This window comes from Mytilus edulis, chromosome 3 (assembly GCF_963676685.1).
Source record: "Mytilus edulis chromosome 3, xbMytEdul2.2, whole genome shotgun sequence".
Classification (NCBI taxonomy): domain Eukaryota; kingdom Metazoa; phylum Mollusca; class Bivalvia; order Mytilida; family Mytilidae; genus Mytilus; species Mytilus edulis.
In genome coordinates this window covers 17,255,703-17,399,881 of record NC_092346.1, presented here as the reverse complement: position 1 = coordinate 17,399,881, position 144,179 = coordinate 17,255,703, and the positions used below count along the sequence as shown (strand labels likewise).

Sequence of the window (144,179 nt, the reverse complement as noted above, 5' to 3'; positions counted from 1 at the left end):
TCAACTGAGCATGATAGGGGCTTGTTTAGTTTCTTTATGTTTTTCTATATTTCTCAATAAATACCTTAAAACATTTACAATATAGAAAGACACAAATGGAGTATTTTTTATATAGATAAGACTGTTGGTTTTCCCGTTTGAATGGTTTTACGCTAGTTATTTTGGGCCCCTTTACAGCTTATTGTTCGGTGTGAGACAAGGCTCCGTGTTGAAGGTCGTACATTGACCTATAATGGTTTACTTTTATAAATTGTTATTTGGATGGAGAGTTGTCTCATTGGCACTCACACCACATCATCCTATATCTAATTATAAACAACAAATGAACAGGACCTAGATTAATTACATATTTTCGATTACATCTATTGATCTGTTTGACATAATTCCCATTTTATTTTGGTTTTGCGAAAATAAGTTTTCTCTAGTCTATTTTCACCAAACATCCATTTGGATCAAGGAATCGTGGACCCCTCCTTCAGATAAAAAAATTGGGGTTTCTTAAGTTCATTTTCGTTTTAAATTTTGTCACACTGTTTCTCTTTTAATACACACATAACAAATACAAACAAAGAATCGAATTGTCTTTCTTCGAAAAAAAAAATTTGCTGGAATTCAACTCTGATATCAATACTAAGTATTTACTGTGTTATATGTTATCGCTTTCATAAGGATAAGACACTGAAAAATAGTTATAATAATTCCATCCTTCTTTTTATTTCTTGAACATGTCAAAATCACAATTTGATTTAAAGAAATGATATGTGTTTTTTTTTATCATGATAGATCAAACACAAAATTTATAATAAATATAATTTAGTACGCACGACGCGCGTTTCGTCTTCATAAGACTCATCAGTGACGCTCTTATCAAAATATTTATAAAGCCAAACAAGTACAAAGTTGAAGAGCATTAAGAATCCAAAATTCCAAAAAGTTGTGCCAAATACGGCTGAGGTAATCTATGCCTGGAATAAGAAAATCATTAGTTTTTCGTAAAATTTAAAGTTTTGTAAACAGGAAATTTATAAAAATGACCACATTATTGACATGTCAACACCGAAATGCTGACTACTGGGCTGGTGATACCCTCGGGGACGAAACGTCCACCAGCAGTGTCATCGACCCAGTGGTGTAAATAGTTATCAAAGGTACCAGGATTATAATTTAGTACGCCGGACGCGCGTTTCGTCTACATAAGACTCATCAGTGACGCTCTTATCAAAATATTTATAAAGCCAAACAAGTACAAAGTTGAAGAGCATTAAGGATCCAAAATTCCAAAAAATTGTGCCAAATACGGCTAAGGCAATATATGCCTGGGATAAAAAAAATCCTAAGTTTTTCGTAAAATTTAAAGTAAGTATTTCCTTTTTTTTTATACGAGGATACATTTTTTTAGTAGTGAAAATTTAACAAAGACTAATTGGGAAAAACAATGGAGGTATAACTCCTAATTAGAAGCTGCACCTGCACCATAGAACTTGTATTCACTACCATTTATAAACAGTTCATTCTATTTAACTGAAAAATTGCACACGTGAAATATTTTGAGTATATTGAGTCTCAAAACCATACTTAAAGGGGAAACAAATTTTGAATTAGGGCTATATCTTGAATATAAGTATGAAGACCATTCAGACTCATGTGCTTTGAGAGCTATATGGGACTGTTTCTCCTTATTTCCTATAATGGGCTTTAAATAAAACTTTTCGTCAGTATTAATCAGAAATTAATTTGGAACCATTATATGTCCCTCTCTGGAACATAGTGCAAATTGAAGTTTTAGGTAAGGACTGACTGAAACTATGGTTAGTTTAATCAGCTTGAAAAAAACCAATTCTCATGTAATTACACATTCCTTACATAAATGTGTGATAGTTACCCTGAAATTCTGATTAATTAGCCTAATTTAAAGGACATGAGAGGTATAAATGGACCAACAGGACAGGGACCTTTTAACGAACACAAAGAGGTATATGAGTGATGTTCATCATCTAAGAGTCATCTTCTGAATTATTTTCCTATGTTTAATGCAGACGAATATTTGATCATCAATCCTGTTAATTGGTGAATTTATTTGTCAGCACTATATTCTACCATGATCTTGGATTGGATTTTTTCAAATAAAATTTTCTCAAACTGCTGCAGTTTCATAAATTCAATATTTCCAAGGGGTACAACTCTTTGAAAAAGTCGATCGCCCACCATAATATAACTTGTGCGAGATATTAATAGTTACATAGTGTGCTAGTGACCGAATACGGTATATATGGGGTCAGTAAATTCCATATGGGGTGAGAGCGAAGCTCGAATCCCCATATTGAATTTACTGACCCCATATATACCGTATTACGTCACTAGCACACTATGTAATGAATTTATCTTACCGACTATCTTAACGTGTAAAATTTAGACTAGTGACCTATCAAAATGAGCAAGTTTTCAATACAGTAAGCATTAACATGATTAAGAAACTACTTCATTTGATCCTACAAAAACAGATGCCAACAATGACAACTTATTAGATTTAAATGTGTTTTATGAATTTATTTCACTTTATCATCACTTTCTTCGACTGTTGAAACCTTTAACATTTTTTCTCAGTACTGTTTTGTTTTTCTAAAGGGACGTAACGCCATTACTAACCGTGTATGAAATAAGCCCCGCCTCCTTATTTTCTTATATGGAATATAAAGGGACGTAACTCCACTACTAACCGTGTATGAAATAAGCCCCGCCTCTCAACTAACCTAATATTAAATATACACGGTTTCCACGAGGACGCTTTTAACCAATCATATACCTAGAAATGTATAGGAGGTAAGATAAATAGCTGATATCAACCTATATTATAAGTTTTATAAAAATCTGGCGATAAATGTACCTGTGAGAGGGCTAACAAGTCCAGACAGACGCACCTTATTACCATGTCCCCCGCAATGCGTTGCGCAGGGGACAATAAAGCATAAAACACACACACACACACTTAACAAATGTCTCGAAGGAAAATTATATTCTGTCAAGTTTCATATTTTAAGAAGGAGTTGAAATCACATCTCACCAAGTGGAACTATAGAAAATCTATCATAAAGTCACCTTAACTGCTCACACAATTTATTTCCACATTTATCAATATTCAAAATAAGTTCTTATATTTTTTTATAATTGAACTGACAATACTCAAGTAATTAATTATCACTTGAATATTTTTGGTTGTAACCTGACAGAAATAATACCAAATAATTACAGGCACTACTGCTACTCTTTCTTATTCTTATTCTACAATAAGATCTTTTGTCTGTTAAACATCGAATATCAATAATTAATTGAATTAGAACTAGAAGAATGTGTTTATACACGTATAACCCTGCTCGAGCTTTGCAATAACAATAGTTTACACACTGAAATGTATCGCCTTGAAGGATGCGAAAGATACTTAGATACAGTCATAACGTATCTGAAAACCAAGATAAGTACCATCAATACTCAGAAAATGAAAGCCACTGAGGAAATCAGTTATATGAGGAAGTTGATCAATGATTTTTAAAACGAATTGGAAGAAGACCTACTTAATGACTTAGAGTCTAAACATTTAAAGCTTAAATCAGACATGGACACTCTCGTTCTACAAATGGAACACCAAGCCAGTCGGATAAACCAAATGCAGAGCTAGTTTACCAAAATGACACAATATGCTACCGAGCTACAGATGTATATTGGTGTGAGAGAAATTGCATCACAAGCGACAAAATATTTTGAAGATTTCGAAAGTGCTGAAGAAAAAAATCTAGAGGTGAACATTTCATCTGCTCTTCAATCAATATTTCAAAATGTCAAATCATTTGGTGATATCAACATCAATACCACCTCTTCTACTCTACAAAAAAGTCTGGAAGAAAAGATCAAGCTCAGCACTTGGTTCCAAAAGTTCCTTGCATTGAACAAATAAAGCCAAACTTGTTGACAACATTTACACTTCCAGAAGATATGAAGCATTAAGATATATATATATGTCTGATACTACCAGGTGGTACTTTTATAATACTTGACTATTACAAAAACAACTAGTGCTGTTCAGAAGAGATGGCATCTTCATAAGAAAGGTAGTATCATTCACAGGATATCCAATGGATGTCAGCTTTGTCAGAAAAAATACAGTAGCTGTCACACAAGAATACAAATACCAGACAGTAATGGTTGATGTCAAAGAGAATAAAATTCTTCAAACAATTAAACTTTCTCATTGTTGTAATGGAGTGACAAGTGATGGTAAAACTTTAATTATCAGTGGTGGCCAGAGTACTCGAATAAATCTGAATTACATGTCTCATACCATATTAGGAGGAATGGGAGGACTGGGACCTATTGCAATTTCCCAAGGAAATATCTATAGCTTATATTCCTCTGAAAACAAAGTCTGTTGCTATAAAAGTACAGGAGAGCCTCTCTGGACATATCAGACACAAGACATTATAGAACCCAAAGGACTTACTTTAGACAATAACGGCTTTGTTTATATAGCTTCCAATGGGAACAACAGTATGGTAGTAGTATCACCAGATGGTACAACTTGTAAGACAATACTATCAGAGGCTGATGGAATCAAAGATTCATTGGCAATAGACATCAATAGAGAAACAGGGATGATGACAGTGTCAAGTAAAACAAGTGATGATAGAAATTATACAGCTTTTGTATATAAAATTTGAATATCATCTTATTTCATTTTATTTTTTAATAGAAGAATATCTGTGCATAGTAAATAATATCAAGTGCATTATATCTTCCTCATTAACGCATCGAGTAGTACATCCTTTATCATAAGAATGTATGTTTATTCACATTTCATAAAAATCAAATTCAAATAAAAAAAGAAAACAGAAGTTAAAAAAATTAAAAAGCGTATGTCGGAAGCACTCACAGTATCAATTAGAGCCAAACAATTTGAATGACAATGATTTATCATTACCACAAGTCTTTATGACCGACTGACTCATAGAAATGATAGTCAAATCAACATTAAGTCAATTGAGCATGACAGGGGCTTGTTTAGTTCCTTTATGTTTTTCTATATTTCTCAATAAATACCTTAAAACATTTACAATATAGAAAGACACAAATGGAGTATTTTTCATATAGATTATACCGTTGGTTTTCCCGTTTGAATGGTTTTACACTAGTAATTTTGGGGCCCTTTACAGCTTATTGTTCGGTGTGAGTCAAGGCTCCGTGTTGAAGGCCGTACATTGACCTATAATGGTTTACTTTTATAAATTGTTATTTGGATGGAGAGTTGTCTCATTGGCACTCACACCACATCATCCTATATCTAATTATAAACAGCAATTGAACAGGACCTAGATTAATTACATATTTTCGATTACATCTATTGATCTGTTTGACATAATTCCCATTTTATTTTGGTTTTGCGAAAATAAGTTTTCTCTAGTCTATTTTCACCAAACATCCATTTGGATCAAGGAATCCTGGACCCCTCCTTCAGATAAACAGTTTGGGGTTTCTTAAGTTCATTTTCGTTTTAAATTTTGTCACACTGTTTCTCTTTTAATACACACATAACAAATACAAACAAAGAATCGAATTGTCTTCGAAAAAAAAAAATCTGTTGGAATTCAACTCTGATATCAATACAAAGTATTTACTGTGTTATATGTTATCGCTTTCATAAGGATAAGACACTGAAAAATAGTTATAATAATTCCATCCTTCTTTTTATTTCTTGAACATGTCAAAATCACAATTTGATTTAAAGAAATGATGTGTGTTTTTTTTTTATCATGATAGATCAAACACAAAATTTATAATAAATATCACAAATGCCAATTGGTATATTTAGGAGTTTTTGTTTTTGGAAATGTTTTATTAACCATTCCGAAAAAAAGACTTTTTGTGTCCCTTAAGGGGGTTCGCGGGTCTAAATCATTTATATAGGATTTCTCTATATTTTTCTATAAATGAACTTTATCTTATAGTTAATAGAAAAATAAAATAAAAAAGTGGGGTCACCGTTCATTTGCGCTCACAATCTGCCTTCGAAAGAAGCATACATTTTTGTAAAGGCGGTTTTTTCTGTTGAAGTAATAGGAGAAATAAAGGTAATATCGAAATAAAAAAAAGAAATTTATTACAGAAATCGCTAAAATTTTACAATAATTTAGTTTAAATACAGCTTATATGGAAATTATATTAAAAAAGATAGGTAACCGATAAGTTGAAAAATATATTTCAATTTTAGAGCCAAAAAATGGCATTTTTTCACCAAAGGGAGATAATTTGAAACTTTTTCAATGATGTATACATTTTGAAAGTCATCTGGGGACAACACGAATTGATTGTTTTGAATGATTTTTGTACCATATGATAAAGTAACAACTACAAAAGGAAATAAATAAAATTTGTAATGAAAAACAAATGTTTGATTTTTTTCTGCAATTTTTATATCCTCGAGCCTCCTTAAATCATTTATATGATTTACAAACGTTTTTATTCTTACTTTACTGTATTATTCTTAAAGTCATATGAAACTTCAAATTTAAAAAAGATATGAACGTTTTTCATAACTAAATGGCTAGTTATTTTTATAAAACTTATGTATAAAATTGAGAAAGGAAATGGTGAATATGTCAAAGCGACAACCACCCGACCATAGAGCAAACAACAGCCGAAGGCAACCAATGGGTCTTCAATGTAGCGAGAATTCCCGCACCCGTAGGTGTCCTTCAGCTGGCCCCTAAAATATGCATAATAGTACAGTGATAATGGACGTCATACTAAACTCCGAATTATACACAAGAAACTAAAATTTAAAATCATACAAGACTAACAAAGGCCAGAGGCTCCTGACTTGGGACAGGCGCAAAATTGCGGCGGGGTTAAACATGTTTATGAGATCTCAACCCTCCCCCTATACCTCTAGCCAATGTAGAAAAGTAAAAGAATAACAATACGCACATTAAAATTCAGTTCAAGAGAAGTCCGAGTCTGGTGTCAAAAGATGTAACAAAAGAAAATAAATATATATACTTTTTTTCTCAATAAAATTCTATAATTTGTCCAAACTTAGAAGAATTTACTTTGTATTTAATTGTAAACAGTAAACAATTCGCCTATATGTTTTCCTAATGCAGTGAACTCCGGCGATCACTATACGCATTAATCTGTCATTGAAATAAACTATTATCTTAAAATTAATGATGCATGTTATACAAGTGGTCAATATCCATGATTTTTTGTTGATTGTTTACAATAAGGTGACAATCGGTTAAATTCAGCTTCAAAACACGACAGATATTCATGTCAGTACCGAAGTGCTAACTACTGGGCTGGTGATACCCTCGGGGACGAAACGTCCACCAGCAGTGGCATCGACCCAGTGGTGTAAAAAGTTTTCAAAGTTACCAGGATTATAATTTAGTACGCACGACGCGCGTTTCGTCTTCATAAGACTCATCAGTGACGCTCTTATCAAAATATTTATAAAGCCAAACAAGTACAAAGTTGAAGAGCATTAAGAATCCAAAATTCCAAAAAGTTGTGCCAAATACGGCTGAGGTAATCTATGCCTGGAATAAGAAAATCATTAGTTTTTCGTAAAATTTAAAGTTTTGTAAACAGGAAATTTATAAAAATGACCACATTATTGACATGTCAACACCGAAATGCTGACTACTGGGCTGGTGATACCCTCGGGGACGAAACGTCCACCAGCAGTGTCATCGACCCAGTGGTGTAAATAGTTATCAAAGGTACCAGGATTATAATTTAGTACGCCGGACGCGCGTTTCGTCTACATAAGACTCATCAGTGACGCTCTTATCGAAATATTTATGAAGCCAAACAAGTACAAAGTTGAAGAGCATTAAGGATCCAAAATTCCAAAAAGTTGTGCCAAATACGGCTAAGGCAATCTATGCCTGGGATAAAAAAAATCCTAAGTTTTTCGTAAAATTTAAAGTAAGTATTTCCTTTTTTTATACGAGGATACATTTTTTTAGTAGTGAAAATTTAACAAAGACTAATTGGGAAAAACAATGGTGGTATAACTCCTAATTAGAAGCTGTACATGCACCATAGAACTTGTATTCACTACCATTTATAAACAGTTCATGCTATTTAACTGAAAAATTGCACACATGAAATATTTTGAGTATATTGAGTCTCAAAACCATACTTAAAGGGGAAACAAATTTTGAATTAGGGCTATATCTTGAATATTAGTATGAAGACCATTCAGACTCACGTGCTTTGAGAGCTATATGGGACTGTTTCTCCTTATTTCCTATAATGGGCTTTAAATAAAACTTTTCGTCAGTATTAATCAGAAATTAATTTGGAACCATTATATGTCCCTCTCTGGAACATAGTGCAAATTGAAGTTTTAGTTAAGTACTGACTGAAACTATGGTTAGTTTAATCAGCTTGAAAAAAACCAATTCTCATGTAATTACACATTTCTTACATAAATGTGTGATAGTTACCCTGAAATTCTGATTAATTAGCCTAATTTAAAGGACATGAGAGGTATAAATGAACCAACAGGACAGGGACCTTTTAACGAACACAAAGAGGTACATGAGTGATGTTCATCATCTAAGAGTCATCTTCTGAATTATTTTCCTATGTTTAATGCAGACGAATATTTGATCATCAATCCTGTTAATTGGTGAATTTATTTGTCAGCACTATATTCTACCATGATCTTGGGTTGGATTTTTTCAAATAAAATTTTCTCAAACTGCTGCAGTTTCATAAATTCAATATTTTCAAGGGGTACAACTCTTTGAAAAAGTCGATCGCCCACCATAATATAACTTGTGCGAGATATTAATAGTTACATAGTGTGCTAGTAACCGAATACGGTATATATGGGGTCAGTAAATTCCATATGGGGTGAGAGCGAAGCTCGAATCCCCATATTGAATTTACTGACCCCATATATACCGTATTACGTCACTAGCACACTATGTAAAGAATTTATCTTACCGACTATCTTAACGTGTAAAATTTAGACTAGTGACCTATCAAAATGAGCAAGTTTTCAATACAGTAAGCATTAACATGATTAAGAAACTACTTCATTTGATCCTACAAAAACAGATGCCAACAATGACAATTTATTAGATTTAAATGTGTTTTATGAATTTATTTCACTTTATCATCACTTTCTTCGACTGTTGAAACCTTTAACATTTTTTCTCAGTACTGTTTTGTTTTTCTAAAGGGACGTAACGCCATTACTAACCGTGTATGAAATAAGCCCCGCCTCCTTATTTTCTTATATGGAATATAAAGAGACGTAACTCCACTACTAACCGTGTATGAAATAAGCCCCGCCTCTCAACTAACCTAATATTAAATATACACGGTTTCCACGAGGACGCTTTTAACCAATCATATACCTAGAAATGTATAGGGGGTAAGATAAATAGCTGATATCAACCTATATTATAAGTTTTATAAAAATCTGGCGATAAATGTACCTGTGAGAGGGCTAACAAGTCCGGACAGACGCACCTTATTACCATGTCCCCCGCAATGCGTTCCGCAGGGGACAATAAAGCATAAAACACACACACACACACTTAACAAATGTCTCGAAGGAAAATTATATTCTGTTAAGTTTCATATTTTAAGAAGGAGTTGAAATCACATCTCACCAAGAGGAACTATAGAAAATCTATCATAAAGTCACCTTAACTGCTCACACAATTTATTTCCACATTTATCAATATTCAAAATAAGTTCTTATATTTTTTTATAATTGAACTGACAATACTCAAGTAATTAATTATCACTTGAATATTTTTGATTGTAACCTGACAGAAATAATACCAAATAATTACAGGCACTACTGCTACTCTTTCTTATTCTTATTCTACAATAAGATCTTTTGTCTGTTAAAAATCGAATATCAATAATTAATTGAATTAGAACTAGAAAAATGTTTTTATACACGTATAACCCTGCTCGAGCTTTGCAATAACAATAGTTTACACACTGAAATGTATCGCCGGCTTTACTGGCCATATATTATTTTGAAAGTCTTAAAGATGCAGGTTCAAATTAAAAACATGAAATGAAACGATAGAGGTCGGGTGAACAGTCTCTGACAAACAGGTAATGATGCAAAGAACCCCTATGTACCAACTATGTTTATCCTATTAGTACTCATAATAAGTGAGAAATTCATATTCTCATTTTTTTTCAAGCAGTCCCTGATATTTGAGAAAGAGGTTAAGGACATTGGACATATGACAGTCTAAAACTCGTAACATAAGGTATCTGCATACAGTTTAGTTAGCATCTAGGTTTTCATCCTTCTGAAATATACATCTTTGAACAAACAGTTAACGCCGCCGCCGCCATATAGTAATATATGTATATATTGCATACTGCAACTGTCGTCGTACGCGAGACAAATCTGTGAAGGTTGGACGAAAAGACAGAAGGACAGAAAGACGGATGGAAATAAATTCTTTGAGAATGGTTGGTATCTTACTTCATTTATATTATACAATATGACAGGATAGTTTTTATTTGAAATCTATATTTTAACAGCATAAAACACTTAATTAATTTTTCAATATTAATTGGAAATAATAAATTAAAAAAAATATAGTTAGAGAGAAAAACTGTCGTGTTAGCTCTTTTATTATCCATCACTTTTATTTTTAGGATTAATATTTAAAACACATTTGGTAGAAAATATTGATGAGGAAAGTCTTTTTATCTTCTTAATCCAGATCTTTACATTTCATGATAAAGACATTGATTTTGACATCAAAGAATTATAAAAAAGCAAGTTCAACCTGCACACTAGAATACTTAATAAATCTCTCTTAATGGGACAGAAACTGTCAATTGTTACCTGACACAGTGTTATTGATCAATGAAGACTCTACAAAACTATACAGCGCCACCTACAAAGAAAGTTATCAGCCCCAAACATATGAATGATATTTAATAAAAAAAAAGTAGTCATGGGGACACAAAAAATAGTGTAAAGTTGGAACTACTGCATATAAATCTATCTGAAAAAGGTTTTTCAATGTTTTTGAAGTAAATAAACATGTTTTAAATTTGTCTTATCCATAAAAAAAAAAAGCAATAACTTTAAATGAATTACTAAAGTGAAAATCATCTTAAATCTACCTTGACCTATGTTTATAATTTGAAAAGGACTGGTTAAACTGTTCTTATTTTTACAAATAAAAGACTTAACTGGTGATGATTGATGTATCATTCAAGGACTCCTGAACATCAAGGCATGGTCAATTGTGAAAAGAAATAAATCTAATTTGACTTATCTTTTGTAATGGGGAAGATTGATTGACATTTCTCAAGTCATTGCAGGGGAAGAGTTTGAAGCCTTACTGCCTGTCGTACAACCTAAAGTTGATAACTATTTATCTGTTCTAATCTTAGTTAGAATATAGGAAGACGGACTCAAAATAATAATTCAAAGAACACAACACAATACAATTACAATGATAAACAATGATTCAATGTTCTAAGACAAATAAATATAGAGTGACACAAATCCTTCAATCAAGTTAATGCTATGAGTAATCCAATCAGAATTGATCACAAGAAAGCAGCATACTAAAATATGTATGATATAAATTGGCATACTAAATCCTTTCTTAGCAAATGTTTAATTCAAAGAAGTTGTTCATGATTTCCCTTTTCCAGGACAGAAAGGGACACATTATTCACATATGACTTGATTCAAATAGTCTTACTTGTATAGATTGAATTCTATTGGAAATTTGTTTTCTAAATACACAGCATAAACAACAAAAATGTAAGTAACATGTTAAATTGAAATTAAATTAAATGTCACAAATTTCAATCCATGCCTTAAGGGATTTAGGGTTTTTCTGATAACTTTTTATTTCCCTTTCCATAAAAGAATTTTCTATCCTTTAAATCATCTCATATGATTTATAAACTTTTCATTTCTATTGTATTATTACTAACTGTCTTCCTCAAAGGTCTAAAGGGTAGTATCATCTTAAAAAGATCTGATTGATAACAATCATAGATATTCAGAACTTCCTTTCTACATTCCATTTATTTATGTAAAATCGCGCATATATCCCTTATATAGTCTATAACCATCCGTACTTAATAAACCTTGTTTTTGAGAATGAGTAGAACAAATAAGGAATTGCATGAGAGCTGATGAAATCACCCCAAACAGTTTAAGACAAACGTAGACAATTAATGGTTATAAATAGAAAATTTAATATAATTCAGTGCAAACAACAGAAAACAAATGTCCATGGAACACATATGATGATGCATGCATATAACATAAAAAAATGACATAACTCAAGAACGACAAAAGTAACGCTACTCAAATTTGTACTTGATCTGAGTTTTGTTATTATAAGCATTATGTATAAGTTTTATAACATTTGGTTGATGCAAAGTTAAGTAAAAGAACGGAAAGGAAAGTTCAGCGATTGTGTTATTTGTGAAGGGGCATAACTCTTGAACGGGAAAAGACGACGCCTCCAATATCTTTACTAGATCTGTGTATTTTGGTAATAAGCATCGTGTATAAAATGCATAATGTTTATTTGAGGCAAACCAAATTGGGAGAATAGACACAAACGTTCAGCAATTTTTGAATTTGTAAAGGGGCAAAATAATGGAATAGAAAAGAAGGTAACGCCACCGAAATTCAAACTTGATCATCTCTGTGTTGTGGTAATAAGTATGTTGCATAATATGTGGTTAAGGCAAACTAAAGTTAGATAACAGAAACCATTTTTGGGAAGTACGGACTTACACACGGACAAAGGTAAAACTTAATGGCACCTATACAATAGCGGGGCATAAACATATTCAGTTCCAAAACACAAGCACCTGTGATTGGACGGAATTCATATACATATATATATAAAACTTAAAAGGGCTAAATTTGTGAGCCTGTTCAAAGTAGGGAACCAAGTCAGTAATTGGCCTATGTCATACCTAAAGATTTTGATTATTTTAGTTGATATATAGTATTACCACCTTCTTATTGTCGCATATTGAAGCTGTTTTTCACACAGACTTAATAATTTTCTGACCTTATCAAAACCTGTTTCTTTAAATGTATCTTTACCTGCATGAGCGATTTTCCACTTATTGTGTAATTTACCAGAATGAAAGAGATACACACGTATCTAATATTCATAACAAAATATCAAAGAGTCATATCAATTATACCAACAAGAGTGCTGCCGTTGAAATTTATTTGGACTTATTTGTAGATCTTGTCTTGCTTAGTGCGCTAATATTTCATTTTTTGGGAAGGGATAAGATTCAATTTGCAAAAAATAGCAGTATAGGTGTTTTGAGTAAAAAAAAGCAGGATCAACAAGTTGCCACAAAAAGGCAGGATGAAAATTTCAGTAAAAAAAATTCAGTAAAACAGGCATGATCGAGATTGAAAAACAAAAAGCAGGACAGAGATTACGAATAAAAAATATGCAGGAACAAAATTTTTCGTACCCCTTAAAATCAAATGGTATTTTCCGTAAAAAAATGTATCTGTTTCTATCATAGTTTTTAAAGTAATTGACAAACAATAAAAGTATTGATAAATTATGACATTGAAGGGCAGTAACTCCTATCAAAAGTTAACTGACAGTTTTGATGTAAATGGACAAGTGGTATATCTTAACATTCTCAATATTTCTACCCTTGTAAGATTTTGTCTTTCCATATTGGTTTTTAAGATAATAGACAAAACTTATTGTGGCCAAGTTTGGTTGATATTTACCCGATATTTTAAGGGAAGAATATTTTTGATAAAGTACATGGGCGACACCATGCAATTAGTGTCACAAATTTGGAAATTATTGATTTGAAAGAATTTATATGACACTTATAGGAATTAATAATAGTTAAAACAATCATCTTAATCACACACCTCTTCATATAGACTGTCCTTATGCAAATTGAAATATAAGCTCCGCCCGATCAGTCGAAATAACGTTGGTAACATGTAGAACCAGAGGTATATTTGTCATTACATATCCAGACAAAAGTATTCCATTTATAAAATTGAGAAAGGAAATGGTGAATATGTCAAAGCGACAACCACCCGACCATATAGCAAACAACAGCCGAAGGCAACCAATGGGTCTTCAATGTAGCGAGAATTCCCGCACCCGTAGGTGTCCTTCAGCTGGCCCCTAAAATATGCATAATAGTACAGTGATTATGGACGTCATACTAAACTCCGAATTATACACAAGAAACTAAAATTTAAAATCATACAAGACTAACAAAGGCCAGAGGCTCCTGACTTGGGACAGGCGCAAAATTGCGGCGGGGTTAAACATGTTTATGAGATCTCAACCCTCCCCCTATACCTCTAGCCAATGTAGAAAAGTAAAACAATAACAATACGCACATTAAAATTCAGTTCAAGAGAAGTCCGAGTCTGATGTCAAAAGATGTAACAAAAGAAAATAAATAAAATGACAATAATACATAAATAACAACAGACTACTAGCAGTTAACTGACATGCCAGCTCCAGACCTCAATTAAACTGATTGAAAGATTATGTCTTCATCATATGAATATCAGGTACAATCCCTCCCGTTAGGGGTTTAGTATCATACTATCATAAAATATATGAGAAGAACATAACCCGTGTCATGCCAACAACTGTTTTTTTTAGAAATAAATGTGTTTAGTTCAAATGCAAAGACCCTATCAGTGAATCAATGTTAAAGCCAAAATATGCAATCTTTAATGACCTGACAACAGTATCGTAACTATATCCCCTTTTAATAAGTCTATTTAAAGGTTTTGTTAGTTTCTGAGGAGAATACTGACATTTTTGTGCTTTATAAAGAATATTTACACATTAACTACAATCCCCTTCCCTTTCCTGAATGTGACATACTGAATTAGACTACTTACCGGATTTGTTATCACATAAGCAACACGATGGGTGCCACATGTGGAGCAGGATCTGCTTACCCTTTCGAAGCACCTGAGAACACCCCTAGTTTTTGGTGTTGTTTATTCTTTAGTTTTCTATGTTGTCTCATGTGTACTGTTGTTTGTTTTTTTTCTTCATTTTTGAGCCATGGCGTTGTCAGTTTATTTTCGATTGATGAGCTTGACTGTCCCTCTGGTATCTTTCGTCCCTCTTCTATAGTAATACACTGTTTTATGTATAACTGAATTATTCATTTCTGATATTTTTTTCTCACTTTATTTCAGATTTAAAGAAACAGTAATGGCCTCATCAGTCAAGCACTTTTGTACAATTTGTGAATATGATGGAATCTCAAATACAGCAGTCATATGGTGTACAGAATGTGAAGTTTTCTTTTGTGGAGACTGTGAAAAAACTCACAGCAAGTCTGGACTGTCTAAACATCATAAAACCATGTCAGCTGACAATTACAAAAAGTTACCTACATTCATGCAACAAATTAGTAGTCAGTGCAGAGACCACAATACGATGATTGGATTTTACTGTTCTTTCCATGCCTGTCCATGCTATGTAGAGTGTGTCACTGATAAACATAAAAAATACCAAGACATTGTCTGATACCCTACAGCAAGTAAAATCATCTGCTTCTGTTCAACTTTTTGAAAAAGATTTGAAAAATGTAAAGGAAAACTTTACAGCCATTATGTACCTGAAAGCCAGAATCAGCACCATCAATATTCAGAAAACCAAAGCCGATAAGGAAATCAGTTATATGAGGAAGTCGATCAATGATTACTTAAACAAATTAGAGCAAAACATACTTAATGACTTAGAGTCTAAACATTCAAAACTGAGAGCAAACATGGCCACTATCCTGCAACAAATGGAACAGGGATCCAGTCAGATAGACCAAATGCAGAGTCAGTTTACCAATCTGGTACAACATGCAACAGAGCTACAGATGTATATTTGTCTTAAGGAAATTGAGAAAACTGCAAAATATATAGGAGATTTAGAGAGTGCAGAAAACTTCACTGACAAGAACATAGAGATCAACATTTCATCTGCTCTTCAATCATTTTTACAAGATGTGAAATCATTTGGAGATATTAATATCAATACCACATCTTCTACACTTCGACTAAAGACCGGCAGAAAGAATTAAGCCCTTCACTTGGTTCCAGAAGTTCCTTGAATTGAACAAATAAAGCCATCTTTGTTGACAAGACTAACAAGTCCAAAAGATATGACGTTAAATATAAGGGCCTGTCATATATTACCTGATAGCAGAATTATGATACTTGATAACAACCAAAAACAACTAGTGCTATTTAGTAACGATGGCATCTTCATCAGAAATGTAGTTACATTCACAAAGAATCTTTGTGATGTTTGCTTCGTCAGAAATTATACAGTGGCTGTCACATTAAGATCAGCAAACCAGATAGCTGTGGTGGATGTTGAAAAGAATAAAATTATTCAAACAATTAAACTTTCTCATGAATGTTATGGAGTAGCAGATGGTAAAGCTTTCGTGATCACCAGTGGTGGTGCTCAATGTACTACAGTGAATCTGAATGACATGTCTCATACAATCTTAGAAGGAATGGGAGGAGTTGGACCTATTGCATTATTCCATAGAAATATATATGGTATCTATCAATTATCATGAAAACAAAGTCAGTTGTTATAGTGTTACTGGAGAACATTTGTGGACATATCAGAACCCAGACGTTGCCAAACCAAGAGGACTTTCATTAGACAAGAACGGCTTTGTTTATATAGCTTCCAATGGAAACAATAGTATCGTGGTATTATCTCCAGATGGCAGAACATGTAAGAGAATATTGTCAGGATCTGATGGAATCAAAGATCGATGGCAAATAAATATCAATAGAGAAACAGGAATAATGATAGTGTCAAGTAGAAAGGGTGATGATGACAGTGTTAAAGACTATGAAACAGCTTTTTTTTTTTTTATAAAATTTAAGTTCAAGGAACAGTAAATGGGATATGTCACTGCGTTTGCTTAAATTTTGCATACATCCTTGGCTTGCTGAAAGCCAACAGAAAGTCGAAAACAATATTGCATGTATCTCTTTTCTTTTCCGAAACTTCACTGATTGAATTCTTTCATAATACTAGTAGTTGAAGATTTGTATAAAAAGCACATACAATCATCATTTGTCTGTTTGTCTTTTTTCTTTTTAGCCATGGCTTTGTCAGTTTGTTTTAGATTTATAAGTTAGACTGTCCCTTTGTTAATTATCTTTCGCCCCTCCTTTAGATAATTTTGCAGGACCTATTTTTTTTCAGCTACTGACAAACATTGAAATTTCAAGTGTGTTAGAACAATTTTAAGGGAGACAACGATTTATACTTTTATAACGATTTTTAACCACTTCTAAGCGACCAAGAGTTGTCTCCATTGAAATGTGGTTTGGAATCGATACACATGTTTCTTTAAAGATTTTACGACGTAATACTAGCATTCAAAGTACAACACATAAAACGTTTCTTTTAAGAGAAACTGTAATTCTTTCACAGAAAATTAATTTGAAGATTGTAGGAATGAACAGTTTGTGCAAACTTCAGTTGTTAGTTAGGAAATTTCGGAGGAAAGCATTTATTTTGTAAACATATTTTTTTCGGCTGTAAAACAAAATTTTCTGCATATGTAAAAATGATTACCGTATGCATTTCTTTTAGAAAGACTACTTGGTGTCATGGTAAGACACGTCAAAATTTCCGAAACAGCCATTTATTCATATATTACAATTGTTCGTAATATAAAAAATCTATATTACAGATATTCGTAATATTGATTATTACGCATTTTTGTAATATAGACCTTATATTACACAAAGCTGTAATGTTACTTTTTGTCGTAATATAACAAGTTTGAGGAATATTACGAATACCAATAATTGCCTGGACTGTTTAGACAACAATGGTCAGTTGAAATTCTTCTGCCTATCATCCTAAAATCCATACTTCCAGGGCATCTCCTTTTAAGGCTGTGCGTGATGTTTAAATACGAAGTCACGTCGGGACGCAGTAGAGACACTAAACCGATTTATTTATTGCGAAAATTATTTCTCTGTACATTTAATAAGTAGCAGTTATACAAATCTTATACAAATCTTTAAGTTGTCCTTAGCAAAGCAATATTTCTAAGAAGAACTTCAGAACCTTCCCATTGGGTTTACATGATATCGAACTGTGTTTGCCACTGGACGTTTAGATAATCAAAATTAACGAATGAATCGATTAATCGTCCTAGTCTTCATTGTATGCTGTCAGATTGGTGCTTTCTTGATTTTACATTCAGCGCGCAGGTCGTTTTTGTACATTATATAAGGTATATAGACCGTGTATATTTACGCCAAACATTTTTCATTTTAAGCTCAACAAATAGACGGACGGTATATGAGGCAAATACTATAAGATTTTTCAGATATATTTACCAAGGACGTTTTTAAAAGTTACTTTTACAAATTATATTGGGATTAATAATTATTCTTATATGAATATATACGCGTTTATGAAAACAAATACAGAGAAAATTGGCAGTTTCTCTTTTTACAGGAATAAAGAATGCACATACGAATTAGCAGTGATTTAGTTGCCTAATAAAAATTGAAATGACCATAACAATTATAATAAAATTTATTATAATAATGAGAGCATTTGATGAAGATTTAAAGAACTAAACGCAGTATATATTTGTTTTCTTTCTTTGAATATTCATATTATATAACATCTTTTTCGATTCATGCAAGTTAATTTAAATATGTTAAAAGTTCTTGTTATGAGCAGTCAATCTTAAGGAAACTTATTTAAAGCGATATAACTATGACACATCTCAAATAGATAATACAGACACAGTTATCTTTCCTTAGTGTCCTCTCCGTGAACTACCGTGCTCAACGATGACGTCCCCAGCGATGTCTAGGCTGTTGACCCCTTATCGTTTTTATATTATTAGCACAGTTATCTGACCTTTTTTTTTTATCTTAAAAAGTTCGAAAACTAGAACAGCGTGTTTATTTTATCAATTTGTTGGATTACTTTAAACTGATATTATTGTAAGTAATATATACTATTCATTAGTTTATATACTTTCTAGAATCAATGTGTTTATATAGAAATAAGAGAAGAGAAAACTGAGAATAACACAAATAATTTGACACCAACATATATTCAAACGGTTAAGAAACGGTGCTCCTTTATTTGAAAAAAATCAAACTAACGTTTATCTACAAGTGTTAAATTATAGATGTTTACATAGGTCTAAAAATAGAAATTTATGAAAGTAAAGTGAGACCTGCATTTAGGTCACAATGTAATATTTCTTTTGCGCCAATAACAGGTAAAACATGTAAAAGATAACAGTGGTTTTATCATTATCATAAAATTATTAATAAATTGGGAAAAAAATATTTTTTAAAATCTTTTCTAACACTGCTTTTCAACTGTTTTCTAAAATAAAATGTCTACTACTGCTTTAATAAAATTGAGAATGGAAATGGGGAATGTGTCAAAGAGACAACGAGGAGACAACAACCCGACCAAATAAAAAACAGCAGCAGAGGGTCACCAACAGGTCTTCAATGTAGCGAGAAATTCCCGCACCCGGAGGCGTCCTTCAGCTGGCCCCTAAACAAATATATACTAGTCCAGTGATAATGAACGCCATACTAATTTCCAAATTGTACACAAGAAACTCAAATTAAAATAATACAAGACTAACAAAGGCCAGAGGCTCCTGACTTGGGACAGGCGCAAAAATGCGGCGGGGTTAAACATGTTTGTGAGATCTCAACCCTCCCCCTATACCTCTAACCAATGTAGAAAAGTAAACGCATAACAATACGCACATTAAAATTCAGTTCAAGAGAAGTCCGAGTCTGATGTCAGAAGATGTAACCAAAGAAAATAAACAAAATGACAATAATGCATAAATAACAACAGACTACTAGCAGTTAACTGACATGCCAGCTCGGAGCCTCCAGACTTCAATTAAACTGACTGAAAGATTATGATTTCATCATATGAACATCAGGCACAATCCTTCCCGTTAGGGGTTTTGTATCATACCATCATAACATATATGAGAAGAACATAACCCGTGTCATGCTAACAACTGTTTTTAGAATAAATGTGTTTAGTTCCGATTCAAAGACCTTATCAGTTACTCAATATTAACGCCAAAATATGCAATCTTTAATGACTTGACAACAGTATCGTAATTATATCCCTTCTTAATAAGTCTATTCAAAGGTTTTGTAAGTTTCTGAGGTGAATACTGACACCTTTGTGCTTTATAAAGAATATTTCCATAAAAAATTGGATGTGAAATATCTGAACGTATTAGAAATCTGCATGTTGAGCTATATTTACGAATGATGTCTTTATACCGATGATAAAATTTAGTAAATGTTTTGACTAGTTTGTGATATCGAAAACCCTGGTGTAATAATTTTTCGGTAATACATAAATTGCTCTCGTTAAAATCTAAAACATTGTTACATACACGAGCGAATCGTACAAGTTGAGATATATAAACACCGTAAGATGGTGACAAGGGAACGTCACCATCTAAAAACGGATAATTAACGATAGGAAATGAAAAAATCATCCCTTTTATCATAAAACTTAGAATTCAGCTTTCCAGTAGTGATATAGATATCAAGATCGAGAAAAGGGCAGTGGTCATTGTTAGTATTAGCTTTATTTAAAGGAAGTTCAACAGGATAAATTTCATTAATATACATACCGAAGTCGTCATTATTGAGAGCCAAAATATCATCCAAATATCTAAAAGTATTATTAAGTTTGTTTATCAGATGTTGTTTCGATGGGTCTTTGCTTATTTTTGTCATAAATTGTAACTCATAACAATACAAAAACAGGTCCGCAATAAGTGGTGCACAGTTAGTCCCCATTGGAATTCCGATAATCTGACGATATACGGAATCCCCAAAGCGAACAAAAATGTTATCTAGTAAAAATTCAAGGGCATATATAGTATCAAAGCATGTCCAATTAACATAGTTTTTTGTTTATTGTTTATTAAAACTGTTTAGAGTTACAAAATACAGTGTATATAAATTTAACAGAAAAATGGATTTTTTTTTATTGTGTATAAATAATTAGTTAAAAGGTAAAAGTTCTATTAAAAAGTAAAAACCGAATTCCAATGAAAATTAAAAACGAATAATCCCTTATCAAATGGCAAAATCAAAGTCTCTCAAACACATCAAATGAAAGGAAAACAACTGTTAAATTTCTGACTTAGTAAATACATTTCCTTAGGTAGAAAATGTTGGATTAAATAGCTGGCTAAACCTCTCACTTGTATGACAGTCGCTTAAACGTCCATTATATTGACAACAGTTGTCAATGTGTGAGCATAACAAACATTTCTATGTTGTGATGTTATACTAAAAAAATGTATTGTTTCAGAAAAAGGGAGAAGGTTTGGTACCATTAAAAGGTTTATGACGTTGCAAATGTTTGCACCAGTTCTAAGTCAGAAATCCGATGTACAGTAGTTGTCGTTTGTTTGTGTAATTTATACGTGTTTATCGTTTTCTTATTTCGTTTTTTTTTATATAGATTAGATCGTTGGGTTTCCCGTTTGAATGGTTTTACACTAGTATATTTGAAGCCCTTTATAGCTTATTGTTCGGTGTGAGCCAAGGCTCCGTGTTGAAAGCGGTACATTGATCTATAATGGTTTACTTTTATAAATTGTTATTTGGATGGAGAGTTGTCTCATTGGCACTCACACCCTGAGCTCACACCACATCTTCTTAGGTAAACATTTCTAAAATTAGGATACAGCAGTAAACACTATGTTATAATTTTAATCAATATAAAGCAAACTATTTCAACAGAGAGGAACAAAATGGCATATAGACAAAACGGAAAGTTCCTTATCAAATGGCAAAGTCAAAAAGCTTAAACACATCAAAGAAATGGATAATAACTGTCATATTCCAAACTTGGTACATGCATTTTCTTATGTAGAAAATGGTGGATTGAACCCGGGTTTATAGCTAGCCAAGTTGTATTATGCAATAAGTAGTTTGCTTCTATTGCTTACAAGACTTTTCTTAGTTGATGCATGTAGATTTGTTGATGCTTTCTTGTTCTGCTTCATTTACACATGATGACATAACACACTTATTTGAATTGTGTACAACTGGTGACCAACAGACAAATAACAGTACACAAAACAAAACTAAGAAAAATATAAACAGAGCAAATATGTGTAGATAAATTTTAACATTTCAATTCTTGGATGAGTTATTCCATAATTAATTATAAAGTATGAGTATCATCAGGAGTATATATATTTCTGTATTTCACCTAGAGTTATTTGTACTTGCAGGGCCGTAACTAGCCTTTTTCCAAAGTGAGGCAAAATATAGTCGCTGAGCGAAGCGAGGCGTAACATTTTCGGCGAGAGGTCTGGGGGTCGCTGAAGGCCCCCAGAAGCTCTTGAAATAATGACACAAAATCGTGCATTATGAAAGTTTCCCGGATCCTTTCTTAATCTAAAGGCAAATTTTGTTTTAATGCTGTTTTATATGTATACCGGATGATTAATGTCGAATCTGTCTGTTCTGGTCTTGTATTGTGTTTAGACTTTGGTGTAATTTTATTGTGATTTTGAAATTATTCACAGTACAATACTTTAAGAACTACCTAAGTCGACGCTAGGGGACGTCTTGACCTTGTTATAGGGTATGGAAGATTCGTTCATTTTGAAGAGTCTCCAGCGATTGTAAAGATGAAGAACAGGAATAAAAGCCCTGTTCATTGATAATTTGTATTTTTTCTATGTATTGTGTGTGATTTTGTCCCATGCACATTTCCTCCATAACCCCGTTTATTTTCTATTTAAGGGCCTGAACACGGCTTAATGCAAGTTTAGTCCTTCAATGAAAAAGGTCATATGGCAATACATTATTTTTCGTTTTAAATGATTTGATTCCGGGAGATTGGTTGTCTCACTTTAATTTTACCCATGTCAGCGTTTTAGTTTTATTTACAGAAAAGAGAACCAGTTTGTATTCTTTAATATAAAGTTTATTTTTCCTTGAAAAAACGACCAATATGTCATCGTATCTTCTCAAAACATTTTCTCGAATAATCGATCCGCGATGGACATTGGAGGACATGTAACATTGTCAAACCTCACAACCGTAGATCGTAGATCTTTTTCAATTCTTAAGTCTACGAATTTCATATATTATTACAATTTTAAGTAGTTTTTAAAATTAGACAAAAGGCCCTCTAATATAATAAAACTCACGTTTAAAACAAAGTTACTAATTTACAAATGACATTCAGAACTGAGACAATAGTCATAAAGAAGGGCAATCAATGACCAAAAGACAAACCCGGGAACAGATAAGTCACATTACCACCAAAATTTGCCTCCATGTAGTAACGGCCCTAACTTGTTTTGTTTTACAGAATGGATAATAAAGTGCTAATTGCTATTTGTAAGTATTAAAATAAGGTAGATGTGGGAATAAAGTGTATAAGTTCAGGACACCCATCTCATGATGTATTCTGATACAAAAGCTCTACAAGCACTTGACAAAAACGCAACGCCATTAAATAAATTAATTAACTCATATATATATTGATGTCCTTCATTTAAATATCACAGTATTGTATTCAACAGGTAGCAAGAGTCCACACCCTCATTGGAAGGTTGTGATATGTCTATGACAGTTGCGGGTCCAGAACTTTTCCTAAAGGAGGGGGGGGGGCGCTCCAGTCATGCTTCAATGATTCCCTGTATAATCAACCAAATTTTTCCCACGAAAAGGGGGGGGGGGGCGGGCCCCCCAGGCCCCCTGGATCCGCCTATGTATAATGAATACTTTAATAAAAGCAAAAATAGATTTAAAATGGTTTATTTTAATCTCACCTTTTCCCATCACTTTGCGTCCGTCGTCGTCCGTCGTCCGTCGTCGTTAACTTTTACAAAAATCTTTTCCTCTTAAACTACTCGGCCAAATTAAACCAAACTTTGCTACAATCTTCATTGGGGTATTTAGTTTAAAAATGTGTCCGGTGACCCGGCACACCAACAAGATGGCCGCTATGGCTAAAAATAGAACATAGGGGTAAAATTCAGTTTTTGGCTTAGAACTCAAAAACCAAAGCATTTAGAGCAAATCTGGTAAAATTGTTTATCAGGTCTTGGACATTTGGCTGTTTTTTGGTTATTATCTTGAATATTATTATAGATACAGATAAACTGTAAACAGCAATAATGTTCAGCAAAGTAAGATTTACAATTAAGTCAACAAGACCGAAATGGTCAGTTGACCCCTTGATGAGTTATTGCTTATTATAGTCAATTTTAACCATTTTTCGTAAATCTTAGTTATCTTTTTCCAAAAATCTTCTCCTCTGAAACTACTAGGCCAAATTAATCCAAACTTGGCCACACTCATCGTTGAGGTATCTAGTTTAAAAACTGTGTCGGTGACCCGGTCATCAAATCAAGATGGCCGCCACGGCTAAAAATAGAACATAGGGGTAAAATGCAGTTTTTGGCTTATAACTCAAAAACCAAAGCATTTAGAGCAAATCTGAATGAAGTAAAATTGTTTATCAGGTCAAGATCTATCTGCCCTGAAATTTGCAGATGAATCGGACAACCTGTTGTTGGGTTGCTGCCCCTGAATCGGTAATTTTAAGAAAATTTTGCTGTTTTTGGTTATTATCTTGAATATTATTATAGATAGAGATAAACTGTAATCAGCAATAATGTTCAGCAAAGTAAGATTCACAAATAAGTTAACATGACCGATGGGTCAATTGACCCCCTAATGAGTGATTGTCCTTTATAGTCAATTTTTAACAATTTTCATAAAATTTGTAAATTTTTATTAACATTTTCCACTGAAACTACTGGGCCAAGTTCATTATAGATAGATATAGTTGTAAGCAGCAATACTATTTAGTAAAGTAAGATGTACAAACACATCACCATCACCATGAATCCATCTGCTTCCTTTGTTTATATTCACATAAACCAAGGTGAGCGACACAGGCTCTTTAGAGCCTCTAGTTTATTATAAAGTAAACATATTGAACCACAGCTTTCAAAGTGCCGGCTAAATTAGAATGCTGTATCCATTACCTTATCCATGCGTCTGTTCATACACCAAATATTTTCTTATACTGTCCTAATAAATTGTATTCATGTTTGATCAGCTGAGCTTGCTGGTGATGAGTTGTAAAAGAAGGACGAAAGATACTAGAGGGACAGTCAAACTCATAAATCGGAATTTAATGGACAACGCCATGGCTAAAAATGAAAAAAGACCAACAGATAAACTATAGTACACATGATATTACACAGAAAACTAAAGAATAAACAACACGAACCCCACCGAAAAATATGGGTGATCTTAGGTGCTCCGGAAGGGTAAGCAGATCCTGCTCCACATGTGACACCAGTCATGTTGCTTATGCTTATGTTATAACAAATCCGGTAAAAAGTCTTATTTGGTTGGTCATATTCATGAAATCGGAGGAGATTTTAGTAACGACTTAAGGAACATATCCGATATCATTTGTGAAACGTTAATTCCATAACAGTCAACCAACTGATGATGGCGTCAGTTAAATTTTTGAAGTTATGATTTCAACTTCACCATTTGGAACTCTTGATTTAATAGATTTCTTTGTGCGCAACAACCCTCTATCAAAATAAAAAAATATGATAGGAAATGCAAGCAACATTGTCAATACATACATAACACCTTGATAAAAGAAAAGTGTTATATTCGTATACATGTATCATGCTCTAAAAAACTGTTTGATGATGAAATTCACTTGTAAGCTATGTCAATACTATAACCATAAAAGACTTAATTTGAAATATTTCATTTTACGAAACTCCAGCAGATCGAAATTCACGGTTACAAATGCAGATTCATTTATTTTCTTTGATTCCAATTTGTTTGTGTATTAAGGGAACGTTATGTTTTCGTGCACATATATTTCATTGTTTGCAAATCTGTATGTATGCGAAACTAAAATTTGTATTTCGTCGACCATTTAAATTTGTGTGAAACATTTACCCAAATGGTATCCAACGAATGATAATAAATCCATAGTTGTTTTATAAGTGATAAAAATATTAAATTCATTGAAATTCACATATATCAAGTCGGTTGAGACATACACCGAAAAAGAATCATCGCCATGATAAAAACAGATGAAGCAATTTTAGGAGCTGAAAAATATTTTCAAACAAACAGTAAGATAAATGTTTTTTCCCTCGGAATTTTATAAAAAAAAATGTTATTCATTGACAAATTTCTTCTTTTATGTGTTGAAGTCCCGTTTGCAAAGAAAAAAAGCACGTGAGTCATACAGTTTCCTTTGAACATTTCTTTGACTTTTTAAATTTTACCACATGAGATAAGAAAAAGCTGAACAGATCTTATTATTTTACTTATATTGAATACTTCAGCATCATAAACTTTCCTTTTTCAGGTATTTTGGTTCAGTTAATTGTGACACATGCTGAAGAATGTCCTTACGAGGACTTACTAACTCTGAACAATGAAAAAGGGAAAGACTATGCTGTAGTGAATCCAGAATTATTTCCAGGAGCTTATAACTTTTTTCCAGAACTGCCAACACGAGTAGATGAAGATCCTGGGAAACAATTCTTTGTATACTATGTAGGAAATGATACTGTATGTTGGTTGAATGTAGTTGTAAAAAGTAAGAAACTTATTTTCAATGTGTATTTTCATATTTTTACTTTTTTTTTCATTATTTTTTTCATTATCTGGAGGAATGTGCACAAATAAAGCTAAACCAAAACCAACTCAAAGAGTATAATTGGGAGGAACATGTTGGGATCAGTCACGTTGGGTGAAAAAAAAAGTTTTGCTAAAGGCTACAACAAGTGACACAAAGACTAGTTAATACATATATTCACTAATGGTAAACAAAACATCATGGTAACAGATTAGCTTGCAGATAGATGACTTTACAAAACATCACTACCTCTCCCATTCCTTGAAGTCAGTTTGTTGTACTTAAACTCCAAAATCATCAAATCGAAATGTTAGATTTTATAAATCGAGCATGATTTTTGTGCTCCGAGCACTGAGCAAAGTTTTATGACTTTAACCCCATGGTGCTTTTGAAAGTAAGCAGATCATGCCTCACATGTGGCACCAGTCGTGTTGCTCAGGTTAGTACAAAACCGGTATTAAGTCTCCCTAGGTCACATTATTGAAAAGGGGACAGGGTTATAGTTACGACATTACTCTACCGGTGCCTCAATTTCTTTCAACCGGTCAGCTTTGGTAGACGTGATATTTCTATAAAGCTTAAACATCAAGCGCCCAATAATTGTTGATAATTCTTATATGATTTACACATTGGGGTATACAATTATATGATTGGCCGAGAGAACTTCCGGTTGTTGATCTTTTTCAATAGACGACGTTGACTGAACTTCTTTTCGTAACCAATGTAAATTTATTTTCACTGCGCGTTAATCGTTAAATAAAATAATACACTAAAATATTCGTTTGAATGATACTAAGATTTTTTGCAGTTTACTTTTTATCAGATAGCAAATTTCATTGAGTGCATATTTTTGCTTTAACCAACAAATATATTCATGCGCCAGGCCTATTCAATGACATAAATATACAATTTATGTGTGATAGAGGTAACGAGTGTGGAAAAATATTTTTACTATCTGCAATTTAAAGAATTATAAGGATTAAACGCCTTTTTAAATGAATTTAATGGTGTATAAACTGGACCAAGTCACTCACAAACATATCACAAAAGTCCTTCGGATAATACAACAGGGGAAAGTAATTACAGTGATATTTTCAGCAATACAAATATTTCCAGTCTCAAAAATCTTTCAATGAAGAACAAAGAAAGTCTGATAAGTCTTAATGTTATGTATACTTCAAAACCATAAAATATACATTCAGTATCACATTTTGATGATAATTCTTGTATAAAAAGGCAATCCATAAACCTTGCTTTACAAATCCTTGTTATGGTGCATATCTATATATCATGTTAATGTTACTGGATGACAACTTATTTTCTGTAGAATATTTGATCACCAACGATTCGGAATTTATACTTTCTATTCTAGTAAAAGTAGTTTAATTGGTGAAAAATCTGTTGTAAGCGCATTACATAATTCAGACAAACCCATCTGTATTGGCGTCAAAATTGTCATCGTTGGACTGTGGTAGAAAACTTAACGTCTTTTCCCGGAATATTTTCGAACTCAATGATTCAAATTGATGAGATCAAATGACACAAGATTGGCAGTAATCAGGAAAACTGATGTCATCACAGTTCATTGTGTAAAACGGACGACATCTTGCAGTTTGAGATGTTTTCTCGGCAATAAACAATGTGTTTATTCCTTTGTTAGGACAATGTCGTGTTAGTTATAGCTAATCACGAGAATGAATATATATTTGTTTTACTGTTATTTTACTGTGGAATAGCATATTTTGATGATAATACATTTTTGTGGATTGAGAAAATAAATGTGTGGATATTTGAATTCATGGTTTTGCCAAAGTTTGTAAATAATTCTAAAGAAGATTAGTAGTTAATAGAACTGTGTAAATCATAGTTCACCTGAACTCATGAAATCCACGATAATTGGCATCTCACAATTAAGAGGCTGTCCAAGTAAATATCTAGCAAATCCTATGATATGGGTGGCACAACATAAGTTTTTCCCCACTGTTTTTTGGTTCCAATGCAATGTTTATATCATACAAAGGATATATATGTCAAAGATATTTTTGAATCGACAGTGGATGGCTCAGAAAATGATTTTAAAGTTAACTAACAACGCAACAAAATTGTGTACAAAATGAAGAGTTATCTCCCCTTTTTAATGAATTTCTAGTGCTTTCTATGTATTTTTTTTCTCTTTATTTGTTGCAGTTAATAAAAAAGGAAATTTAATTTTGAGAAAGAATTAATTTGTGATATGAAATAGATGAAAAAATTTTGAAAATAAAATATGTCATGTGCCATCCACTGCCTTGTTTTTCCATGGACACCCTCTTTAAAATAATAATTCAATTGATTATCAATCCCCAGTATATTTCAAAATGAAACAAATAGATAAATAATTACAGTAATGATTTCTATCAAATCTCATTTATTTCTACAGTTGTAAGGTGTAAACAGGAGGTCAGCAATATAAGTGACTATGAAGGTGGCGCTAACTGTTCTAATCTGCTATGGGGAACCTCATGTAATGCTGCCTGTTCCGATGGTAAAGTGTCTATGGGTGGACCAGCTGTTTTTACATGCGAAATGGATAATTATAATATGACTTATCTACAATTAGACAACGACACTGTATGTCAAGGTATGTATATCTCTTAAAATATGTATCAAAAATATATCACATCCAACTCAGTTCTTTTTTAAGGTATGATATTCCATACCTGCATTGGCTGCAACATTTATAAGAATCCTACAGAGAAGTAAATGTTTCCACAATGAGTAAACCCCATACAGCTATATCAGCTATAAAAGGTCCGGTAATGGCAGTGGTAAAAAAAATCAAAAGAGAAAACATACGGCCTGATTTATGCACAAAATGATGACCGAAAAGTGATATACAGAAACAAACAAACGAAAATCACTGATCGTATCACCAATAGCTCAATCAAAATAGAATGTAATGTTGTTTATATGGATCCATTCTGGAGTGTAGATTAGCATGCACATAAAAGTAAGTAAGTAAGTGACATATATTTTCTTCCTGTGTTTTGGTGAGGTATATGCTAAGATTTATATATCAGTCATTACAAACAGAAGGAATATGTAGATTAGTGTATGAAGTATGTCAGTTTACCTTCATTTTCAACTTTATTAAATTTGGTGAAGTTGTAAGTCTCAGTCCCACTAGACCACGATCGCACTACGTTCACCACGATCTAAAATAAAATCAGATTGTGGTGAGGTCGCGGTATGAGCGGCATGAAAATGTACATTTTCGTTGCTTTCACGATGCTACTACATCCTCATTACGCTTCTACAACGATTCCGCTACGATTATACCACGTTCTCACCACGCTTATTCTGCGACCTCACTACGCTTATCAAGACCTTTCTACGCTCTTCACGTTCTCACTACGACCATACCACGATTTATGCGATTTTAACATGATCTTACCACGCTTCTACTGCGATTATAGCACGCTCGACCCACGACCTTACTACGATCATACCACGCTCATACCGCGATCTTACTACGCTTTGAACAATAATGTCAGCACCGAACTCCATATACATACTGTTTCATTCCTTCTATTTTTCATTTATAAGAATATTTAACAGAAACAACACAGACATGCCACCAAGATCCACCAGAACTCGTGGGCGTGGCGGAAGGGGTAAAGGTAGAGGTAGAGGCAGAGGGGCCTCTTATACTAACCTTGATCCCGTAGAGGTGTCGAACCAACAAAACAAAACTACATAACAACCTAGTGCTGTTGCTGGTCAATCAAAAACAAATGAAGATGTTTCAATGGACGAAAGTGGGAATGACACATATGTGTCAGGCATGGCCGATCAGTTGGAGAAAAGGGACAAAAGATACAAATTGCACACAGATCTGACCTTAGAGGAAGAGCAAAACATGGTAGAAATGATGGAGGCGCATCCAATTTTATACAATAAGAAGATGACAACGTATAAAGATACCGGCAAGAAAGAAAGGATGTGGGTAGAAAAAGCAGAAGATCTCGGCAAGTCCGTCTTGGTGCTGAACACTTGGTATTCCAGTATGAGAACTAGATACGGACGCTTGAAAAAACAAAATCCGGCGATGGGGACAAAGAATATACAGAGAGAGAGGATGGGGTGATACAGAACTTCGATTTCCTCCATCCTCATGTTCATGGGGTACAAAAGAAGACATTAGTGAGTGTAAGTATAGAAATAATACTATAAAGACTTAATTGATTTAAATTGATTTTAGAATTGTAACTCGAAGGGAAAAATCGAAATGAAAAAAAAGAAGAATATATATAAGAAGATGTGGTATTAGTGCTACGAGACAACTCTCCGTCCAATTCACAATTTGTAAAAGGTCAAAGTACAGTCTTCTACACGGAGCCTTGGCTCATACAGAACAGCAAACTATAAGGGGTACATTAAAATATTTTTCAAATGTATATTTTTCAAATCAAATATCGAAAAAAAAACACAAATCTAAGAGATGCTTTTTTCAAAAATAACAGTTGCTCAACACGATGCACAACTTACTCTTTGGGAGCAATTTCGATTTTTGTTTTCGAGAAATCAGTCTGAGGTTAGTGGACTTTAATGACCGTGTTATTTTCCTAGATTTTTTATTCCTATTTTGAATTTATATGCGGTCTTCAAATCCATATGACAGCAAAAATATAAAGAAATACGTAGAGCAATACGATTGGACTCTGTTATTGTTAAAGTTTCAACTAATAATTCAAGAGTCTATTAATCTTTTTCTTTTCTTTCAAGATGAAGAAAAAATTACTAGCAGTTGAAAACTGTGCTTCCTCGGCCACATCTGATGATGAAATCGATGAAATCCAAGCTGACACGCCTAGTATTTCGCAAACGACAGGACTGAAATCAAAAGCTCACAAATATAAACATGATACATCAGAAACTGAGGATGTTCTCTGGGCTGGCATTGAAGACCGCAGCAATAAAATAATGGTCCTGCAGCAACAAGTGCTTGAGAGATTGCGACCAGTCAGCTTCGACAGGAAACGAGACGCATTTATTGACTGGGTTCGTACGGTCATTACTGAGCTAAATCACGTGGTATAGCTCTCTTGTGGATAATCGTCTTATTGGCAATCATACTACATCTTTTTTTTATAGTCCCAACATAATCTTGAAGACATCTTGCATACATGCAGCACTCGGACATCCGCTGATATATATATTATACGATAGAAATAAATTAAGGAATATTCAAACAAATTCTATGTTTTGATTCATCGGTACAACATGAGGAGCAGGACCCGCTTACCCTTCCGGAACACATGAGATCATCCCCAGTTTTTGGCAGGGTTCGTGTTGCTTAGTCTTTAGTTTTTTATGTTGTGTCTTTTGTACTATTGTGTCTATTTGTCATTTCTTTCTTAGCCATTGCATTGTCGGTTTATTTCCGATCTATGAGTTTGACTGTCCATCTGGTATTTTTCGTTCCTGTTTGAAAAACCTGTCTGTCTGTCCGTCCGTCTGTTTAGTTGTGAAATGTGTTATCCAAAAATGATATCATTTTTTTAAAGCTTATAACATATGTTGTGTAAAACATTTCTTTTTGGTTACGTATTTTAACAAAATACTTTTAGTAACTATTTTTTTATTTGTTAATTTTTATGCCCCACCTACGATAGTAGAGGGGCATTATGTTTTCTGGTCTGTGCCTCCGTTCGACCGTCCGTCCGTCCGTCTGTGCCTCCGTTCGTCCGTCCGCTTCAGGTTAAAGTTTTTGGTCAAGGTAGTTTTTGAAGAAGTTGGAAGTCCAATCAACTTGAAACTTAGTTCACTTGTTCCTCATGATATGATATTTCTAATTTTAATGCCAAATTATAGTTTTGACCCCAATTTCATGGTCCACTGAACATAGAAAATGATAGTGCGAAGTTCCGGTTAAAGTTTTTGGTCAAGGTAGTTTTTGATGAAGTTAAAGTTACATCAACTTGAAACTTAGTACACATGTTCCCTATGATATGATCTTTCTAATTTTAATTCCAAATTAAAGTTTTGATCCCAATTTCACGGTCCTCTGAACATAGAAAATGATAGTGCGAGTAGGGCATTCGTGTACTATGGACACATTCTTGTTTTTACTATTTTTTATTCAACTTTTTTTAAAATATTTTTTTATTCACATCTTTTTTTAGTTATTCATATTTTTAAACTTTATTACAAGATTTTTTCAATACAAAATAATAATCAATATGACAAACACAATGAAGGAGAAAGCATATAAACATTTACTGTGATGTTACCATGCGTTCCTGCCATGGTACAGATCCAGCGGGGCTATTGAAATATAACTTAAAGTATTCTCTCTGTTTCTTTGCTGCAACCGTGTCCCTATTTGGGTCTACTACACTAACATGGCTATTGACCTTATGCATGTTTGCATTAGCTCGCCAAAGACCCGGTACAAACCAAAACTGGAGAGCTTTTATACATTTATGTGACAATGACAATGAGCATGACAAGCTAAGGTAATCTATGCCTTAGTATTTCAAAAATTGAAGATTTGGTAAACTTAATTTATAAATACAACCATATCAATGATAATTCTGACTACTGGGCTGGTAATACCCTCGGGGAAATAAACTCAACCAGCAATGACATTGACCCAGTAGTTGTAAATAAACTCACCATATATACCAGGACTAAATTTTGTATATACGCCAGATTCGCGTTTCGTCTACAAGAGACTCATCAGTGACGCTCGAATTCACCACAAAGTGAAAAGGCCAAATAAAGTACGAAGTTGAAGAGCATTAAGGACCAAAATTCCTAGAAGTTTTGCAAAATACAGCTAAGGTAATCTAAGCCTGAGGTAGAAAAGCCTCAGTATTTCAAAAATTATAAATTTTGTAAGCAGATAATTTATAAATATAACCATATCAATGATAATTCATGTCAGCACAAGTGCTGACTACTGGGCTGGTGATATTCTCGAGAAATAAATCTCCACCAGCAGTGGCATCGAACCAGTGGTTGCAAATTAACTCACTAAAGAAACGAGGAATAAATTTTGTATATACACAAGACGCTCGTTTCGTCTACAAAAGAATCATCAGTGACGCTACGCTTGAATTCACCAAAAAGAGTGAAAAAGGGCAAATAAAGTACGATGTTGAAGAGCAATAAAGACCAAAATTCCTAAAAGTTTTGCCAAATACAGCTAAGGTAATCTACGCCTGAGGTAGAAATATAGCACATCTTTGTGTCTTAAAATTTATTATTTAACAAACTTGCATGAATTGTTTGTCTTTTTTTTAAATTTCAGATTCAGCTTATGCTTTGAAATGTCCCGAAGATATATCAATCTACACCGATTCGTCTTATTTAGCTGTGGCATCCATCACATTAGATGAGTGGACTTTCCCAACTTCACTGGATAGTAATGGAAAACCTTGGAAAATTGAAAGCCAAACTGCTGAGGAAACAAAGTATTTAATTGGCACATATACCAACATAGTGACAGCAACTAGTTCAACAGGGGAAATCTCCTCCTGCAAATTTGACTTCATTATCAAACGTAATTTTTAATTATAATATAAGGAGTTTGGTTAATGTAAAAATTAACAAGTATTTACTGTAATGTTTTTAAGTTCAAACGACTGAAATAGTCCGTTGGTACTCGTACCACATCTTCTTATATATATATGTGACGTTTTAGGAGTCTGATTTTCGTCTTTTGTTGTTTTTCTACTGTTAAAAGAGAATCGAAAGATGTCATAGGTACTTTGGGACAGGACAATTTTGCTTAAAACCTATCCCTTCTTAAGCTCACCTGACGCAAAGGACCAAGTGAGTTTTTCTCATCACTTTACATCCGTCGTTCGTTGTCCTCGTCGTCGTCGTCCGATGTCGTCTGTTAATTTTTACAAAAATCTTCTCCTCTGAAATAACTGGGCCAAATTAAACCAAACTTGGCTACAATCATCATTGGGGTATCTAGTTTGAAAAAAAATTGTCTGGTGACCCGGCCAACCAACCAAGAGGGCCGTCATGGCTAAAAATAGAACATAGGGTTAAAATGCAGTTTTTGGCTTATATCTCAAAAACCAATTCACAAAGCATTCAGAGCAAATCTGTCTGAAAAAACTTTGTACCTAATCAACTATTTTCCTACGTGGATTTTAGGAGGAATCCCAGTTCTAATTGATTAAATATCAATTTTCCCTTGGGTCAGTTGGCATGACATTCCTCTTTTTAAAGTGTCGGTACTCTTTTAATACAAATCGTCGTCTATCGACAGAACGTCTTAAATTTGCTCGTCGTGTTGACGGAATTATATGTTTGGGCGACATCTCTAAATCCGGATCTCTGTTTCAAATGTTTTGTTATTGAGTAGTACAATAAGGTACTAGAAATACCTATAACAGTATTCTAGTATAATATACATAAACTCGTGGACGTTTAAAGTTTATGCATTCTTTAAACTGTTATGGGAAACTTAATATACGCTTCAAAATGTTAAATAATTTGACAAAAAGGAGATTGTCAGGGGTAATGATTGAGTGTTTTGAATATTATTGAAGAAGGTCCGTTGCCATGGACGAAATTTACATCGTTTTAAAATCATATGAAACTAGAGACTGGTGAAAAATAATGTCTATCCAATTCCTGAGCATGTATAAGAGAACTTAGTCTTCTGTACACGGTTTTATAATTGTTTACGCATCCATTTTGCACAATCGTCAAAAACAATCTATCAGTCTGTTATAATGTGAAAATATGGTAACTTATTAAAGTCGTGTTTTGAAGCTCTAGTTTACCAATTACCACCTAAACTAAATCAACAAAGAAACATGGATATCTAGCAGGTGTTTAACATGTACACAAAGATCATAATAGTTTATTTCAATGACAAATTCATGCATATTGCGATCATCAAATTTTTACGAGAAAGATAACGCTAAATTCATTGTATGTGGAAACACATCGGTAAATTGTTTTTTCTGGAAGCAACCAATTGAAAAAGCAAACTTCTCCTTAGTTTCCACAAATTTAAAAATTTTCTTAAGAAAAAAGTATTTTACAGACGTTTTATAATCAAAATAGCTATTAAGTTATAATAAAAATGTATGCATTATTTTTAAATTTGAAGTTTCATATGACTTTAACCTTTGAAAGTCATCATTAACCTAACGAAACTAATGGACATGCCGTAATATTGTTTTCTGATGCTAATGAACTAATCAAAATTAAAGCAGGTTTTCGTATCACTGCGTCATACAAAACATATCTATTAAAGCATTAAGGTGGTACCCAACACCTTCACTAAAATAATTTTGGCTCGTTTAATTTTCATAAAATTTTGACAAAGTATTTACTTTGACCCTTTGACAAAAATGTAAAAATTTCAAATAATTTGAACCAACCATTTTATCAGAAAAATTACACTGGTTACATAGCAGTTTGACAAAGACTAGTTTTGATCATTGAGAAGCTTTGTGTTCCCTTTACAACACAACGTAATTAAAACGTTTAGCTGATATTACAGAGTTATCTCCCTGTAGTGTTAGATACCACCTTAAATCGATAACAAACCACAATCATAGGAGAAATATTAATATATTATATCGATTTTAAGTATTAGGATGTACAGTTCCTCAAGTGGATGAATCTACTATAGAAAGGGCTGTACCAAACAAGACATATCACATTTCAATCTACTCCTATGACTACGAGAAAAAGATCTGCAAACAAGGATATGGTTGGAAACAAAATGAAAATAATAAGGATTTTGTGGAAGTGAAATGTGTGGAAACTTCGCCTGGTCACCCAGAATGGAAAAACTGGAACAGTCGGAACTGTACAAGTAAGATTATATTCTGATGATAAAGTTTTTTAGAAAGACATACCTTACCACTTGGTACTTTGGACATTTCTAATATGTGTTCACTCATAGGAAAAAATGTCATGGTCATTTTTGCCTACAATTTTGACTATATATTGATGGTCAATGTGTGTTAAGTATGAGGAGATATAGATGGTCAATGTGCATCTACAATTACAAGTAGATATTGATGATCAATGTTTGTCTAATTATTGGTATACCTTGTGTATACTAATGGTCGATGGGTGTCTACCAGTGTGAGTAGATATTGGTGGTGAATATGTGTCTACCAGTATGAGTAGATATTGATGGTCAATGTGTGTCTACCAGTATGAGTAGATATTGGTGGTCAATGTGTGTCTACCAGTATGAGTAGATATTGATGGTCAATGTGTGTCTACCAGTATGAGTAGATATTGATGGTCAATGTGTGTCTACCAGTATGAGTAGATATTGATGGTCAATGTGTGTCTACCAGTATGAGTAGATATTGATGGTCAATGTGTGTCTACCAGTATGAGTAGATAATGATGGTCACTGTGTGTCTACCAGTATGAGTAGATATTGATGGTCAATGTGTGTCTACCAGTATGAGTAGATATTGATTGGCAATGTGTGTCTACCAGTATGAGTAGTTATTGATGGTCAATGTGTGTCTACCATTAGGAGTTTATGTTGATGGTCAATGTGTGTCTACCATTAGGAGTTTATGTTGATGGTCAATGTGTGTCTACCAGTAGGAGTAGATATTGGTCAATGTGTGTCTACCAGTATGAATAGATGTTGACGGTCAAGGTTTGTTTACCAGTATGAGTAGATGTTGAAAATCAATATGTGTTTACCAGTATGAGTAGATATTGATGGGCAATGTGTGTCTACCAGTAGGAGTAGATATTGGTCAATGTGTGTCTACCAGTATGAATATATGTTGATGGTCAAGGTTTGTCTATCAGTATGAGAAGATATTGATAATCAATATGTGTTTACCAGTATGAGTAGATATTGATGGGCAATGTGTGTCTACCAGTATTTATATATTGGTCAATGTTTGTCTACCTGTTTGAATATATGGTGATGGTCAAGGTTTGTCTACCAGTATGAGTAGATATTGATAATCAATATATGTTCACCAGTATGAGTAGATTTTGTTGGGCAATGTGTGTCTACCAGTATGAGTAGTTATTGATGGTCAATGTTTGTCTACCTGTTTGAATATATGGTGATGGTCAAGGTTTGTCTACCAGTATGAGTAGATATTGATAATCAATATATGTTCACCAGTATGAGTAGATTTTGTTGGGCAATGTGTGTCTACCAGTATGAGTAGTTATTGATGGTCAATGTGTGTCTACCAGTATGAATATATGTTGATGGTCAAAGTTTGTCTACCAGTATGAGTATATATTGATTATCAAAATGTGTCTATCATTATGAGTAGATGGTGATGCTCAATGTGTGTCTTCCAGTATGAGTTTTATATTGACGATGTAACTTCCAGTATGAGTTTTATGTTGACGGTGTGTCTTCCAGTATTAGTAGATTCTGATGTTCAATGTGTGTCTACCAATATTAGTAGATATGGATGGTCAATATGTGTCCTCCAGTATAAGTTGATATTGATGGTTAATGTGTGACTACACGTATGGGTAATTATTGATTGTCAAAATTTGTTCACCAGAATGAGTTGAAACTGATATTCTGTTTGTCCTGTAGTATATGTAAACATTGATGTTTAATGTGTGCCTATCAGTATAAGAGTTATTTATGGCCTATTTTTGTCCACCAAAATGAGAAGATATTCATGCTGTAGTTGTCTACTAGAATATGAAGACATTAATGGTCAATATGTGGTGTCTATCAGTATGAGTAGTTATTGATGGTCAATGTTTGTCTATAGGTATGAGTAGTTATTGATGGTCAATGTTTGTCTATAGGTATGAGTAGTTATTGATGGTCAATGTTTGTCTATCAGTATGAGTAGTTATTGATGGTCAATGTTTGTCTATCAGTATGAGTAGTTATTGATGATCAATGTTTGTCTATAGGTATGAGTAGTTATTGATGGTCAATGTTTGTCTATAGGTATGAGTAGTTATTGATGGTCAATGTTTGTCTATCAGTATGAGTAGTTATTGATGGTCAATGTTTGTCTATCAGTATGAGTAGTTATTGATGATCAATGTTTGTCTATCAGTATGAGTAGTTATTGATGGTCAATGTTTGTCTATAGGTATGAGTAGTTATTGATGGTCAATGTTTGTCTATAGGTATGAGTAGTTATTGATGGTCAATGTTTGTCTATCAGTATGAGTAGTTATTGATGGTCAATGTTTGTCTATAAGTATGAGTAAATATTAATGGTCAATGTTTGTCTATAAGTATGAGTAAATATTTATGGTCAATGTTTGTTCAATAAAATGAGCAGAAACTGATCGTCAATCTAAGTTTACTAGTATTGTAGATATTGCATTTTTACAGATATTAAGTGTACGTAGGATCAATGTTTATATCATTTACTCCAATAATTGAAAAGGAAAACCGTTGTGTTGTTGGTAGCACTTCGGACTACCATAACAGAGGTTCCTGGTTCTGCGTTCTGGAGAGAAAATTTTAGGGACTGAATTTTCGGATCTTTCTTGACACGATCTAATAGTATGGTATGGAGAAACCATGATAGTCCGTCGGAAGTGGATCATAAATGTCTGACTCGTGTTAACAGATAACAATATGTCTTGCACGTGAACGACACCCTTGTCGATTTCGAAAAAGAGGAGGCTAATGCCTCTACAAATTGCACAAGGGATTAAAATAAGTTGCAATTACTTGTTTCTCAATCCCCTATAAGGAAGTACACCAATAACTCATGGTCCCATTGCTTTCTATGTTAAATTCCTCCATTTCAAGCAGACACACCTCTTTCATTTTAAGTTCAAATAAAGTGGCGACCATTGCATGTCAAAGCAACACTTTATGGTGTCTTGTACTGAAAAAATCAACATACCTTTAATGGCATATTAGAAAGAACTGGTTCCCGGACCTTCGGATGTTCCAAAACAGGTACTTCAGATCTGAAAATCAGAAAAAATGTACCCTCTTGTTAAAATTTGGTGCAGTTTTTTATAATATTTAAAATTTAAAGTCCAAAAGTGTTCTACAATGATCACCAAGTCCTTCAGCTTTCATTTGATGCCAAAAATACATAAATATCCTACATATTTTGAAAGTTACACTCATGCGTAGGAACTATTTTGTGTTAAATATGTATTTCTTTCTGGTATGTGCTTTCTGGCTGGGCTCGAATTAGTGATGTTATACCATAAACAAGTATGTTTAAACTAATTGAATTTGTTGTACATTTTAGAAAATGAAATACCTAAGATCTGTGGAAGAGAGGTAATACTTGATGGCAAAAAAACAGAAGTTGTCTATTTCAGCTATGATTTTATGGAATGGAAGAGCTTGGCTGAACAGAATATAACCTCTTGCAAATTTCGTGCTGTTGTTGACGTTTATAAACCTCCAATGTACGATCTAGAAATGACATTTCAAACAGACACATCTATGCCACTAACTGCTGATAAATGTTTTTTTGAAGTCTTATTGTATGCTGGTGAATCTTCACTTGGTTCCCCAATTAAAGTAAGATACAAATAATTAAGTTAATATATACTTGGTACTCTGATTAAAGTAAGAGATCTTAAAGTTCAGTAAAAAGCAAAATAGCAAAACGTAGGTCATTTATCAAATGGTAAACTCAAAAGCTCAAACACATCAACCGAATGCCTTTGCACAGGCATTTCCTCATGCAAAACATTGTAAATTACACATGGTTTTATAGATAGCTTAACTTCTCACTTGCATGTCGGTCACATATAATTCCATTATATTGACAACAGTGTGTGAGCAAAATAAACAGACCAATTGTCAAAAATTGGGGTATAGCAGTCAATATTGCTTGGTACTCCAACGAAAGTAAGAGATTTTAAAGTTCACTTAATAATTGTTAGGTACTCTTATGACAGTAAATAAAGGCAACAGTAGTATACCGCTGTTTAAAATTAATAAATCGATAGAGAAAAAAACAAATCCGGGTTACAAACTAAAACTGAGGGAAACGTTACAAATATAGGCTTTTAAGAGAACTATGACACAACACAGACACAACACCGAAACGTAACACACAAAAACGAACTATAATGCAACAATGGCCATTTTCCCGACTTGGTACAGGGCATTTTATGAAAAAAAAATTATGGGTTGAACCTGGTTTTGTGGCATGTCAAACCTCCCGCGTGAATGGCAGTGTTGATTATAACATTAAAATGACAACATTACACGAAAGGGTTACAATAAATAAACAGATAAATGGGAGAAAATATAGGACAAATAAATAAACAAATAATAGCCATCAATAGGTAACAGGTTAAACAATATTTTAGACGCCAGACGCGTGCTACGTCCACACAATTGACCTATAATGGTTTACGTTTTTTGAATTGTTATTTGTATGAAGAGTTGTCTCATTGGCACTCACACCACATTTTCCTATGTCTATCAGATGTAAAAAGTTTGAAAACCATAACAAGATAAAAAATTAAATAGTTTACTTAATCATTGCTTAGTTATCTTGCTTAGTTATCTAATGAAAGTAAGAGATCAAACAGTTTCCTTAAATAATTCTTAATTCTGCAATGGAAATAAGATATCAAAAAGTAATTAATCATACCTGATTTCACTCCCGGTTTTTAGTGGAGTTCATGTTGTTTCTTATTTATTATATATAACTGTTGATCTTAATGTCCCTTGGTTTTGTGAGTCTTTGTTTACTCCTTGGTTTTGATTGTTATTGTCTAAATAATGATAAATATAAACATTATAAATACAGAATATTGCAATTGGTCATGTAATAAGCATTCTGGGGAAATTGCATATATAATATAAACACGTATTCTGATAATATTGTACATGTTATATTAACAATTACTCTGGTAATATTGTATATGTAATATGAAAAGTATGTTGATGATATTGTAAAAGTAATATGAACAAGCATTGTAATACAATGTCTGCTACACACTGTAATGTTTACATTGGATATGTTTATGCTTACTTGGGACAAGCACTACGTGGATCATTAGTTTAGATTATTTTAGCCATGGCGGTGTCAGTTTATTTTTTATGAATGAGTCTGACTGTCCCTCTGGTACCTTTCGCCCCTCTTTTAGAAAGGATTTGTCATCTTATCATTATTTAAGCCAGAAAGTTTATTTAAAGATCCGGGAAATGACGAATTAGTCACCCCCAAAAAATGGGGACAACTAATAATTTCAAGCAATTTTCTGTCGACGACATGGCCAAGAAATGCAAAAAAAACTCAAACTTCTTCATGTTCTTATGATATGACTTTTTACGAAATATCAAACCGATAGATGGAGGAATTACAGAAAAAATGCAGACAAAATTACCAGGTGGCCATACTGACAAACAAAGTGCAAATTTGTAGTTACCTTCTTATAAACAACTGATATTAGATAGGACATAAATTATATATGATGGTTCATTTAATTGTCAGATCTACATAACAAGTAGCATTATTTGTAAATAAACGTTGTGCAAAGCTTAAAATTGGTATTCAATGGGGTAAGATATATCAGTGATTACAGTTTATGATTTGGTCTTTTTATGTTTGCAGAAGTTTGATTGCACGCTTAATGGATCTGTAAAAATGAGATGGCCGACACTAGATTTTACATTAGTGTTCAGAGTTTTGGACAGTTTCAAGTCCCATCAGCATACAGGCTTGACTGGAAATGGAACAATACTGTTCTCAATGAAAGAATGTGCTAGGTGTGCTCTCTCAGATATAACTGGACTTGATGTGATACAATCTAAAATACCAACTTTCAAATGTAACTATATAAGCTTGGTCATTAAAGTTTTGTTGGGGTTCGTGTTGCTTATTCTTTAGTTTTGTGTGTTGTGTCATGTGAACTTTTGTTTGGCGTTATCAGTTTTATTTAAGATTTGTGAGTTTGACTGTCCCTCTGGTGTGTTTTGTCCCTCTTTTAGCGGTGTTTGTGAGGAATAGGGATCATATGATGTTTTTTTTAAATCCTTGTGGTTGTTTTTATGATTTTTTTTGGTGGGGAGTGTAGGTTTTGAAATATAGATTATTTGAACATTTGCCTTTGAAGAGCTTATAACATTATTTCTTGTTTTTTTCTTGAAAAAAAATCACGTAACGTCAAAAGAAATTGATTATGAAATGTCATTTGCGATACATGTTAACGGCCGCAACGTCACCTGATAATCAAATTGTCGAATGCCATTGCGCACAGATTTATGCCATAAATGTTATCATAAACTGAACTGCCAAAGTATCAACTGCACTAAGTCAAAATATCTTAGCAATTTTGTTAGTTACTTCCCTTTACAGATTAAGCATGACGTGGACAGTGAATAGCTGTATTAAAAAATATTCTTATCAACTCGATATATCTGTAACCTTTTTATTCTTAGAAACAAGTGATCCAAACTTTTATATTGAGCAATTGGACCTTGACCTCATTTTTATGGCACTTGATGGCAATGTTAAATATACCGCTTACATGGCAACATTACATGAAGGGAATACAGTACAAATTAATTGTATTTATCCATTTCAGTTAACTCTTCCTTTCCGTGTAGAATGGATGGTTGTTTGGAAGATTCCCTTCAAATGTTTAAATTAAAGCTTGCTCCAAAAAGCCGGCATGAAAGGAATGATTTAGCATATAAAACATGCAGTGCCAACATAGATGTACAGAGCAGTACGAAGAAGATATGTTTCTACCTAGCACTTCTAAGCAATACCATTCAGTGTAGGAGGGAATCTAGAGACAACTACCTGAAACTTCTAATTCAAATGGACTCTTTTTTCACTTTGGTAAGTTTTAAGGAGTATTTCCGACAAGGACTTTATATTGGTCCTTCAACTGAGGAAATATAAAATATACATACATATTGATTGATTGTTATTTGCTTATCATCCAGCGGCAAAAGCTTCATACATATTCAGGAGAAATAAATTAACAATTTAAAACAAATTGTTCAGAGAACAATGAAGGTCTTTCCACATCAAAGAAATTTAAAAAAAAAACTGGTTACTTTATACTGATGCGATACATAAGTGGTTTTGATATGCTTTTGAGTGAAATAAGGAAGATAAAAGTCTACTTCCGGTGAATTTTAATGTCTTTTCCAGTCTCATATAATAGCTTCTTTCACACGGATTCCGAAAATATATAGTTTCTTTATACTTTTGTCTTTAAATCAAGAGATAATTGGTAACTTTCGGTCGATCGTAAGTCATTGATAGTCTTGAGTGACCTTGACCTTTGACCTTAACCTGATTTTCTTTCTTTTTTTGGGATCAAGGACCTCAAATCAAAAGATCTTAGGTTTCTTTAACTTAAGGTTTACAAGATAGAAATGCATATCACTCATATCAAATGCATAAGGGGAAATAACTATTATATGGAGTGTTCATATTACTTCCGTCAAAATAGGACAAATCATGGGAAGGATATAACGAGCAATTGTATCAAATAAATTTGTCGCTTTCTTTAACTGTTACGGAGAATATGCAGGTACAAGGGAGACAGTGTTTTGGGAGATAACTCTTACAAAGAATAGTGTTTGTCTAAGCAGGGTGAAATTAAAAAGCGCATAAACTATACGATACAATACGAGAAATATCTAAGCGACATATTGTCAATAGTTCCAAAGTAATGTCAGAAATAGACTTTTGGTTAGAATTAATTGTTAGAACGTGTTTGGGTAAATTAGTCATAGAATGTTAGGAGAAATGTATAAAATATTCAAATCATTAAATATTGTACAATTAGCTTTTGTGTCTTCTGTATATGCGATAGCTTTCATATTTGGTGAAATATTTTATCGTGCTGGATATTTGATAATCTCTTATTTTTGTTAACGACTCTGGATTTATCATTTTTCATGGTATACAAATTTGTGTGAACATCGATCGCATTGGAAAGAGTCCCTATTTTTTTTTTATCTTCATATGTTATAACTATAGTATTTTGAAGGTATACAATACTTTAAGTTGTGTATATTGACTAAGAGTTCCACATTTAATCGTCAGAGCTTAATAAACCAAAAAAACAGGCTCACAGAGCTTGTATCATGTTTCCTAGCAAGAAGCAAATAGAAAAAAAAATGATGTTGATGACAATGTTAATATATAGTTTATATCCTGTTATAATTCTAACATAGGGCCCTTCCAACGCTTTGAGTACACACCCGTGGTAAAATATGAAAATATTGGTTGGGCTGTTCCAGTTGTACTCCCGAGTCATGTGTTTGTTTATGAATGAGTTTCCCGAGGTCATAGAACTCTGGCGTCAGTATATAAGCATTTACGGGATAATACACGCTTATAAAACCGAAAATCATCAAAACAAGGAAACGTAAACAAACGATGCTTAAATGTGTTATAAGTCATTTTGTTTTATACAAGACGTTTAAGTAAACTTATTATTTAAATTCATATAAACCTATCTAAATACGTAATTGTAAATAGTTTAATCATGTCACTAATTCAGTTTGTTCCATTCTTTTGCGTCAATTTGACAGTGCGTTTATTTATGGGAGCGGCAAATAATACCTTCACGTAGAGCGCTTCGATCCAAAGCAATTGCCGTATTTGTCCTATTAGAATCGATAAAGGAACAACCAACCCGTGATCAATCACGATATATTCAAGCCCCCATGAATTATTTCTTTATTTAATCATAGAACTTTTTTTTCATTCTTCATTGCTGTCCATGTTTTGTTTAATGGAAAGGACTCAAAGGCCCAAAATGAACGGTTATGAGAACAGTGATGTTAACAATTCATTCAAGATGGAAGCATGATAACTGGAGACATTGCTCTTTGTTATTGTAAAGTATAGATAAAGTACCATTATTTTTGTACAAAAGTTGGCTGATTGCTGAATAAGATAAAGTCTTCAGTAACTATCAACACAGCAGTCAAAATCACTGGTTCCTAATTTATTTTCTAGGTTATTAAATGTGATGACCTTCAGGGATGGTGGTGTTTACCGCAGGATTTACCAAAATTTAAAAATCTGACAATAACATGGGACTTCAAAACACGTATCTATGGCTCCATTACAGAAGAGTTATGGATACTCTCAGTGTCCTCTGTAAATAACAGTCAATCATGCGCACAGCCTATCATTTACACAACACCAACACCAGGTAATATATTATTTTAATTATCATCTGTAAACAACAGTCAATCATGATCACAACCAATCATTTACACTACACAAACACAAGCTAACTGTCAATCATGCTCACAGCCTATTATTTACACCACACAAACATTAGGTAAGAGTCAATCATTCTCACAGCCTATCATTTACACAATACCAACACCAGGTAATATATTATTTTAAATATCCTCTGTAAACAACAGTCAATCATGCTCACAACATATCATTTTCACTACACTAACACCAGATAACAGTCAATCATGCTCACAACCTATCTTTTACAATACAACAACACCAGGTAACAGTCAATCATGCTCGCAGACTATCATTTACAATACAACAACACCAGGTAACAGTCAATCATGCTCGCAGACTATCTTTTACAATACAACAACACCAGGTAACAGTCAATCATGCTCGCAGACTATCTTTTACAATACAACAACACCAGGTAACAGTCAATCATGCTCGCAGACTATTATTTACAATACAACAACACCAGGTTACAGTTAATCATGCTCGCAGACTATCTTTTACAATACAACAACACCAGGTAACAGTCAATCATGCTCGCAGACTATCATTTACAATACAACAACACCAGGTAACAGTCAATCATGCTCGCAGACTATCTTTTACAATACAACAACACCAGGTAACAGTCAATCATGCTCGCAGACTATCATTTACAATACAACAACACCAGGTAACAGTCAATCATGCTCGCAGACTATCTTTTACAATACATCAACACCAGGTAACAGTCAATCATGCTCGCAGACTATCATTTACAATACAACAACACCAGGTAACAGTCAATCATGCTCGCAGACTATCTTTTACAATACAACAACACCAGGTAACAGTCAATCATGCTCACAGCCTATCATTTTCACTACACCAACACCAGGTAACAGTCAATCAAGTTTACAGCCTATCATTTTCACTACACCAACACCTGATAACAGTCAATCATGCTCACAATGTATAATTTACACTACACCATGGCCAATACAAGGTTACATTAAATCATGATCACAACGTATCGTTTACATAACTTTTGTATTTGGGCGTCACTGGTAAGTCTTGTGTGGACAAAATGCACTTCTGGCTTATTGGAAATTTTAAACTTGTTGCCTTTTGTTAGCTATTATTCGTGTGTTTATTTGTCAATTGTGTTCTCTTTTTAATTTATATTGTAGTCCTGTAATGTTGTGTTGTCATTTTAATGCTATATTTCACATGGCCATAAAAGAGGGAGGTTTGGCATGCCATAAAACCAGGTTCAACCCACTATTTTTGCTTTTGAAAATGTCCTGTACCACGTCAGGAATAGGGCCATTGTTATATTATAGTTCGTTTTTGTGTGTGGTACATTTTAACGTTGTGTCCTTTTTTTTCTTCTCTTATTTTTGAGTGTGAATTTACATTACTATAAGACGTGTCACGGTACTTATCTATCCCAAATTCATGTATTTGGTTTTGATGTTATATTTGTTATTCTCATAGGATTTTGTCTAATGCTTAGTCCGTTTCTTTGTGTGTTACACTTTAATGTTGTGTGTTGTTCTCTTATATTTAATGCGTTTCCCTCAGTTTTAGTTTGTTTCCCCGATTTTTTTTTTGTCCATGGATTTATGAGTTTTGAACAGCGTTATACTACTGTTGCCTTTATTTACACTACATCGACACCAGGTAAATTATAATTCGTTAACACTTCACCAGACATAAGTAATATATCATATCAGTTTTTGTAATAATAAAGAATCAGATGAAAATTCATTCATACTACAAAAAAAAGTAAGATCACAAAAAAACTAGGGGAAAATCAATTTGGAAAGTCCATAATCACATGGCAAAATCAAATAACAAAACGCACCAAAAACGAATGGATAAGAACTGTCATATTCCTAACTTGGTACAGTCATTTTCAAATGTAGAAAATGGTGGATTTAACCTGGTTTTATAGCGCTAATCCTCTCACTTTAATGACAGTCTCATCAAATTCCGTTATATTAACATTGATGCGTAAACTAAACAGACACAATAAATAAAATAGTCAAAATATGGGTACATCAGTCATCATCGTATAACAATATTAAAGTATGTAAGAATAAATATCAGAAATAGACCGAGATTGAAAATAGTCCAAAAGTTGTATATAGAATTTATAAGAATCCATAAAATAGTTAATTCTACTATCAGTCCTCATCGTATAACAATTTTAAAAGGAACAATTTAACAGAAAACAAAAACATCTATCTACAAACACATTCATTGATTTGAGTGTCTGACGTCAGAAAATTTTATACGTCACATAAATTTGTTGTTCAATGTGCATACAATCAATTTTAAAATTTACATAGGCAATGTTAGCATATAGGCTTAAAAAGTCAAAAGTATGTTAGAATAAATTACAGAAATAGACCGAGATTGAAAATAGTCCAAAAGTTATATACAGAATTTATGAGAATCCACAAATAGTAAATTCCACTACGCGATTGAATGAACAGAACAAGTTAATATATCATATTACTTTTGTTGTTCACTAAGAATAGAGATTAATAAAATTCACAAAATATGCAGAAATCTTTATCGTAAGTAGACATATTGTATTACCCTTTGAAAACCTGCTCTAAAATAAAACAGTTAGTATTTTTAAATAGAAAAAGTCACTCCCAAGGATTATAGCACAACTGCAAGAATACTTGGAATAGTGTTTGGTGTATTGTCAGCTGTCTGCTCAACATGTGCAGGAGGATATTGCTGCTTCAAGAAGAGGACATCAAAAGGTATTTTACTGATTCCCCTTCTTACCCCTTCCCCTCATAGTTTATAATATTCTGGTCCATAACGAGTGACATTTTGTGTTGCAAGACACATTTTAATGAACTTTTTTTTTCTTGAATTAAATTGCTGTTAAGCAATTTTAAGACCTTCACCGTTGACTTGGTGCTCATTTCAACTTTCCAAGACTTTTAACTGTTATATGTTTCATATTAAGGATTTTGGAATCAGAATTTTCGGATTGTTTTCTTTAAAAGAGATAAACAAACATACATTTGTAGTTATAAGATTTAACAAACTATCCGTTAATTTTCCCCTCAAAATCCTGTGGTATTTTTTTGGCGTTTACCTTACGATACTGAAAGTCAATATTAATCAATATCTATATTTAGCATGACGTCATTATAAGAATTCCAAACGTGTTATTATAATCTTTGTTTTATAATACCTTGTCGAGAAAAGCAAAAATATTTCAGAAACTTTGCTTTGTAAAAAAGAGCAATACTATTACTCAGAGTTTTTTTTGCAATTGATATTTAAATTTTTCGAACATATTATATATTGTAGGTTTCAATATCTTGGTAAAACTTTCTCAAGAAACCATTTTGCCTAAAGCTTTCATGCATGGAGTGAGCCAAGGCTCCATGTTGAAGACCGTACTTTGACCTATAGTGGTCTACTTTTACAAATTGCGACTTGGGTGGAAAATTGTCTCATTTGGCACTCATACCACATCTTCGTATATCTATAGAATTTGGTTGCCATCATAATTTTCGTCATTCCTTGACAACATACTTTATGTTTTTTGAAGAAATTTTGGACTTTTACATTTTTATCCATAAGATAACTTAAGGATGAATTCCTCTGACGTTTCAGTCTCGTTGAAATATCGTTCTGGAATTATTTCCAAAACATGTGATACAAGTGGAAATGGGTGAGAGGTACAACAAATGATTTTACTAGGAAGGTGTACATCCCATATCACTTTTTACTTTTTCGATTTCTTGCATATGTATTTTTAAATCATTCATAACAAAACTGTTGAAATAATATCTTTTGTTCTTAAAACAGAGAAAAAAATTACAAATTTATGAATATAAAAGGCGGTCTTATTCTTCAGAGCGATCAAGACTCATTTACGAAGAGTTTCTAAAATCATTTATACATAATATGTACTTTCATATAATTGAAATTAATATTTTACTTTGTACTACTGTTTTCCTAAACAAGATGATTCAGGTTGTGAGTACATATTATAAACTGATGCTTGTTTTATAGTATGACTCTCCGGGAACTGTACCTAGCTTTAAAATATGTACAGCTTCTTGTTACATTGACAATGATTCCATTAATGATACAGTAATTTTCTTACTTTCATTCAGCGTGTAAATGTAATTTTTTTTTATCAATAAGTCTTCCTCCAATTATTTTTATCTAAGCTTATACTGTAGTTAATCTTTCTTGTGCAATTAGATAAAGGATATATGTACAGGTTTGGGAAATATTCAATTTATCTTTACAAGCTTTTGAAATCTGAGGACATAATTATTATGTAGATGTGGATTTCCAAAACAATTTATCAGTAGTTATGCGACTTATAATTTAGGAATCTGGTAAAATTTGGTTTGCTTAGTTACAAATCAGGGGAAGCGTGCCGTCAGTGTGCCTGCTGACAATATATTTAATGTATGTTTATTGTTTTATTCTGCAGTTTAGCATTCGAGCTTAAATGTTCAATTTGTAAAACTCCCACTCGTTTAGTTAAGAATCGACATTGCTATTGATACTGCAATATGTGAAGACATCGAAATTTATTTATTTATACTATACTTGTATCGCTTTATGTTACGTTTACACCTGTGGTTGAATAGAAAAAAGTGTGTTTTCATGATAAAATGTCATTTTACAAATTACCTATGTAATTATATTGACTTCATTAGCAAAAGCAGATGCTGTTCCTGGTGATGCCAGCTTGTCTATGGTGGAAAAACACGACGAGAGACTTTAAAAGTATATTTGGGTAAGTGCAATAGTTTGTACGTGAATAGAACCTTCTTAATATAAAAAAAGAAGATGTGGTATGATTGCCAATGAGACAACCATCCACAAAAGACTTAAATGACACAGACATTAACAACTATAGGTCACTGCACGGCTTTCAACAATGAGCAAAGCCCATACCGCATAGTTAGCTATAAAAGGCCCTGATAAGACAATGTAAAACAATTCAAACGAGAAAACTTACGGCCTTATTTATGTAAAAAAATGAACGAAAACAAAATATGTAACACATAAACAAACGACAACCACTGTATAACTGACTTGTGACAGGCACATACATAAATAATGTGGCGGGGTTAAACATGTTGAATTCCTTTCCCTTCAAAATAAAAAATATTAACAACCAGATTAAGATACAGCATAAAATTTAAACAAGTATTAAACACTATGCAATGTAAACAGTTAAAAGTAAAATCACAAAAATACTGAACTTAGAGGAAAATTAATTCGGAAAGCTCATAATCACATGGCAGAATCAAATAACAAAACGCATCAAAAACGAATGGACAAGAACTGTCATAAATACGTCTTTGGGCTAATTTCGTGATTTTCAAAGTCCTTATCTGAATATGTGTAACATTAGCTCAAATGTTTGAAATATCCATATACTGGTTTTTGTTTAATTTGCATATTTATCAAGGGATAAACAAATGAAACATCGATTCAATACCAAATTAATGTTTTTGTTTCCATTGAATGCATTGTCTTTCCCGCATATATTGTATAGTGAATTCATTGCACATATAAACACAAAAATGAGCACAATTAAGGTTCCGATAGACATCTCATAAGGGTAAAACTTTACTGAATTATAAATTTAAGATCAAGATTTGTAAAGTATTTACATACAGATTTATGCTGATACATACAGATCATGTTCACAAAATAAAATCTGTAACAGATGCAAAGATCAAAGCTGCTAATGTCACTTTTAAATAATGAACAGAAATTTGTCATGGTTTCCAAAAATCTATAAACTATTTTTGTTGGTAATTCAGGCACTGTAGAATATCATTATGAACTGCAAACTTTCCATTCAATCGCTACCAATATTTTCTTGCAGAACTTACAGACAAATGACAGCTATTATATTGACTGTATAAACATCTGTGATAACCAGTCACTGACTGTATACAAAACCTTGTTTGAGAAGTTGATAAAATGTGTCTGTAGATATATAGTTAGGAATTTATATATGAATTTACCATTTTTTATTTTTTTTTTAGTGTTACAGTATAATTGACATAATCATGGCTTGTGTTTGATACCAATTGTGCTTTCTATGCACACATCAGTGTAGAAATGATCTACCTCATTCAATGTCTCGTTCAAATATTTTCATACTTGATTCTGAGACAATTACGATATATTCCAACTATTCTTATTTAGTAATTTGTACTATATTGTTATGTGATTGATATGTATGTAGACATGCCATTATCATCTTAAATAATTCATATCATATTGATATTAGTTTGGTGCTAACATGCTTATATGGACTTGGGCATTATTGTTTTTATTTCCATAAATTTAGACTATGGTGTTATCTGATTGATGTTTATGTTGACATATCATAATTGTCTTTGATAATTAAGACTATACTGTTATGTGATTGATGTCTTTGTAGACATAGCATAATTGTCTTTGATTATTAAGACTATACTGTTATGTGATTGATGTCTTTGTAGACATAGCATAATGGTCTTTGATAATTAAGACTATACTGTTATGTGATTGATGTCTTTGTAGACATAGCATAATGGTCTTTGATAATTAAGACTATACTGTTATGTGATTGATGTCTTTGTAGACATAGCATAATTGTCTTTGATGATTAAGACTATACTGTTATGTGATTGATGTCTTTATACACGTGCCATAATTGTCTTTGATGATTAAGACTATACTGTTATGTGATTGATGTCTTTATACACGTGCCATAATTGTCTTTGATGATTAAGACTATACTGTTATGTGATTGATGTCTTTATACACGTGCCATAATTGTCTTTGATGATTAAGACTATACTGTTATGTGATTGATGTCTTTATACACGTGCCATAATTGTCTTTGATGATTAAGACTATACTGTTATGTGATTGATGTCTTTATACACGTGCCATAATTGTCTTTGATGATTAAGACTATACTGTTATGTGATTGATATGTATGTAGACATGCCATTGTCATCTTTAATAATTTATATCATATTGATATTAGTTTGGTGCTAAAATGCTTATATGGACTTGGGCATTATTGTTTTTATTTCTAGAAATTTAGACTATGGTGTTATCTGATTGATGTTTATGTTGACATATCATAATTGTCTTTGATAATTAAGACTATACTGTTATGTGATTGATGTCTTTATACACGTGCCATAATTGTCTTTGATGATTAAGACTATACTGTTATGTGATTGATGGTTTATACACGTGCCATAATTGTCTATTATACGTTATTATTTCATAATGAAATTAGATTAGTGTTATTTTATTTAGATGTAGTTAATTAGACCATATTCTTTTTTGATTGATGTATTTGTAGACAAGCTTTAAACTTTTCTAGTAAATTAGACTATATTTTATCAGATTGATTTGTATGTAAACGAGCCTAAATCATTTCTAGTAATTTAGACTATATTGTTTTCTGAATGATTTGTATGTAGACGAACTATAATCTTTTCTAGTAATTTAGACTGTATTGTTTTCTGAATGATTTGTATGTAGACGAACTATAATCTTTTCTAGTAATTTAGACTATATTGTTTTCTGAATGATTTGTATGTAGACGAACTATAATCTTTTCTAGTAATTTAGACTATATTGTTTTCTGAATGATTTGTATGTAGACGAACTATAATCTTTTCTAGTAATTTAGACTTTCTGTTTTTTTTAATGATTTGTATGTAGACGAACTATAATCTTTTCTAGTAATTTAGACTTTCTGTTTTTTTAATGATTTGTATGTAGACGAACCATAATCTTTTCCAGTCATTTAGACTAGAAAGTTATGTGATTGAAATTTATATACACAGGACATCATTTCGATTCTAATATGACAAAACTGTTTTTTTTTTTTATCGAAGCGTACAATCATACCATATAAATATTTGGTTGTTCCTGTTTCCTCCCTGTTTTAGATAAAACAGTGTAGGTTTACCATTCTCCATGTGTATGTCCCGAATTGGTGTCAGTTTTCTAACTTTTGTTTGCCTCAAGCAGATGTTAAGAAACTCATACATATTGCTTATTACCATCAAACACCGACCAAGTTAGGTGGCGTCAATTTTACTATTTTTTATTTTTCTGCTTTTCGCACAATCTGGCGCACAATGAGTTATGTATTATTATAACTGAGAATCTGTCTTTTGTCCATACTTAAACTGCTGTATGTACCGACCAAACGAGTCATCTCCACTCTCAAAAGTTTTAAATACTACATTGACTACTTCATATTAACTATATGTGTCTCATTGACACATTTTGTCCATTAATTCTATATGGTGAGTAACAACTGTTATTAATCTCGTAACTATAAAAATTATGTAGACCAATCCTGAATAAATTGCATGAAATTCAAGAATACATTTTCCACATTCATTCAGAAAAAAATCCCAGACTTCCAAATACAACGTAATTCTCATTTGAAAAAGGCACATTTCTTTCAATTGAAAGATATCTTCTTTGTTAAAACTAAATTTGGCATTTTCACCAAAACACCTGCACATACATGTGTTAACATGGTAACACACTATTACTCTATACAGAGCTAGAACTATTTATTACTCACATGCCAGTATTCTCATTAACATTTATAAAATGTTTCCATTACAAATATCAATTTTTGTTTAATTTCTGTTTAATTTTTGACAAAAAAGAGGATGCTACCTTAATTAAGCTATGGTTTAAAATCTTTTTCAATATTTTCAAACAAAGTAAGAGTCAAAGTCAATTAAGAGTAAGTTACTGATTTTTTAACACTTATGTATTGAAGTTATCTACAAGTGGTATATTTCTAAACAGATTGTTATGTTTTTTTGGTTTTGTCTTTTTATTAAACTATCTCCTTTTATAAAAAGCAAATCTAAGGCTATGGTTTTACAACTTTTTTACTTTTTTGGCAACATTAGAGTAAGGGTACATATAAAGCAACATGTTGAATGTTTCACACGTATGTAATAGAAGTACATACACGTGGTATGGCCACATATATGGTTATGTATCCGGTTTTGTGTTTTACAAAACTACCTCTTTCTATACAAAACTTATCTCAGGCTTTTTAATTTTACAACTCTTTCCAACAAAGTACAAGTTAGAGTAAAATTTAGAGCAAATACTGAATGTTTTATACTGATGTATCGTAGAAATAAACTTGTGATATGGCTGAATATATAGTTATATTCAGTGTATTGTCTTGTTATTAAACTACTGCTTTTTTTTTTATAAAACAAAATATTATGTATAACATAATATGAACTTGCTATTAATTATTTAGATATACAATCATATTTCAAATAAATATTTTTAAAACTCATTCTAGGTTTTATATTTCATTATAAACTTAGATTGACTTTGATTCCGCTGTCACTTAAGTTAGAGGTTGTGCGCTTTAAACCCAGGTTAAATCCAGCATCTTCTACATAGAAAATACATTTATTAAGCCATGAATATGACAGTTGTAATCCATTTGTTTAATGTGTTTGAGCTTTTGATTTTGTAATTTGCTTAGGGTCGTTCCTTTATGTGATAGATTTTAATTTAAAAGTATAAAACAAAACACCAGAATAAAAGACAGTTCCGAAAGCAAAATGTAAAATCACAAAAATACTGAACTTCGAGGAAAATTCAATCGGAAAGTCCCTAATCACATGGCAAAATCAAATGACAAAACACATCAAACGAATGAACAACAACTGTCATATTCCTGACTTGGTACAGGCATTTTCAAATGTAGCAAATGGTGGATTGAACCTGGTTTTAAAGCGCCAAACCTCACCCTTTTACAACAGTCTCATGAAATTATATTAACAACGATGCGTGAACAAAACAGACATAATAAATAAAATAGTCAAAAATGGGTACAGCAGTCATCACTGTGTTACAATCTTAAAACAAACAATTTACCAAAAAAAAGCACATCAGCATCTATCAAATTAAAACGCATTCATTGCTTCGCGTGTCTGACGTCAGAAAATTTATACGTCACTTAGGAAGAAATGTAGTCGTTCAATGTTTACACAAAACAATTTTATAATTTCACATGGAAAATGTTTGCTTACAGGGTTAAAAAATCAAAACGATGTTAGAATTAATTTTAGAAATAGACCCGAAATTTAAAATTGTCCAGAAGTTCTGTAGAATTTATAAGAATCCAAAAATGGTTAATACCACTACTCGATTATATTGTTTTGGTGTTTGTTGTTCAACGTATTTTCTAATTTATAATACAACTATAACATAATAACATTTAATAGAAGAATAGCATAATGACGGGATCTTTTAAAGTACAAAATCACGTTATAAGAACCAAAGAAACACAAAAAGTCACATACACTAAACACATCAGCAAAAATGAAAGATAATACAAACACATTGACGGGATGTATAAGTACCGTGCCACGTCAAATGGATATCACAGAAAACAATCCAACCAGATAAAGTAATAATAAAATAGAATAAAGACAAAAGAAAAAAAAAACCCAACATAACTCGTTGTTAAGTGAATAAACAACGTCACTACGCAAAAACTATACATCAAGACCATCATTTATTATTTGTGAAATTGATACGAAATATTTATCAACAAGGTCTTGGTACCTTCCGGTGAACTTTTTAGGAAAAGGACGAGATGTTCTTTGACAGGGTTGAAAAATCAAAAGTTTTGATAGAAATTGTTTCAGAAAACGACCGAGATTGAAAATTATCTAGAAGTTCTTTAGAACTTTTGTGAATCCACATATGGTTAATACCACTACTCGAGTTAACAGTTTCACAGTATTTCTGAAGACCTTTTTTTCACTGCGGACAGAATGTTAGTCAATCTAGTGGACAATTCTTTAGTGGAACATGAAGATGAGCCGGCAATGTACCGTTGTTTGTACGGAATTTTACGAAGCTTATGAAAATCAAAGGTGTCAAATTAAGGTATAGGAATTATTCACTGTTCCATGAGCATTGTACAAACTCAAACATTGGAACTGCCAATAGTCCTCTTAAAAGTTGCATAAAACATGCTGCTCCCAACCTCTCCAACTGTCTGTATTGGTGAAGTAAGTGCAACCTAACATTGGCTAAGTGATAGAAACTAAAAGAAATTTACTGGTACTATTATGTGGTCATGATGACCAGTGAGTACTCAGAGTTAGTGATATTCAAGAAAGATCAATGAACAGAACAGGACATTTTTCAAAATTTACTAAATTGGAAAACCTAAATATTTTGTCTATATAAGGAACATTTTATTTTGTACAGAAATGGCACATTTATTCAAATGTTGTAATTGTTTAGTTGACCACATTCTTTTAGAAATGGCATTTTTTTTTTATTTCAAAAAAGTGAAACAGTATAATCAATAAGTTTTTATCTTAACAAAGCAAAGTGACTATTTCTTGTTTGAAAATGAAACAGACTGATTTTTTTAATGAATTTTCAAACATCTGATTGTTTTATATTTTTTTGTTTTTTTCATTTGAACTCAGATAATCACACATCGTAGAGTGGTTGTATTGGACACAAATTAAGGCTTAGTAATAATTACGTCTGTGTGCAATGTTACTTCTATTGAACTCTGAACAGCTAACGTCACAACGACGGTGACGTCGTGTACATGGAGAGTGGTAGCGGGAACACCTCATATGCAATTCTAAACATTCTGGGGGCCCGCAAATGAATTTAATTACAATAAAATGAAAATAAATTATGAAAATTTCACTTTGAATTACTGTCTCTGATAAATATAAAACTTTGAATATCTTTAACTGTCTTTGATAATGAGCACGAATAAAATAAAATTATTTCTGTAATAAAGCACGAACAGTTAACAGTCCATAAAATTATACGATAGTCTCATTTGGTCCACATTTGTATCTTTTTCTTTGCATTGGTCTTCGCTCGCGGGTAGTATTTCATCACACGGTCCTGTGTATTCATTAGATGTCAGTTCTAGTAGACATAACTTGCTTAGGTTTAGACGTTTGACCATTTTTAGTCCGTAAAATAGCTGATCTGCTAAACTCATCTCGTCCTTGAATCAATTTGTTGATTCTTTGAAGTTGTTCTTGAAGTTTTATCATGTATTAGAACTACCTCTCCAATATTAATGTTCTGTTTGTCCACTCCTTTAGTTCGATGTTGTTCTCTAAGAGATTTAAGGTATTCACGTTTCCACCTTCTCCAGAAATTGTCAATGATATGATTTTGAGTCTGTAACAATTTATTAGCTGATGCGTGTGTTAAGTTTTTTTTACGGTAAAGTCGTAGTTTTTTCTTCCGTAGAGTAAACGTGAGGGTGTCAATTGGTCATTACCCGTTGGATTCGATGATAGTCACGTCAACGGACGATCATTTAAGAATAGCTTCCCTTCTGTGACGTTAGTTTCAAGTACACATAAACTCACAAATGCCTTTCCTAAAACGTTTTTAAAACAGGTTTTAGTAAAACCTATTAATCTTTCCAACCACCGTACCATGGTGCACGTTTCGGTATAAACTTCCATATTGTTCCATACGAATTTAATTGTTCATTCGACAACGGTGACTTGTCAGAAACTTTATTTTCTTTGCCGAAGCTACATAGGTTGTAGCAATATCCGAAATCATGATTTTTGGTAACGACTTCCTGCTAGTAAATCGGAGAAACGCTAAACTAAATGTCTCTTCTGTAAGATCTTCTACAATTTCTAGGTGTACGGCCCTTGTATTCGCACAAGTAAATAGGCAAATGTACACTTTTTCTCCAACTCCATTTTTAGTTTTGATGCTCAATGCACCAGTAAAGTCAACGCCTGTTACAATAAACGGCGGTTAATCTATTAGTCTGTCTGCTGGTAGAGGCGGCGGGTCAGGAGTAGCATACGGTCATCTGATAACCTTTCGGCAAGTAACACATTTGTGAAAAATTGTTTTCACATATTGTCGGATTGCTGGAATCCAGTAAAATTGTCATAAAGAAGTGACAGTACTGTCTAATTCAGAGTGAAGTAGTCTATTGTGGGCATGTCAGTCCGATATGCGGTTTAAAGAGAACAAAAGAATTCGACCTCTTGTGTTTAGAAGGTAGAAAAGAGAAATGAACTTTGTATACGGTTGTCAAGATGTCACAAAAGTAACTTTCCGTAAAGTCATTATAAATATTTGCATTCACGTTGTTTAATTTTCAAATTGTACAATTGTTAACAATGCAACTTGCAAACAATCGTTTTTAAAACGATCACAAGTCAAGTTGTTACGTCATTTAGGGGGTCTCCTTATAAACTGCTACTTTTTTTTGCCCGACATAGAAAAAATCTGGGAAAAATTACAAAAATTGAGAAATGAATTGTCAATCGTTTAAGACCATTCCCAAAGTGGCACATCTAAATTTGACATTTGGACGCAATTTGAAAGTTGGATGTTATATGACGGGGTTTTGTTACTTAATTTGCGCATCGAACACTTTTTTTAATAATATTTGCATGTTTGATATGTTTTTTTCTTAAACAATTACAATTACACCGACAGTCATTTTAAAAAAAAAATTTGTTACACATTTTGTTACACCTCAGTTATACAGTAACCCAGATTGGTTGACCATTGTGAAGTTGAGTTTTTGGCGTAGCATAGATTTATATCGTTGTATTCCTTTTGTTTGTGTTAACCAATTGTCGTTCGGAATTATTTTTTATACATCATTTATTGATCTTGCAATTTCTTGTAATTAAGTTTGCGTCTTATTTCGTTGGTGTCATATTTTGGCTATGTTTGTGTTCGATCATACAGTATAAGTCGGTAGTTGCCCGCGATTTACATAAGACTTCTGAGGTTCATACCATTTACATTCAACGGTTTTGTCGGATTTTTTTTTTACTATGAACCGTTCAACATCAATAGTAAAAAAAAATCCGATACAAAAACGTTGAATATAAGTGATATGAACCTCCGAAGTCTTATATAATAGCACTACGGTAAATAAAATAATTGAAATTTAGTTAATTGAGTGTGGGAGGCTATTTTAATCCACTTTATGAGTGTGTATAATATTATGTAATGTTACAATGTAACAAACCTAAAAAACGTACCGTGAGCAAATAAATAGTTGCAGTTTTTAAGTGTCTAATTTTCCTACTTTCTGTGCTGTCCCCAAACGCGGATCAATCTAAACTTTTTGTGCCAGTTATTGATAACTGCAATTTAGCGGCTTTGCCTTCTGTGATGAAAGACCTCTGTGCACCTTCACCAAAAAGAATGTTGGCTTCTGAAGGTTGTAGTTCTGAACTTACATGATGTATTGCGGTTTTGAGCATGACATTCGTGGTTTCCTTCGCGTTGTGTTGAATGGTACTTACGTTCACACTATCTTCAGTATCTATTTGTGCATTATCCTTACATAAACTCGTGTGATGACGCTTATGATGTTTTCTGCATGTTTTATTTGACTTACAACCAACCAAGTTATGATGCCGTAAACAGTTGAATTATAGGCGGCATCTTTTTACTATTGACATGCGGTCTTTATATTCAGTTACTTTGTTACAATTTACCAAGTCGTGTGATTCGTGCCAATAATCGCACTGTTCAGATTTGAAGTTAGTGTTTTGGTGATTCTTATTTTGGCGGGCTGAGACTTGATTGTCGATTTCGCGGTTTTGTGTTCGTCAAAAATGCTGCAGTAGCGGTAGGATTTCCATGACTGTCTGTTGAGTTACCGGCTTCCATGATATTTATTTCATTAAATATGCCTTTTCGTAAGTCTGCAAAGCGTATGTTTGTGGACCCAAATTCTTTTGCAAGGTTTTTTTCAAATTTCATCTGGTAGTTTGTTCAATATTAATGGCACTAACAGCGCTCCGTATGAATTATCAGTTTGTCCTAGTGATTCTAAATCTCTTATGTAAATTTCAATAATGTCATAAAAATGTCGGAGTTTTAAAAGTGTGTACCTAGGCGACGTAATATCAATAAGTTCCTGCATATACCTCTGTGTAATTTTATGTTGCTGACCATATCTTTCTTGTAATAGGGAAACTGCCTTTCATAGTTTGCATTAGTGAGCGCAAAACCTGTCACTGATTTTAGAGCTTCATCGTGAATAACGATTTCAAATAATTGACTTTTTGGACGTTGCTTATGGTTGGGTTCGTGTGCACGGCTGTCTCAAATGAGTCCAAAAATGACTGCCCTTGAGGTGTATCTCCATCGAAAGTAGGGAGATTCAACTTGGATAGTTTGTTGTCTTTCCTAGTTGAGCTAAAGGATGGGCGAAAATCTGACAAACGGTAATTTGAGTTGTTCTGGTATTCTGTATATGAAGAGTTTATAGTATGAACGGATTGAGTATGCGTGGAGTAAAACTTTCTGCGTGTGTATTCAACGATGTAGTTTTGACTAAGATAAAGTTGAGTTGACGAATTTTACCTTCTAAGTTAAATGCATACTCATCTGCTTCAACGACCTCTGTTTCAATACCTCCGTCGTCCAGTTCCTGTACTATGTCATCATCTAACTTGCATAATATTTTTTTTAAATGTATTTAAAAAGCTATTTATTGGAAAGTAGAAAACTTCTGTTACATAATATGGGCTAAAATCTTCAAAATTTTAACATTGAGTTAATTTTTAGACGATATCATTCTTAAATGGAAGTGACCGCATTTGTTTTCATTCTTAATATTTAATTGTAAGTTGTATTTTATGATAATACTCATCAGTGACGCTCATATCAAAATAGTTATAAACCAAACAAATGCAAAGTTGAAGAGCATTGAGGATCCAAAATTCCAAAAAGTTGTGTCAAATACGGCTAAGATTATCTATGCCTGGGATAAGAAAATCCTTAGTTTTTCGAAAAATTCAAAGTTTTGTAAACAGGAAATTTATAAAAATGACCACATTATTGATAATCATGTCAACACCGAAGTGCTGACTACTGGGCTGGTGATACCCTCGGAGACGAAACGTCCACCAGCAGAGACATCAACCCAGTGGTGTAAATAGTTATCAAAGGTACCAGGATTATAATTTAGTACGCCAGACGCGCGTTTCGTCTAAATAAGACTCATCAGTGACGCTCATATCAAAATAGTTATAAACCAAACAAATATAAAGTTGAAAGCATTGAGGATCCAAAATTCCAAAAAGTTGTGTCAAATACGGCTAAGGTGATCTATGCCTGGGATAAGAAAATCCTTAGTTTTTCGAAAAATTCAAAGTTTTGTAAACAGGAAATTTATAAAAATGACCACATTATTGATGTTCATGTCAAAACCGAAGTGCTGACTACTGGGCTGGTGATACCCTCGGGGACGAAACGTCCACCAGCAGAGGCATCGACCCAAAACTGTCAATTGACCACTGAAAAAGGTATTGCCCTTTAAAAACAGTTTTACACAATTTGTTTATCATGTTTTCAAACTTTGAAAAATGTTCTCCTTTGAAACTACTGAACCAATTCCAACCAAAGTTAAGTTGAATGATATGATTTTTGCATAATATACATTGAACTAAAAAACTACGTCGAAATTGGACAATTAAATTCTTAAACGAAAGATAAATGCCAAAAAATCAAGGTGAGCGATTCAGGCTCTTGAGAGCCTCTTGTTATATTACTACTTTTCAGAGTCACCTTTCGATTATTTATGTTTTTCATACATACATTATTCTACTTTCTGTTTTCACTGTAACAGTACGGTCCATGTAATGTTATCATATGGAAAGCCTCAGCTGTCATATATTAGAGATTTACATAAAGTTATAATGAAGCTTCCAATGTAAAGTTATTACAGCGTGATGATGAATTAAATCATCACAATGAAATCTTTAAATGATAAAATGCTACGTTGAATCTGCATTGTGTTGACCTGCAACTTCAAGTGTTGATATTGTGAAGGCATCGTGGTCAGCCACGGCGTTATGATAATATGCTTATAACACGTAACTTTGAGTTGAAACTACATATTGTTAAGTTGACATTACATCGCGTAGTGGAATTAACTATTCATGGATTCTGATAAATTCTATATATAACTTTTGGTCTATTTTCTAACTCAGTCTATTTCTGAAATTTATTCTTACATACTTTTGATTTTTTAACCCTATATGCTAACATTGCCTATGTATATTTTAAAATTGTTTGTATGTACATAATGACATAATGCCTCACGACAAAGCTATGTGACGTATACAATTTTCTGACGTCAGACACACAAATCAATGAATGTGTTTGTAGATGGATGTGTTTGTGTTCTGTTAAATTGTTCCTTTTAAAATTGTTATACGATGATGACTGATGTACCCATATTTTGACTATCTTATTTATTGTGTCTGTTTAGTTGTAAATATAACGGAATTTGATGAGACTATTATCAAAGTGAGAGGGTTAGCGCTATAAAACCAGGTGTAAAATAATCCACCATTTTCTACATTTGAAAATGCCTGTACCAAGTCAGGAATATGACAGTTCTTGTCCATTCGTTTTGTTATTTGATTTTGCCATGTTATTATAAACTTTCCGAATTGATTTTCCTCTAAGTTCAGTATTTTTTTATTTTACTTTTTACACGATGTTAACTTGATAATGGACAATGCTTAGACGTACTCTTCGATTGCTAGGATAGCAAATGAAACAAAAAATTGAAACGTGATGTTGACTTATTATTGATAAATGTAAAGCTTGGATATCACAACGTTATATCATTATAATGTCACGATAGGTTTAGCATACTATATGTAGACTTTAAACCTCACGATGTTAAGCCAAACTAGCATAATGTTGTATTACTTTAATGTCACAATAAGCTAACCATACAATATGCTCACTAGAAATTAGACGACGTTAAGTTGAACTAGGAATGCACAATGTTATATCATTATAATGTCCCGATAGGCTAACAATACAATATGCTGACTGGAAATCACACGACGTAAAACTGAAATAACGTGTTGTTAAGCTAAGATTGCAAGATGGTATATCATTATAATGTCCCGATAGACTTACCATACACTATGTTCACTAGAAATAACACGACGTAAAGTTGAAAGTACTTGTTGTTGAGCTAGGATTGCACCATGTTATATCATTATTATGTCACGACAAGGTTACCATACAATATGCTCACTATAAATTACACGACGTAAAGTTGAAAGAACGTTTTGTTCAGCAAGGATTGCACAATGTTATATAATTAGTATGTCACGATAAGCTTACCATACAATATGCTTACTAGAAATTACACGACGTAAAGTTGAAATTACATGTTGTTGAGCTAGATTGCACGGTGGCACCGTATATCATTATAATGTCCCCATAGGCTCACCATTTAATATGCTCACATGGAATTACAAGACGTACTGTTAAAACTACATGATGTTAAGTCTGAATAGCACGATGTCATGTCATCATAATGTTACGGAGGGATAATCATATATTGGGATCACATAAAACGACAGGGCGTACAGTTGAAAGTATTAAGCGTTAAGTCTTGATAGCACGATGTCATATCATTAAAATGTGTCGATAGGCTTTTTATACAATGAGTTGACTTACAATGACAGATTATTCAGTTGAAAGTAGACGATGTTAAGCTTAGATATCACGATGTTTTATCGTTTGTATGCCACGATAGGCTTATCAAACATTTTTTTGACACGAAACGACACGAAGGTGGAAAAAAGGTCCACTGATGTAGGACCTGCGGTATCTTGCAAATAGTGCCTCATATCCGTAGTAATAATATGATCTAAAAAGAGAATAAATTAGAAATACATTATAATTCTACTTTTTATTTACACTGTTACAGTACGGTCCGTACATGTACATCATTTCAAATTTTGAAAAGTTTTCCAATTTATAATTATGGAATTTTGATCAAAGTTTCAAAATTCTGAATTTTTTAAAAAGTTTTGATTTTTTAAAAATAATTACCAAATAATTGATATTTCAAAATTATTAATATTTTGTTTTTGATTTTATAGTATAGATTTTTTATCAAACTTTAAAAAGTACTAAACTAAACGTGCAGTTTTGATTATTTCGTTTTTTTGAAAGTTTGATTTTTTGAAATTATTAATGAAGATATCAGAATTGGAAAAGGGTCGCAATGAGGGGCACCTATTATCTGCCCGCGAAACGGAATACAAGCGAAACAAAACGAAACAAAATAAAATGAACAGTTACTGCTACTTAAAAGTTTATGTATAGAATGAGACCAGAGGCAGGCAGTTGTAAGCTTATCAAATCTGCAAAAGTTTATTTACGTTTAAAAAAAATCTCTATAAGATTAGCGTTTCAGATAAATAATTCAGAACTATTCGCTCATCATTTAGGAAAAATAGTGAAAACTGGACAACTCTCACTAGGTCAAATAGTATGGTAGGTTTGAGTATGTAAATATATTTTCAACTTAACTTTAACCAATAAAATTGCTCTATACTTGATTTTAATTTAATATTTTTTGCTTTATGACTTCTTACTATATGCAATCATGTCGGTAAATGAAACCATCGAAATTCAAGTACATCTTGAACGATTAACTTTAATCAACTAGTTTGGCTCTTAATAAACTGTTCGCTTTCAAGTATTCGGCGTTGGACGTTCCTAAAGAAGGTAGATCCAGAAAAAGCGCTTCGGTCTCATGCAATTTTCAATATTTCGTTTTCAATTTTTATCGATTGCATATTGATAAGATATTGTCTTTTATCATTGATTTTAGTTCAAAGTATTGATACGGAAGACATTTATAATTTATGGTGTCGCTATGAACGTTGTGATAGCCGCCAATGTTGGGGACTGTTGATATCTGTTTTATACTGCTAGCCGCTGAGACTTATATCAAATATAAGTAGCTTGGAGTCAGGAAACTGTTTTAATATCTGTAAATGAACTTATTAACTTATCCGGAGCACCTGAGATCACCCTAGATTTTTGGTGGGGTTCGTGTTGTTTATTCTTTACTTTTCTATGTGTGCTGTTGTTTGTTTGTCTTTTTCATTTTTAGCCATGGCGTTGTCAGTTTGGTTTAGATTTATGAGTTTAACTGTCCCTTTGGTATCTTTCGACCCTCTTTTATCATAGATAGACACCAGGTTGGAAATTTTGTATTTGCACCAGCCTCGCGTTTCGTCTACACCAGTGACGCTCGAATCAAATAAAGTAAAAATGACTAAATCAAATATAATTAAAAACCAATTGTTCAGAGAACAATTGTAGGTCTTTCCACTACAAAAGATCTATTTTGATATTGAAATATTAAAAATCAGTTTAAAATGTTAGTTCCTATGGCTGTATGATGTATTTATATGAATTTAAAGCAAAGGTCAAAATCTAGAACGTCATATTGACCTATGACCTTGACCTCAATTTCAAGTTCACAAACCAAAGACCTTAAATCAAAAGACCCAAGGTCTTTAATATGTTTGGTTTATTAGTAATATCACTTTACGCGTAATTCTAAATGTAAGATGGGCAAAAACTCCTATTTATTGCCTGCGCACCCTTTCAATCAAAATATACAAGTAAGGACATGTCGCAACTAACAATTTATGAAAAATTATTTGTCGATATGTCATAAGGTATTTGAAAATAAATGAAAATAAGCCAAAATCAAAATTTAGAATATGACCTTGACCTTTGACCTTGACCTCATTTTTATTATTTTGGACCAAGGACCCCAAATCTAAAGACCCTATGTCTTTATCACTTATGGTTTACCATTTAGAAATGCATATCACTTAATTTAAGGGAAAAGGGGGAATAACTCTCATATGGAGTCTCCGTAAAGCTTCGGTCCAAATGAATATCCTAATCCTGAAGATGTAACGAGCAATTTGGTAAAATAAATTTGTCGTAATCTTTAACGGTTGCGAAGGAGTAGTGGCCACAAGAAAAACAGTGTTTGGGGAGATAACTCTTACAACGTAAAGTATTTTGTTACACAGTTGTAATTTTTTAAAGCGTATAAACTATACGATACCATATTCCAAATATCTAAGCGACATCTTTTGAAACATCAATAATACGCAAGAAAAAAAATTAGGCGGAAGAAAAAAAAAAAAAATAATAATAATAATCAGAACAAATTCAATAGGTCTTTCCACGGAAAGGTGGAAAGACCTAATAAAAAAGGCCAAATAAAGTAAACGTTACCATCAGTTTTTTTTTTAAAGCTCAATACATTCATATCATATAAAAGAGGGACGAAAGATACCAAAGGGACAGTCAAACTCATAAATCTAAAACAAACTGACAACGCCATGGCTAAAAATGAAAAAGACAAACAGAAAAACAATAGTACACATGACACAACATAGAAAACTAAAGAATAAACAACACGAACCCCATATTTATAAACGTATACCATAAATATTTTCCAGCTTGCAAATCTATGTAATAGTTGCCTCTGTACATTAAGTTCCAATCTATTTTTTGTAGGTGTCGGCATTTTGAAAATTGATATTTTGAAAAGTTTATATCTAATCCCTTTCCACTTTGCGGGTGCGAGTGCTGCCTTTTAGCGGCATTGCCCTGCTCTTTTTCGAGATCATCAAGGGTGTATTTTACGTGCAAGAGATATAGCCCTTTCCTAACACGGGTCAGCCATTTATGGTCCCCTTTCGACGGACTATCACGGTTAATCCAAAAAAGGGAACCAGCTTGTTTGCATTAAGTAATAGTTCCGTATTTGTCATTTGTGCATTTTTTAGTTATTACACAACAATCAACTTTCAGTTAAGAAAAAGAACACTGCAAAGTCTTGTCAAAATGAGTTCAAGTACTCTTCACGTTAAGAACCCCTGCAGTAACTCGTTGCAAGGAAAGTTTTTTGTCCCTATTCAATATATCCTCATTTTCCAGTGGATGCCGATCAGCATTATGAACAACTCTTACATGTTTTACCTGTTATGTATCATGTTAATTTGTAAACATCTTGAATATGCATGTAATATTTGCCACTGACAACCAACAATTAATAATTTAGTGTAGGTCGTTTTATAAAGAAACAAGGTTTGAACTCCCTTGGACAAAGTGGTCCCGTTCAGTCCGAGAAAAGGCTCCGCGTTGAAGTACTTTGACCTATAATGGTTTACATTTACAAATCGTGATTTGGATGGAGAGTTTTCTCATTGGTACTCATACCACATCTTCCTATATCTACTTAAATGGAATTTCATACTTTAACTTTCCTTTTGGTCAAACACCTTTTAAATTGTTTTGGTTTTTATATTTACTTGACTTTCAAATATTCGAATATTTTCAGCGTTCCGTAGGTTTACTTAAAATTAAATTCGAGAGCATCATTGGTGTGTCGCCAAGATGGCAAGATCCATCGTGCAGAGATTATGTCACTGGCTCTCTTTACACGATGGAATTTGACTGAAAATAGAATTGTCGTACAATAACAAAATAAAATGCTTCGCTGAGCGCAGCCTGATTCAACCGAAGTGATCGAACCCTGAACAGTTGGTGCAAGTTTCAACACATTATTTAAGCTTGATACAGTCTGAATTTGGATTGTGATAAAAATTTTGAAATAATACATTATAATGACAAATAATAAATGTGGTGAAAGATCTTTAAAATATTAAATGGGTTGAAATATTTGTATTCATTTTTAATTGAAAATATTTTGCTATTGCACAATAATGAGCAATCGAAGATTTCTTCCTTGTCCAATATTGTGCTATTGCGCAATTATAGTCTGAAAATGAAGATGTCTTGCTATATCGCAATTCGTCGCAATTGAAGATTTCTTGCTAATTCTCAATACTATGCTACAGCGCAATACTATGCAATTGAAGATTTCCTGCTATTGCACAATACTTTATTTAATAATTTACACATCTTATTCGGTGTGTATCTCGTGATATATCATTAGTGTTTGCTTTAACATACAATTACGAAATATGAATCAATAGAAAATAGAAAATTTTAAGAAGAAAAAATATGAAAAAAATTACCCCCCCCCCTATTTTTACCTCTCCGCAGACTCAATCCCAACTTCCCCTTTGTGGTATGGTTCCTTAATTGCTGTACAATTTTAGAAAGATCTATACACTTGACCTCAAGTAATTGTTCGGAAGCTAGAAAGATGCTTGTTTTTTGCTCCTAATTCCTGAACTTTTAAGACAATTCCCCATACTTAATACCTGCCTTTCCTCTGCGATATGGAACCTTGTTGTACTTTTTCAGAAAGATACATACACTAATACACAAGTTATTGTCTAGAAACTAGAGCAATGCATATTTTGACCCCTTTTGGGACCCTTCTTACTAAATTGTTGGGACTATAACCCGAAATCAATCCGAACCTTTTTTTTGTGATTTCAAACTGTGTGCTTAAATTTAGTAGAAATCCATTCACTTAAACTAATGTTATTGTCCGGAAACCAAGTGTCTTCGGATTCATTGACATCGTCGGACGTATAAAGGATGAACAGATGTTGAACTGATGTGAAACGGACTTTTACCAGACATTAAACGCGGGAGAAAACGGATAAGGAACGGTTCTGTAACGGATAAATACCATTGAAAATTTCGCGTCAGAAAAGGCAATTATTGGTGTGCCAGATTTCTTGTGTGTCATGAAGGCTTATTATTCATAAATGATCTTAGAGTGAGAACACGTCTTAACTATCAAGCATCTAATTATCAGGCAAGACATTACCCTTTGGCGGTATTTTGAAAGACAAACCAAGACCAGTTAAACGGAATCTTTTTGAATATTTATGCGATTTGCACGTATTATTATTGCCGCCTTTCATTTTTTTCGCATATCGTGTTCTTTCATTTTAACCGATACGCTTCCGTTTGGTGTAAGTTATGTGCGGTACTCGTCAGTTTGCTGTATGTTTGACATCTGTTCTGTCTGGTACGTTTCCGTTTCTCGTACGTTGCATATTCTCTGTGTGTCCGGTGTGCCTTCGTTACGAGTCCGTTTTATTTTGTAAGTACATGAACGGACTCCCAACGGATAACAGTTTTGTCAACGTATTTTTTTTCCCGATCCATTAGGCGTCTGTTCGTGCTATCCGGTAAAGCGACCACAGTTTAAGAAGTCGAAGAGCAAAATTTTCTTTAAATGTTTAGAGTGCAGAAGAAAATATAAACATAATTAACCTTAGCTGTATGGTCTACTGCGAGTTTTCACTGTTACACCTAAATGTTGGGCGCTGGGGGAACAAAATAGTTCTGAACTATTATTCTAAACGCACAGCTTATGTTAAGAGATTTTTTAAAGAAAATGTTATTCTACTTGTTTGATAACGGTTTAAATAATAAAAAAAATCCACAGATGCAAAACCTTCAAAAAAGTTCAGGATACTGTTATCTCATGTGATGTCCAATTTGTTTTAAAAAAAACCACTTCATCTTTAAATCATTTATTTTGCAATTAAAAATTATTTGATATATTTCGTACGCTTCATTCCTAATTAAGAATGATCCTAATCAGAGCCATGCTTCTTGTTTTAACACGAATTATCCGCTTTTTGAGAAATATATATTTTGTTATCCAAATTTTTCACCGCTTACAACTGCCTTCCTTTTGACTTATTTTGTACATTAGCTTTAAAGTAACCGTAGCTGTGCATTACATTTTGTTTCGTTTCGTTCCGCTTTTATTCCGTTTCGCAGTACCCCTCTTTTCGCCCCTTTTGTAATTTTGATATCTTCATCAAAACTTAAAAATGTAATTTCAAAAAGCGAAATAATCATAAACTGCACCTTATGAGCACTTTAAAAGTTTGATCAAATATCTAAACTGTCAAATCTAAAAACGATATTTAGAATTTTATTTATTTGGTGAAAATTTCAAAATTTCAAAACTTTTTAATTTTGAAATTATAATATAACATGGACCGTACTGTTACAGTGTAAATAGAAATCATACCTGTCCAAATGGGAATTTAGAAAGAGCAATTTTGTCTACAATGTTAATTTTACAATGGCTATAGGCTTTTAAAAGTATGAAGAAGCAAACAAACAACATAAAAATACATTTAAAGGCTCCGTTGAAGGTTTCGTAGGACTAAAAGAGCCATCTTGCACACAAAACCCCTATTGGCTTTTTGAAACGTTTGCAGGTATGAGAAAGTAGAATAATAAAATTGAGAAAGGAAATGGGGAATGTGTCAAAGCGACAACAACCCGATGTAAAATGTATTTTTAATTTATTCTATTTCTAATTCATATTATTACTACGCATATGTGTCACTATTTGCAAGATACCGCATGACCTCATGTCCTACATCAACGGACCTTTCTTCCACCTTCGTGTCAAAATAATGTTTGATAAGCCTATCGTGACATAAAAATGATATCATATCATGATATCTAAGCTTAACATCGTCTACTTTCAACTGTATATTTTGTCGTTTTAATATAAGTCAACTCATTGTATAAAAAGCCTATCGATACATTTTAATGATATGACATCGTGCTAGACTTTAACGTTCAATACTTTACGCCCTGTTGTTTTATGTCATCCCAATATATGATTATCCTCCGTAACATTATAATGACATAACATCGTGCTATTCAGACTTAACATCATGTAGCTTTAACAGGCTGAGTACGTCTTGGAATTCCAGGTGAGCATATTAAACGGTAAGCCTATCGGGACATTATAATGATATACCGTCGTGCATTCTTAGATTAACAACACGTATTTTTCAACTTTACGTCGTGTAATTTCTAGTGAGCATATTAAATGGTAAGCTTGTCGTGACATTATAGTGATATAACATTGTGCAATCCTTGCTCAATAACACGTACTTTCAACTTTATTTCGTGTAATTTCTAGTGAGCATATTCTGTGGTATTAAAGCTTATCGCGGCATTAAAGTCATATAAAATTGTCCAATCCTAGCTGAATAACACATACTTACAACTTTACGTCGTGTATTTTCTAGTGAGCATATTGTATGATAAGCTTTTCATGACATAATAATGATATAACATTGTGCAATCCTACCTCAACAACACGTACTTTCAACTTTACCTCGTGTAATTTCTGGTGAGCATATTGGACGGTTAGCTTATTGTCACATTATAGTTATATAACATTATGCTAGTTTAGCTTTACATCGTGTAGTTTAAAGTCTACAACAATTATGATAAACCTATCGTGACAATATAATGATATGACGTTGTGATATCTAAGCTTTACATTTATTAATAATAAGTTAACATCTTGAAGTTCAACTTTTCGTTTCATTTGTTATCCTAGCAATCGAAGTGTACGTGTAAGCATTATCCAGTAGCAAGTAAACATCGTGTAATGTCAACTTAACAATATGTAGTTTCAACTCAACGTTACGTGTTATAACTATATCATCATAACGCCGTGGCTTACCACGATGCTTTCACAACATCAACACTTGAAGTTGCAAGTCAACACAATGCAGATTCAACTTAGCATTTTTTATTTAAAGTTTCCATTTTGACGATTTAATTCATCATCACGCTTATACTGTTTGTGGTTAGAACAATTTGATTAAAGCTGATACTGGCATACAAACAAACACCATTGAAGGTACATCATTTATTACGTAACCGGAACTCAGCGTATTGTATATATAACAGTACAAAGGGAGACAAGCAGCTCACATACATTGTTCCAACACATAACATAGTTATCTCTCTTACTATACTGATATACTAAAACGTACATAGCAAACACTACAACGCTGTATTAACTTTACATTGGAAGCTTTAGCATAACGTTATATAAATCTCTAATATATGACAGCTGAAACTTTCCATAAATAATGATACAAGTATTATAAGCAGCCTTATCAGCTCTATTTTGATCTTTACTGAAGAATTATTTCAAATCTCGGTGACAAACGATATTAAGGTCACTTTACAACATGGGAACTATTATAAGAAGCCTATTGTTTAACATATCTGCGTAACAAACCTCATTCAAAATTAAACAGTGACATTATAATGAGGTTCATGTCAGAAGAGCCCTTGTTAACACATTTACACAATGAAACCTTCAAGACAGACATGTACACCTAACAATTATTCCGTACACCAAATAAAGTGTTTCTATTGCATATAGTATCTAAGAAATAGAACAAACCACATAAAACAATCTTGATCGCTATTCCATAAAATTAGATCACTTTCCGATGTTCACCTGTAGAACTGTCAATGATCGAATATAACAATTACAATATAGTGATCGTATAACTGCTAAGTGATTTATTCAAGCAGTCACACACCACATAAAGAGGTCAAGGACAATGGTAATATGACAGACGGAACTTTGCGACTTTTTGCATACAGGTTGTCTACCTCGTGTAATATAACACTTCAAACAAATAGTTTACGCTGTAACCCCCACATATTTATTGCAATACGTTTGTCGTATCTTTTTCGACTTTCGTTGCGCCTGTGTAGGGTCAGGAGCCTCTGGCCTTTGTAAGTCTTGTATGATTCTTAATTTAAGTTTCTTGCATATAATTCGGAGTTTAGTATGACATCCATTATCACTGAACTAGTATACATATTTGTTTAGGGGCCAGCTGAAGGACGCCTCCGGGTGTGAGAGTTTCTCGCTGCACTGAAGACCCATTGGTTGCCTTCGGCTGTTGTCTGCTCTGTGGTAAGTTTGTTGTCTCTTTGACACATTCCCCATTTCCATTTTCAAATTTAAGATAACAATCTGACTTGTAATGTCTGTCTGTTTTTAAAGTACATATCACATCATAGTAAGATCTTATCACCGTGAAATGCATTCATTGACTAATCATGCTGATGTTTAGTTTATTATTGCAATGTGCTGTTTATTCACTGTCCAAGGTAAAGATAGGGTTGAGCATTCATAACATTTTAAACACCCCAAAGTATGTTCATTTCAGACGTCCAGAGCTAGTGGTAGCTATTATATATAAGATGTTGTATTTGTTTTTTTGTTTTATTTTTTCTTGGTCATAAATCTGCCTTTTGATTCTCAGTTTGTCATATCAAGCTTTTTTAGTTCCTAACCTTATGATATGGGTTTTGCTTATTGTTGAAGGCAGTAAGGTTAATTACATCAACACCATTTGACTTTGGTTGATAGTTGTCTTATTGGAAATTATACTTCATACTTATTTTTAGTACTATTTGTTGCTACACATTTATTGATTATCAATCATCAGATATTATAACGGATGGATGGATAGACAGATGGGCATTGAAATACCATATTATTGCTATTTTGGGAAATTTTCCAGTCATCTTGCTGACTGATAATTTCCTTTCTCAGTGGAGTCGAGTGATATGCAAAATTATCGCTAGAAATAAAGACAGCACGTGGCCTTGTAAATGACATGAAGTTAACAACGTCGTCATTGGTTAAATAGCGATGAACAGATTATCATTGGTCATCTCAACTCGATAGTTTTTTTCACTTTCGCCGTACTGGCTCAAGCGAGAAAATCAATGGCATTGAGATGATCACCGATAATCTATAAATACGTCACATCTTTGACGTATACAATTATTTCTTTTACAATACTACAGCTTCATCAAAATTATTTCAAAGGTATATAAAATTAAATTATTGATCTCTTTACAGAAGCAACATGTCTATCTGTAAGAAGATTATTTTTTACATAAAGTTGATAAGAAAAAATCTGTCTTCACTTGTTAAATCATCATCATACAATTCTCAAATTTATCTAAAAAGTATCAAAAGTGGCTTACTTAGGGACGGTGCAATATTTATCAAGCAGGGGGGACCGGTGCAAATCGCAAAACCTGTTTGGAAAAAAGTATTGTCCCATGCTGATGTGATAGGAAAAAAAGTTATGTCCCATGACCTCTATTCATTAAAAAAAGTATGTGTCCCATGAATATCATGAATATATTGAGTGAATAAAAACACAATCTGTACCTTAAATAACGTAAAGCAACAATATTTATTGTGATATAAATGTTTTTGACAATCATTTTAACATTCTCGACTAGTCTTGACCTTCAAATTTAGTTTTGACTGGTGTAAATCAGCCCGTCTAACTAAATTAAATATTGATCTTACAAAATTCAAGCTTATTAGGTAGTTTGATTTATTGCTGTGAAATGAAAGAATTTAATTTTACAATAGGTAAAAATAAAAATTATTATATAAATTCAGATAGGCATCTTTAATTTTTTTTATAACTTTCAAATCAACTTGGATTTTCATCAAACTATGCAGCTATCTTAGATATATATTAAGCTTACTGAATCCCATGTCATTTAGTTTTTTGTTGTATTGCTGTAAAATTTAAGAATTAAAGTAATCTTGGTAAAAAAAAACCTAGAATTTGCAATTAAGATAGGCATCTTTAATTTTTTTAATAACTTTTTCAAATCAACTTGGATTTGCATCTTAGAGATATATTAAGCTTACTGAATCTTAGGTCATTTTGTTTTTTGTTGTATTGCTGTTTAATTTAAGAATTAGATAAATCTAGGTCAAAAAAGCTAGAATTTGCAGTTCAAACAAAATAGAGATAGTACACTTTACAATTTAATTGTTAAATTTGACAGCAATACAACAAAAACAAAAATGACCTGGGATTCAGTAAGCTTAATATATATCAAAGATAGCTGCATAGTTTGATGAAAATCCAAGTTGATTTGAAAAAGTTATTAAAATAATTAAAGTGTACTATCTCTATTTTGTTCGAAATGCAAATTCTACCTTTTTTGACCTAGATTAATTTAATTCTTGAATTTGACAGCAATACAACAAAAAACAAAATGACCTGGGATTCAGTAAGCTTAATATATATCTAAGATAGCTGCATAGTTTGATGAAAATCCAAGTTGTTTTGAAAAAGTCATTAAAAAAATTAAAGTATACTATCTCTATTTTGTCTGAATTGCAAATCCTAGCTTTTTTTACCAAGATTACTGTAATTCTTAAATTTTACAGCAATACAACAAAAAACTAAATGACATGGGATTCAGTAAGCTTAATATATATCTAAGATAACTGCATAGTTTGATGAAAATCCAAGTTGATTTGAAAAAGTTATTAAAATAATTAAAGTGTACTATCTCTATTTTGTTCGAAATGCAAATTCTAGTTTTATTTACCTAGATTAATTTAATTCTTGAATTTGACAGCAATACAACAAAAAACAAAATGACCTGGGATTCAGTAAGCTTAATATATATCTAAGATAGCTGCATAGTTTGATGAAAATCCAAGTTGATTTGAAAAAGTAATAAAAAAAAATTAAAGATGCCTATCTGAATTTATATAATAATTTTTATTTTTACCTATTGTATAATTAAATTCTTTCATTTCACAGCAATAAATCAAACTACCTAATAAGCTTGAATTTTGTAAGATCAATATTTAATTTAATTAGATGGGCTGATTTACACTAGTCAAAACTAAAATTGTTTATCATATTCTGTTTCTGTTTGAATGTTTCTTGTGTGTATTTTTGGGCTAATTAAAATAAAATGTTTACTACTTAAGCATTTGAAAAAAGTGTATGTCCCATGCATTAAGATAATGAAAAATCATCAGGTCCCACTACTTTGCACGTTGAAAAAAGTACATGTACCCTTACCATTTGCACCGGTCCCCCCTGCTTGATAAATAATGCACCGTCCCTTATCACAATGATGTGTGGTCTATTTTCAAAAAGAATACTTAGATATAGGAAGAGGTAGTATGAGTGCCAATGAGACAACTCTCCATCCAAGTAACAAAAACAAAAGTAAACCATTATAGGTCAAGGTATGGTCTTCAACACGGAGCCTTGGCTCACACCGAACAGTAAGCTATAAAGGGCCATAAAAATTACAAGTGTAAAACCATTTAAACGGGAAAGCCAACGGTATAATCTACATAAAAAACGAGAAAGACATTAGCATTAATAACTTAAAATTCAGTAAACTATCAAATCAGCGTAATATGACACTTATCACTTAACAATGAAGACATGTACGTTTCTTGTTGATGTCTTCTAATCATCATGATAAACTAGATAAACCTACAAATTTACTTATTTCTCATTTTAATGTTATGTGAACTGTTAAATATATTTCTTTTAATCAATTACAAAGTTCACATAGTATTAATTTCATTTCACCTTCCTCAACCAAGAGGTCAAACCTATTATATGACAGACTATTGAACGAACCAAAAAATACAACACCATCGCTTCCCTTATACTATAAAGTATTATTTTTCTCATTCATTAGATAACTGTGTCATGTGTGTTGAATAAATGTCATGCGGTACTTTTACGATACAAGAATGTATCATCACCAGAATATTACATCGTAAAAGAATGTATGAAATACATATTTTATATTTTTAAGCAACACTATCAAAAACAAGCATATTGTTAGAGAATAGTAGTTAATTTGTCAAAATAGTACTATTTAACGGAAAAGTGGTACAATAATAGTAGCATATATTTTAGCAACACAATTGTTTATATAATTAATCAATTGAAATATAAAATTGATATCAATTTCAGTTGAAAAAAACAATAAATGTTTAATCATAAATATTCAAATTATCAAACATATTGCTTATTACTTTGAAAAAAAAAAAATCATTTGCACTTGTCTAAGTCCTTTCTGGAAAGTGCATCATTTATGTTATGTTGACGTTTGGCCTTGTTTCTCCATTAAAGCATGTTTATTAATCATGATAGCTATATCATACTGACAGTTCAGAAAGGCAATTTGAACTGGTGACTTCCCATTATTGTCACATATATTATAATCTGCTCCTCTATCTAGCAACATTTTAATTATTGTTTTATGACTATGTATACAAGCCATCATTAACGGCGTGTGACCAAGCATATCACATGTATCTAAGTTTGCCCCATTATCTAACAGCATTTCAACTATTTTTGTATGACCATGTTCACAAGCCTCCCTAATAGGCGAATGGCCAATATAATCACTTCTGTTGAAGTCTACTCCTCGGTTTAATAACACCTTAACTATTTCAGTATGACCACTTTTACACGCCATAAATAGAGGTGACTGATCCTCGTAGTCACATTTATCACAGTCTGCCCCTCTTTCTATAAATACTTTAACTAATTGTATATGACCATGTTTACAGGCCAGTAGTAATGGTGACTGATCATGCCAGTCCATTTTATTACAGTCTATGCCTCGATCTAATAAAATATTTGCTATTTCTGTATGTCCATGCACACAAGCTTTCATGAGGGCTGACTGATCTTGCAAATTCAATTTATTAAAATCTGCTCCTTTTGTCAATAACAAATTCACTAATTCTGTATGACCATGTTCACAAGCCGTCATTAAAGGTGACTGGTCGTTAGAGTCCACTTTATTCAAATCAGCTCCTTTGTCTAATAGTATATTCACTATCTTTGTATGACCATGTTCACAGGCCGTCATTACAGGTGACTGATCATTTTTATCTACTTTATTAAAGTCTGCCCCCTTTCTAACAACGTTTTTAAGATGTCGACATACCCTTTTTCGCAAGCCCTTACTAAAAGTGTGGCATGTTCACTGTCACTATGGTTACAGTCTGCTCCTCTTTCTAATAATAACTTCATGGCTTCTTTTTTACCATTATCACATGCTATCATAACAGGTGACTGACCAAAAACGTTATTTTTAACATATTCTGCCCCTTTATCTACTAATATGTTTACTATTTCTGTATAACCAAGTTCACAAGCTATCATTACTGGTGACATGTCGTCAAAATCCCATTTATTCAAGTCTGCTCCTTTATCTATTAATAATTTTACTATTTCTGTATGTTTCATTCTACAAGCTTTTGTTAAAGGTGTGTTGCCATAATAATCAGATTTATTACAGTTTGCCTCTCTGTCTAACAGCATCCATACTATTTCTGGATGATCATTTTCGCAAGCAATTATTAGAGGGTACTGATCTAATCTGTCACATTTATTAAAGTCTGTTCCTTTGTCTAACAATTTCTTTACTATTTCTATGTGACCATGTGTACATGCCTTCATTATAGGTGACTGACCAGCTCTATCAATTTCTTCGTAATCTGCACTTTTCTCTAACAACATGTTTACAATGTTTTCGTGACCTTGTATACAAGCCTTCATTATACATGTTTGACCTGATCTGTCGCATCTATTGAAGTCTGCACCTTTTTCTAATAGTTTCTTTACTATTTCTTTGTGACCATGTTCACAAGCAAACATTAAAGTTGAAACACCCATTCTGTCACATTTATTTAAATCTGCTCCTTTTCCTAATAGTTTCTGTACTATTTCTGTGTGACCATGTTCACATGCCTTCATTATAGGTGACTGACCATTTCTATCATTTTTTTCATAATTTGCTCCTTTTTCTAATAACATTTCAACAATGTCCTCATGACCTTGTATACAGGCCTTTATTACACATGTTTGACCAAATATGTCACATTTATTGAGGTCTGCTTCGTCGATTAACAATTTCTTAACTATTTCTTTGTGACCATGTTCACAAGCAAACATTAAAGGCGAAACACCTAATCTGTCACATTTATGAAAATCTGCACCTTTCTCTATTAACAAACATGCTATTTCCGTATTAAGGTGTCCACAAACCTTCATAAGTATAGATCGACCATCTCTGTCACGTTCTTTAAAGTCTGCTCCTTTTAATATCAACATCCTTAAAATTTTATGATTCGTATTTTCACAAGCATGCATTATGAGAGAAGAACCATCAACATAACAAGAATTAAAGTCCCCTCCTTTGTCTAACAAAATCCTTACTGCACCAGTATTACCTTGTTTACATGCATACATTAGAGGTGACATACCCTTTTTGTCGCATTTACTATATTCTACCCCTTTATCTATCAAAATTCTAACTATTTTTGTACGACCATATTTACAAGCATACATAAGAAGTGACTGTCCCTTATTATTGCATTTCATAACGTCTGCTTTATTATTTAACAACATCTCAACAATTCCTGTATGTCCACGTTTACAAGCTATAATAATCGGGGAACAGCCATTGTTATCACGTCTATTAAAGTCTGCTCCGCTTAGTATCAACATCCTTAAAACCTCTTGATGACCATATTTACAAGAATATAGTACAGACGACCAACGCTATTTGTTACATTTATTGTAGTCTACATTCCTATCTAGCAACATTCTTACAATTGGTACTTGACCATGCCTACAGGCAAACATCAAAGGAGGCTGACCCATTTTGTCACATTTATTAGGGTCTACTCCGTTGTCCAAAATTTTTTTAACAAATTCTGTTAGACCTTTACAACAAGCCTTCATAAGAAGTGAACGTCCCATGTTGTCACATTTGTTATAGTTCACTACACTGTTGATCAACATTTCTACTATTTCCATATGTCCATGAATAAAAGCCTTCATTAAAGGTGACTGGTGAAATTTGTCCGATTTATTACAGTTACCTCCTTTATCTAACAGCATCTTTACTATTTCTGTGTGATTATAAGAACAGGAGAATGCAAAAGCTGTCCATCCGTTACAGTCAATTTTATTATAGTCTACCCCTTTATCTAATAGCATCCCAACTATATCTGTATGGCCATGCTTACAAGCCTTCATTAAAGGAGACTGACCCAAGATATCGTGATTATCACAATCCACACCTATTTCCAGTAACATCTTTACTATGTCTGTATGACCATGTTTACATGCCTTCATTACAGGTGACTTACAATAATTGTCACATTTGTTAAGGTCTGCGCCTTTATCTAACAACATCTTAACGATATTTGTATAACCATATCGACAGGCAACCATTATTGGGGATTGATCCCTTTTGTCACATTTATTATAGTCCACACTTTTGTCTAATAGTAATTTAACTATTTCTGTATGACCATGTTCACAAGCATACAGTAACGGTGACTTGTGCCACATGTCAAATCTATTATAGTCTTCTCCTTGGTTTAACAATAACTTAACAATGTCTGTGTGACCATATTGGCATGCCGTCAATAAAAGTGCTATACCGTGGTTATTACATTCATTATAGTTTACTCCCCTGTTTAATAATATCGTAACTATTTCCTCTTGGCCTTGTTCGCATGCCTTCATTAACGGAGATTGGTGGAACTTGTTATACTTTGCAAAATCTGCTCCTCTGTCTAACAAAATTTCAACTATTCTCGTAAGACCATGTGTACAAGCAGATATTAAAGGTGTCAACTCCTCATTATCGGATTTATTATAGTATACACCTTCATCTAACAACATCTTTACTATTTCTGTATGACCATGTTCACAAGCCGTAAGTAAAGATGTACAACCTTCATCATCAGCTTTATTGTAGTATACCCTTCCATCTAACAACACCTTTACTATTTCTGTAAAACCATGTTTACAAGCCATTAGTAGAGGTGACTTACCCTTTTTATCATAATTATTCACGTTTGCACCTCCATCTATCAACATTTTAACTATTTTTGTAAAACCATGTTTACATGCCATTAGAAGAGATGATTTATTGTTGTTGTCATAATTATTCACGTTTGCACCCCCATCTATCAACATTTTAACTATTTTTGAAAAACCATGTTCACAGGCAACAAGTAGAGGTGACTTACCATTATTGTCACAAATATTAATGTTTGTGGCTCTATTTATCAACATTTTTACTATTTCTTTATAACCACCCTCACAAGCCTTCATAATAGAAGACCGACCATTATTATCACATGTATCACAGTCTGCTCCTCTGTGTATTACCATTTGTACTATTTCCGTATAACCCTCTTTACAAGCCATCATTATAGGTGACAGATCCACTAATGGACATTCAACTTCTGCACCTTCATCTAGTAGCATTTTGGCTATTTCTTTACGACCATGTTCACAAGCCTTCAATAATGCTGTCTTACCAAATATGTCACAGATATCACAGTCTGCTCCCCTATCCAACAACATTCTAACAATTTCTGTATGACCGTGTTCAGAAGCAATTATAACAGGTGACTGACAATCCCATGAACATTTATCCACATCAACATCATTGTTCAAACACCACTGGATTAAATTCATATCTCCTAATAAACAACAATGTAATAACACAGTTGAGTATTTATTATAAGCAACAAACCAATAATTTCCAGTTCGTAGGCTTTTATTGTCTATGGTATGTGCTAATTGTCTTTGAAAAGTTGTATCACGCTTGGTCAAATGAAACAAAAATGTCTTTCTGAAATGAGGTATCTTCATATTAATATTCCTAAAAGTATCCTGAACTTTTCCTATTGACCAGTCAGCAATCATTCTCTGTATGTACATCAGATGATATGTTTTCGGTACAACATTAATAAACTGATCCATGTCTTCCTTTCTTTCTAATAAGAATCTCTCCTTGATCAAACAACTGTCTGCATTCCTAATCAAGCATTCGATTATTTTCTGTCCAAAGTAGTAAGCTAGAAAATCGAATATTTTATCATGAATAGCTTTATAATAGTTTTTACTTTGCTCTGTGACATATCCTTGTACCTTCTTAATGAATGTATGCGTAAATGTGTCAAGTTCATCTCGTATAACCAATAAAGAGGTTCCTCTCTCCAGTTTACATGCTTGACATGTGTTCTCAATGATTTCTTTTATTTCTGCATGCACATCTTTTGTCAATATTTCCTCATCCAATTTATTGTTAAACATGACACATAAAGCTAAAGCACAATATTTAGTGTAATGTCCCATTTGGAAAAGCTTGTCAATTTCTGATTCATAAACTGAAAATGGGTTCTGAAATAAATTTGCAACATTAAAATTTGGATTATCATGAAACATTTTACATAAAAGTGGAAAGCAATCATATAAATCATAATAGTCAGCAATTTCAGAGGCTTTTGATTTCATATAAAGCTTTGCTATTGACTTTTTTTCAGTTTTTGTCAAACGTATTTCCTCTGATAACATGTTGCATACACATGACTTAAAAATTGATAAAATACCAAATTTTTCATCTTTAAAAACTTGTAATCGACATGCTGCAATCATTTTTGTTTGCTTGTTTATAAGCATTTCTTTAATGTCTTTAATTATTGGATCCCAACTTTTAATATCACTTCGGTCAACAGAAAAGTTTCCACATAAATCATCAATAACAAACAATGTTTTCTTATTTGGATTGTTAAACTTAATAATGTCTCCCGGATCAGACACTATTATAACATCATATTCTTCTTCTAACATTTGTAGAGCAACATGTTGGAGTGTTACTGTCTTTCCTACTCCAGAACTAGCCGTTATAGTTACACAACTATTCTCCTTTATAATTTTCAACAAATGCTTTGCAGCTCTTGTGATTAAAAACATGCTGGCATTGTTCTGCCAGTCTTCTATTTTTTTGTTGATTTGTGCTGCAATATAAAACAAAATTAGTGACTTAATTTCACAGTGGCATAGCTTTATCTTTATTTCCAGAGATGCAAGGCATTCATCAAAACTAAGCTATCAGCGTTTAGAAATTAAAATACGATTTTGTAAGTTTTTTTTATCGTCTAGCCGTTAACATTCTGATCATATAATAACAAAAACAAATTCACAATAGATTTAGTAGTTATGTTTGAATGAAATGTCCTCATTCTAACCAGAAGTATTTCCATATTTATAATTACATTCTGCAAAGACCGACTTGCACTTTTGCACCTTTTTCACAGTGGATTGTTCAGATTTTCACTAAGATATATCAACGAAATGCTGTTGGAATAACGATTTCCTTATTTATGATTTCGTGTCGCGTTTTTTATCATTTCAATTGCAGTTTGACGATCAATACTCTTTCAGTATTTTGCATTATATATAAAAGAAGATGTGATATGATTGCCAATGAGACAACTGTCAAGAAGAGACTAACATGACACAGACATTAACAACTATAGGTCACCGTGTTGCCTTCAACAATGAGCAAAGCCCATACCGCATAGTTAGCTATAAAAAGCCCCGATAAGACAATGTAAAACAATTCAAACGAGAAAACCAATGGCCATATTTATATAAAAAAAATGAACGAAAAACAAATATGTAACACATAAACAAACGACAACCACTGAATTACAGGCTTCTGACTTGGGACAGGCACATACTTAAATAATGTGGCAGGGTTAAACATGTTAGCGGGATCCCAACCAACCCCCTAACCAGGAACAGTGGTATAACAGTACAACATAAGAACGAACTATAAAAATCAGTTGAAAAAGGCTTAACTCAACAAAATGATCATGCGTCTAAGACTAAACTATCAATCCGTACACATCCAACATCCAATGGATTTAGTGTAAAGACGTCATAAACAGCCAGAGAAAAACATGACCTTGTGCAATGCCAAGTTACATGTATCGACAGATTGTGGATTCATGAATGTGTATATGTATATTACATACTGGTAATATTTAGTTTGCTTTTAATTTCCTGATAACAAAATCAATATTTATACCAATAAAAACAATATTCAATGATCTTATTGCAGTGTTGAATTTGAACACCTTACCGGATAGCACGAACGGACGGCTAATGGATGAAAATAAAAGTTGTCCGTTGACAAAATGTTTATCCGTTGGGAGTCCGTTGATGTACTGACAGAATAAAACGGATGTGTAACGGATTCATATATATATATATAACAGACACAAACCGGATATGCAACGTACGAGAAACGGACACGTCCCGGACAGAACGGGTGTTTTATGAAAGGCCGATCATGTCAAAAACCCGATTATTTAATTGTTTAACGCGTTAAGGACAAAACTACAAAAAATGACCGAAAATACTTTCTTCTTTCGCCATAACAACGTTTTAAGGCGTCAGATTTTACTCGAAACTTACTAAATGAAATGGCCACATGTGTCATAAATTTGTCAATTAACGCGATAAAGCTTTATTGATTTTCAGCACATTTTTATTATCATCGTCATTTTAAAATAACTTAATTACATTAATCGCATTAAAATAAAAATTAACGCGTAAAATGAAGGTTTAACGTGATAAAAGAGGGTTTAACGCCTTACAAGAAGGTTACCGCGTAAAAAGATTAGAAAGATACAACTTTAACGCGTGACAATCATTTTTTACGCGTTAAATTATATTTTACACGTTGAATGCAACTTTAACGCGTTTAAAGCATCTTTAACGCGTTAAATGTAACTTAAACGCGTTAAATGCAACTTTAACGCGTTTAAAGCATCTTTAACGCGTTAAAAACATCTTTAACGCGTTAAATGCAACTTAACCCATCAAATGCATTTTTAACGTATTAAATGCATCTTTAACGCGTTAACTGCAACTTTAACGCGTTAAAAACAACTTTAACTCGTTAATAGCTACTGCAACGTGTTAAAGCAACGTTTAGTTTCATTTAAGATTACTTTTTCCTATGTATATATATGGACTGATCATGGTGATTAAAAGTCCATCTAGATTTACATTTGTCAACCTGTCTTTACGCTTTGTCTTAAATAAATTTTGTTTATATGTCCGATTTTTAAGATACTTTACTTTTTGCATCTTTTGATGTCTGTATCTAACATAGGGGTTTACCATGAACTTTGCTAGTTTGACGTATACTAACATAAGTCTCTACAAGTAAAGTTTTTTTTCTGTAGATGGTGTAAACAAGACATATCTTTACTATATTTTTACTATAGCTATCAACCATACCTCAGTTGAACATTACAATCGGATATTGTTACACCGTTGTCCGTCAGATAACCGAGGCATATTTTGTTTTTCATTCGAGCGTCATTAATGAGTCTTTTGTAGACGAAACCTCGTCTAGCGCAAATACAAAAATTCAATCCTGGTATCTATTATGAATTTAGCAGCTAGCAATCGTCTGTGAATTGAGAACATGTTCAAAAAAGAGGCTATTAAGAGCATGAATCGAGCATCTAGTAAAAGAGGGACGAAAGATACCAAAGGGACAGTCAAACTCATAAATCTAAAACAAACTGACAACGCCATGGCTAAACCATGCCCTAAATTAATAAAAATGAATCTGTTATTAGTGCACTACCTGTAAAGCTGAAATAATCTGTCTCTCTGTCCGTCCGTTTCTCTGCCCTGAATTTTGTTCAAGGTTATGATTGTCTTTCTGATATTGTTTGACTGTAACCCCATTTTTTATTTTTTATTTACATTGAGTCATAGATCAAACTTATTCGTGAAGTGATATGTCATTTGATTGAGTTAAGCCATTTCAGTAAATATATTAAAGTGTGTCTTTCTACGTTGTAATATAACACTATTGTTTCAAGTTGGATTAAGGTTGGTGCCTATTAAAACGTTTAAACCCGCTGCATTTGTTTGCTCCTGTCCTAAGTCAGGTACCTGGTACCGTGGTTGTCGTTTGTTGATGTGCTTCATTTTTTTTAATATAGATTAGACGTTGGCTTTTCTGATTGAATGGTTTTACACTAATCTTTTTTTTGAAACCCTTTATACCTTGCTGATCAGTGTTAGACAAGGTTACACGTTGAAGGCTGTAATTCATTCCCGAGTGTGCTAAAATGTTATCGTCTTTATTGGTCTCATCTTCATGTGTTTGTGGTGGTATGTTTTCATTTGCAGCACTGCCATGTAATATCTTCATTATTCCCCTCGTCTGTAAGGTCCAGCACACCACGATACTCCAAAAATGCGAACAGATCATAGTGTTTTGTTAGTAACATTATTCCATAACTCCACCCAACGATGTTTTATCGCGTTAAACGATGTCTTATCGCGTTAAACGTTGTTTTTTCGCGTTAAATAATGGTTTATCGCGTTAAAGTAATGTATCGTAGCAACGTAATTGTGTTGAATTTAACGCGTAAATGTGATTCATTATGACACATGTGGCCAGTGCGACGGGTATTTTATCGCGATAAACGTCTTTTTTCACCTACGGGTTAAATCCCAAACTTGATAATTGTTAAGTTTAACGCGTTAAATATATTGATTTCTTTACGCGTTAAAACTGTATTTATCGCGTTAAATGTCATTAATCTTAACGCGTTACTTAATCGGGTTTTTGACATGATCGGCCTTTCATAGATGTCGAACGTACATCCAACGAAAAGTAACGCATAAAACGGACACCTAACGGAAGCGTACCGGATAAAACGGATGAACAAGATATACGGAAAAATCAAAGGCGACAATAATAATACATGTAAATCGCATAAACATTCAAAATGTTTCTGTGCAACTGGTTTTGGTTTGTACTTCAAAATTCCGCCAAAGGGCAGTGTCTGGCCTGAATAAGAACTGCTTGATTGTTAAGACGTGCCTATACTTTAAAATCGATTATGAATAATAAGAATTCATGAACCTTAAGAAATCTGACATACCAATAATTGGCATTTCTGATGCGAAATTTTTAATTGGCATTTATCCGTTTCAAATCCGTTCATCATCCGTTTTATTCGTTATACGTCCGGTAGAAGTCCGTTTCTCATCCGTTCAACATCCGTTTTATCCGTTAAACGTCCGGTAGAAGTCAGTTGGTGACTTTATCTTCCAGACCTCCAACGGATGTATAACGGACACGTAACGGATACAAAACGGAAACGAAACGGACGAGTACCGTACAAAACAGACGCCTAACGGACGTTCAACGGACATTTTATCCGTTGGACGTCCGTTTAAAGTTTTGAACATGCTCAAAATTTTCCACCGGACAGAACGAACGTCGGCGGATAAAACGTACGCTTAACGGACATGCAACGGATATGGACGGATGTCAAACGGATAAGAACGGACATGAAAGGATTGAAAAAAGTTATCCATGAGGCGTCCATTCGAGCTATCCGGAAAGGTATGACCGAGGCTTTACCAAACCACCATTTAATTAAAAAGGAAAATTTTGTTTAATAATATAGTGTGGAAGTGTTGTGTAGAGAGTAGCAAAATCAAAACTGTCAACAGAATCAAAAGGACCATCAAAAGCATGTAATTTATCTAAAACATCCAAAGAGTTTTTTACACTCATAAAATGGTTTCTACCCATACGTTTATATATTTTATAACAATAGTTTATGATAATCTCTTTAATAGCAGATATTGAACTTGTTAAAAGCACTAACATATTAGTTTCAGAACATTTACTAAAGGCCGAGATAATACGATAATTAACTTTTTTTTGTGTAGTTTAGATAGCCGATACACAGTAGGGACCTTCAAATGTTCAGAAAAAGCCTTATGCTTTGATGTTGCATTTATTTATTGATTCAAGCAGCACAGCAGTTATCGTTAAACAGAGAAGCGAAAGATACCGGACGGCAGTCAAACTCATAAATTGAAAATAAACTGACAATGTCATTGCCAAAAATGAAAAAGACAAACAGACCAACAATAGTACACATGACACAACTTAGCAAATTACAGATTAACCAACACGAACCTCACCAAACAACTGGGAGTAATCTCAGGTGCTCCTGAAGGGTAAACAGATCCTGCTCCACATGTGGCACCCGTCGTGTTGCTCATGTTATAACAAATTCGGTAAATATTCTAATTCGGTAGGTCACATTCATGAAAGAGAAGGGGATTGTAGTTACAACGTAAAGAACATATTCGATATCATTTGTGAAACGGTATCCCATAACGGTCAACCAATTATGGCAACTCGTGATGGCGTCCGTAAAATTTACGAAGGGTAAATTTCAACTTCACCATTTGGAGTTATTGGTTTTATAGCTTCCTTGTGAGCAGCAACCCTCTACCAAGAAAATCAAAAAAAAAAAAAAAAAATACAAGCCTGGGAATATCGTATCAATTGGGAGATATCTACTCCGTATGCAGGTGCTGCTGGAATGTTGCTACTTAGAACGGAGAGTTCATAATTGGAAAGTTGAAATCATTGTCGTAAAGTTTTGTTTTCAACCGACCCTCATTGTCAATTTTTTAGATGTTGTCAAAATATGAGGCCGACTTAACTGTATCTGTTGTTTCCTTTATCTCTAGTTCGATGCGTGCAACATAGTCACCAAATTTTGAATTATTTAGTTAGAGTACATCATCTATATACCGGAAAGTTAATGTTCGTTGAATAATTTTTCGGGGACACTAATTTTATTTTTATTTTAATGAAGACATAATAGGATTTTTAGAAGCTGTACATGTATTTTTTTTCCAATAAGGATATGCAAAAATTGTTTATTGAATAGAAGATGCGAAAATTGGAAAACAAAGAGTCGTATATATATGTTCCAGACCATATGAGTATTTGGTCCGTACGCGTACGGTCCGACAATACGCATACGGTCGGAGCGTACGAGTATACTCATACGGTCTAGTACGAGCTCGACCTTACATGTATGTTTTATGGCGTATGGGTTTATTGTAAACAAAAATTTATCAATCTTTTTTTTAGTTTTTACAAGTTGGTATTATTACAATTATATGAAAGAAGTAAATAAGTGAAGCGTTGAAATTAAATAATTCTTAATTTTCTATCTAAATTCCAATTTTACACTCTTGCCATGATGACACTTGCTGCCACAAGGAACGTCCGATTTCTAACATTAAGGGAAAGAACATTTATATCAAAGGCTGGGAGAAGGGTTGGGGAAATACTTTAATCCCTAATTTTATGGAAAAAAGTATTCTGTTTAAGCAGATGACAAAAAATATATTCTGAATCCAAATTTTTTCCCATACTTTATAATGTTAAATATTGAAAAAATAGTTTGATTGATAGCATTGAAAAACTCAATAAAATTTATCGTGTAAGACTCTGACTTAGACAAAAAAAAAACCATAACTCCTTTCCAATAACTTCAATTCAGTTCACGCAATATTCAATTTCATGTACATGTATAACTGACATTCTAAATGCAGGATATTAACAGATTAAATAAACGCGATTTTTCTAAATAATTAACACTTTTAAAAGATTTTATTCCAATTACAATTGAATATTTATATATTTATTCGAGATTTCATTTATGTTTATCTGTAATATACATTTGCATCTAATAAACTTGATCAACATTTTTTTTTAAATCAGGCAGACCGTACGCGTACGGTTCAAATACTCATACGGTCTGGAACATATGCAGATATGCAAATAAAAAAGAGAAGACGATACCAAGTGGCAATCTGTGAAATAATATCACACCAAAAAAAAAACAAGAGAAACACAATGCGGAGCAAATACAGAATTATCCTTCAAACAGTAATAGTAAAACAATATTTAGCTACATTTAAACTCAGATAAAGAAATATAGCTCAATTTGCAGAACACGGTAGTTCTCGAGGTAGGTAAATCCTAGTTATTATCATTATTATGCAAAATGTTATCATCTAAATAAAGAGACGGTATTGTGGCTTCGAAAATCAAAACATCCTTAGCAATATGTGATACAAATTAGTTCATAACGTGTAATCAAAATCTTATGGCGTCAGTTATAAAAAATGAGGAAAATTACATAGTGACAATTAAGAACCTTTGATTCAAAAGCTCCATTGAAATCTATATCACAAAAGTTGATGAGAAAAACAAGCTGTGGAATAGCATTTGAAAATAGGAGATATATAATGCATATTCAAATGCCTTAAAAATGTTTGAATGTAAAAATGCGAATATTACAATGTTTAAATTGCACCCGCCTTTTGTCATAAAGTTTAGTTTTCTGTCCTTTTGTCAAATTCTATAGTCAAGATAAAAAACAGATCTAACTAAATAGTTGGTATCAAATAACTCAAAAGTCAGCACGTCTTTGTTGACATGAGTTGATATATCCTTTAACTCTACTTTCCGCTATATAGATGACGTTCTTTCACTAAACAATTCAAAATTTGGTGACTATGTGGAACGCATCTATCCCATCGAATTGGAGATAAAGGATACTACAGATACAGTTAAGTCAGCTTCATATCTTGACTTACATCTAGAAATTGACAATGAGGGTCGGTTGAAGACAAAACTTTACGACAAAAGAGATGATTTCAGCTTTCCAATTGTGAACTTTCCATTTCTAAGTAGCAACATTCCAGCAGCACCTGCATACGGGGTATATATCTCTCAATTGATACGATATGCCCGTGCTTGCATTTCCTATCATGATTTTCTTGATAGAGGGTTACTGCTCACAAGGAAGCTATTAAATCAAGAGTTCCAAATGGTGAAGTTGAAATCATCCCTTCGTAAATTTTACGGACGCCATCACGAGTTGGTTGACCGTTATGGAATAACCATTTCACAAATGATATCGGATATGTTCCTCACGTCGTAACTACAATCTCCTTCCCTTTCATGAATTTGACCTACCGAATTAGACTATTTACCGGATTTGTAATCACATAAGCAACACGACGGGTGCCGCATGTGGAGCAGGATCTGCTTACCCTTCCGGAGCACCTGAGATCACCCCTAGTTTTTGGTGGGGTTCGTGTTGTTTATTCTTTAGTTTTCTATGTTGTGTCATGTGTACTATTGTTTTTCTGTTTGTCTTTTTCATTTTTAGCCATGGCGTTGTCAGTTTGTTTTAGATTTATGAGTTTGACTGTCCCTTTGGTATCTTTCGTCCCTCTTTTGATATTGATATGGCCATTATTATAAATAAACTGTTTGAAAAACTTTGATTTTTTGAAATTCAAATTCTTGTCTTCCTTATCAAGATTACCTTACCTGAGATGTAGAATGAGTGCCAATGAGACAACTGTCCACAAGAGACAATAAATACACAGAAATTACCAACTATAGGTCACCGTAAGGTTAAAAAATGAGTAAAGCCCATACTATAGCGCATATCTAAATTACAAAAAATCCCAGAAGTTTCGTGTTGCTTAGTCTGTAGTATTTTACGTTGGTTTTGTGTAATGTTGTTTATTAAATGGGTTTTATATTTTCACCCATAACGTCAGTTGTTTTGATCGACGAATAAAACCCTTATTTACTTTATGTCGATTAAGGTTTTATTTGCTCCTCAAGATTTTTTCTGTAGCTGTTAATATCCAAGCGATTTAGTCTCGAATATAAAAAAAGAAAATCTGGTATGATTGCCAATTAGAAAACTCTTCACAAGAGATCAAATGACACAGAAATGAACTACTAAAAGTCATCGTACGGTCATCAACAGTGAGCACAATTATACCACATAGTCAGCTATCAAAGGCCCCAAACTGACAAATGTAAAACAATTCAAACGAGTACTAACGACCTAATTTATGTATACAAAGATTGATCAAAGAACAAATGCGTAACACAGCAACAAACGACAACCACCTGAATAATAGGCTCATATCTTGGGACAGACACATACATTCATATAGAATGTGGCATGGTTAATAATGTTAATGGAATCACAAGCCTCCAAATTGGACAGTGATGTAACAGTAAATCATAAGAATGAAGAAAAATCAGTTGAAAAAGACTTAGCTAGTCAGATAGATATGAATAGCACTACATTTAACAGAGTGGATGTGGCCGGGTACTTGTACATCTTGTACATCTTGTACATCCTAACAACAAAAAGACACTAATTACAGATCTGAGAATTCATGCAGTTACTGACAGTAAGTTGAAAGCCAATAACAAGTATTAAAAATTTATGAATCGATCACCACTTCAGAAAAGTGATCAGTGACGCTCGCATCAAATACTTAAAAAGCCAAACAAGTACAAAGTTAAAGAGCATTGACGACCGGAAATTCCAAAAAAGCTATAGTTATGTATTCCTGGGATAAGAAAATCCTTAGTTTTTCCAAAAATTTTAAGTTTTGTAACAGGAAATTTATATAAAAAAAAAAAAGAATGACCACGTAGTTGATATTCATGTCAACATCGAAGTTCTGACTACTTGGTTGGTGAAACCCTCGGGCCGAATCGTCCACCAGCAGTAGCATCGATCCAGTGGTGTAAATAGTTACCAAAGGTACCAGGACTGTAATTTGAAACGCCAGACGCGCGTTTCGTTTACATAAGACTCATTAGTGACGCTCAAATCAAAACACTTAAAAGCCAAACAAGTACAAGTAAGTATGGATATAAGATTGAGGCATTTCTAACGCTATTTGGCAAATTAGGTCCTAAGTGGGATTTTAACAGAATATTATTCAAGTTATCAAAAATAAAACTTAACCTACGAAATAAAGACATTATATATACACCCCACTGTTTACCTCTAACATTTCATGGTACTGTGTCCTCCTGAGAAGCTTTTATCGTTTGAAGTTCTTTTGTATGTGACAGCTTTAGACTTTCGAATGATTCTTTCAGGTCCTTGATTTCAGTATAAGAACGTTTCATGTCCATCATTATTTCATGATTGGTCTGATCTTAAAGTTTAGATTTCAGTTGATCACATTCCTGTTTCATTTGTTGCCCACCTAATCTAGCAATGGCCTGTAAAATATAAAATTTAAATAATAACAATCTCTTGAAAGGTTACTAATGGACCGTTGAGGCAATTTTGTTATGTTTTATCCGTAAATCAGTAACATCAGCATTTACATTGGAAAGGATCCCGAATAGTATTAATAACAGGTTTGTTAATTGATTTCAGTGACCAAGTCTATGCATGTTAATAACATTAACGGTACCAATTTTTCTGCACCAGATGCGCATTTCGACAAATAATGTCTCTTCAGTGATGCTCGTGGCCAAAATATGTAAAATCCAAAGCTTATATAAAGATGTAGAGCTATAATCCAAAAGTTCCAAAAAAGTATAGCCAAATCCGTGAAAGGAGTCAGAGCTTTGCATGAGGGAGATACATTCCTTAATTTATAATATTTTTTAACATTTTGTAACAGCAAATTTTATAACACAAAAAAATCCGTATTTTCATGGCAGTACCGGAGTACTGGCTACTGGGATGGTGATACCCTCGGGGATTAAAGGTTGATGTAGTTAAACACCATATAACCATATTTAACTACATACCCATTATTGCTGATACGACCAGCAATAAAACATACTTTTATCGGGGACTTTGATCAAACATATTACATAGTTTCCGATATTGCTTGATAAGACCATTTCATCAAACACCAATGCAACAAAGCATCTACTTTTGCCTAAAATAACTCTTTCATAAAACGCCCATACACCACACATTTTATTGTGCCTGATAGAACCATGAAACCCAACATTTTATACGGCTTGTTTTGATAAGAAAATAAAACATTCATGCATAAATGTATCACATATTAATTAATAAGATCTTTTTAAGGGGGCTCGGGTATAAATCTTTTTTTTTTCTAATATAGGATTTCGCTTTTTTTTTTTTTGTATAAAAGAACTTTATCATATTCTTAATAGAAAAATGAAGTCACAATCTGCCTCCGAAAGTAGCATACATTTTTGTTAATGTCCTTTTTTCTGTTAAACTTAGAGGAGAAACAGAGGTAATATCGAAATAAAAAAGAACTTAATTACAGAAATTACAGTTATCTTGGACCAAGCCGAATCGATTTTTTTGGTTGATTTTGTACCATATCATAAAGTAATAATTTATAGTGTAATAAATAAAATTTGTAATGAAAAAACAAATGTTTAATTTTTTGCTGAACTTTTTGTACCCACGAGCCTCCTTAAAAAAACCAGCCATGCAACTTTGCATCAGTAATAGACTGAACGCACACATATAATCGAAAATTAGTAAATAATCATCTTTGAAGGGCAACCAACTACTTCTTTAATCATTCTTTCAATTGTTTCGATCAATCCAGCATTTCTGAATATCCTATTCCTTTTTATGAATTACTTTTAAGGATGTCAACAGTATTTCGAAAGCTGGAGTATAGTCAAACGTTTGCTTTTCGAGGGTTTATGAACTTCTCTCTTTTTAAATTCAGCTTGATGCCCGGTACTTTTGATTACACTTTGATTTATATATTCAGATTATCGAATGCAAAGAGGGTTTTCGAATAATCAGTTTCTTGTTATTTGCTTCTTATTTTTTAAATACTATTTTTCTTCATAACAACCCTTGGGAAATTTAATGGTCAACACTTGTTAATCATCGTTCAACTACGTTTCGTATGTTCGTACTAAATGATCAATGAATATGCCTCCATAATATTGCATTCGAACAAACTAACGTTTTCGAAGTACAGTCTAGTAATGGGCTTCACATAAGAGTAGCTTTCCAAGATTTCAACTTGTGGCTTGCTTGTCTTAATGAACTCGTTTGCTTTTTTATTTGGCATGTCGTTGTCAGATTTGCTCAAATTTTGAGTTTTAGATATTTTCAGGGCGAATATTATGACTGTACGTTTGTTTAAAAACAAAAAACAATACAGCAACTCTTCCCTGGAATAATTGACATGGTAATAGTCTTATTGAGAGAAACGTGGTATCATGTTAAGCTAGAGACTCTCTTGTGAATCTCAATGAAGGGTTAAATGCATTAGTGACTTCTATAATCAGGGTCAATGTCGTAGCAGCTAGTATAGCCCCTATGTCCTATATATTCATATATGATGAATGATATGATACGTATCTAGTCTATTTCAATGACGTCATTATCAAATACTTACCTGAGGGCATTTTGGATTATATGTGTGACAAAATTGAATAAAACTGATTGTTTAAAAGAATAATTATTTTACTATTTTATTTTCATTAATGATTAAACATAAAGAAACGTATATTTTTTTATATATTTCTCGTAGCTTAAGGTCATTTAAGACAAATATATACTGTAAACACCTAATATGATATAAAATATATGGTTTGAAAACGGTTGTGGTTGGTAACATAAATGTTGTATTCAAAACACATTGTTTCACCAAAAGTTTATTTTTAAAGGCAACGGATACGAAATCCAAAACACCTCGAACATAATGGAAACAAAATGTTCCATATTAATACGAACATCGACCTTCATTAAAGCTTAATAGCTCTAAATTTAAAGTGTAATAAAATCTTTGACGTTGCATAGTTTCTGATACTAAGAACAAAAAGGGTTGAAATTGGACCCTTATTTATTACGGTCCGATATCCAAAATCTTAATACATTGCTACTTCGTACTTGTTTGGCTTTATAAATATTTTGATATGAGCGTCTCTGATGATTCTTTTGTTGACGAAACGCGCGTCTGGTGTACTAAATTATTATCCTGGTACCTTTGATAACTATTTACACCACTGGGTCGATGTCTCTGCTGGTGGACGTTTCGTCTCCGAGGGTGTCACAAGCCCAGTAGTCAGCACTTCGGTGTTGATATGAATATCAATTATGTGGTCATTTTTATAAATTTACTGTTTACTAAACTTTGATTTTTTCGAAAAACTAAGGATGTTCTTATCCCAGGAATAGATTACCTTAGCCGTATTTGGCACAACTTTTTGAAATTTTGGATCCTCAATGCTCTTCAACTTCGTACTTGTTTGGCTTTATAAATATTTTGATATGAGCGTCACTGATGAGTCTTATGTAGACGAAACGCGCGTCTGGTGTACTAAATTATAATCCTGGTACCTTTGATAATTATTGAGATTCAGCATATCAATATTGATTCTTCTTGAAATCACATAAAGTTTAATTTTGGACCCCAATTTTTCTTTACTATATGCATAGTACCAATTTTGCCAATTTTGGATCAAATAGAAAACCGAGCCCAAAATCATTAAACGGAATACATGCTCATGTCGTGATATCAAAGAAAAATATTTTTATTTTGTTTGAAATCAATTTAAGTTTAATTTACTCCCTTTGTATCTCAATGTGGACCAAATCAAAAACGGGGCAAAAAATCCAAATTATATATACACGGTTAACTCCAGCATATTAGAGAACCATAAAATTCAAGACTTTCAATTAAACCATAATTAAATTGGTTTAAGCTTAGGCAAAGAATTGAAATTGGTGGTCCCTTTTTCCTAAACTGTTAGGTCCATAATCCCCAAACAAATTCCAATATTCTTTTATGGTATTGAACCTTGAGGTACAATTTTATAGAGATTCATAGACTTATACAGTTTTGCTCAAGTTATTGTCTGGAAATCAGATATCTTTGATATATGACGACCATGATGATGACGATGACAATGCTGACTATGTTGGACTTTAAAAAAGCTAACAAAACATTAGCATGTCTGTAAAGTTCAATTCAAACTAGACAATTCGTTGACATTTTCAACATTGTTCAATGTTGACAAGAAAAGTAAACCTTAGTATACGTTAAATCAAAGCAATATCAAATTTTCAAGCATGTTAGTGGGAAACAAGGGCATGAAGAAGGGGGATACACGTTATTGAATAGAACTACATACATTGGTGATATCATTCCAATTAGCATTGAATACCACAGTGTCTAAGTTCGCATCTTTCAGGTGAGCCATGTAGTTTCTGTAGTGCTTGATTCTAGCTAAGTCTGCCCCAGTTGTGGTGTCATTGGCAGATGGTAAACGGTCATATCCACAAAGAGGAGAAGATATTTTGGTCAAATTTCTCAGTAATAATATCATTAAAGTGACATCAAAAGTTTTAGAATCTGGAACATCTACAAATAATAAAACGTACTATAGGTAGGCATTGATATATAGAGTAAACATCTGGATTAACTGGAATAAAAGCAAGAAATCAAGCAGAAAGTAACACGGCAACAACTACAATCAGTTGTACATAGAGAACCACAATATCATTAAATAATTTTCTGTCATAATTAATAAGGCGGCATTTGTTAAATGTGTTATTGTCAGTCAAAATAAGACAAGTTGAAAGAAATAGACATGACTGCCTAGAACTTTATAACAAAGTAAAAACAATAAAAACACCGAACATCAAGGAAAATTTAAAAATGGAAAATCCCTTATCAAACTGAGAAATCAAAAACCCACAAATACAAACGAATGGAAGACAACTGGCATATTCCTGACTTGGAACAGTCATTTCTTACGTAAAAAATGGTGAATTAAATCTTGTTTCATAGCAAGCTTAACCTCTAACTTGTATAACAGTCAAATTGAAAGGACAAACAATCTTCATTGATTGTTTATTTACGACTCCGTCAATTTCTGTACTGCTTTTACAGATTCTTGGCATGATATTAATTTATAAAAAAGAAGATGTGGTATGATTGCCAATGAGACAACTATCCACAAAAGACCAAAATGACACAAACATTTACAACTTTAGATCACCGTACGGCCTTCAACAATGAGCAAAGCCCACACCGCATAGTCAGCTATAAAAGGCCCCGATAAGACAATGTAAAACAATTCAAACGAGAAAACTAACGGCCTTATTTATGTAAAAAAATGAACGAAAAACAAATATGTAACACATAAACAAACGACAACCACTGAATTACAAGCAGTATAATTTCATCAGTTGACCTCGTTATGTACATATTAATTAAAGTTTATCAATTATTTTCCAATGCACAACTAATTAGGTTTTTTATGTTATTTAAAGTTATGTTTTTTGCTTTTATGTTTCATGATTTCAATATTTTTGTATTTGAGGACCAACAATGGGAGAGGCTAAGGGAAATATATCTGAGATATTAGGTTCAGCTACAATACTAATTCTATCTGCTTTTATTAATGATCACCTGTGTCTGAATCACCTATACATAGTGAAATCTGCTTGTAACGACCATTAACTGCTTATGATATTTATTTTATTCATTTATTTAATTCTTATATTTGTTTTTTTTTTTTTGGGGGGGGGGGGGGGGGGGTTGTTAGCTGCTGACTTAATTTTTAATTGCTACGCTATTGTAGTTATTTTGGGTTACATAAAAAAAGAAATGGAGAAAGTGAATCAAAAGTTGTAAAAATTCAGGTTATAGGAATTTAAAAATGTTAAGTGCAAATTTACATTTTAAACATTGCATTAATATTTTGGATTGTTCAAGATAAACACAAAATTTTATATCTAATAGTCGTTCGGTATTTTTGTTATTTTACTTTTGGGGCAATAACTGTTAAAACTGATTGTTATGCTTTTTGAGATATTTCCAGGTTAGGTAAGTCATTCAGTGCTAATCATTTTTTTTAAATATTCAAAATACAAAAATGTAACAGCAAAAAAAGATGTACATATTGGTCATCTTTTCTGTTGCAATAAATCTAAAACAGACCGATAGGAAAGATTGAACTGATCATTTATATCATGTTTACCCTACAATTCTTTTCACTTATTGCTATACTATTACTTCTTAAAAATATACCACAGACATTGGTAGTCATGTTAGTTAATCCTTCTTGACGAATGTTACAAACTTTAAAGAAGGGAAGATATCCACAAATGAAGCAGAAGACTTTGGTGCAAATCTATTGAGCAGTTTCTGATGGTAAGAATTTTAAGAGCATTAACGAACAGCATACAGCTGATGGACAATTCAGGACATAGCAGTCGGTCGACAGACACAAAACGATGGTAACAGCTCACATGACTGTATTGCACTGTCAGCAAACAATTCTAAAGTTCACTGTGACTAGCAATTAAAGTCATATAAAGTAAACCTATAAATAGAACCATTACGGAAATTAGGATTTTGTACAGACAGAATTCTGTCATAGATACAAAAAAAAGTTCATTATATGCACATAATTTTCACTTACTCATTGATTGGTTAGTACAGCTTAAGATTGGAATGACCAATTAAAAAATACTTTGCACTTACCAGGAAAACTAGTGAACAGGAGTTTCCATTGTGATTCATTTATAACATGCTTATTTTTCAACTCCTTCAGTTTGTTGTATGCCTTCTTTAAAGACGAATCCAACCGTGACGGATGGAATTCACGATCAAACAAGACTCTAGCTGCACGTGGAGATACTCCTGTCAACAGGAAACTCATTCTGACATAGTTTGCCTCTTCTTCAGAAAGAGAAGTCATCTTGTTGAAATTGTTATCCTTTGTACAGAAGTGCAGATTTGTTTGAATTACGCAGAGTGGCATAGGACTGTCCAATATTTCCTGAAAAAAGTATAGCGTGTATTTTTATAGGACTTGAACAAAACATGATACAAATAATCTTTCTATGTTTTCATGGATGTCTCTGCATGGTTCGTCTTAATTTTGCAATGAATATTGTCCTTTCATTCACGATGAGTTGTTTTCAATGTTTTTATCGTTTTTGTGAAAGGTATATTTGATGAAAGTGTTTTTTGTAAATCTTTGTAATAAAGTCTGTCGACTTTCGTTTGATATGCAATAAGATCCAGCTTTTACACTAACAGTTAAACAATGAATGTATCTTTTCTAACCGTAGATACCTTACGGTATATATTAATGAAGGCTTGTCTTTATCATTCATTATCTATCTTTGTTGCACATTTTGCATTTCGAAAAAAAGAATCAGTAACCATAAAATCATGTATTTATTACCATTTGCTGTATCTGTTATTTCATTTTTCTTTATTTTCTTTAAAACTTTTTGAATTTTGTAAAATGCTTTTTGAGTTCACCCGTACCTTACAAGTCAAAATGTATATATGTACCTGTAGGTTCTACATAACATGTGTCTTTAATCTGCATCCTCAGCAATGGCAAAATTTGGTAAAAAGCGCCATAACAAATCAATAATTCAATATAGAATTGACTGGAAATTTCAATCATGTTAGCTTTTATTTAGATCTTGTCTTGGTGCTTATTATTTTTGCTTTTCTAAGTATCTTTCAAAGTAGTATAATTTTTGTGTTGCTCAGTCTTGCATTTCAATGTTGTGGTATGTGTATTGTTATTTGTCCTTTTGTCTTTTTTATAATTTTACATGGCTTTATCAGTTTATTTTCTCTTTATGGGTTTAGGAAAAATCGCGTTTTTTTTTAATTTATGGAATACGTACATCCAAATTATAAAAAGTTAATATGAAACAATAAGCAGTACTTTCGGTTGCTGAAATGTATAATCATTGCACGTGGATTTCGGACTAGACGTCATCTGACTATCGAAATTACCTACGAAGACTGCCGACGATCATAAAACCCAATATCAGCTAAGATATGAAAACAAAATAGATGGCAATCACGTTCTGTCGGATATTTTCAGGTATATGTGATGCTAGAAAAATAGATATAAATCATTGTTTTACCGGTATAAGAATGATCGAAATTTTGGGGACAGGATCATTTAATTGATTATTACAATGTCTATAGTGTTTCACATTTCAATGCTGACATAATTTCTTTCAATAAATGAACATGCTGAACATGCTGAACATGCTTAACATCTGAAGATGTCTAAGTGCACGTACCAAACGGTAAAACTAACGGTTACACGAACACAGTTTATAGTGCGTTTAATAATACGTCAATGTTTTCAGTTTATCTTGACAAAATTTAATCAATTGACTGTATATGTAGCTATATGTTTTAGCGAAATAGTATTTTTTAAATCCGCTTTTGTTAAGTTTAACACTGCAAAAATAGTACATTTCGAAGTTAAAATAATTAACGAGTGAATACTCATATAAAGAGTTAACTGAGGATTTTTTTAATATGAAACTTAAGCTAAATTGTTATAATTATTATAACCCTGGTACCTTTGATAACTATTGTACATTTGGTATTACTGGTCGCTTTTTATATTTATAGTTTCTATTCATCTGTAGTATTTTCAAGATAAATGGAATACACACCAAATAAAAGGTTATAATCGTCAGTAAAAGGCAATAAATCTAGAAATTATAGGGGTAAGTTCAGTAAATAAATATACGTCATCACGGACCGCCCATTTGGGGGAGAGCTTTCTGTATGAAACTGAAGTCATGTGCTCTTCTGATTGGTAGATAATGTTTATAATCAATTTTTTTTGGTAGATGGATCAAAACTAGAATTGAAAAAAAAATTAAAAGTAAATGCTGAATGTACTAATTACTACAGTGTTGAAAAGTAATGGTGGTCAGACTAGGAATTCAGTGAGAATCTACATTGTTTGTAAGCAAGACCATGTGAATGCCTAAAAAATGCCGCATAACTCTATGTTTTTATTGTTGCAAAAGCTAGGGCTACATTTGTACTTTCATGAATGATATATAAAATTATCTAATTTCTAAAGGTAAATCAGGTATACATTTAATTCCATACATAGATTATCATTTCAGTCAATGGGAGATTTTTAATAAACTTACCCCTAAAGAACCCTCATCTTCTTGTGATTTTACTTTCCCTTTCACATTTGTATAACACGTATACATTTAAATGCCGTAAAATCGATTTTGATAACTCGTTTAACACATGTCACACTAGTACGTGTGGTAAATAAGAAAAGAGTGAATGAAAAGTATTAAAGTGAAATAACTTTTAACGCTTTGATTAAAAAATAATATTATGACATTCACTTGAAAAGGGGTATTTCTCACTGACTATGTCCATCGATATGTAACACGCTCGCCTATCATATTTGGCACAGTGTATTTTGTGTTCTAGATGAGAGCATGTAACAATATCGAGAACATTGCTTAAAACAGAACAATTGATAAATTATATTCAGATTATATTGATATTGTCATTCATAAGTTAATTTTAACCATACTATAACTGTTTTCAACAGGTGTTATTTTTTCTGTTTCTTGTGACAGACAGCTGAACAGTCTTGCTGATGCCTTTTATACTGACCAGTCACGTGATATTTTTTATAACACATTCAAATAAAAGAGAGGCACAAATAGACATTCAGTGTCATTAGTAAAAAATTAAACTAACAACACCATGTATTATACCATGTACATAAAAGCAATCAGGTAGAACAAATAAGTATGTCTGCTGTATGTACACAGGTAAACGGTTATTTACATACATAGCAACAACATTTTAAACATAACAAATAGTTATCAAAGGTACCAGGATACAAAAAAAGAAATAATGAAGAAAATTAGTGTAAAAGGAAAATGTTAATCAATAGGACATATCAATATCTTTTCATTACCTTCAAAATGATGCAATATAATGTCCAGTATTTCTATGAAACAACATTGAATTAATTTTGCATTGTTCCTGTTTATTTAGTAATCAGAATTGTTTTTTTTTTACAGAATCAGTTTTCCAATTTTCTCATCATATCTTTGACAGATGCAAAAAATGCACTAAAGGGACCATATTTTGCACACGTCATGCAGATTTGTCATAGTGATGATGTGTCATTTATTATGTCGTAGTGTAAACATCACCCGGAAACACGAAATTTCTTCAATGAGATAATAAACATGCACGAGCAGTAATATATAGTGAAAATATATAATGATCCATATATGCACTTGTTTTCTCTACTATAATGAGTTTACAAATACAGTTTTGCAGGTACACGAATATCCAAAGCGAATCCAATATTTAAAGGCCGGGAGAAAGGTAAAAATAGAAGCCAATGAATGAAATAGTGGGGAATTCAAATGTGTTTGCCTCATATAATTTATATAGTCCACCACAAAATACAGATGATGGATGCATAAAAAACATGCTTGTCAATCTCGAACTATAAAAACTACAACTTACAAGTACAAGCCAAAGGCTTAAACTAAGGCTTATATAGCTTATACTGCTGTACAGGTTGGCTGAGAGACAGGTTCTTGATGTTTATAAAGAAAAACAATTTAAGCCAAAAAGGTCGATAATTTTTAAACAAAGAAATTGGATAATAAAAATGAAAAATAAAACTAGGTGCTTTGACATTCCCACAACAAAACACGAACTCATTCTTTGTTTCAGCGATAAACAATTGCTTTTATCTAGAAAAAAGTAAATGACAAAAATACTGAGCTCAGAAGAAAATCAAATTGGAAAGTTCCTAATCACATGACAAAATCAAATGACAAAACACATCCAAAAACGAATGAACAACATCTGTCATATTCCTGACTTAGTACAGGCATTTTCAAATGTAGAAAATGGTGCATTAAACCTGGTTTTATAGCGCTAAACCTCTCACTTTGTACGACAGTCTCATCAAATTCCGTTATTATTACAATGATGAGTGAACTAAACAGACATAACAAATACAATAGTCAAGATAAAGGTACAACAGTCTTCATCGTGTTAAAAGAACAATTTCGCATGTCTGACGTCAGAAAATTTATACGTCACATATTTTTGTCGTTTAATTCAAACAAGTCTAAAATTTCACATGAGCAATGTTAGCATACAGGCTTAAAAATCAAAGTATGTAAGAATTAATTTCAGAAATAGAGCGAGATTTAAAATGGTCAAAAAGTTCATTAAAATTTATAAGAATCCACAAATGATTCATTCCACTATGTAATTAAATAATTTTGACGTTTGTGTTTCCACGTATTTTCTTACTTATAATAGAAATGTAACATAATGACATATAAAAGAACAACAACAATAACATACTGACATGATCTTTAAGAGTACAGTCACGTTATGATGTATGAGTACCGAGTCTTGTTAAATGGATATCACAAAAAACGATCCAACAGTAAAAGGAATATTAATAATAGAACAAAGATACATGAAACAAACAATATAACACGTTGTTTAGATGATAAACAACGACGGTACGCAGAATCTACACATCAAGACCATCCTGTATTATTTGTGAAGTTGATACGGAATACTTATCAACAAGGTCTTGGTACCTTCCGAAGAACTTTTTTTTTTTGAAAAAGGACGAGAGGTTCTTTGACATACCCCTGGTTCATCAACTTTCTGCTCAGACACTAATGACATCTTACAAAGTCTGAGTAGGAGATGCAACCTCTTGAATATCGAATTGGTTGGGAAATGTATATCCAATATGCAGGTGAAGTTGGTATATTGCTACTAAGGTGGGGGAAATTTATATTTAAAAATTAAAATCGTCTCGTTTGTCATAGATTCTGGTACTGAGATGACTGTGTAAGTCAAATTCGAGATAAAAGTCTAAAAATATGGCGGAGGAAGCCGTGTCTGTGTTTCTTTAATTTCTATTTCTGGGGGATATATTAATGGAACCCTATCAGTAAAGTTCGGATTGTTTATGGAAAGAACATCATCAATATATCTGAAAGTGAAATTAAATAATCTGGCTTCTTTGATCCTCTTGTTTTAACAAATGTCCGTAGGAACTCCGATGCATATGAAAATAATAAAAGTTCGGCAAGGAGAGGCGCACAGTTTGTTCTCATAAGGATGCCGACAATTTGTTGAAAAAGTCTACCTCCAAACTCAACAAATATGTTGTCGATAAGAAAAGCCAGCATACTAATCACTTGTTCTTCTGTGTAGCATGTTTTTTCCTTTTGTTTTTCACTGTTAACAAAATATGCCTTTTGATATCCCAAATTAATAAATTCATAGCGTATGCTACCATTTTTATGTTGAAAGGCATTGTGGATTATTTCTTTCAGGCGATTTTTCAATTTCGCATTGGGAATGGTGGTATACAGGGTAGAAAAATCAAAAGTTTTGATAGAACTAATTTCAGAAAAAGACCGAGATATAAAATTATCAAGAAGTTCTTTAGAATTTTTAAGAATCCACATATGGTTAATACCATTACGCGAGTAAATAGTTTCACAGTATATCTGAAGACCCTCTTTCACTGCGGACAGAATTTAAGTCAATCTAATTGACAATTCTTTAGAGGAACATGAAGATGAGCCTGCAATATACCGTTGTTTTTACGGAATCTTAGGTATCCAATAAAAATAAGACCTCCGATTTGGTGTTCAATGTAATGTCCATTGAAGCCAAGAAGGACTTAGGATTGCTAAAATCTCATCCTTGTCAAATGATATGTTTTTGTATGTGGGATTACCGAGTGCTCATTTATACCTTATTCCTTTACAAGACATTCGTAGTAATACGATTTACATACAAAGACAATATTATTTGAAGCTTTGTCCGCAGGAACAACAACAAACTTATAATGTAGAGATGATAGACATTGCACAGCCTCTTTGTCTCTATAAACGGACTTAGGTCGATCGTTCACACAGTTTGTTAAACTTCATAATGCGACGTTTTATCAGAGACCTGATAGTTTTGACCCATTCTGACAAAGTGTCCAGTTCAACTTCTTCTCGTTTTGCCCATGCTCTGGCATAGTCCTCTATTGAATCCATAATTATTTTGAAGTTATGGTTCCAATTGATGTGTTGGGGTTCTCTAAACTTAGGACCTTGAGAAATCACCTTTCGGAGATTTTCATGTTGAATTATGTTTAGATTCCCAGTTTTAACATAACCAGAGGGGCTGTAATTATTAGGCGAGTTGGAACAGTCACATGTCGGAGGGTTTTTTAGGTATTGTTCTAAGTCAAGGTCCTGCAATGCTTGTTTATAGTTAAATACTTTAGGTGCAATTGTTTTGGTGTAACTGTAAGATAAAACAATAGGAACAGACTGATTTTGAAAATAAATAGGAATTTTAGGTGTTACCTCCTTGTGATCTAGAACGTTACAGATGTTGTTTGCCTCAATTCCTCTATTGGTAATGGGAAAATTGGTTAAGGTTCCGATCTTACTGGTTTGAAAAGACGGAAAAGAGCTATATCACAAATAATACTGACTAGTCTGTATATTGAAGAAAATGTATTGATGCATCCTTTGTCAAGTGCATAATCTCTCAAACGTTTAAGAAAATTAACAGGCAGTGAAAACGGAATAGTTCTAATGTAATGTAACCCTAGTTGATGTTTAAATGTGAAGAAGGTCATCAAAGCTCCCAGAGGGCGATCTAGATTTGGAAGACGTTTTTTTACATTAGGCCGATGGTAATGTTTTTGCCAATGACTTTGTTGTTGTCGTAAGGGAATATTAAATAAACTCATTACATTAACATCACTGTAGGCAGGACTTGCCAATTTTTTACTTGAAAACTACTATTGAAACTGTACATTTGTTAGTTTAATACATCGAATACCGGTACCTTATCCCGGCCTCCTTAACATTAGTAAATAACATATGTATATGCAGATATTTGTATGTGTTAGTAATTTACACATCATAATGACATAATAAAATAAAGATATATACCATAACAAAAATAACAATTTGGATGTTCCTTAACAATCTAAATAGCTTAAATTTTACTATACTCTAAATAAAAAAACATACAGATTTATATATAAACAAATATTTGTTTGAATTAGAAAGTAAGAATAGATACAAAAAATCATATTGAGTTCTGCATTATAGACCAGATATTGAAGAGAACTAATAATTACAGGGGAAAAAAAAGAAAAAAAAGTTTTGCCTAAATGAATTTTAATTTTAATTTATACATCCTATCCTATTTCTGTCAAATTTAAACATAAAAGTTTGCTTCTATAAGTTTCTACATCTATTTATTTAACTGTCAAATAATATAGTAAAAGTTATCCACATTTCATAGAAAATTTCCAGTTTCTTGTTTTTTACAGCAATATGTTTCTGAATACAGTAAAGATCCTGTATTTTCTTTTGCACTCCAAATAATGAAAGTCTTCTCTCAAAGTATTTTCAACTAAGAATATAATGTCTGATATGCCAAAAAATCAGGTTAGTCACATTTCCACTAAAAGCTTTTGAGATATCTCCAAAAATACGATTTTGAATAGTAAATACTTATACCATTTGGAAGAAACCAATGTTTTGTTTCATTTAAAAATATTGGTACAATCCTACATTCCAAAACAAGTGTTCAATTGTTTCATCTTCATTTTGACAAAATGTACAATTTGGGCTATCAATTATTTTTACTTTATACAATAGTTTGTTTGTTCCCAAAATACGCTGATTGATTCTATACTGTAACCATTGCAATTTGGTATTATTTGTCACTACAAAAGGTAGTCTAAAAATTTCTTTCCATTCCCCTTTTTCACAATTTATAATTTCATCCCATTTTCTTTGCTATTTGATATAATATTATTCTTGTTTAGTATTGAATACATATCTTTTGTTCTCTTTGCGCTTCGCAACAGAATTTTCAAAAAAGATGGAAAAAATGGAGTCAACAGCATAATTTTTGCTGCTTTTTTAACAGCAGAAACAATACTGTTATATTTCATAGTATTTTTTTCAATATCAAAATTTTCCTTTAACTGGGGAATGGAGAGAATTTTTCCAGTTTAAGACAAATTGTCAAATACCTTTGTAAAACCATTCTTCATAAAAAGGTTTTTTTATCATTTTTTATACATCAATTGAACCACAATAACTTGACAAAAAATAATCCCATGTATAGGTTTTTTCTTTACTAATAATCATATCCCATGCATCAATAACATCCTTCCAAAATTTGTTTTTTGCATTATTTTTAATTGGGATAAATATCCGATTCTACATTTGGATAGTCTATCTCTATTTACTATTGACAAGAATACATTTTTCCATTTACATTCTGTACGAGTTTTCTTACCCATGTTGACTTCAAAGCTATGAAAAATATGTCAAGATTGATCATTTTAAACCTCCCTCACAATATTGTTTTGTAATATTTCTTTCTTTATCTTGTGCACAGGTAAATCCCAAATAAAGGTGTAACAAATTTCATTAATCTTTTTTTATAATAACATCACTAGGATTCGGTAATAAGATTATTAAATGATTTCAGACAGGTAGAATTAAAGTTTTACCACTGTTATTTTACCAATAACAGTAAGATTTCTTTTAGACCAAGTTTTAATTAATTTCTTTATGACCAGAAGTCTCTGCTCATAATTTATATCAACAATTTTATATAAACCTACATCAAAATGAATTCCAAGTAAAGTAAAATTTGTTTTACCCCTAGATAAATAAACTCATTCTAGATACCAGGACTAAATTTTGTAAATACGCCAGACGCGCGTTTCGTCTACAAAAGACTCATCAGTGACGGTCGAATCCAAAAGATAATTTTCTTTCAGGACATAAAACATCATTATGTAGCGATTTTAGTTTGACTGTATAAATTATTATTATGTATGATGTCTTTCTTTTAAATACGTTTGGGTTAAATTAAATTTCTATAGGGCAATGCCCAGTATTTTTATTTATTTGAACGGTATCTTTATCATTTAAATTCACCGCCCGGATCTTAAGAACCGCCTGGTACCCCATCTTTGGAACCGTCGGGGTACCGTCCGGTAAACCCATCTTTAAAACTGTCAGGGTACCGCCCGGTAGCCAATCTTTAGAAACGTTGAGGTACCGACCGGTATCTACAGAACCGCCCGGTACCCTATCTTTGGAACCGTCGGGGTACCGCCTGTAATTATGTATATAAGGGGATGCGAGAGAGCTAGATCAGAGTGGAAAAGAAAGAGGTAGAATTGAGATTGTTATTTAGAAGTGTTGAGAGTAATATTGTTTTAGTGAATTAGGATTATTGTTCAACTGTTTTATTATGTCAAACTGATATACATTTAACAGATTACATAGTGATTTGAATTGAAACTTTGTGTTGTGGTTTGTTTTCTTTGTGCCATTTTAATATGAATTTTACGTAATTTACGCTACCAAAATAACACATCGACAAACACGAATCCATACAAAAACGACAAGGCTACAATTACTATATTTTTGTTCCCAATCCAAACTACTAATATTAAGCCGAGAAAGTTTAGCATACCAATTTAATTCAATTAATGCTTCATTAAGAGACTGTTCACTTCCGTCTAATTAATGATGTATCATCGGAAAACTGTGATAACGTATGTTCTACTCTCGTCACATTTATTTCACAATATTTTTTATTTCCCCGAATTCTGGTTGCTAAAATTTCTGCACACAGTATAAATAGATAAGGTGATAAAGTATCAACTTGACGACAACCACGTCCTATCTTAAAAAAATCTGAAAGGTTACCTCCTTGATTAACAGCAGATGAAATATTTGTGTAGAACACTTTAATCCAGCTTATCAGGTATTCTCCAAAATTAAAAAATTCTAAAACACTGTAAAGAAAATCCAAAGAAATAGTATCAAAATCTTTTTCGAAGTCAATCAAAAGTAATAAACCAGGTATGTCATTTTCTTCAGTAAATTGTAAAATGTCATAGATTAATCTGATCTTATCCCCAATATAACGCCCATAAAGGTTCATGTGGACCCTATGGCTTAAATGGCCGTATTTTCCCCTCAAAATTTAGTCTGTGTACAGACAAACCTGTGAATCTGGAAAAGTTTTAAGGCATAGCATGCCCTAGATAAATAGAATCTTATAAAAAAATTTAGTTAAAATCAATAGTTATCTCCCCTTCTAGACTAATCTGTTCCTCTATAGATAATTTATTAAAATTAAAATCTTTTTGATCCCTTTCCAAATCACTGGCTTTACAACAATTTACCTCCCTTTTCTTGTATAAATTTTCATAAAATATTTTAACCTCCTTCAAGATATCAAACTGGTTAACAACAAATTTCCCATCTTCTAAATCTATTCTTGGGATAAGTTTGGTTGTACAAAAATTTGATTCCAGCCCACAAAAATATTTTGATGGTGTTTCACCTTCCTCAACCCACTTAACTCTAGACCGTATAATTCTAACCCTAAATTTTTCTTGTCTTATCATTCCTAATTCTTGCTTGTTACTTTCTAATATTTGACAAGATTTTTCATTTAAAGCAGCTTCTAAAAATTCAATTTCTTGTAAAAGGTTTTTTTCCTTTATATCCCTTTGTTTTCTCTTATAACTAGAATACAAGATAGTTTTACCTCTTATTTCTAACAATAATATCTCAGGAAATAATTGGTTATCAATAGTTAAATGGAGATCATCATTACAAATTTTCTGTTAACTTTCAAAATTATAGACCAATGCACCCTATTGTTTTTTCACTTCTAAAATCTTTTCTTTAACAATGTCAATATATTCCTCGTCATATAGTAGAGATTTGTTGAACTTCCACAGTCCTTAACCACGTATAAAAGGATTAAATTCGAGTTCTAGAACGACAATGGAGTGGTATGAACGGTAGCTAGACTCTATTTTACAATTTGATTAATTTGATAACAGAGAATCAGGAATTCGAAAAAAATCTTATCTTCTCTGTTTAAAATGTGTTTTTTTCGCCAGGTGTATCTTCTTAATTCTGGAAAAAGTTCTCTGAAAGGATCAACAAGTGACCATTGGTCTATAATTTCTACAATTTTTCTCTAGCATTAGGATTATTAACATGTAAATAATTATAACAATCAATATTTGGATACAATACTAAATTAAAATCCCCACAAAGTATAAAACTTTCATTTCCAAAATCAAAAGTGTTCATAATATTGTCATAAAAATTAGGACTGTCTGTATTAGGACCATAAACTGAGACAAGAGTTATCTTTTGTTCACCAATCACAATATCTAATGCTATGTAATTACCATTTTAATCTCCCTTTTCTTAATAAAACTGCAAATCCTCTTGAATTTGATAGGTAAGACGAGAAGTAGCATGCACATCCCCACATCGATCTTATACTTCTCTCGATGTCTGTAGTAAAATGAGTATCCTGTATCGATAAATATTATAATTTTTAGATTTCAAAAAATTAAAAACGTCTTTTCTCTTGTTAGTATTTCATTTCCTAAACCCTGACAATTAAATGTCAAAACTGTAAGTAAATTCATAATTGTAAGCAAACTTTCTCATCAGTATGTACACAAATGAAATGTGTGACAAATACAAATTCATCTGGCAAACAAAGATTTGACATAATAGATAAGTATTATTCACAAAACAGTAGTTTGAAAGCAAAATATCAGAAAAGAAAAAAAAAGGATAAAAATATATAAAAGATATATGTCTATGTATAGCATGACAATAAAGACAAATGTACAGCTAGTTTAATATCCCTGTATTATTTTCAAGTTAATGTCATCATACTTTCCAATTTTCAACTGTAAACCACTAGTTCTTCCATAAACACCACAATTGAAATACGAAACCTGGTCGAAACACTGGCTTATGTATAAGTTCCATATTCCTTTGGCTAACAACATCGACAAATTTCACTTTGCCTATTTCTTTGACTTTATCATCGCAACCATATGCAATGCAGTCCCTAATTCCTTTATCCAGACATTTTCTCTGTCTTAACGACAGTTGTTCGTGCAATAACATGAATCAGCTAAGTAACCTTTAAATCGTTTCTTGCGAACAGTCATCTGGCTGTATATTAAAGAAGTACTTTTAAACGTAGAAAAAAATTGAAATACAATATATAAAAGAGGGACGAAAGATACCAAAGGGACAGTCAAACTCATAAATCTAAAATAAACTGACAACGCCATGGCTAAAAATGAAAAAGACAAACAGAAAAACAATAGTACACATGACACAACATAGAAAACTAAAGAATAAACAACACGAACCCCACCAAAAACTAGGGGTGATCTCAGGTGCTCCGGAAGGGTAAGCAGATCCTGCTCCACATGTGGCACCCGTCGTGTTGCTTATGTGATAACAAATCCGGTAAATAGTCTAATTCGGTAGGTCACATTCAGGAAAGGGAAGGGGATTGTAGTTACGACGTAAGGAACATATCCGATATCATTTGTGATACGGTTATTCCATAACGGTCAACCAACTCGTGATGGCGTCCGTAAAATTTACGAAGGGATGATTTCAACTTCACCATTTGGAACTCTTGGTTTAATAGCTTCCTTGTGAGCAGCAACCCTCTATCAAGAAAATCGTGATAGGAAATGCAAGCACGGGAATATCGTATCAATTGGGAGATATATACCCCGTATGCAGGTGCTGCTATATATATATTATCTCCAAAATCAAAAAAAATCCAGTTCTTTTACAGTTCATAAAACAAAATCGCATTACAGTCCAAATTCATCACGTAACACATTTTTAGATAAATATGCTTGATCATTTTATTTCGATAGTCCATAAAAAAGTTTAATGTACTTTTTAATCGTTGTCGTATTTCCATGGTAACTTTGCTTTATCTTTGTTGTCGCGAAACTCAATTTAAGTTATTTTACAGATCTCTTTTTCGTGTACTCCTGATGCATTATAATTTTTCATGTAATTGAAAGCAATGTGTAATTGAACATTTTTTTAATTACATGTAATGGTAATTTAATTAATTACAATGACAACAACATGTAATGCTCAATTACTTTTGAATTACATTTCAATTACATGTACTTTTATGGTGTTAATGATGAGACATTGTGGTATTAAAAATATTGTTTATTTGACATTCAGAAATGTTTGCTTAACAGTCTTATAACTTTTTAAAAATGTGAGAATCATATATTGGTATTTTAAGAAAGATCTAAACAGATTGATAACATGCATATACATACATATACCATCAAAACATGTATGTTTGGTTAAACAAATGTGTAAATCTTTCTTAGACAGTTCATTTAGAATTTTGAATCAGTGCACACAATCATTAGTATACACAAAAGGAGTATAGAAATAAAAATTATTAGTTGTAAAAACAAACATCAATTAAATACATTTAAATTGGTTCAACAATTTCGGTAAATATCCTCCATTTAATGACAAAGCACATAACTGATGAATAAATTCATATCAGAGAGTTTTCCCCCATACATTTCAGATATAAAGAATAAAGAGAAAAGTATAATGACCTCATCAGTGAAGCATCTTTGTACAATATGCCATGATGATGGAATATCCAACTCAGCAGTCACATGGTGGACAGATTGCGAATTTTTTTTTTGTAGAGACTGAAAAACATCACAGTAAGTCCCATCTGTCTACGAATCATAAAACCATGTCAGCTGCAGATTACCGAAAGTTACCTACATTCATGCAATAAATTTGTAGCCAATGCAAAGACCACACGAGGAAGTTTGAGCTTTACTGCTCTTTCCACGCCTGCCCCTGCTGTGTTCAGTGCATCACTGTTAAACATCCGAAATGTCAAGAAATGAGACCCTTGTTTGATATTCTAAAGCAAGTCAAATTATCTGCCTCAGTTCAACTTTTAGATCAAGATTTGAAGAATGTGAAGTGAAACTTAGATACAGTCATAAAGTATCTGAAAACCAAGATAAGTACCATCAATACTCAGAAAACCAAAGCCACTGAAGAAATGTGCTATATGAGGAAGTTGATCAATGATAATTTAAACAAATTGGAACAAGACCTATTTAATGACTTAGACTCTAAACATCCAAAGCTTAAATCTAACATGGACAAACACTCTCGTTCTACAAATGGAACACCAAGCCAGTCAAATAGACCTTATGCAGAGCCAGTTTACCAAAATGACGCAATATGCTACCCAGCTACAGATGTATATTGGTCTGAGAGAAATTGAGAAATTACATCACAAGCGACAAAATATTTTGAAGATTTCGAAAGTGCTGAAGAAAAGAATCTAGAGGTGAACATTTCATCTGCTCTTCAATCAATATTTCAAAATGTCAAATCATTGGGAGATATCAAAATCAATGCCACCTCTTCTACATGTAAAATAAATGCTGGAAGAAAAGATCAAGCTCAGCACTTGGTTCCAAAAGTTTCTGGCATTGAACAAATAAAGCCAAATGTGTTGACAACACTTACACTTCCAGAAGATATGAAGCATTTAGATATATATATGCATGTCTGATACTACCAGATGGTACTATTATAGTACTTGACTATTACAAAAAACATCTAGTACTGTTCAAAAGCGATGGCATCTTCATTAGAAAGATAGTTACATTCACAGGACATCCAATGAATGCCTGCTTTTGTCAGAAAAAGTACAGTGGCTGTCACACAAGAATACGAATACCATACATTACTGATGGATGTAAAAGAGAATAAAATTCCTCAAACAATGAAACTTTCTCATTGTTGTGATGGAGTGACAAGTGATGGTAAAATTTTGGTCATCAGTGGTGGTAACCACCAGAGTACTAGAGTGAATCTGAATGACATACCGTCTTAAGAGGAATGGGAGGTGTGGGACCTATTGCATTTTACCAAGGAAATATCTATGGCTTATATTCTTCTGAAAACAAAGTCTGTTGCTATAAAAGTCCTGGAGAACCTCTCTGGACATATCAGACACAAGAAAATTACCGACCCAAAAGGACTAACTTTAGACAAGAACGGCTTTGTTTATATAGCATCCAATGAAAACAACAGTATCGTGGTAGTATCACCAGATGGTACAACTTGGAAGACAATACTATCAGAGGCTGATGGAATCAAAGATCCATGGGCAGTAGACATCAATAGAGAAACAGGATTGATGATAGTGTCAAGTAAAACAAGTGATAATAACAATTATAATGCAACAAAGTTTGTAACGTTCATTTTGATTGGATAACGTCACTTATTTACATGGCATCAATTGACACTTGATGCTATTGGACGTACGCGCATGCGCAGACGGCATATGAAAGATTTTAGATACATGTTTAACGTTGTTTGCTGCCAGTTTCATTAGAATGGAGATAACAATATTGTATTTTAAGCTTCGACGGCATCAATTGGAGATTTGATGGTCGCAAATACCCGTTTACTGTTTCCGCTAACGCGTCGCCAGTAAACTTAATTTGCGACCATCAATTCCCCAAATGGTTATCTCCTAATTATACAGCTTTTGTATATAAAATTTAAATATTATCTTATTTCATTTTATTTTTAATTGAAGGGTATCTGTGCATAGTCATAAATAATATTAAAGGCATTATATCTTCCTCATTAAGGCATGGAGTAGTACATCCTTTTTCATAAGAATACATGTTTATTCACGTTTCATAAAAATCAAATTCAAATAGAAAAAAGAAAACAGAAATTAAAAAAAATTAAAAAGCGTGTGTCGGAAGCACTTTCAGTATCAACTATCATTAAAGCCAAACAATTTGAATGGCAATGATATATCAAAACCACAAAACTTTTAAAAAGCTTTATATCAATATCCATGCTTTTTTGTTGATTGTTTACTATAAGGTGACAATCGGTAAACTTCGGCTTCAAAGCACGAAAATTAATAAGCTGTCATATTTTAACATCATAACAGACCGAGAGAATTTTTACGACTATATATAGATGCGTTAAAAATTACAAAATCGTGTACAAAAAGTTAACGATATATACATGCTTTGGTTCAAAAATTGGATAACTATTCTTTTTATCTGTCACTGGTTTCATATGACTTTAATCACAAATTTAGTATCAACATCAACAGTTCTGATTGTTAACCAATATGGATGTTCAGAACTTCATACCTACATTTGATTTCTTTTTAAAAATGTAAAATCTCTTATCCAATAACCATTCATTCTAATAAAACTGTTTGATTTTGAGTATGGATAGAAAAACAGAGGGAATGTATCAGGCTTATTAAAATCACCCCAAATAAGTTAAGATAAGCGTATTGTTTATAGGGTGTAATGCCACCAAATCATAGTATGTCACAAGTAAAAGGATTGAAAAAAAATCTGCCTTGAATTTGACAGTTGTTGGATGTTAATCCTACCATTTCAGAAACTAATTATGAGTCATAAACATAAATCTTGAGTGTTTCAAAACACCATTCTATTTTATTTGATATTCAAAATATTTTTGAAGCTTTATGTAACATGGTTACTAAAGCTTGTAAACTAGGGGGGGGAAGCTGAAAATTTTATTGATTAACTTGCAGTGATGGTTATTATCTCATATGCAATGATTACTAAAGCTTGTAAAATGAAATTTAATGTTAAATAATGTCTATAGTACTGGACAGGATAACGCTTTACTCATGCCAAGTATTTTATTTTTTCTAGAATAAAGAAAATTCTGCAATCAATTTTTTCTAGTAGTTCAAATTTAACAAAGACTAATTGGGAAACATCAATGGTGGTATTACTCCTAAATAGGGAAGCTACACATGCACCAATGAACTTACTTGTATGTATTTCCATTTTTAAATATGTCATGCTATTTCACTGAAATATTGCAAACATGAAATATTTTGAGTTTATTGAGTCTCAAAAACATATTTAAAGTGAAAATTGCCATTGAAATAAAGCTCTTCCTTGAATATAAGTATGTAGACCAACCAGACTCAAGTGTTTCGAGAGCTTTATGTGACTTTTTCTCCTTATTTCCTATAATGGGCAATAAAATCAAACTCTTCCTCAGTGTCCTTTAAGAAATATACAGTAATAAGTAAATAAAATGTGTTTAAAGTAAGAACAGCAAACTATTTACTGATAAGGAACCTTTATATGTTCCTCTCTGGAACGTGATGCGAACTAAAGTTTTACAAAAGGTCTTACTGAAATCATGGATAGTTCATTCAGCTTGAAAAAACAATCATTTAATTACACATTTCTTACATAAATATGTGTTAATTACCACAAAATGTTAATTAATTAGCCAAATTTAAAAGGAAATGAGAGGTAAAAATGGACCAAGAAGAACCTTATAATGAAGACAAAGAGGTACATGTGCGGTGTTCATCATCTAATAGTCATCTTTTGTATTATTTTCCAATGTTTAATGCCGACGAGAGGAATATTTGATCATCATTCATGCTAATTGGTGAATTTATTTGTAAACACTGTATTCTATGATGATGTGGCGTCTGATTTTTTCAAAGAAATTTTTCTCAAATTGCTACAGATGTCGTCTTACAATATACTAATTTCTTTCAAACTATTGAACTCATCAGCACAAAACTTTACTGTAATGCTTGAAATAACCTGTATTTCACAGGGAAAAAAATCACATTTAGCTTATTCAACAAAAATAGTTTCTTTATAAAAGTAGAAAATTGAATATTACTCAGTGCAAACAACCATAAATATATCGAGCTGCAATACCCAGGTGCCTGTGATGATTGGATTGAATTCAGACCCAGGCTACATTTGTGTATCCGTCCTAAGTCTAGAACCAAGTCAGTAGTTGTCGTATTTCATACCTAAATTTTTGGATTATATTGTATTAACATCTTTTTGTTGTTCAGATTGTAGCTGATTTTTTCCCATTTAAATAATAAATAAAAAATTTAATTTTAGAGTAAACCATTTCTAAATGATGAATCTAAGTGAACTGCATTTATGAATTGTAAAAACCCTACTTTATCAGCTCTATTCGAATAAAAGAACAGAGTTCCAAAAATGTCCTGCGTTGCATATATTTAATCTATCCAGGGGCAATATCGAAAAAAAAACATTTTTGTTGTTGTTCTTTAAACAATTCAGTAATAAGTGTGTGCGGGGGACTAAAAAAAATTCTTTTTGTAAACTAAATATTTCAAACAGACCTCATACTATAAGTTTTATAAAAATTTTATATTTCCAAGGGTCATAATTCTTTTAAAAATGGTCAATCGTCCATCATTATAGAATTTGTCCAGATATTGCTGATATTAACATATAGTATAATTTTATATAAATCTGGCAAACTTGTACATGTTAGAGCGCTAACAAGGCCAGGTTCCATAAATTTAATATTTCCAAGGGCATAACTCTTTAAAAAAAAGTCTATCAGCCACCATTATATAACTTGTCCGAGATATTGCTGATAATAACCTGTAGTTTAAGTTTTATAAAAATCTGACAAAAAATTGTACCTGTGACAGCGCTACCAAGGCCGGACGGATAGACGCCAGGTATGTCCATGTCTCCCGCAAAGCGTTACGCAAGGGGACAATAAAGCATAAAACACACACACTTTAACAAATTTCTCGAAAGGAAAATTATATTCTGTCAAGTTCTGTATAAAGAAGGAATTGAAACCACATCTCATCAGGTGGAACTGTAGAAAATCTATCATTAAGTAACCTCAACTGCTCATGCAAATTTATTTCCACAAAAAGCAATATTAAAATTGAGCTCTTATGAAAATTTCCTATTGAACTGACATAATTTAAGTAATTAGTTAACACTTGAAGGTTTTTGGTTGTAGCCTGAAAGAAATGATACCACGTAACTACAGGCACTACTGTTATTGTTTCATATTCATATTCTACAATAAGATCTTTTATCTTTAAAATATCAAATGTCATTAATTAACTGGATTAAAACAAAACGTAAAAGAATAATTTGCCTACACGAGTTGAAGGATAAATAAAAACATCACAGAAACTCAGATCAGATAAATGCCGTCAGACCGACATATACACTTTACACCTTATAATTTTTTTATACACAAAATATAATTGACCTAATGCTTATGATGATTGCTTTACAAACTATTGATATTATGTAGGTAGTCCTAAATATAAAGCTTAACTATAACATAAACTTTAAGTCTTAACATGATCTAAGAAAATGAAGTGAATGTTAGATAAACCAAATTGGAACAAACATATACACTTATTATCTAAATATGCTTAAAATATTGTTGAACTATTGCACATCTAAGAAACAAACTTATCCAGGTAACATTAACATTGATCAATGAACCATGAAAATGAGGACAAGGTTGGATGAACCGTGCCATAAAGACATGTACGCCTTACAATCAATACTTGTTTAAATATAGTTGACCTATTGCTGAAGGAAGTACTTGAAAAACAGACACAAAAAAAAACTGAACATTTAACCAATGAACCCTGAAATTGAGATCAAGGTCAGATGACTCTTGCCAGACTGATATGTACCCATTATAGTCACTTTAACCTTGATCACTGATCTATGAGTGAGGTCAGGTGAATCCTGTCTGACAAACAGGTTAACGTTGCAAGGAACCCATTTACGAAATATGTTTATCCTATTACTCATAATAAGTGAAAAATTCACATGAAAAAAATGCTCATCTTTTTTTCAAGCAGTCGCTGAACTATGAAAATCAGGTCAAGGACACTGGACATATGACAGACCGAAATTTCGTAACATAAGGTATCTGCATATAAAATATTTAGCATTCAGTTCCTCTACCTTCTAAAAATATAAAGCTTTGAACAAATAGTCAACGCCGCCGCCGCCGCCAGATAGTAATATCTATACTCACATACTGCAACCGTCGTTGCAGGCGAGACAAAACTGGGAAGGTTGAACAAAAAGATAGAAGGACGAAAAGACGTAAATACTGAAAAAATGGACGATCAAGGGAGACAATCAATGGTTTGTCTCTTACTTCATCTGTAATAGATAATAAGACAGGTTAATGTTTATTTGAAATCTCAATATTTATGCATATATTAACTGCATGAAACACATTATATTTTTATCCATATTAATGGGAAATAATAAATATAAAAAAAATAAAAATGAATAAAATAAGAAAGAAAAAACTGTCTGGTTTGTTCTTTTAATACCCATCACTTTCTTTTGATGATTAATATTTAAATAGCATTTGGTAGAAAATATTGATGAGGAAAGTCATTTTATCTTTCAAATCCAGAGCCATAAATTTCATGATGAAGACATGGATTTTGACATCAAAGAATTATTAAAAACAAGTTCAACCTGCACACTAGAATAAGTAATAAATCTCTCTTAATGGGACATAAACTGTCAATTGTTACCTGACATATGGTAATGGATGACTGAAGACTTAAAAAAACCAACAGAACCACTTATAAAGAAAGTTATCAGCACAAAACATATGACTGACATTTAAGTAGTCATGGTAACAAATAAATAGTGTAAAGTTGGGACTTTCTGAATATAAATCTATCTTTGGTATTCTATATTAAAGAAAAAACTGCTATTTATGTATGGCAGGATATAACAGTGCTATATAGATATTAGTTTTAATGAAATGAAAACAAGTTTGCTGTCAAACTGACAGCAACCAAAGGTTCATCATAATTATTAATGCCATTGTAAGGGTCGATCATTTCTGATACTCTGTAATAAACAATTGTCCAGTAATAAGCATTTGAACAACAAAAGCACTATATTGTTACCAATCAGGACACTTATTCTAGAACAGTAAAAACTAAATTTATCGAAACTAAACCATATCTCAATTTTCTGGAGAAATATCAGATAAAAATTTGGAAAAAGTTTGTTTTCAATTTAACGATGGTTTAAATATAAACATGATAAATTGGTCTAATCCATAAAAACTGACGATAATTTAAAAAGAATTACAAAAGTGAAAATCATCATAAATCTACCTTGACCTCTATGTTTACTTCAGGTTAATAATTTAAAAGGAGTTGTTAAACTGTTCTTATTTTTTCACATAAAAGACCTTCATGGTGATGATTGATTAAGGACTCCTAAACATCAAGGCATGGTCTATCTAAAAAAGAAATAAATTTCATTTGACTAATCTTTTGTAATGGGGAAGATTGATTGAACAGTTCTTAAGTCATTGCAGAGAAGAAAGATTTTAGAGTCTAACTGCCTGTCGTACAACCTAAAGTTAATAATTAACTATTTATCTGTTGGAATTTTAGTTAAAATATAGAAAGACGGGTTCAAAATAAAAGTTCAAAGAAGGAGACACAACACCATGTCATCAATCAAGATAAACAATGACAAATGTACTATAAAACATAAATATAGAGTGACACAAACCCTGCAATCAAAGCACAGTTTATGCTATGAGCCAGTCAATCAGAATTGATCACAAAAAAGCAGCATACTCAAATATGTATGATATAAATTGGCATAGTAAATCCTTTCTTAACAAATGTATAATCCAAAGAAGTTGTTCATGCTGTTGGAGGCTCTTTTTTCCAGGACAGAGAGGGATACATTATATACATATGACTTGATTCAAATAGTCTTACTTATATAGATATAAAATTCTATTGGAAATTCAGCATAAACAACTAGAATGTAAGTAATATGTAATTAAGTTTACCCTTCCAATTGTTATTATCACTAGAACACACCCGCGAAATCGCGGGCATTTAAAGCGTGGTTGAAGGCATGTAAACTGTTGTAGGATTAACTTTTATAGAAGATTTTATTACTGGAGAATGTCGAGAAAGGTATCAAAACTATCTTAAACATGAAATGACGTCAGCATAACCTTTTGAATATTTCACCAGTTCAAAATATTGGATGTAAATCTAAAGAATGTCAAAGCAAAGGTTAACTACTTGTAGTAACAGGAACGCACCATTTTTAAGAGGCGAGTTGCTTTGTCACCTTGATTTTTGGTTCGTTGTGCAGAAGACAGAATAATCGATATTTTAACCTTTTCAATTTCAGTCACTCGAAACTGATTCCACTAATGAAATCAAATTATTATCCGATATTTACAAATAAGATTGGAATTATGAAAAGAACCATTATATACTTATTGACTGGGTATGAGTGGAATAGTAAGTTTATTGTCCCCTAGGTGCAATTATTGTCCTGAGGGCCAATAGTTGTATCCGAGGGGATAATAAACTTACTATTCCACGAATATCCAGTCAGTAAGTGATTTATTATATCGAAAAAGAAAAGATTACTGGCGGTAATAAATCATCTATCGTAATATATAAAGCAGAAACCCAACCATAACGTTTACTTCATAAATATTATGAAATGCTAAAGCTACGCCTTGCACTGACGTCAACCCTAGATACAATAAGGTAAAAAGCGACGTCGTTACTCTCGCGGTATTTTCAAAATCCTCCGTAGGTGCATTGCAAATTCCGCGAAATATGATGACGCTTGCGGTCAAATAGTTTCATCGAGGTCCAATAGTTGGTAACTATTGACCGGCCCAATAGTTCAACGCTTGCAATTTGAAAAAATAGTCAAAATATCGAGTACTTATTTTATATAGAAAATGATAACTGAGGTATAATAAAATATACTCAATAAACAATGTGATTTGTGCACAAAACCGTCATATTTTAACTAAAATCAGGAAATGGCGTCACTCTTTCTTTTCAGTAGTGATACATCTATATTATCACCATCACAGTCTATACCTTCCAGGAGATCATTTAACAAGTCTTTATCTCCAGTAAAAGACTTCAGAATGTCTTTCCTTTTGTAAGATGCATATAGAAACCAAGTCATTTGACCAACGGATGCCATTAGATTTCGGACCTGTCTGACATTTTTGCAGCTATCTGTGACTACTAAATTTAAATTATGCGATTTACAGTGAACATAGGGCGCGTTCGGACACTGCTCTTATATACGTTGTTGAACACCCGAAACTACACCACTCATTACACTTGCACCGTCGTAACCTTGTCCGCGAAGATTAACCAAGTTCAATTCCCAGTTCTGTAAATTCTCCAATTGCTTTAGATATATGTTCAGCATCAACTTGTCCTGGCTCAACAAAGCCTAAGAAGTCTTCACGGATATCGTTAAAGTCGGAATCTACGTACCGCACGCATATTGATAATTGCTCTTTAACGGACACGTCTGTTGTTTCATCAGCACACACCGCGAAGAATTTACTTTTCTTGCAATTATCTATCAGGCGTTTTCTAATTTCTACCTCACAGCATTGAATAAGTTCATTTTGTACTTTGGGTGATAAATAACGCAATGATCTACTTGCCGTCTCAAGATGCTCTTTCAGAGTAAGATCATATGTTGATTTCCAGTCGATAAAAGATTGGAAATTTCCGTCCTCTTTTTTTAATTCCTTGTCCCAATTACCCCGTAAAGCAATATTTCGTTGACCAAGAACAACACCGTCGTCGTCGTAGTCGTTGTCGTCGGCGGCGTCCTAAAATATTCACTCTGTGGTTAAAGTTTTTGAAATTTTATAACTTTTTTAAACTATACTGGATTTCTACCAAACTTGGACAGAAGCTTGTTTATGATCATAAGATAGTATCCAGAAGTAAATTTTGTAAAAATAAAATTCCATTTTTTTCGTATTTTACTTATAAATGGACTTAGTTTTTTCTGCAGGAAAACATTACATTCACTCTGTGGTTAAAGTTTTTAGAATTTTAATAACTTTCTGAAACTATCCTGGGTTTGTACCAAACTTGCACAGAAGCTTGTTTATGATCATAAGATAGTATCCAGAAGTAAAGTTTGTAAAAAAATGAATCCATTTTTCAGTATTTTACTTTTAAATGGACTTAGTTTTTCTACAGGGAAACATTACATTCACTCTGTGGTTAAAGTTTTTAAAAGCTTAATAACTTTCTTAAACTACATGTATCTTGGGTTTGAACCAAACTTGGACAGAAGCTTATTTAATTATGATCATAAGATAGTATCCAGAAGTAAATTCGGTAAAAAGATAAATCCATTTTCCCGTATTTTACCTTAAAATGGACTTAAGTTAACATTACATACAGTCTTCAGTTAAAGATTTTAAAACATTAATTAGATTCATAAACTATCCTGGAATTTTACCAAACTTTGACAGAAGCTTCTTTAACAATCAAAAGATAAAACCAAGAGGAATGTTTTTAATAATTCTTTCCTCATTTTTGTTGAGCCTTCGATTTACAGCAAAAGTAGGCGAGACACTGGGTTCCGCGGAACCCTTACAAATTTTTCTATTGTCATCTTGAAAATGAATCCGATGTTTTCATTAAAGTAGACTTTTAAATAACTGATAAATTCTTACTACTGTAAGACTAATATTGACTCTCCCTAGAGTAAAAGAATATATGAATCACTACTGTAAACCATAATGCGACTCTATCATGTTTCCCTCTTTATAGATCAAATAATTATTCCCATTGTCTCCCTAGAAAACCTCATGACGACTAATGTTCTCCACATTTAAACCTTAAACTGTGTGTTATGTTGTCCTATAGTCTTGACAAAAAGCTTTGGCAAAACCACAAAATTAAGTATCAACGAAAACTAAATACTTCTCCATCCATGAAAGTTGATATACACAGAAATATATGGATCAAAAGTATTCAAGAATCCAGAATATAGTAGAAACATTGAAGAACTTATTAAATTATGAACCTTTTATTGCGCTCATTGATAAGCATAGTAATCTTTCAGCAGAAAATATAAATCCATTAAATAACATATATTTTTTCGGTTAACAATGATAAGCCAGAATGAGTAGACAAATAATGACAAAAACAAACAAAACAAAAACATGAATGAATACATTATTCTAAATTTTCTAAAGTTGAAGAAATAGTTCTAATAAAATTATACTGAATGCTGTTTTTCATATATTAACAAGTGATTTAATTTACATTAAAACAAATAATGATAGCAAAGTAAACAGAAGTGATATATTGATTCAAAGTCAGTCTTCCTATTCAAAAATCACTTTACCATTTTTGACAGGAATGTGAATAATCATAGCAACCATTTCATTGTAATCATTGCAAAGGCAATCGTTTAAGCTGACTAATCACTCTGCATTCTGTTCCTTTGGCTAATACAATTTTTACTATTTCGATTTGACCGTGTTGACAACCCTCCATTAGGAGAAAAAAGTAAAATCACAAAAATACTAAACTCCTAGGAAAATTCAAATCGGAAAGTTCATAATCAAGTGGCAAAATCAAATGATAAAACATATCAAACGAATCGACAACAACTGTCAAATTCCTGACTTGGTACAGGCATTTAGTGCATAGATTTACGAAGATTTAAGAAATGATATCGCATATGTTATTGATGTCGTTACTACAATCCCGTTCCATGTCCTTGACTGGGACTTAACAAATAAGACTATCTACTAATACTGGGCTTGTAATTACATGAACAACACGACGGATGTCATATAAAGGGCAGGATTTGCTTACCCTTCCGGATCACATGAGATAACTCACAGATTTTTGTAAGGTTCGTGTTGCTTAGTCTTTAGTTTTTTTTCTATTTCTTATGTCTAATGAACTGTTGTTTGTCTGTTTGTCTTTTTCCTTTTTAGCCATGTCATTATCATCATATTTATTACAGTCAGCCCCTCTGTCAAATAACATTTTCACTATTTCTGTATGACCATGTTGACTAGCCTTCATTACAGGTGACTGATCCCTTTTGTCACATCTATTGTAGTCTGCTCCTCTGTCTAATAAAATTTTTATTATTTCTGTATGACCATATTCACAAGCCTTCATTACAGGTGACTGACCCAAGATGTCACACTTATTGCAGTCTGCTCCCCTGTCTAACAACAACTTCACCATTTCTGTATGACCATATTCACAAACCTTCATTAAAGGTGACTTGCCCCACATGTCATTTTTATTATAATCTGCTCCTCTGTCTAACAACATCTTCACTATTTCTGTATGACCATGTTTACAAGCCTTCATTACAGGTGACGGACCCCAGATGTCATATTTATTGAAATCAGCTTCTCTGTCTAACAGAATCTTTACTATTTCTGTATGAACATGGTCACACGCTTTCATTAAAAGTGACCGACCCCACATGTCACATATAGTGTAGTCTTCTCCTCTATCTAATAACATTTGGAATACTTCTGTATGACCATGTTCACAAGCCGTCAATACTGGTGATGGACCTCCCATGTCATATTTATTGAAGTCTGCTCCCCTGTCTACCAACATCTTTACTATTTCTGTGTAACCATTTTCACAAGCCTTCATTAGAGGTGACGGACCATCAACATCAAAACTATTATAGTCTGCTCCTTTGCATAATAACATCTTTACTATGTCTGTACGACCATGTTCACACGCTTTCATCACGAGTGACTGACCATCAACATCAAAACTATTACAGTCTGATCCATTGTCTAATAACATCTTTACTATGTCTGTATGACCATGTTCACACGCTTTCATTACGGGTGACTGACCCCGCCTGTCACGTTTATTAAAGTCTGCTCCTCTGTCTAATAATATCTTTACTACTTCTGTATGGCCATGTTCACAAGCCTTCATTACGGCTGACTGACCGTCACTGTCATATGCATTGCAGTCTGCTCCCCTGACTAACAAAATCTTAACTATTTCTTTGTGACCATTTTCACAAGCAATCATCATTGGAGACATATTTTTATATGTGCATCTGTTTACATTTACATTATGATCACAACACCATTTGACCAACGAAATATATCCTATATAACAACATTGTAATAAAGCAGTATCATAGCCATCATCATCATTATTAATGCAGTTGTAAATATATAGTTTAGCTAATCGTTCACTTAGGGTGTCAGTCAGTTTGTATGTTGCTAGTTTACGTTTATAACAGATATTTGCAAGTTGTATCTGTTTGGATATATCTAGTGTGTTCAAATAGCTGAGAAATTTCTGTCTGAACTGAGGTATCATCATATTGATGTTACTAAATACATCTTGAACTTTTCCTTTTGACCAGTCATCAATTATTCTCTGTATGTACATCTGATGATATTTATGTGGTATAATAGTAATGAACTGATCCATCTGATCCCTACGTTCTAATAAAAACCTCTCCTTGATCAAACTACTATCTGCATTCTTTATAAAGCAATAGATTATCCTTTGTCCGTAGAATTTAGAAAGAAAGTCAAATATTTTATCATGTATTATCTTGTACATGTTCTGTTCTTTTTTTATGAAGGTATGTGTGAGTGAGTCAAGTTCATCCTGTAATACAAATCTCGAAGTTCCCCTGTCTAATCTACATGCCTCACATGTGTTCTCAATAATTGTTCTACTTTCTTCATTTACATCTTCTGTAAACATTTCTTTCTTCAACTTGTTGTTAAACATGACACATAAAGCCAAAGCACAGTATTTAGCGTGATGCCCTTTCTTTAGAAACGTATCAATCTCGGCTTCGTAAACGGAAAATGGATTCTCAAAGAAATCTGTAATAAAAAGTTTGGAATTATTACGGTACAATTTACATAAAAGAGGAAAACAGTCATATAAATCAGAAATATCAATTATCTCTGAGGCTTTTTCATTGAGATACAACTTAGCTATTGATTGTTTTTCAGTTTTTGATAAGCAAATGTTTTCTGATAACATGTTACATACACATGACTTGAAAACTGATAAAGAATCAAACTTTCCATCTTGGTACACTTGTAACCGACATGCTACCAGTATTTTTGTTTGCTTATTATCAAGACTTTTTTTTATATCCTCCATGATTGGTTCCCAAATTTTTATGTCACTCTGGTCAAGCGAAAAGTTCCCACACAAATCATCAACAACAAACAAAGTTTTCTTATTTGGATTGTAAAACCTCAGAATGTCACCTGGCTCTGTCACTATAAGTACATCATATCCTTCATCTACCATCTGTAAAGCCACGTGTCTCAGTGTTGCTGTTTTTCCTACACCAGAACTAGCCGTAATAGTTACACAACATTTTTCATTGATAGATTTGAATATTTGTTTGGCAGCTCTTGTAATTATAAACATCTTATCATCATTTAGCTTCCAATCGTTAAGTGTTGCATTGATTCTTTCTGAAATGTAAATTAAGGAACATTTAATCATAACTGACATAAATTTATACAAAATTTTAATCCTGGTATATATAATGATTTAAATAGTTTTAACATTTTAACATTTCATTTTATAAATAACCAGCTGATTGCATTATTACATATATCTATTCTATTAACATAATAGATTTAATTTATAAGCCGACATCACATGAAAAAAACCCAACCACTATGTATAACTAATATGCATCCATGGTGTTGTTTGAAATTACACCATTGTAGGCTCCCTTTTGTTTCTCACGTAATTAATATTACCAACAGTTATCTAGTTCCGGGTTGAATACCAATAGTGGCGATTATGTCACATGATGTTTTCAGTTGAAAATTCCTGTTACCTTCTGTAAGTCCGGAGAATCAGAAATTCACTCAGTGGTTGTTTATATACATTCTACTTTATAGTCTGTTCGTGTTGGTCAGTCTTTAGTTTATTATACTGCATGTGTCTTTAAAGACTTCTAGTATTTTTTCATGGCGTTGTCAATTCATTATCGAAAAGTGAGTTTGAATGTCCCTTTTGGTTATTTTTATATGCGAGTGTGCATATACTGTTGGTAAATACTTGCTTTATTACACGAAACAATGACACAATTTTGCAGTTGATAATTTGTCTCCTTCAATGCACGGTTGTTTCCATTCGAAATTAGAAGTTCCCTCAATTTCTTTAGCAGTATGGTTAGATAGATAAGGAATACAATAAAATGACCCGCAGGACACAGCTAGATACGACTGCAGATGGCAAACCATGTTCATTTTAATAAGTTTGGACACTACATTCAAGCTGGAAACAGCTCTAGATTTTGATTGCGATTGAACATTTGACACAGCATGTCGCGAAAGAAATGAGGTTAAAAAAAATTGTATTTACGCAAGACTCGCGTTTCGTTTAAAAAAAGACTCATCAGTGACGCTCGAATAAAAACAAATGGTTAAAAAGGGCAAATAAAGTACGAAGTTGAACAGCACTGAGCACCACAAATCCCTAAATGTTTTGCCAAATACAGGTAAGGTATCTTCTCTTGAGGTAGAAAAGCCTTAGTATTTCAAAAATTCTATTATAACGACCATATCAAAGATAATTCATGTCAACACAAAAGTGCTGACTACCTGGCTGGTGATACACTCGGGGCAATAAAATTGAAGTACATGGTGATATTCAGCATATCCAAGTACAATGAAGTACACCAAGCATTTAATTTATTTATTTATTGATGGAAAATATTAGCTTAGTTTTAGAAGGAGTTCGCTTTATCCAAAACTAATATATATATAATTATACAACATCGTTCAAACCTATGCGGTTAACAACCGCAATTTTTATACGTGAGCATGTAAAACAAATTTAAATCTAGAGGTGTCTAAATGCAGCACAAACAACATTTTTGAAAAGACTGAAAAAGTGTGAAAAAGTATATTTTAACAAATCGCATTTGACAAACAGGTCGAACAACTGATGTTCTTAGACCCTGCTGACTGCCATTGACGATTGCCAGATAAATTGATCACAAGATGCAACAAAATGGATCTAAGTATTGATTTAATATCAAACAGAAAACAATAAACTTGGCAAAGATGGTATACTACAAACAGAAGGTGCAAAATTTTGTACACCATATCCGGATTTCGACAATTAATGTCTCTTCAGTGATGTTAGGGATCAAAACTCTATTTGGAAGACCATATAATTTACCTCAATTTAGGATAGACTCATGCATTTTAAAGAGTCGGCTAGAATGAACGGATTATATAAACAAGGAGGGAAATATAATACAAGGCCAAACGAAAAATATAAACAAGTCTAAATTTAAAACAATGTTCAAATCTATGATGGAGTTTGATAAAAAAAAAAACGAAATTTTTATACTTGTGCATTTAGATAAATTTTGTCGTAGAGGGTCTATATACAGCACAAACAACATTTTTCAGTAGACCAAAAAAAGTGTGAAAATATATTTTAACAAAACACCTTTGTCTAACAGGTCGAACAACTGATGTTCTTAAACCCTGCTGACCGCCATTGACGATTGCGAAATAAATTGATCACCAGATGTAACAAAATGAATCTTAATATTAATTTAATACCAATCAGAAACGATAAACTTGCGGCAAAGATGTTTTTAAGGCTTACAAATTAATGTAGAATGCAGTCAAAGAAATAATTAAATTATAAGTACGTGTGAACCAGTGACAACTCTTCAACCTACGACATATTTTATTTATCGAACACCAATGATGATGAAACAAGGCTGAAAACACATTATGTATATATAATTCGCCGACACATATAACAAAATATAATTCATATCTCAAAAAATATATAAAACTTCCCTATTATTATTTAAAATATATCTATTAAGTAATTTCAAACTATTTCTACATGTTTTCATTATTTTTAAAATAAGAATATGATGCTATATCTATGTTTAAATATTTCTTGTATGGAACCGTGTGGTACAATTTCATAGAGATATATACACTTATACTCAGATTATTGTCTAGAAAACAAATGTCTCCGGATAACGACAACGCCGCTGGTAACGTTACAACATTATATAAATGCAAAAACTTTGCTGTCGATTAATAAAATAGATAATTATAAATGGCAGCACTATCATAAAAAATAAAGTTTCTATTTAAACAAGGGAATCACTGATTGTGTGAATCTTAAACTATTTCAGCTCTTATACATCATTGGCTTTTAAATATTCGGCTTTGAGCGTTCCTGATGAAGGTAAACCCAGAAAAGCATTTTGGAGGATGTTCACGAAGGTCTAGAATTGGACCGTAGATTTTAATTTTTTTAATCAGACCTAAATATTTCAAATTTCACAGAAAGAGACCCATTGACCATTTGTTTACTAACCAAGTTGTCACATTTAGGTGTTTTATGATAAAGTTGATAGTTCAAACTCTATTAACCAAACTGAGATCAGAAGGAATAAAGATGCATTAAACACTATCAAGAAAAGGCAAGACAAGAGATACATTCTGCAACTATAACATAAGTGAAGAAAACTTGAATTGAATTTTGGTGGATAGGTGTCTTATTGGCAATCATACCATATCATATAGCAGGTTATTTCGCATTTTAGGGTCAACGAAACATTTTGGCAGTTTTTATTTTGGGGGGGGGTTATTATATCCCAATTAGATATTTTTTGCGAATACCGATTTATTGTTGCAAATAATTAAAAAGTTGTCAATTTCTATAATCATACCGATACATATAGGTAACTACTCGTTGGTAACATTCAAAGTTTTTGCAAATAAACTCATAATAGATACCAAGATTGGAATTTAGTATACGTACCAGACGCCCGTTTCGTCTTCATAAGACTCATTAGAAGCGATTGATTTAAAATGAATTAAAAGACCAAATAAAGTACAAAGTTGAAGATCATTGAGGACCAAAAATTCCTAAATATTTGCCAATTAAAGATAAGGTAATCTATTCCTGAAATTAAAAAAAAAGCCTTAGTTTTTCAAAGATTCAAACTTTAGTAAACACTTGATTAATAATAAAGACCATATCAATTATAATTCTTGTCAACACAGAAGTGCTGACGACTGGGCTGGTTATACCCCCGGTAACTCAACCAGAAGTAGCATCGACCCATTGGTTGTAAAGAAACTCATCGAAGAAACCGTGATTGAAATTTTGTATATGTATTTCGTCTACTAAAGCATCACCGGTGACGCCCTATTGAAATTTTCACCAGTGACGCTCTTTTTGCAGCACCCAAGTATGGCAAAATCTTCTCCAACAATGAAATTAAATTCTGATACCATACAATATAAACGAATCCTTAGTTTCTGAATAAATCAAACTGATTTATCATTCATTCATTTTATATTTTGAACTTGATCTTGCAGTCATTGTATTTTTCTTAGCTTTGATTTTTTTCTCTAATATACATATTCTAGTTGGAATACGCTTCATTTATATGGTAAGATTAACCAACCTTATGTTGATTAAATGTAGATTAAAAAAAGTAACCCACACCCCCTCAAATTGTTTACCTCTTATATTCCAAGGCACAGTATCCTTTTGGGAGGTCTTCATTATTTCCATTTCGGCTGTTACTTGCCTATGGGCAATCTGTAACATTTGATGGGATTTCTTTACTTGTGTATAGTCTTCCTGTAGTATTTCATGGGATTGTATTATCTTAGTATGTGACTGCGTCAAACTTTCAAATGATACTTTCAGTTCCCGGATTTCATTATTGGAATGTTTGATGTCCATCATTATTTCATGGTTGGTTTGATCTAAAGGTTTTGTTTTCAGATGATCACACTCCTGCTTCATTTGCTGCCCACTTAATCTATATATTGCCTGAAGTATACAATATGTTTTTGGATTTATTTTTTGAGTAATTTGCATTTTGACATTCTTGAAAACTTGAAAAAAAACGCATGCTCAACAGGGAGTCATGCAGCAATACTTTACATCGTTTGAATCCTAAAACCAGTGGGATTTGTCTAACAGCTCACACAAAGCTTATAGCCACAATAACCTCATTAAAAATTGAAAATGGACACTATAATCTTAATACCTCAGATCAGTTAATGATTATTTTGGGTCCATTAGACCTATACTTATCAAGGCTTGGCTGCATAACTATCATTTTCTTCATATGAGCGAGATATTCACATGATAAAATAAAACTATACATTTTTTTTCAAGATATAGCTTAACAATGAAATTAAGGTCATAGATAATAGACATTACAGACATTCATAGTAATACATGTATAAGGTATTTATATACCATGAATGAAACATCCAGATCTCGTAGTTTTTGAAATATTATACTTTTAAATAGTTTACATTATTTCCGCTGCTAGCAAAACTGCAGCTGGCCTAAATATGTAAACCTTTGTCTTTCATTCTGCAAATTTTGTCGAACTATATTATTAAAAAATATATGAATTTCATAAGATGATAAGTGTATTACGGGCAAATGAATTTGAAATAATTTTTGTATTTTTGTTCCGCATATCTGTTAAACAGATTGTTTAAAAATATTTTAACTTGACCTTGATACAGATACATACACAAGTGATTTCATTCCACGCAGAATTGAAGATCCCTGTGTCTAGCTTGCCATCACCCAGATGAGCCAGGTAATTCCTGTAGTGTTTAATCCTAGTTAAGTCTGCAGCATGATTGGTCTCCATTGCAGAAGGTAAACGGTCAAATCCACAAAGCGGAGGGGTCATTGGAGTCAAATTCCTCAGTAATAATATCATTAAAGGCACATCGAATTTTTTAGAATCGGGAACATCTGAAAAAAACATTAGATAACAAAAGTTATAGGAGTAAAAGCAAATAGCAAGAATGTTCATTAGAACTCAATGGGCATCGGTGGCCAAGTGGTTTAAGGAGGTTTACTTCTGCAATCACTGTAGCCAGTCAACACTGAGGTTGTTAGTTCAAAACCCGCTCTCGTGGGTGCACTTGGCTTCAATTATGATTGACTACGATTGTCAGTTTTCCTATCGAAGGTCGCTTGTTTTTTCTAGGAACTCCGGCTTTCTGTACCAATACAAAATGGCCGCCACGAAATAGCAAAAAATGGCGCTTGAAACGCAATAATTTAATCAATTAATCAGATCTTACTGTAAAACCACTATATGTTCATATTGTCACCATTTTTCGATCTTTTGATATTTGTTGCGACTGCCATACAAGTGAGAGATTAAGCTTGCTACAAAACCGGGTTCAATCCACCATTTTCAGGAATATGACAGTTGTTATCCATTAGTTTGATGTGTTTGAGCTATTTATCATGCCATTTGATAAGGGACTTTCCTTTTTGAATTTTCCTCGGAGTTCAGTATTTTTGTGATCTAATGTTTTCATTGTTTACAACTATTAATTCATGTAATTGTTGAAGGAATTATTATGGTTTTATTGTAGCAATGGATTATACTTTTTGTTGAGGGCTTTGGTGTAGTATATGAGATTTAGTCATGGTTTAGTCGTTGGGATAATATATGGGTTTTACTCGTCGTTGAAGACATTTCTTTGGTATTCATTGTAGTCTGTGTATCATTGCCACTTTATTACGTTGATTATCATATGTTACACTATTTTACTACTTTTAGAAAAGAAGTGTGGGTATTTTATATAAAATGACAAAACCATATAACTCCCTTGAAAAATAGTCTTTCGTTTTGATCCCTAACAACCCATACATGACCTAGTAAATATTCAATGGGAATGATGCAATATAGTTTCATTATGCTGTAAAAGCCAATCAAATAAACACATTATAAAATTACTTTTTCATACATTACTCTGCTAAGTGTGATTTCATAAATATCTTTTTGTATTAGAAGATAGCGGGTCACAAGAGTAATCTTTTTTACTATGTTCTTGCGAATGAAAGAGAGTGAAACTGTAATCAAGATAATTGAACATTACTAAACAATGTAAAAAAATAGATTTTTTTTGTACATGAATTAGGCCGTTAGTTTTCTCGTTTGAATTGATTTACATTGTCATTTCGGGGCCTTTTTATAGCTGACTATGCGGTATGGACTTTGCTCATTGTTGAAGGCCGTACGGTGATCTATAGATTTAATATCGGTGCCAATTTGGTTTTTTGTGGAGAGTTGTCGAATTGGCAATTATACCACATCTTCCTTTTTATATTTGTTTGAAAATCTTATAAATTCAGCAGCATTTAATCAATGAATTATTTGAAAAGTATATCAGACCACAATATACAAATTAAAAGCCTCATTGAAAGCAATAAAAAAGGTATTCATTGTAGATGCTGGGAAATGTCATTCATAGTCTCCCTATTGGGTCTTCACTTCTTCGTAACATTCTGGAGCGACCCCTGTACATTGTACATGTAAGGAGTCATGTGGTAAAAATAGAAGTGAAAAATAGCTAGATCTGTCAGATTTTTATTATTTAAAGATTTTAGAACATAATTTGCAATGATTGATCAATGTTCACTGTTGTTTAATGATTGTACAGTTGAAAATATTTCTTACATATTCGGAATGATTATGATTTGATTTTAGGCATTACGGCATGTTTGGTGGTCAGGAGTACACAAAATATAGATTCACACTGGATAATAAGATATAATTAGTACATTTTTTGTTTTGTATTTCCGTTTTATGCCCTACGATACCTTCGGAACAAACTATTTATCTTTGAAAAGTGCATACAGCAAGTTGTTGTGTATAACTTACTTCGAATCTCAGAACAGGACATTATGAAAATAAAAAATTTTGCACTTACCAGGAAATCTTGGAAACAGGAGGTTCCACTGTGATTGATTGAGTATATGTTTAGTTTTCAAGTCACACAATTTGTTATACTCTTTCTTTATTGTTGCACCTAAACAAGCTGGAGCAAATTCACGATCGAAGAAGGTTCTAGCTGCACGAGGAGAAACTCCAGTTAGTAACAAGCTCATTCGAACATAGTTTTCTTCCTCTACAGAAAGAGATTCCATAGTAAACTCTTCTTTTTTCCTTTGATTTTTATAGATGGATAGAAAAACTTCTTTTTCTTCCCTAATTATATACAGATATTTAAATCTTCTTTCTCCATTTGCTGATTATAGACAGATAGTTGAATCTTTTCTATTCCTTTGCTGAGTATAGACAGATAGCAAAGTCTTCATTATTCTTTTGCTAAAAAAGATATGAGGTTAAGTCGTTTACAATCTTCTGCTAATTATAGACTGATAGTCAAGTCTTTTTTCATCCTTTTTTATTTATAGATAGGACTCTGTCAAGCACAATATTGTAATTGAAACAACCAAAACCAGATTAATTATATCACAAAATTGATGGCGCTCCAAGCTGGCATACTTCTTAGTAGTTGTCCGTCTTATGCAGAAAACAACTATGAAAACTTGATGTATTTTCCAAAAAATAGGACATAAATGAATTAAAATGTCTGAATAGGTCATTTGGATATTGGTGTAGTTTCTGATATCTTCTTTCATATAAAAACAAAAGAAGATGTGCTATGATTGTCAATGAGACAACTCTCCCCAAGAAACCAAAATAACACAGAAATTAACAACTATAGGTCACCATACGGACTTCAACAATGAGCAAAGCCCATACCGCATAGTCAGCTACTTTTCAGTTCATTTGGAATAAAACAATCTTAATAATATTCAAAAAACATTTCGTTCCATGAAAGGTATTATTTATATGGTAATAACACATATTATGTAATCAATTGAGGGTTCATTTATCTATCTTAATATTAAGTACAGCTTGTTGAGGTATAATGTTAAACATACAAATATGTGTCAAGGAGTCGACATGTAATGTGTATTGCTCATATTGCTATACATAATTTTGTGAAAGGTAAAACTTGTAATTTGTCAAATATCCTAATATATAGACATCTGAATAATAAAAACAACTGAAACGAACCATTTGGATCTGGTAATTAAATAATGATTATAAAAAAATCATGTAAAGATTGGTACTAATTATCGTCGAAAAAAACCCAAGTATGGTTTAAATCCGTCTGTCAGGGTACAGTTAATCATACAAATTACTACAGCTGAGCAATATCTGTCATAAATTGACTTATAACAGAGATATATATCTTTGATTAAAATAACTGCTATTGAGAATTTTGACAGAAGAAGAAACAGAGAATGAAAAAAAATGACTGTTATTAGTTTATAGTCGAGACATCAATAAATTCACCAGTACTTAAACGTTTCAATTTGGAAACACACATGTTTAAAGAATGGATATTCACAAAATGTTCAGTCAGGACTTGAGAGTCAGGATCCGGAAACAGGTCCGGAAACGGCGTCCGGTATGGGTTCAGGTTCGGGTTCGGTTAAGCCAAAGTCCTCGTCGAAAGTCACCAACGAAACTCACACAAATTGAGGTAGAACGAATGATAATAAATTCATATTACACTAAGATATAATCATAATTATACATTTTATTATGAACATCTAAATAAGTTGCATTTCTGCTACAAAATTTGCTCATTCCATTAAGCATCGGGTTGACTGTAGTATATATAGAAATACCTTCTCTCCTGCACTTCTCTATACTGCCATCGTGGATTATCGGCATGATCAGTTTGGCATACATAAATAAATTCATATCATTGTTATCAGAGCATTTGTTTGACTTAAGTATTCTTTCTATCCAAAAATTAGCATAGTTACAACTAGATGTACTGTCAGCTATGATGACCAAATGATTACCACTGTCCCTTACAAAGTTCATGGTTTGATAAGTTTGCAAGTAGCGGATATAACCGATGTCTGAAGTTTGCAGTTACTTTTCTTCAAAACACTGAAAAAATGATTCTGATAACAAAAATAAGACATAGAAAGTTACAATGGCGTTATAAAAAAAAAATTGCAAGAAAGTGTCTATATATTGTAATAAGGATCATTGGGAAGTGGCAAATATTTTGCCCCCCCCTCCCCAATGAAAGCAATGACAAAGCTCAAGTTTTGCTGATGATCTGAAAGGATACAAATGACGCAAAGGATCATGTGATGCCTACCTAAGGTCTATGTGCACCTTCAACAAAGACCACTTTTTAACATTTATAGATAAATGATTAAAACTGCTTATCTTGTTTTCCTGTGCTGTTTATTCTTTTCTCTCTATTTTATATAACACAAACAAGGGAAAACATTATTATTTAAAGACCATTACTCCTGACATCCATGATAAGCTATATATGAGCCAACTTCTCATATGTGATATATGATATAGAAAAATGCAAATATAATTATAAAAAGTCCAAAAGAAACAATTCACAAGTCATAGACTTGTTATAATGAATCATCATTTTGTTAGTATTTTAGACTAGACGCCATCTGATTAACCATCGAGATGACCTCTGAAGAGTATCGTCTGTCATTTTACCCTAAATATATATAAATATAATTAAACTTACAAGCACATGCAAATGTTAACAGTTGATATTTTTATGTATGTTTGATATAAATTTAAAAAGTCTATGTATATCATCGTTTTTCTGTATAATAACGAACTATTTCATTATTTTTCTTCTAATTCACACCTAACGCTTATTCAAATGTACCATCTTCTAAAAGAAAGAAATAGACCTATGATCCAAGCAGTAACGACTTTATTGTAATTGCTGCTTTGTAGGTCATTTTTATTCAAATTGTTTCTCTATCTATAACAGTTTCAAAATAAACATGATAAAACGGAGGTAAACAAAACTAGAGGCTCTAAAGAGCCTGTGTCGCTCACCTCGGTCTATGTGAATATTAAACAAACGAAACAGATGGATTCATGACAAAATTGTGTTTTGGTGATGGTGATGTTTTTGTACATATTACTTTACTGAACATTCTTGCTGCTTACAATTATCCTTATCTATAATGAACTTGGCCCAGTAGCTTCAGTGGAAAATGTTAGTAAAAATTTACAAATTTTATGAAAATTGTTAAAAATTGACTATAAAGGACAATAACTCCTTAATGGGGTCAATTGACCATTTTGGACATGTTGACTTATTTTTAGGTCTGATTTTGCTGTACATCATTGCTGTTTACAGTTTATCTCTATCTAAAATAATATTCAAGATAATAACAGAAAACGGCAACATTTCCTTAAAATTACCAATTCAGGGGCAGCAACCCAACAACAGGTTGTCCAATTCATCTGAAAATTTCAGGGAAGATAGATCTTGACCTGATAAACAATTTAACACCCATGTCAGATTTGCTCTAAATGCTTTGGTTTTTGAGTTATAAGCCAAAAACTGCATTTTAACCCTATGTTCTATTTTTAGCCATGGCGGCCATCTTGGTTTGTAAGACGGATCACCGGACACATTTTTTAAACAAGATACCCCAAAGATGATTTGGATTAATTTGGACCAGTAGTTTCAGAGGAGAATATTTTTGTAAAAGATTACTAAGATTTACGAAAAATGGTTAAAAATTGACTATAAAGGGCAATTACTCCTAAAGGGGTCAACTGACCATTTCGGTCAAGTTGACTTATTTGTAAATCTTAATTTGCTGAACATTATTGCTGTTTACAGTTTATCTCTATCTATAATAATATTCAAGATAATAACCAAAAACAGCAAAATTTCCTTAAAATTACCAATTCAGGGGCAGCAACCCAATAACGGGTTGTCTGATTCATCTGAAAATTTCAGGACAGATAGATTTTGACCTGATAAACAATTTAACCCCCATGTCAGATTTGCTCTAAATTCTTTGGTTTTTGAGTTATAAGCCAAAAACTGGATTTTACCCCTATGTTCTATTTTTAGCCATGGCGGCCATCTTGGTTGGTTGGCCGGGTCACCGGACACATTTTTTATACTAGATACCCCAATGATGATTGTGGCCAAGTTTGGTAAAATTTGGCCCAGTAGTTTCAGAGGAGAAGATTTTTGTAAAAGTTAACGACGACGGACGACGACGCAGGACGACGACGGACGCCGGACGCCAAGTGATGAGAAAAGCTCACTTGGTCCTTTGGGCCAGGTACCGGTGATCTAAAAATTGGTGAATCATCTTCATTTATGGGCAACAAACGTTATTAGCCGGTCGATCTTGTCCTGTTGATAATTTTTGAAGGTTGAAGTTCCTTGTTGTCTTTTGTAGTGTCGAAGATACAAGTCAAAAAACGCAAAACATTTGTTTAATCGTAATTAAAGGCCAAACACCTTGATAAGTTGTCGACTTATTTGAATTATTCTTGATGATCATGTTTGTGATTTAAAAAGTAGCAAAGGCTCAAAATTATAAAGGTTTGTAAATACAATAGAGGTAATATTTAACTTGGGGTAGACAATCTGTAGTAGTTCAAAATTGTCAAAGTTGTGTTGACAGTTGATTTAGATCATAGCAATGTTATTGATGTTAATGTCAACACAAAGGTTCGAATTTTTGAAGTGTCAGAGATCTGGGTGGTAAACAGTCAGAACATTTAATTTTTCAAATTGAGTACACACTTCATCCAAACCTTATTTAAAATCGAGCTAACTTGGATTTTTTTTTCAAATAAAATATTAATTCAAGAACAGCAAAAATTTTCAACAAAATATTATTTTACAAAATGATTCAGATTAAATCTGATTCATCCCATATAAAACCTGTTCATCCATATTCTATTTTCATTTAAACGCAACATTATTTTCTTTCGTATTCTTGTTTTTCATGTGAGAATTTTAAAAGACTATATATACATTTATATACAATAGTACAATTGTAATCAAGAATTCGATGTGAACATACTTCTTTAATTTCAAGTTCAGGTGATCTGTTAAAAAAGACAATCTCTTCATTATTTTGTAACATATATAGTTTTTTAATTGATTTATTACTGCGCTTGGTTGAATAAAGGTTAACTTACTTTACCATTTGTGCATGCTTCAGTTACCACTTAAAAATGTCCTTGTCATAGTTGGAGAACCCATTACAATATAATATGTTGAAAAAGAAAAAAAATCTAATTTTGAATACACGCACGTTTCATACAGATAATGAGAAACACAGTAACTTATTGTTGATTTATCTTTGTTTGTAATTTATTCTGTTGTTGTATGAATAAAAAACAAGGAAGATGAGACTAAAACTTAGTTTCAAATGTGTTTAAAATACATATCTTATCAGTTGTGTGTAGGACTAGTATACAAATTTTATAGTCATGACTATAATACCAGACTGAAATATAACTTGATTACTGTATTGTACACAATTTTGATCGTTATGCACAAAAGATCCGTTGATTATACAATTCTGTATCAAATTTAAATCCTCCAGCCCACCCATCCGCCTAACAGTTCATCTGCCAAACTTCGTCAAACCTGGCCGAATTTTAAAAAAAATATGTTTATGAATATCTGCTTCAAACATCACGTATTAATCAATGAGAGACGACAAATTTTCAAAACCTGGAAACATGAGAAAAAATACATGAATCACTTTTATCTTAGTAGGTGCACAATATCAACATAAGAGCAAGGTTCCTTTTAAGTACCAATGATCTGGGTTACAAAATAATTACAACTACATGAGCAGTTGATTGTACAACTGAAATACCCACTTTATTCAAAACTGACAAAAAACTATAAAACATCGAGTGAACTTTGTTTTATAAAGTTTGAAAGAAGTGATCGCAAACTATTTTTTCGCCAACCGATTCATAGTGTATCTTATTTGATACATACCTGTTGATCTTCAGAGCATGGTATACTTTATATTTCAAGCAATATCTAATTGCTATCTAGAACGCAATATTGCCTTAATTTCTTGTTATCCTTATTATGATGTGAATTTTACAAACAATTAAATGAACGGGATCGAGAAATCAATATTCAACACAAATTTCATATGACTAGTATTTGCCATACGGTGTCAAACGTATTGCATTATTGTTTTTCTCATTGCGCATGAATTAGAAAACTTCCTTGTTATTGTTAAAAAGAATCCTTTTATACCTTAGATTTTAAATTACAAACAAAGTTTTATATAGAATAATAAAAAAAACCAGTAAAGTAGTCGTTTTTCTAATCTATAGTTGATTGTAATCTTTTTTTTGGAAAATAAGAAATAAAAACCAAGGAAGAGGATGACAGGTATTTATAAGTCAGAAATAAGTCACAATGTCTAACTTTTTAAATATTTTAAATTAAACTAAATTAAATTAAATGTTTTTACGTTTTTTTTACTAAACTTGACAACCTCTACATACTTTGTTCAACTTGTATCAGGTGTACAGGACTATTTGTACCAGTATAAAATAGTTTCTTAAACAATGCTTTATTGAATATTACGAGGAAAACAATAATGAAGAAAATACCGGACTTCAATGTAAATTAAAAAAACTGAGAAGTTGTAAAACTGACAAAATCAATTGTTAGACTAGATTCACCAATGGAATATTTGAAACACAACTGTTATGTTTCGTTAGATAGGTCTTTTGTGGATAGTTGTCTCATTGGCAATCATACCACATCTTCTTTTTTATATACGAGTATTTTCATACGAAAATTGTTAGTTTAGCCTTGTTATCAAGCTGAATAAACACCAACCCACTTGTATGACAGCTGTTTATAATTCCGTTGTATTGATGATGAGTCTTTTGTAGACTAAACGCGCGTCTGGCGTATATACAAAATTTAGTCCTGGTATCTATGGTGAGTTTATTTAAACCAAGAGTTCCATTTGGTGAAATTGAAAACATCCCTTCGTAAAGTTTACGGACGACATCACGAGTTGGTTGACCGTTATGGAATAATCGTTTCACAAATGATATCGGATTTGTTCCTTACGTCGTAACTATAATCCCCTTCCCTTTCATGAATGTGACCTACCGAATACTATTAAGACTATTTACCGGATTTGTTATAACATAAGCAACACGACGAGTGCCACATGTGGAGCAGGATCTGTATTTCTTAATGGGGTTCGTGTTGCTTATATTTTAGTTTTCTTTGTTGTGTTTACTTTTGTTTGTCTGTTTGTCTTTTTTTCATTTTCAGCCTTGGCTTGTCAGTTTATTTCGATTTATGAGTTTGACTGTCCCTTTGGTATCTTTCGTCCCTCTTTTCAAATGCAGAACTTACTAATTAAGTTCGAAAGTTTTGATGTGCCCGATTAAGAACATTATATTGCTTATCTAAAAATATTATTGCTATTGTTCGGAAACAAATCATTGTTTCGTATGTTGAAATAAAATTCTCCCCAGTTTCAGATACACAGTCGTCACGCTTTTAAAGAAATGTATATCAATATATAGCAAGAAAGTTATTTATTCTATTATCCATTGTTAGTTTGTCTTTGATTGTACATTTTGTAATCTATACTATTTCCTTATGATGAAAAAGAATATGATTCAAACATTCAATCTTCAAAATCATTGAACAAACGACCTAGTTCGAAAACCGGGAGAAAAAATGAGAAAAAATTTCCTCAAATATTTATTTGTGAAGGCATACTCAAAATTAAAACAGCATTCGAATAAACACGAGAGTAAAACGATTATATAAACAAAAATGTTGCATACATTGACAACACATAAAAACAACTTATTTTGTTCTAATTTGATAAGTAAAAACGAATATTTGATGCTATAATGGCAACGTTAATTAGTTTTTTTAACGTTAACATCTCAAACTTATCATATAATGCTTGAAAATACTGTATCTGAATTTATTTTACTCTAAATCCGTGTTCGTTGTTTTATATCCATAAGATGAGGAATGACTTAATAAATGTAAATAAAATTATACTAATAAGCTTTTCAAAACCGGTTTTAAACTTATCATTAACGTGAAATGGAGCTGACCGAAAATACGATATTAGAAACGCCCTATACAAAGACACTGCTTAAAGATAGAATACTTTTACCTCATGTTGAAATTTGATCAGTATTCATTCAAAGACTTTTATGATAAATTTAAATACAACCCAACTTTTCTATAAAATTGTACACGCATATAAAATTTACTAAAACTATTTGGTTAAGGACTTTCCTTTTTTGAATTTTCTACTGATTTCAGTAATTTTTGTGATTTTACTATTTCGGTGTTTAATGCAATATCAGTATTTAGTTCTATTATAATCTTAAATCAATCCTAATTCTATCTTACTTTTGAGATATAGTTTTTCATATGTGACGTCATTTTTCTGCAATTTCAGAAATTTCATAAATTCAAATATGACGTACTGAATCGGGTGTGTCTATTCTATGTTGGTCTTTGCATTATGTATTCGTGTTTGTTTTCTGTAATCAGTTAATAATTCAGTTTCATTATGTATATCTTTTATATTCATTTGATAAAATTTACTGTTTGCAATAGCATTAATTGTTCTAAATAATAAGGATGTTCTTATCCCAAGCACATTAACATAGCCGTATTTGACACAACCTTTTTCACTTTTGATCTTTTATATCTGGGCGTCACTGGTGAGTCTTGTGTGGACGAAGCGCGTTTTTGGCGTATTGAATTTTAAACCTGATGCTTTTTGTTATCTATTAATCATGTGTTTCTTTGTTTAATACGTTCTCCTATTTATTTGTATTGTAGTCCTGTAATATTATGTTGTCATTTCAATGTTATATTTAACATTGCCATTAAAGTGCGAGGTTTGGCATGCCACAAAACCAGGTTCAACCCACCATTTTTCCTTTAAAAATGTCCTGTACCAAGTCAGGAATATGGCCATTGTTATATTATTGT

At 32.5% G+C, this 144,179-nt stretch overlaps 7 protein-coding genes and 1 long non-coding RNA gene across 8 annotated transcripts; 3 read left to right on the top strand and 5 right to left on the bottom strand.

The window, feature by feature from the left end:
• The first annotated feature begins 15,269 nt into the window (after positions 1-15,269).
• Positions 15,270-15,587, top strand: LOC139515082 (uncharacterized). Its single transcript, XM_071304642.1, has one exon. It carries the CDS (start codon positions 15,270-15,272, stop codon positions 15,585-15,587), a length of 318 nt encoding a protein of 105 aa, XP_071160743.1.
• Positions 15,588-16,215: 628 nt separating this feature from the next.
• LOC139515081 (uncharacterized) lies at positions 16,216-40,290 on the top strand. Its single transcript, XM_071304641.1, has 6 exons — positions 16,216-16,621; positions 26,511-26,744; positions 29,203-29,403; positions 34,078-34,329; positions 36,391-36,618; positions 39,998-40,290. The coding sequence occupies exons 1-6, from the start codon at positions 16,216-16,218 to the stop codon at positions 40,288-40,290; spliced, it is 1,614 nt and encodes a 537-aa protein (XP_071160742.1).
• Positions 40,291-48,590: 8,300 nt separating this feature from the next.
• On the top strand, positions 48,591-52,267 carry LOC139514801 (uncharacterized). Its single transcript, XR_011662709.1, has 3 exons — positions 48,591-48,711; positions 50,647-50,726; positions 51,831-52,267. It is a non-coding gene; the product is annotated as an uncharacterized lncRNA (long non-coding RNA).
• A 25,194-nt stretch (positions 52,268-77,461) lies between these two features.
• LOC139515919 (ankyrin repeat domain-containing protein 50-like) lies at positions 77,462-78,346 on the bottom strand. Its single transcript, XM_071305682.1, has one exon. It carries the CDS (start codon positions 78,344-78,346, stop codon positions 77,564-77,566), a length of 783 nt encoding a protein of 260 aa, XP_071161783.1. The 3' UTR covers positions 77,462-77,563.
• A 23-nt stretch (positions 78,347-78,369) lies between these two features.
• LOC139515918 (ankyrin repeat domain-containing protein 50-like) lies at positions 78,370-80,141 on the bottom strand. Its single transcript, XM_071305681.1, has one exon. The coding sequence runs from the start codon at positions 79,987-79,989 to the stop codon at positions 78,370-78,372; it is 1,620 nt and encodes a 539-aa protein (XP_071161782.1). The 5' UTR covers positions 79,990-80,141.
• Positions 80,044-102,954, bottom strand: LOC139515917 (ankyrin repeat domain-containing protein 50-like). The gene is made up of 5 exons (XM_071305679.1): positions 102,758-102,954; positions 99,508-99,805; positions 97,148-97,377; positions 93,049-93,271; positions 80,044-83,306 (listed from the first exon to the last, which is right to left on the bottom strand). Exon 5 carries the CDS (start codon positions 83,260-83,262, stop codon positions 80,044-80,046), a length of 3,219 nt encoding a protein of 1,072 aa, XP_071161780.1. The 5' UTR covers positions 83,263-83,306; positions 93,049-93,271; positions 97,148-97,377; positions 99,508-99,805; positions 102,758-102,954.
• On the bottom strand, positions 93,206-99,724 carry LOC139515079 (E3 ubiquitin-protein ligase DZIP3-like). The gene is made up of 3 exons (XM_071304640.1): positions 99,508-99,724; positions 97,148-97,377; positions 93,206-93,271 (listed from the first exon to the last, which is right to left on the bottom strand). The coding sequence occupies exons 1-3, from the start codon at positions 99,722-99,724 to the stop codon at positions 93,206-93,208; spliced, it is 513 nt and encodes a 170-aa protein (XP_071160741.1).
• Positions 102,955-125,355: 22,401 nt separating the features above from the next.
• On the bottom strand, positions 125,356-135,453 carry LOC139515078 (uncharacterized). Its single transcript, XM_071304639.1, has 4 exons — positions 135,237-135,453; positions 133,031-133,260; positions 131,994-132,309; positions 125,356-127,937 (listed from the first exon to the last, which is right to left on the bottom strand). Exons 1-4 carry the CDS (start codon positions 135,451-135,453, stop codon positions 125,356-125,358), a joined length of 3,345 nt encoding a protein of 1,114 aa, XP_071160740.1.
• Positions 135,454-144,179: the final 8,726 nt, after the last annotated feature.

What these genes read in the sequence shown, in the direction of transcription:
- LOC139515917 (XM_071305679.1), bottom strand. Translation starts at nt 83,262, where the DNA reads ATGTTTTTAATCACAAGAGCTGCAAAGCATTTGTTGAAAATTATAAAG.
- LOC139515082 (XM_071304642.1), top strand. Translation starts at nt 15,270, where the DNA reads ATGGCCTCATCAGTCAAGCACTTTTGTACAATTTGTGAATATGATGGA.
- LOC139515079 (XM_071304640.1), bottom strand. Translation starts at nt 99,724, where the DNA reads ATGACTTCTCTTTCTGAAGAAGAGGCAAACTATGTCAGAATGAGTTTC. An exon ending in CCTGTTCACTAGTTTTCCTG is followed by an intron (nt 97,378 to 99,507) that starts GTAAGTGCAAAG and finishes TATTATTTGTAG; the next exon opens with ATGTTCCAGATTCTAAAACT. An exon ending in ATTGGAATGATATCACCAAT is followed by an intron (nt 93,272 to 97,147) that starts GTATGTAGTTCT and finishes TATATTTTACAG; the next exon opens with GCCATTGCTAGATTAGGTGG.
- LOC139515081 (XM_071304641.1), top strand. Translation starts at nt 16,216, where the DNA reads ATGACGTTAAATATAAGGGCCTGTCATATATTACCTGATAGCAGAATT. An exon ending in CAACGACACTGTATGTCAAG is followed by an intron (nt 29,404 to 34,077) that starts GTATGTATATCT and finishes TTTAAATTTCAG; the next exon opens with ATTCAGCTTATGCTTTGAAA. An exon ending in GAACAGTCGGAACTGTACAA is followed by an intron (nt 36,619 to 39,997) that starts GTAAGATTATAT and finishes TGTACATTTTAG; the next exon opens with AAAATGAAATACCTAAGATC.
- LOC139515078 (XM_071304639.1), bottom strand. Translation starts at nt 135,453, where the DNA reads ATGGAATCTCTTTCTGTAGAGGAAGAAAACTATGTTCGAATGAGCTTG. An exon ending in CCTGTTTCCAAGATTTCCTG is followed by an intron (nt 133,261 to 135,236) that starts GTAAGTGCAAAA and finishes TGTTTTTTTCAG; the next exon opens with ATGTTCCCGATTCTAAAAAA. An exon ending in TGTGCCTTGGAATATAAGAG is followed by an intron (nt 127,938 to 131,993) that starts GTAAACAATTTG and finishes TTTACATTTCAG; the next exon opens with AAAGAATCAATGCAACACTT.
- LOC139515919 (XM_071305682.1), bottom strand. Translation starts at nt 78,346, where the DNA reads ATGACGGCCTGTGAACATGGTCATACAAAGATAGTGAATATACTATTA.
- LOC139515918 (XM_071305681.1), bottom strand. Translation starts at nt 79,989, where the DNA reads ATGTTGATACTAAGCGGAGCAGACTTTAATAGACGTGATAACAATGGC.